The 108,567-nt window shown below is 31.2% G+C and overlaps 11 protein-coding genes, 2 long non-coding RNA genes and 1 pseudogene across 24 annotated transcripts; 6 read left to right on the forward strand and 8 right to left on the reverse strand.

Moving 5' to 3' along the window:
- The first annotated feature begins 1,526 nt into the window (after nt 1-1,526).
- On the forward strand, nt 1,527-2,861 carry LOC114377927 (vascular-related unknown protein 1-like). The gene is made up of 3 exons (XM_028336405.1): nt 1,527-2,246; nt 2,351-2,410; nt 2,521-2,861. Exons 1-3 carry the CDS (start codon nt 1,926-1,928, stop codon nt 2,671-2,673), a joined length of 534 nt encoding a protein of 177 aa, XP_028192206.1. The 5' UTR covers nt 1,527-1,925; the 3' UTR covers nt 2,674-2,861.
- Nucleotides 2,862-6,316: 3,455 nt separating this feature from the next.
- LOC114378393 lies at nt 6,317-6,628 on the forward strand. The gene is made up of 3 exons (XR_003659323.1): nt 6,317-6,332; nt 6,401-6,504; nt 6,567-6,628. It is a non-coding gene; the product is annotated as an uncharacterized LOC114378393 (long non-coding RNA).
- Nucleotides 6,629-24,067: 17,439 nt separating this feature from the next.
- LOC114378608 (late embryogenesis abundant protein At1g64065-like) lies at nt 24,068-24,996 on the reverse strand. The gene has a single exon (XM_028337255.1). It carries the CDS (start codon nt 24,850-24,852, stop codon nt 24,292-24,294), a length of 561 nt encoding a protein of 186 aa, XP_028193056.1. The 5' UTR covers nt 24,853-24,996; the 3' UTR covers nt 24,068-24,291.
- A 2,661-nt stretch (nt 24,997-27,657) lies between these two features.
- LOC114379022 lies at nt 27,658-28,026 on the reverse strand. The gene has a single exon (XM_028337583.1). The coding sequence runs from the start codon at nt 28,024-28,026 to the stop codon at nt 27,658-27,660; it is 369 nt and encodes a 122-aa protein (XP_028193384.1).
- A 2,589-nt stretch (nt 28,027-30,615) lies between these two features.
- On the forward strand, nt 30,616-37,738 carry LOC114379733 (syntaxin-132-like). 4 transcript variants are annotated; one of them, XM_028338424.1, is made up of 14 exons: nt 30,616-30,800; nt 31,379-31,492; nt 31,763-31,819; nt 31,894-31,942; nt 32,517-32,605; nt 32,707-32,780; nt 32,865-32,907; nt 32,991-33,051; nt 33,196-33,221; nt 33,311-33,388; nt 33,626-33,706; nt 33,790-33,855; nt 35,162-35,259; nt 37,340-37,452. In XM_028338424.1, the coding sequence occupies exons 1-14, from the start codon at nt 30,783-30,785 to the stop codon at nt 37,341-37,343; spliced, it is 858 nt and encodes a 285-aa protein (XP_028194225.1). In that variant the 5' UTR covers nt 30,616-30,782; the 3' UTR covers nt 37,344-37,452. The 4 variants fall into 4 exon arrangements, with proteins under 4 accessions (XP_028194225.1, XP_028194224.1, XP_028194223.1 ...); XM_028338423.1 differs by having other exon boundaries at nt 35,162-35,249; nt 37,340-37,427; XM_028338422.1 differs by lacking the exon at nt 35,162-35,259 and having other exon boundaries at nt 37,340-37,738.
- Nucleotides 37,083-40,155, reverse strand: LOC114379734. Its single transcript, XR_003659581.1, has 2 exons — nt 39,945-40,155; nt 37,083-37,475 (listed from the first exon to the last, which is right to left on the reverse strand). It is a non-coding gene; the product is annotated as an uncharacterized LOC114379734 (long non-coding RNA).
- Nucleotides 40,156-41,061: 906 nt separating this feature from the next.
- Nucleotides 41,062-42,588, reverse strand: LOC114379440 (MYB-like transcription factor ETC1). Its single transcript, XM_028338090.1, has 3 exons — nt 42,403-42,588; nt 41,646-41,733; nt 41,062-41,553 (listed from the first exon to the last, which is right to left on the reverse strand). The coding sequence occupies exons 1-3, from the start codon at nt 42,449-42,451 to the stop codon at nt 41,463-41,465; spliced, it is 228 nt and encodes a 75-aa protein (XP_028193891.1). The 5' UTR covers nt 42,452-42,588; the 3' UTR covers nt 41,062-41,462.
- Nucleotides 42,589-46,561: 3,973 nt separating this feature from the next.
- LOC114379165 lies at nt 46,562-49,662 on the forward strand (annotated as a pseudogene).
- Nucleotides 49,663-61,836: 12,174 nt separating this feature from the next.
- Nucleotides 61,837-63,719, forward strand: LOC114380018 (peroxidase 3-like). The gene is made up of 4 exons (XM_028338901.1): nt 61,837-62,136; nt 62,230-62,418; nt 62,561-62,723; nt 63,009-63,719. Exons 1-4 carry the CDS (start codon nt 61,927-61,929, stop codon nt 63,425-63,427), a joined length of 981 nt encoding a protein of 326 aa, XP_028194702.1. The 5' UTR covers nt 61,837-61,926; the 3' UTR covers nt 63,428-63,719.
- Nucleotides 63,720-70,386: 6,667 nt separating this feature from the next.
- Nucleotides 70,387-72,642, forward strand: LOC114380019 (peroxidase 3-like). The gene is made up of 4 exons (XM_028338902.1): nt 70,387-70,736; nt 70,828-71,016; nt 71,155-71,317; nt 71,910-72,642. Exons 1-4 carry the CDS (start codon nt 70,527-70,529, stop codon nt 72,326-72,328), a joined length of 981 nt encoding a protein of 326 aa, XP_028194703.1. The 5' UTR covers nt 70,387-70,526; the 3' UTR covers nt 72,329-72,642.
- Nucleotides 72,643-78,662: 6,020 nt separating this feature from the next.
- LOC114380549 (histone-lysine N-methyltransferase ATXR2) lies at nt 78,663-85,335 on the reverse strand. Of its 2 annotated transcripts, none has more exons than XM_028339658.1 (15): nt 85,139-85,335; nt 84,985-85,060; nt 84,581-84,666; nt 84,166-84,500; nt 83,188-83,300; nt 83,050-83,081; nt 82,467-82,618; nt 81,725-81,812; nt 81,593-81,632; nt 81,416-81,470; nt 81,156-81,225; nt 80,999-81,068; nt 79,940-80,016; nt 79,336-79,392; nt 78,663-79,109 (listed from the first exon to the last, which is right to left on the reverse strand). In XM_028339658.1, the coding sequence occupies exons 1-15, from the start codon at nt 85,220-85,222 to the stop codon at nt 78,999-79,001; spliced, it is 1,446 nt and encodes a 481-aa protein (XP_028195459.1). In that variant the 5' UTR covers nt 85,223-85,335; the 3' UTR covers nt 78,663-78,998. The 2 variants fall into 2 exon arrangements, with proteins under 2 accessions (XP_028195459.1, XP_028195458.1); XM_028339657.1 differs by having other exon boundaries at nt 78,677-79,109; nt 81,584-81,632.
- A 1,412-nt stretch (nt 85,336-86,747) lies between these two features.
- On the reverse strand, nt 86,748-90,938 carry LOC114380050 (peroxisome biogenesis protein 22-like). Its single transcript, XM_028338960.1, has 8 exons — nt 90,572-90,938; nt 89,699-89,935; nt 89,514-89,561; nt 88,739-88,795; nt 88,550-88,651; nt 87,971-88,036; nt 87,349-87,450; nt 86,748-87,215 (listed from the first exon to the last, which is right to left on the reverse strand). Exons 1-8 carry the CDS (start codon nt 90,689-90,691, stop codon nt 87,111-87,113), a joined length of 837 nt encoding a protein of 278 aa, XP_028194761.1. The 5' UTR covers nt 90,692-90,938; the 3' UTR covers nt 86,748-87,110.
- A 2,233-nt stretch (nt 90,939-93,171) lies between these two features.
- On the reverse strand, nt 93,172-94,608 carry LOC114380194 (cyclin-U1-1-like). 2 transcript variants are annotated; one of them, XM_028339161.1, is made up of 2 exons: nt 94,175-94,608; nt 93,172-93,711 (listed from the first exon to the last, which is right to left on the reverse strand). In XM_028339161.1, exons 1-2 carry the CDS (start codon nt 94,495-94,497, stop codon nt 93,435-93,437), a joined length of 600 nt encoding a protein of 199 aa, XP_028194962.1. In that variant the 5' UTR covers nt 94,498-94,608; the 3' UTR covers nt 93,172-93,434. The 2 variants fall into 2 exon arrangements, with proteins under 2 accessions (XP_028194962.1, XP_028194961.1); XM_028339160.1 differs by having other exon boundaries at nt 94,076-94,593.
- A 558-nt stretch (nt 94,609-95,166) lies between these two features.
- LOC114380193 (SPX and EXS domain-containing protein 1-like) lies at nt 95,167-102,885 on the reverse strand. Of its 7 annotated transcripts, none has more exons than XM_028339155.1 (14): nt 102,648-102,885; nt 102,244-102,393; nt 101,990-102,123; nt 101,590-101,628; nt 101,373-101,465; nt 101,132-101,248; nt 100,333-100,428; nt 99,236-99,349; nt 98,504-98,557; nt 98,155-98,202; nt 97,610-97,760; nt 96,408-96,573; nt 96,107-96,176; nt 95,167-95,607 (listed from the first exon to the last, which is right to left on the reverse strand). In XM_028339155.1, the coding sequence occupies exons 2-14, from the start codon at nt 102,320-102,322 to the stop codon at nt 95,350-95,352; spliced, it is 1,419 nt and encodes a 472-aa protein (XP_028194956.1). In that variant the 5' UTR covers nt 102,323-102,393; nt 102,648-102,885; the 3' UTR covers nt 95,167-95,349. The 7 variants fall into 7 exon arrangements, with proteins under 7 accessions (XP_028194956.1, XP_028194954.1, XP_028194953.1 ...); XM_028339153.1 differs by having other exon boundaries at nt 102,244-102,402; XM_028339152.1 differs by having other exon boundaries at nt 102,244-102,386; nt 102,648-102,884.
- Nucleotides 102,886-108,567: the final 5,682 nt, after the last annotated feature.

The raw sequence follows: 108,567 nt of genomic DNA on the forward strand, positions 1-108,567 counted from the left end.
TCAGCAAACAATATGAAACTCATTTTTTTTATTATTAAACTCATTGCTCTCACGAACAAATGCTATTAGATAAGCACAACGTAAGTCGGGCTGATCGACTGGATAAATGTATAATAGCAAAACTAAACACCGTATAAAACCCACTCCACATAAAACAAAGTTCCCAATTTAACCAGGGGAACCCTTATGGCCCCGATTTTTAATGTTTTCTCACCAATAAATTTGGACTTTGATTCCAAACGGTTGTGGAAGAACTGAATGGGATTGAAAAACCCAGCACGAACACCTGTTGACAAGCCTATGCAAAACTACCAGACATTGCAAATTTCAATAACAACCATAAATGTGACCGGAAAAAAAGTAAAGAAGTAAAGGGAAAATGTCGTCGTGAAATATTTCTCTGTTTTCCGAAAGAAAAAAAAAGTTTGTAATTGTAAAGTTCGAGAGAGTAACAGAAGTGTAAAGGCTAAGAGCTTGTGTACAAAATAGATGGTGAATGATCATTAGCAATACGAACAGAATTAAAAAAATTGAGTAATAAAAGACAATTTAGGTATAGTATTATGTGTGATATTGTTCTTTAAATAAAATTAGAATTTCACCTTAATATGCGGTGCATTAAAAATTCTCATTAAAAGTTTAATTTCAACAACATACAAAACTACTTAAAAAATAGCACCTAAATCTTATCCTATGCTAAAAAAACAAGTGTGCATGAAGGAGCTAATCGTCCAGTTAAAAGGGAAAATTTACTGGATAAATGAAACCAATTTTGATTAGAAAAGGATCTAAGATGTTACACTTGAAAGTTTTGTCGATTTCACACAATTAATTCCAAGTTAGGAGTAAATTTTGGCCTCATGGTCAGAGGGTTCAGCTGCTAAGGACCTACAATTGAATGTGAAGTTGAGGTAGAGTGAGTGTGTTTTGTCCAATTTTTATACTTGGTTTTCTCGTTCTCATTAATGTATTTGGTTGAAAGATGAGTCCCTGATAAGGAAAATGGCCTCCAATTCCGAAAGCAAATCTCCTTACAAGCACAAAGGTCAACGCCTTTCTCGGTCTACATATTATTTATTTCGTTGCTCGTACGTTCTCTACTTGTCTCCCTTAATCTCTCTCTCTCTCTGCCCGTTGTTTTTCTGTTGTTGTTGTTGTTGCTGGCTCGCACCAACAGTATTTTTAACTGCCTCATTGTGGTCCTGGTCCACCCCAAGATTCTACATTATGGGTTCCCTATTTTGACACTTAATATTTTGGGTTATAATTATAGAATAAATAATACATACATGAAGTCTTTTACATTTTCACCTACTTTCAAAATTATAAGTTTGTTATTTGTTATAATAAGTAAAACAAATTATAACAAAAAATCATTTCTGATTGACTTGTGGTTGTAAAAGTAATTAATGCCCATTAGACTCATTAACAATAATACATGTATGCCTTAACATGATAAACACTTCCTTTAACACTCTTATTTTTTCTTTATCTATTTCTTCCGTCCAATAATGTTATATCACTAATCATATTATCATTGAAAACCAATTCTTAGACACTTCTTAGGTGACTATATTCAGAGAGAGATAGAGATAGGAAGGAGAATTTATTAAGTAGTCTCACACCACCATGTATTTATAGTCTTATAAAACATATTTAAGTGTTGAGAAAAAATTAATAACGTTTGATTAACTGGGACCACGGTGATCTCATACCACTATATAATTAGAGAGAAAAGATAAAATGAAGGAAGGTGTTTGCTAATATTAAATATCCAAAAATCACGACTCATTGTCATTCCTCCCTATTTTTGTCTCTCTCTCATGGTGTAGGTATAGCAGACATTATTCTAAACTCAGTGTTATAAATTCCTCTTGAGAATAAGTCCCTCAACCTCTCACAGACAAAACACACACACTCTCCTGATGGAACATTCTCTGAATCCTTCTATGGGAAAAGCAGTGTCTGGCAGTGCCAATGAGGAAAGCGGCTGGACTTCTTACTTTGAAGAATTCTCTAAGGGCATGGAGCAGCAAAGTTACTGTTCCAGTTTAGGTGGCTCCTCTTTGGTCTCAGATGCTGCTTCTTGTGCTGCATGGAAACTCTCACATCACAATCACCTTGTTTCATACCCTTCTAATAATGTTATCTCTAAGAAACTTCGTTTCAAGAAAACAAGAACCCAACAGATATCAGATGATGACCCTTTGGACGACACTGCTAGCTCCCCAGTCAATAGTCCCAAGGTATGTGTAATAATATATGTACATATGATCTAATTTTTCTTTGCTTTTTTATCATTCATAATTAACTTTTTTTGTGCCTTTCCCTTTTTAAAATATTTCTGCAGGTAGGAGACTTGAAAGTATCCGGCAAGAATGATGATCAACTGAATGGTTCTACTTCTAGGGTAACCCTGCTAAATTTAAGATGTTTTTTTTTTATCAGAATGGAAGAAATAATTTTAAGTCCTTTTCTTAACCAAGTTATGTGGTCTATGATCGATGGTCATTTGTGTAGGGTAAGGGGTTTAACTCACAGCATTATCCAAAGCTGCAGGCTGATGAATGTGACATAAATTTTAATGGAAACAATGTTGAGTGCAAAACAAACTTGAAGAAAAAGGGTCTCTGCTTAGTTCCTTTGTCCATGTTGGTTAATTATTATGGGTGAATGGCACTTTTGTTTATAGCCTTTTCCTTGTCTTGTAACCTTCTCTTTGTATTCTTCTATATATGTAGCTTGACTGCTCAGGTTAATTACGTTGCTGTACACATAGCATGATCAATAACAGATAATCTCTGTCTTATTTCAATCACTGTTAACATGAGATCATAACGTGAGTCCATAATTTATGTTTTGTTCATTTGTTCATGAAAAGAGAAACTTACATGCATCAGTTACATGATGTTGTGGCATTCTCCAAAAAAAAAATATGCGCTCAACAAGCTGCAAGCTCAGTAAAAAAATAAAATGAAAGGAGATAAGAAGGCTAGCTAGGTATAATGTTTGAAAAACATGTGGATGACATTGCTTTGAATTTTAAATTAATAAAATGAATGTAAGTTTCAACAAATTAGTACGAGGGAGAGAAAAACGAACACTTTTCATGATGTTAGATATTGGTGATGATGTGGGTGAAAAAGGCTTTATTAGTATAGCGGCTGGTCCAAGTGAAAGCAGGTGGGTCAAAATGTTTAAGTAGTTCGATTTTTATTCTACTTATGGAAGACTTTTATGAGTTCATATGTATAATGTATAATATAGTTAAGAGTATACTAAATTTTGTTAAATTTAAATTATAATGCATTTTTAATTTATATGTGTTTACGCTATAATTTGGTAAACAACCGCTAGTCTAATCGAGTTGCTTGCGAGATCGACTAGTGAATCTCAGGAGCATGCCAATTATGTGTTTGCTTTAAATGTAAAGCCTCTAATGTTCATCATTGCAACAAACATTCACTAGTTTGAGACCTACAGGAAGTAAAATTCTTTGACAGAATCGAAATGCTGGAAGTAACTCGACAAGAGTAAAGTAAAAAATGCAGAAATTAAAGGATCAACGAGTTCATTCGACCGAATGAACCATTTAAAAGGCAGGAATTATAAAGTGAAACGTAAATTGCATTGCATTCGAAATGTAATGTTTACAGAAACTTAAAATGGTTCACAAACATACATTCTCCTTGCGTACTCGTTTCTCTCTGCGCTGGGTACTTTGAGTGTATAAGGATTTGTATAAATGATTTGCGACCTTGAAATCTGACTAAAAAACTGCTATATATAGACATTCGAAAATAAACTGCCCTAACGGTCGAACACTATCCTAATGCCAAGTGTCCTGCTACGTACACCTTGCATGCACATAACTGCTCCTTAGAACGGTTATCCACATTGCTCGAAGTCGAACTGATTTTGTGAAGTTTTGTCAGAAATTGTGCTAAGTCCAGAAATCTTGCTGCCTTGACTTCGACTCGACCATACACCAGCTCAAATCGCCTAATGGTTCGAAGCCCTCCTTCTTGTCTTAGCCTTATATTTCGTAAATACTTCCTTGAACCTGTGAATCCCTTTCAATAGACTCTTCTTTCTTTTCGATTCGAACAGTATCCAACAAAATTCGTATTTAGAGCATATTTTTAGCTCATCAAAAAATATGGGCTAACAAATTGTCCCCAAAAAATGTCTGCTTCGATTCGAGATCGAAGGAAGATGAGAAGTTGACATTTTTTCTCTTCTTCTAACAGTTTCTCTGGAACGGCGACACGATGGCACGTTTACTGGTAACCGTCGCCTCGATCTCCCACTACCCATCATTAATTCCACCTTTCTAGGCAGAGTGGGACACGTGTCACGCTGGGGAGTCAAAAGGGAAATCTGATGTGATTGATTTTTGACCCTTGATTCTTATTATATTGTTTTTCCCTTTTTTAAAGTGAAACTCCATAAATAGCGCCAGAACTCCAGACAAAACCCCTTCAGCTTCTTCAAAAACCTTTCTTCTTCTTTGCTTCCGAAACCTTTTCTTCTTCTTTGCTTCCATTATTTCCGGCGAAACTTCCTTATTTCCAGATACTCGTTATTCCTTTTATCATCAACCTCACCGCATTTCCGAACTTCGCCACTGTTCTTCGTGAACCCAAGCTCTCACTCACTGATTCCAACAACTACCAAACCCTTCGCGAGAAAATCATCCCTTTTCAGATTTCTTACAATGTCGCAAGGACAAGCAGTTCCGTTTGCTGGGAAATGGCACCATTTTACAGTCAGGACTGATGGAGAAAAGGTGGTTCCAGAACCACATGGTGACGCCGAACACACAGAAACCTGGGAATCGGAGGTGATGATCCCTTTCGCAGTGGAAAGGACAGTTTATGCTTTCGGTGGACCCCTGCCAGACCAAGCATCACTTTCGAGTAAAATGAACAAGGTATTTCCCTGCTACCCAACTTGCGAACCTAGGATTTTTGATAGTGAGCCTTACAACTTTAATTGTTTAAGCAAACCCCACAAACTCTTTCGATCCGCCCCGTCAATAGCCCATAGGGATTACCTACCTTGGCTTGATCGAGTCGAACAAGCGTATGAGGATTTCTGGAAGACATATGGCATCTTTGATTTGATACAATTCTCTCGATCTGGTCCTGAATATCGACCAGAAATGCTGATAGCCGCTATGCACTTTTTCGAGTCTTCTACCAACACCTTTCAATTTAAATGTGGTATGATGACCCCCACTCTCTTAGATGTAGCCGCCCTCACAGGCCTTAGGCCTAGCGGAGAAACTTATGACCCCACTAAATCTAGTGATAATATCAAGCTAGTATATAAGGAGAACACCTTTTCCAAATATATAGCTGAACACAAAGGACCGGTCGAAGAGGAAGTCTCTGATGAAGAGCACGTAGCCTTCTTGACCCTGTGGCTATCTCACTATGTCTTTTGCACAAAATCCTTGCAAGTAGCCAAAAGATTTATTCCAATGGCATTACAAATTCATGAAGGTCAGAACTTTGGATTTGGACGCCTCTTGTTAGCAGTACTATACGAATCGCTTGGTGAGGCGTGCGATGATCTGAAGAAATCGAAGGATGGGTCTTCCTTCTTAGTGTCTGGACCTATGTGGCTTCTTCAGTTGTGGCTTAATGCCACTTTCGAACAAGAAATGGGATTAATAATCCCACAAGATTATGCTGAAGAAGTTGCAAATCGCTCGATCGAAGGCCAGAGAGCACTTCGATTAACACCCAAGACCTTAGATCAAAACCCACAAAAGCTGTTCCTAAAGTACATGAGGATTTTTCTGAGCTTTGACAAGTTTCTTCCCCAACATGCTCCATTCATTAGTCGAGAGGTTGGCCCGGCCTGGTTCACTGACTATTTTCCTGCTGTCGATCCGGACAATGAAGAAGAAGTGAACGAAATATGGTCATTTTACTTGAATCCACAGATCCTGTCTTGTCGTACAGGTGTTCAATCGAACTATTTAGGCCTGGTTGGATACCAGCCTAATTTGGTTTCAAGACAATTTGGCCTCTCGCAAATCCGTCCTAAAAGCTTATTCGAAGACCCTCGAGACGTCATAAGAGGGGCCAATCTTTCGGAAAAGACTTTCAAGAAGTTTTTGAAGATTTCTCTTGATGAAAACTATAACCTGCATCCTTTTGAGTTCAATCATTCCCACTTCTGCACCATGGGGTTTGTTACCTGGTGGGAGAAATATTATTCGACCCGTTCAGTTGGAGACACTAATATCATGATCTCCAGACTTGAGAGTGGTTTTACACAACCAACAGTCGAGAATATTCGCTCGAACCTTCAAGCTCGAGGTATTAAATTACTTTTGACTTTCTAAATTGATATGTATTTTTGCCTTTTCTAATATTCTTACTTTCAGGCAAAACAATCATGACGAAGAAAAGTGCTGAAACGTCTCGAGCTGATGTGAGACCCAAGAAACCCACTGGGGTGAAGATCCAAGAAGGGAAACAAGAAGAGAAGGTAACTCTTCTGAACTTATCTTTTACTCCTAACGTCTTGCCTCATATTTCTTTATTTTTCAGAGTCAAAAGAAAGATGATAGCATTGATACTACCACGACTTCAAAACGCTCGAAGCATGCGGTAGTCGAATTAGACGAAGAGAAAGATGCAAGTTTTATTTCTAATGTCAATATTATAGCTTTCTTTCAAGTCTATATTCTGACAATTCTTTACCCTCGTAATGCAGGAAGAAGAGGAAAGACCTCTTATAAGAAAAAGAAAGTTACCTGCGACTTCGACCAAGTCTGCTGAACAAACAGAGGCAGGCAATTCCCAGGCTCAAATGCCTAAGAAGAAAAAGAAAGTGAAACAGGTCGAGCCTGAACCTTCTGTGGCTGTTGAGGGTGGTGAGCCAATCAAGAAGAAAAAGAAAAAGACCAAGCCTTCAAAAGAACAAGGTGACAATCAACCTGTTGACGTCCAACCACCTTCGACCGATATTGACGGCACTGAAGTAGAGGCTACTCCTTCTATTGCTGAGATGGGCAACCCTGTCGATCAACCGGACTCACCACAAGAACAACCTGCCGTCGAGGTATCATCCTCTTAATGTGTTTTAAATCATAGCTTATACGAAACTATTTGTTAACCTTTTTCCATGATAATTCGAATCAGGTACAACAAAATGTTTCTGTAGAAGAAATACCCTCACATGCTCGAACATCTCCCGCTCCTGAGACGGATGCAGTGAATGTTGAGGAACAGGGTGAAGGTCAAGGCATTGGATCCAGCAGTCCTCATGGATCGAGTCAGAAAAGTTCATCCGAAGAAAACTTTTTCGATGAGGAGGCCATAAAAGAGGCTGAAGCTGGAGGTTCGGACATTTACCCAGTGTCTTCAACATCTAAGCTTTCCGCTAGCATAGGGATCGCAGAAGATACATTCATTCAAATGCAAGACGAAGACCCCGCTGCAGCCCTTCGACTCCTGCTGAACACAAGTCAAGCCAACACCTCAAGTGAAAAGATTCCTGGTGCTTCGTCCTCATCTGATGCCGAAATAAACTCTTCAGTACGCCAAGATTCTCTGCTCTTGAAGTTATCCATGGAATACGCACGGGAAGATGTGCTTAAATCCATTGAAGAGAACCCCTCTGCTGCCTTTGGGCACCTGAACTTTTTGAAGAAATTGCACAACCCCCTTACCTCTGATGAGATTCTAGGCAAAGTTATCCAAATCGAGGCCATCATTGATCAATTTGCAAATACTGTGCAGAAAAAACGCGAAAATGGCGCCAGACTGGATGCCCAGAAACAGGCACATATCCTTCTGCTCGAGAAAGCCCGAGCTGCTCAACATGAAGTCGAACGTCTCACCAAAGAGGCGAAAGAAGGATCTTCTGAGATCAAAGCCTGTGATGATAACATCTCCTCCTGGGAGGCAACTATTACGAATTTGCTGTCTCAGGTCGATGATCTAAGGCAGAAAATTATAACAGAGCAGGCCAAACGCAAAGAACTCCAGGAGAAGGCCGCTAACTCGATTCAGAAACTGGTTGCTGAAAAAGGGAGGGAAGGCCTGAAGGCCTTTAGCGCATCTCAAGCTGTAGCAGATGAGGCAAGGGTTATGGAGAGTGCTGACCAGGTCTTAACTAAAGAGATGACCACCTTGAAAAAGCTGTATGAGGATTTGGTCATGACTTAGTAGAACTTATGATTTCTTTATTTCGAATTCTGTATTTCGATTCTACTTTTCGATGTAATATTGACACATGCCCTTTTGTGGCAATTTTACTGTTATCGCCATTTTTATGTTCCCAGTATTTCTCTTATTCTATGCTTATTTTAACTTCGAGCAACGTTGGTTTATATTTTTTCAAATATTTACCATTTATACTCAAAGTACGTTTCTGAGGGGTTAGCTCTTCCACTTCATAAGCACCATTCGAATGAATCTGAATTATTTTAAACGGTCCTTCCCAATTTGGGGACCATTTGCCCAAGACTCGATCCTTACTATCCATGGGCAGGATAACCTTCCAAACTAAATCTCCAATATTAAAAGTTTTTGACTTCACTTTCTTATTATAAGCTTTAGCAACTCTTTCTTTTTGTTTAGTCAAAACTTCTAATGCTCTTAATCTCTCCTCATCTAAATCGACCAACTCATCTGACATCATTTTCCAATAATAGTCGATTGGAATGTCCATTTGTTTTTGTACCCTGGCTGATTGCAAATGTATTTCGACCAGAAGTACAGCATCATGCCCATAAGTCAGTCGAAATGGGGTAGTATTAGTTGATTCCTTAGGAGAATTTCTACATGCCCATAGAACTTGATCTAACGTTTTATTCCAATTTCTTGGCTTTTGGGCAATGTGTTTTTTTAATCAAGTTAATTACAATCTTATTGGCTGCTTCGACCTGACCATTTGCTTGCGCGTAATATGGTGTTGAGGTTAATAATCGAAAGCCAGTTTCTTTAGCAAATTCTTGCATTTTTCGTCCAGTAAAAACTGAACCTTGATCAGTGGTAATTGTTTCAGGAATACCATACCTATAAATAATATGATTTTGAATGAAACTAATTACTGCTTTCTGATCAACATTTGGCAAAGGGACTGCTTCGATCCATTTTGTAAAGTAATCGATACCAACTAGAATATAACGCTGGTTCTTAGAAGAAGCAGGCTTGATTTCACCAATTAGGTCCAAAGCCCATCCTCTGAAAGGCCAAGGTTTGATTATGGAGTGTAACTCACTAGCAGGTACATGCTGTATCCCTGCATGCTTTTGGCATTCCTGACAGCCTTTAGCAAATTCTATGCAATCTTTTAACATCGAAGGCCAATACAAACCTTGTCGAAATAAAAGCCATTTCATTTTATGGCCTGCTTGATGTGATCCACAAGCCCCACTGTGAACATGGGAAACTGCCAAGTATGCTTCTGATTCACTTAGACATTTCAACAACACTCCTTCTGCAGTCTTTTTAAATAAATCATTTCCCACAATCACGTAATTTAAAGCCCTATATTTGATCTTTCGAGCCACATTACCTATTGGATTTTCCAAATATTCAACAATGGACTTTCTCCAATCATTATCTAACATATTGTCAATGGCCAAAATTTGAATTTTTCCCTGGAGATCATCCATGCTTTCATCTTCATTATTTTGTGGTGTAATTGCCCCCACAAGTTTTGGCATTGGCAATTTAGTACTTAATAGCTCTGGTATCACCAGTTTATCTTTTATTTCGATCAACTGAGTTAATTTTTCCTTCGACATTTTGTACCCTGAAGCTATTTGAGCTAAATCATTTGCTTCTTGGTTTTCTTGTCGAGGTATATGCTCAATGTTAATGTAATCGAAATGATTCAGAAGAGAACTCGCCATAACAAAATATTTTGCTAAGTGTTCATTAACACATTTGTATTCTTGTGTTAATTGCTTCAACACTAATTCTGAATCACCCCTTATGTTAACATTTCTTGCCCCCAGGCTAATTAAAATTTCAAGGCCTGTAATTAGAGCTTCATACTCAGCCTCATTATTAGAACAAAGCCCTTTGATTTTATATTTGAACTTAGTTGGAACTTTATTGGGGGATATTATTAAAACTCCAATTCCAGTTCCATGTTTGTGTTTCGATCCATCGAAATACAAAATCCAAGGCTCTGTATCGACATAGTCTTGCGGCATCTCGATCACTGAGTGATCTACAATAAAATCTGCCACAATTTGACCCTTAACAGATTTCAAAGGCTTGTACGTTAAAGAATATTCTGTTAATGCTAAAGCCCATTTTCCAATTCTACTGTGTAAAATAGGTTTTGACAACATGTGCTTAATAATATCATAATGAGAATACACATAAACATCAACAGGCTTTATATATTGCTTAAGTTTTGCACAAGAGAAATACAGACAAAGACAAAGTTTTTCTATGGCAGTATATCTAGTTTCTGCATCATTTAGTACACGACTAAGGTAATAAATTGCATGTTCTATGCCATCATCATCTTCCTGAGCCAACATACTACCAATGGTCTTGTCAGACGCAGCAATATACAACTTCATAGTCTTATTTCGACTAGGAGGCATTAACACGGGAGGCTTGATCAGATATTCTTTAATTTCATCGAAAGCCTTTTGATGCTCTTCATTCCATTTGAATGGTTCATCTTTCTTGAGTCGAAGTAATGGCGAAAAAATTTGAGCTTTGCCACTTAGATTCGAAATGAATCGCCTCAAGAAGTTGATTTTTCCTAGCAAAGACTGAAGCTGTTTTTTGGTCGAAGGAGGCTTCGTCTCAAGAATAGCCTTTGTCTTGTTTTGAATTATCTCAATGCCTTTTTTATGCACCACAAAACCAAGGAAATCTCCTGCACGCACACAAAAAGCACACTTTAATGGATTCATTTTTAATCCATGTTTCCTCATTCGTTCGAAAGATTGCCTAAGATAATCCAAATGGCTATCTTCTGAGGAGGATTTGATGATTATATCATCAATATAAACTTGCATAAATGTGTCAATAAAATCATGAAACATGGAATTCATGGCCCTTTGATAAGTGGCCCCAGCATTTTTCAACCCAAAGGGCATAACCACCCATTCATAAGTGCCTAAAGCACCAGGGCATCGAAATGCTGTTTTCGACACATCACTTTCAGCAATAAATATTTGGTTATAACCAGAATAACCATCTAACATGCTTAAAAATTCGAAGCCAGCTGCCGAATCTACCAACATTTCCGCTACTGGCATAGCATATTCATCTTTAGGTGTAGCATTATTTAAATCCCTAAAATCTATGCATACTCTAAGAGTTCCATTCTTTTTAATGACAGGGACTATATTTGCTAACCATTCGACATACCTGGCCGATCTGATGAATTTACACCTCAGCAGCCTTTCGATCTCTTCCTTAATTTTGGACATGATTTATGGTGCGAATCTTCTTGGTAGTTGTTTTACTGGTCTTTTTCCCTCCTTAATCGGTAATTTCATTTCGACCATTTCTCTGCTTAACCCAGGCATTTCGTGGTAATCCCAAGCAAAACAGTCTTTAAATTCTCTAAGAAGAGGCACCAGCTTTTCTTTTAGACTTGAGGTGATATTGGCACTGATATAGGTTGGCCTTTTTATCGAGCCATTTCCAATGTCGATCTCCTCCAAAGGATCTTGAGCCTGCATCTTTGGCACCTCACTTATGGGATTTTTCTCAACCTCTGACTTATAGAAGCTTTGATCTGCCTCTATATTTTCAACAATCCCATCCTCCCTCCAGATAATGAGTTTCTGGTGGAGGGTAGATGGCACAGCCCCAACTCCATGAATCCATTCCCTTCCTAATAGCAAGTTAAAATTAGCCTTAGACTGTATCACCAGGAATAGAGTTGGTCGAACTATACTGCCTACAGCAACATCTACTTGAATGGCTCCCAAAGAATAGCCAGTTTTACCCTCATAATTCGAAAGCACAATGTTGTGGGCAGATAGATCAGTGTCATGTTTCCCGATCTTGTGGAGCATAGATCGAGGCATTAAGTTAACAGCCGCTCCTCCATCTATGAGCACTTTGTTGATTCCAACATTCTCAACCTTTGCTCTGATGAAAAGAGGTTTGAGATGACTTTTCATCTGAAAATCTGGCTTTTCGAAATAAGCTAATTGTTCTTCCACACAGCCATTGTTCATAACATAGTAACATACTGGCTTTGGGTCAGCCATATCAAAATGATCGAACTCACTTTCGATCTCAGTAACTTCAGACTGGACATCATATTCAGATGGCAAGATAGATACCACACAGATGACATCAAAGTCTGGTTCAGAATCCAGTAAATCCTCATCCTCCATCTTATCTTCATCCACTGGAGGCAGGAGTCTCTCTTTTACTGGCCTCCTAGACACTTCTTTATACTGGCCCGTTTGCAGATTCTGTTGGGCCAATTTCTTCTGACGCTGGAACCTGCGCCATTGGGTCCTCGTCATAGGATTCTTTCCTTTGTAATTGTTCCTATAAGAGTACCTATTAGCCTCCTGTGGGCCAATTTGCTTCGTTCCACTCGAACCACCTACTTCCATGGCCCCTTTGTTAAACCTTATGAGTCCCTGGTGCATCCATTTTTCGACCGGAACTGAACCAGGAGGAGCGAAAGTATTCCTTCGACCAGACTTCTGATTAGTGTTCGACTGCACCATAACCCTTTTGCCTTTATCGAAACGTTGGTTCTGGCTCGCCCCCTTATTAACAACTTGGTATTTTTTGAGGCCCTCAGTAGCCTCCCTATCACATACTGCACTGCAGCGAGGGCAGAGCATCACAATCTTGTTTTCGAGTTTGCATCTATTCAAGAAATCAATTAAATCCTCCTCAGCCTGAGGATACACCACCTTCATTTGTTCGTTGTAATCCTCTTCAGATATGTCCTGAACTTGCACCTGAGACAACTCCATTGTTTCGACCATCATTATTTCTTGGGGTTCCGCATAGAGAGTTTCAGCAGCTTTGGATATTTCAGCATTTGCCTGAACAACCTTTGGTTTCTCACCAAATTTGAGCCTCCCTTCGTCGAGAGCCTTTTGAACCAAATCCCTGAAAAGAACACAACGTGAGGTTTTATGGCCAAGGAAATTATGAAATTTACAATAACCCCTTTTCTTCTGTTGTTCGATTGGGGGTACTTTCAAGCCCTTAGGAACAACAATTTGGCCATCTGTGACTAACAAATCAAATATTTCATCACATTTAGTTATGTCAAATGTATAAGTTTTAGACGCAAATTTATCATTTTTAGGTTCAACAGGGTTTTTCCATTGGAAGGTCTAAGGAGTTTACAAACATAAGGAGGTCCAGGTTTTAATTCTGCTAAATCGACCTCATTGTCCTCGATATCTTCATAAATAATATCGAACTCCTGGTCACTGTCATTGGTTTCGACATATGCAACCTTTTCCCTCTTGTGGAACTTAGAATTTCTAGCCTTTTCAGCCTTCAATCGTTCGAGTTGTCGAACTCTATCAGCCAATTGAGCCATATCCCTTAAATACTGGGTATCTAATTTCTTTCTAATCGAATAGTCTAGGCCACCAGCAGCCATTTCGACTAATTCATGTTCAGGGACTTGGGTGAAACACCTTGCCTTTAAGAGCCTGAATCTGTTCAAATAATCATCAATTGACTCAGGTGCCTTACGTCGAACGCTGGCTAATTCTTTAAGGCTTATCTTAGACTGTCCCATATAGAATTGTTCATGGAAAATCCTCTCCAATTGGTTCCAATTATGTATGGAATGAGGAGGAAGAGTTGTAAACCATGTGAAAGCATTTTTAGTTAAAGAATTAGGGAAATATTTCATTCTTAAATTTTCATTATTAGCCAAGTCCCCTGCCTCGACCAAATATCTAGCAATGTGTTCGACAGTGGACTCATTTGTCTCTCCTGCAAACTTAGTAAACTTAGGGATTTTCACACCCCTTGGTAATTCCGTCTGTAACACATATTCAGACAATGGAGACACAAAATTGGGCCTGTGTAAGCCCAAGTTCAAACCATTCTGTACTAGAATTGTTTCGATCATTTGGGCCAAGTTATTCTGCCTATCGAAACGGTTTTGTTGAACATTCCCTATTACTTCATCAGCATTTTGGTTTCTATTTACCAATACTATACCAGGGTTTGGTTCGACCTGTTGGGCTGGTGGCTCTATGCGAGCCAATGGTTGTGGTGCTTGAGCCATTTGCATCCCTGGATTGTTAGGCATCTGTATCTCTTGGACAGGCGCCTGTATTTGGATCTGTCGAATTGGTGGTTGCTGTATGGGTGGTGCCCCAAAAAAGTCAGCAATTCGACTTATTTGATTTGTTAACATTTGGTAACTGTCATTTGTATTTTGAATTAAGGGGTTAATGACAGTTCCTATTTGTTGTGTTAACATGTTAACCATATCATGGTTACTTTCATCCATTTGTTGTCTGAGTGACAAAACGGATGTATTGGTTAAATGTTGAGGAATTACCCTACCTTGATTGCCCGCTACAGACCCTGATGGAGAGGACATATTAAGATTGTCTACATTTGGTTGAGAGTTTTGCAGCCCTACCATCAACGATGTAGGCATGCCATATAGAGGGTTTTGAAGCGGTCGAAAGGGACTTCCACTGGGGTTCCCTAAACTGGGGTTATTCCATGGGGCAAAAGCAGACGCTGACGTGGTCGAACTTGCCAACGTCATGTTGGTCATGGGAGAAGTTACCCCTGTCTGATTCATAACCGTCGAAGCGGTCGAACTTATCGTGCCAACAGTTTGGTCAGGAATTGCTCCTATGCCAGAATTTATATTGGCATTACTCACAGATGCCTGCGTTGGTTGCCCCTCCATATTTGGAAGGTCATTGTTTCGATTACTTGGGGGTGGTCTAGCCATCCTTGTACGACTTTTGAATTCTGTTAAGTGTGGAACAGATTTCCCACTTCTTAAATGCATACAAGATCAAAACAATTAAGAATGCAACAAACCAACTGCACTCAATAAAACTCTAATAATAATTTAAAGCCAAAACCCACAATTGACCAGTCCCACCGGGCGTGCCAATTTGTTTACGCTATAATTTGGTAAACAACCGCTAGTCTAATCGAGTTGCTTGCGAGATCAACTAGTGAATCTCAGGAGCATGCCAATTATGTGTTTGCTTTAAATGTAAAGCCTCTAATGTTCATCATTGCAACAAACATTCACTAGTTTGAGACCTACAGGAAGTAAAATTCTTTGACAGAATCGAAATGCTGGAAGTAACTCGACAAGAGTAAAGTAAAAAATGCAGAAATTAAAGGATCAACGAGTTCATTCGACCGAATGAACCATTTAAAAGGCTGGAATTATAAAGTGAAACGTAAATTGCATTGCATTCGAAATGTAATGTTTACAGAAACTTAAAATGATTCACAAACATACATTCTCCTTGCGTACTCGTTTCTCTCTGCGTTGGGTACTTTGAGTGTATAAGGATTTGTATAAATGATTTGCGACCTTGAAATCTGACTAAAAAACTGCTATATATAGACATTCGAAAATAAACTGCCCTAACGGTCGAACACTATCCTAATGCCAAGTGTCCTGCTACGTACACCTTGCATGCACATAACTGCTCCTTAGAACGGTTATCCACATTGCTCGAAGTCGAACTGATTTTGTGAAGTTTTGTCAGAAATTGTGCTAAGTCCAGAAATCTTGCTGCCTTGACTTCGACTCGACCATACACCAGCTCAAATCGCCTAATGGTTCGAAGCCCTCCTTCTTGTCTTAGCCTTATATTTCGTAAATACTTCCTTGAACCTGTGAATCCCTTTCAATAGACTCTTCTTTCTTTTCGATTCGAACAGTATCCAACAAAATTCGTATTTAGAGCATATTTTTAGCTCATCAAAAAATATGGGCTAACAATATGCCACACCAAATAAAAATGTAATTTATATGATTCTATGAATGTCCTTTAAATTAAATTCTACTTTCCTTAATTATATACGCTTTGAACTAAATTAAGAATTTACTTTAGATTAAATATTAATTTAAAGGTGTTTCTGTTAATTAATTGAATGAGAGCATAGTGGTGATGGATGGTTCGTGGTTTCAGTCATGGCGATGATACTTGGTGGCTGGACCAATTTTAATTTTCAAATGGTTTGAAATAAGTAGGATAGGTGATAAATCAAAACCAGAAAAGAACCCTTTTCTGTAGAACATTGAAAAACGAAGATTCGTGGGTAGCAGTACTCCATTTAATATTAAACATAAAAAAAATTGTGTGACTCATGTAATAAATACTTTAGTCCCTAAATAATACATCTATTCAGTTAATTATTGAATAAACTATCTTATAGACATCGTATTAGATCGTACGTGGACAGTAGTTTACATAACAGTACTGCAAAACATTAAAGAAAATGCAATCATGTCACATACATAAATAAAAATAGTTCCATCGATTAAGCATTTGTTGTTTAGTAATTAAAGAAATTTCATTCGTACTAATTAGCATTTTTCTAATTTCTAAAAGTATGTAATGTGTCAATCATGGGAGGTACATTAGAAAAATATAAAAAGTTAGCTAGTTTATAAAATGTCAAATATAACATCACCTTTCCTTTATGTTAGTATATGAAAAAATATCCTAATTATTATTTTTTAAATTACATAAACTCTTCTCATATATTTGAGAGAATCGCTATCTATTAATCATAATATGTGATTCTTTTGATGAATTGATTAACAGCTGCAAAAAAAAAAAAATTATGCATTGGTACACTATTACTATTACACATGTGACATTTAGTAATATTTTTATATAACACTTAACAAAAAATTATTAAATTTTTTTAACAACATTTAAAAAATAACATCAAATATAAATAGATGTTACTAATATATTTTTTTGATATTTCATCAAATATTATGTATAATTTATGTTGTTAAAAAAAATTTAAATGTCGTAAAACATATCAATAATATTTATTTATATTTGACAATATTTTATAAATGCTAACAAAAGTGTTTAGTAACATTTTTATTAAGTATTAGATAAAAAAATGTTATTAAAGATCACAAGAGTAAATCACATGCATTTATTTTAAAAAATCATTTAAATTAAATTTAATAATAAAGATAAAAGAGAGTAAATGAAAAGATATAGTCAATTAAGAAAATCAAGTATATAATAAAAGATAAAAAGAGGATAATAAGTTGATATGGTTAAGAGATGTATTTTTTGGCTAGTTACAAAAGCAATGTGTCAAATACATATTTAAAAGAAAATAAATTAAAATAAAAAATATTAAGAATGTTTGATAAAAAAAAGAGAATGGAAAGAGCAAGAGTCTTATTTTCAAGTTTTATATTCTAATTTATAACAAAGAAATAGATTCTTTGAAGTTTAAACAATACATAGAAAATGTACATAAAAATATACACGCCCGTATATACGTGTGTGATAGCAAATTAAGCATGAATGTTACATATATCCTATGAATTTGCTGTCTGATTATCCCTGGAACATTAGTGTCCTTTTGAGGCTTTCGTATCATTTTTTAATTGAAAAGCTCAAGGCAAACAATTAATATATTTGTATGGCAAATAAACTAATTATTGAGATAATACTTTATTGTTTAGTAATTAATATGGTATGATACCTACTATAGCAGAGAAGAAAATCAGAACACTGAACCACGAAAGATAGATATGCAGGCTTCCTTGAACCCTCGAAAGTCTTTAAATTATAGTATATAACATATCAAAATGATTCAAAAGGAAAAACAATTAGATGGATAGATTTAAAAATATATCTAGTTTCGTCTCCTACCTCATTTAATAAAGAATATTCTGAAACGGCTGCAACAAAAGACCCCGCCATGTGCTCTAGCATTTAGAACAGGTAAGCACGGAGGATCACAGAACTTCTTTAAAACATTTACTAAAAACAACACTCCATAATATAATGATAATACTGTCTTAATTAATTTCACCCCCTCTAGCATTAATTGTTCTTTTACGTAAACTATTATTATTTTTTTTAAAGATAGCGCAAGTTATATATACTTGAAGGTATTTTTTTTTATACATTTGATAATAGTAAAACTCAATGGAAAATTAATTTGAACTTCACAGCTACGTAGGTTGATACAATCATAAACGCTTAAGTATTTGTTTTTTAATTTACACCTCTTTTACCCCATGCCATAATAATGACCAAGCTTTTTGTTGATTAGTACATGTAGAAATAAAATTGAATATAATTTGCATGAGCAACACTTCTAATTTATAGTTAACCTATGCACACGGCAATATTAATGATGCTTATGCCAGGAATTCTCTCTCTCGGGTCGAAAATAATTGTAGCCTTGTACCAAAAACAAAAATGTTGCCAATTTGGTCAAATCAAGTTCCGGTTCAAAGCTTCCAAATGAATCAATGTATGTGCTATTCAATGCTGAAGCTCAATTCAACCGATTCATATATATATGCTTTGTACATAAGCTTTGCATGTCGCCATCACAAAGCAATAATACAAATGGGCAAAACTGTTGACAACGATCTCTGTATAATTGCATGCCATGGCAAGATCAAAGTTTTGCCCATCGACTAGGTAGGATTGGACTGATGCTGGATAAAGAAAAGGAGAAACAAAGAGCATTTATGTCAGATAGTGCATAAGATTAACTTTTTTTATACAATTTATTTTGGATAAACTTTCTGCTAGTTTTGTTTTATTATTGTCATAAATGTAAAATATTTAGTGAATTAGTCGATAATTAATTTCTGTCCAAAAATTTAATTAATCAGTAGAATTTCTTTTTTTAATCACATTTTTCTATCAGAAGCTTAAGTTTAAAAAATTTAAGCTCAATTATACTCATACCGATTAAAGTAATTAACGTTGGTACTACCGCTGGTTTGAAAAGATAATTAGTTGTTTAACCTTAACAAAAACTGGTTTACATCACTGATTTGGTAAACAGTCAAATACTTAACTGCCACTAATGATGTGATTTATGTTATGGGATGGTAGATCAAATGTCCAACTCAGCCAAAACCTGACAATTATAGGATTCATCTTCACCTTTTATAACATATACATTCTACAATAATCGATCAGTTAGGAGCACTAATGGCGATCAATTATCATTCCCATCTATGTCTTCACTGCACTACTCGACATTAGAATATAATGCTTTTTTGTTGCAATGTATCTATGCACACTAGCTTGCGTGATTTGAAGTGTAATGATTTAGCTAGAGTTTGTTTCAGTAGTGGCTGTACCTAATTAATTACCATGGTACATATAAAAATAGAACTGAAAGCATGAATCACATCATATTCTTTTGGTCTAATTATACATCGGTTGGAATAAAGTCTGAGGTGAGATCTCACGTGTAAGAATGAGATAATTAAACACCATATAAATAAATAAATAAATTGTCATAAACTTGAACTTTAAAGTTTTAAGTTATAATGTGGTATCAAATTCACGCTTATTTTTTCTCAGACATACAATAATTGGTATATCTTATTATTTGATTTGGTGATTAATTCGGACGAGTAAGATGACGACAATAACTCATAATTCATTGATGTAAATCTCTCCCTACTTAATGAATAACAACATGCATTAATTCAACAAGTGAATTGAATATGGAAATCGTTTCAACTTGTTCTACGTATCCTACAGGCTACAACCTGATGAAGACCTATTTATTTGTAGGGCCGGGGAGGGAAGAGGGCTCTTAGGCCACTAGAGATATACGGACGGTAACTAGGTCAACAAAATTCTGTTTCAAGATGGTCAGGTAGATATAGTAAACATCTTAGATTTTTATTTGATTGGGTAGAATTAATATAAAAGAATATATAATGACTTAAGCTGTTAACCGTCTCTAATGAAAACAAAATAAGTGTGTTAATATAGGATATTTAATATTTTAATTACACAAGCATTTTTTTTCTCCTTTTCGTCCAAAATAAATGGATTAAAAAAGTAGTGAATTACGATTCCTTCCTTCCATAGATAGTGTAAAAAACAAATGGAAGAAGGGTTTGTTTTTTGTTTTTTTTTTCGTCCGTCTATTTCCATATTCTTCTTTATTTATTTTAGTGGTTCCAAATTGAGTGTTAAGGAAGTTTAATAAAAAAAAATTTAAAATGCATAAATATAGGTATATGAATCCTAGGAAGCCATTTCCCACATTAATTTACCCCGAAAATTTTCAACAAACTAGCAAGTATGTTAGAAAACGATACTTTCTTGTCAAAAATAGCAAAATTATACTAGTATATATACCTTGTGTTGGACCCGTAGTTACTTAATTTAATTTGCCCGCTAAATATATATAGAGCATTGGTTATTTTTCTCTGACCCTCAAAAACGAATAAAATATTTACAACTCACGTCTTTATTTCTTCTTTTTTTTAAAAAAAAAAAATGATACAACTCACGTCTTGGATTGCTTATTTGTGTAATACATGTGTCTTTCACAAAAATCAATGTATAAGCAACCTCCAAGTTACCCCCAAGGCCACAACAAGTTGACCTTATAATTTAAGCATTCTAGTATTCTACTAATTTTTTTCTTCTTGTTTTTATATGTATATCCATGGTTCTTCATTTGCTATATTCGGAAAGTTATAATATCTTCGTGATTTTCGGTCTATATGGTCATCCAAGTGCTTAGAAAGCCAAATTAAACAAGTGAATGAACCATTTAGCTACCCAAAAAAAGAAACATATTCGTCTTCAAATTATGGTCCCCCCACCAAGTAACTGGACAATAATTAGCATCATGTGTTATCCTCTCACATACTTAACCTAGTCACATTCGCTTGTGTAAATGTAGTTTTGTATTGCTTGGTGATGTGTACTGTATTGACTTTTGTAGAAACATGGTTTTCATGTGCCTCCACACGACAAGAATAAAGTCATAGTGATTTAGGCCCCGTGAATTGAAGCAGAGTGAGAAGCAGGTTGGTACAAACTGACAAGTTTATATGCTTCTTACGTTGAACTTTCTCTAGAATACAATTTTGGAAGAACTAATATATGACAAATGGTACTCAAATGTCATCATTTGATTTATCAGTCTAGCTCATATCATATGACAGTTTTCAGTTGATTTATTTATATTTGTTGGAAACATATAGTAACATTTGTTGATTGTATAGGACCATATGCGCATAATTCATGCATACTAAAATTTAATAAACGGATTTGTTTGTGAGCACAGTTTATAATAGATTTAGAAAAGGTCATCTAATATTTCATTGACGATAAACAAATTTACTATATGGGAAGAGAAAGTGAGAAATGAAGATATATAGATGAAATAGGATGGAAAGAGAGAGTAGAAAGTGAAGTTATTTGATTAATTGAGATGAAAAGAAGTGTGAAAGAGATTAAATATTTAAATTAAAATAGTATATAAATAATAAAAGGAAAGTGTAAAAGAATTGAGATTGAGCAGATGCCCATTTTACCCCTATAAAAATGTTTCCTAATTAGCTGAGACGAAAAAATAATTTTTTTAGCACATAACTGATTATACATTGCACATAATTGATTATGGTTCAGACATGCAACCTGAGGCATGCCCCTTTGATCACCTAATTGGTTATGGTAAAGACATAATTTATTATGTTAGGAGAAGTGAACGGCAATAGTAGAGAAGATACCAAAAGAAAATGAACCATACACAAGGGTCGCAACAGATAGAGATGGTAAGCACTCTTATGTTGTATTATGCAACCTCGTCATCCGCGTGCTTTCACTCTCTTTCATCTCATTTTGGGATGAGAGTTTTAAGCCATGGGTTCCACATTCTTTTCAAAAAATGTAGTTGCAATATATTTCCACTGAACATTCCTTCTCACAAATTTCATTCCAAAGCAATTAAAATCAATTGCACTCAACATTCATCCCCTTGAACCAAACACTATTTGATAATTATGGGTATTTTTGTTCAAATAGCATGCTGTATTACTTGACAATTAAGCGATAAAAAAAAAAAAAAGCAACAAGAAATAAGACTCTCTTTGACACTATATTTGGTAGAAGAGAAACAACCAGGAAGGAGCAGGAGAGGAAGGAGAAATTGTAAAATCATGTTCTCTTCCTTCCTTATGAAAGAATAAAAAATAAGTGATCATCAACCCGACTTCAAGAATAAAGTAACTAAAGTTTAAGTTTTAGACTTATTAGTAAAAATTATTTTCTATTATATTTTGTATAAAAAAATTACATATATTGAAAAAAAATTAATATATAACTATCTCGTTTAAAGTAAAAAAATGTTTTTTTTTTTAATTTTCTTTTTAAACCTTACTCATAATTAGGTCGGGGAAAACTCACCAAATATTATAAAGAAATATCTGAATAAATAAATTAAGTATTCCTAAATTATTATTATAAACCGGTTTATTTAAACTCTTTTCAAATGAAATTCTCCCATTGAAAGATATATTTAAACATTTACAGTAATTATATATTTTTTATATAAAAAACTCCAAAAAATTAATACTTTACAAAAGTTGAAAATAACAACCTTTAAAAAATTCTAAAAAATCTGTATCATGGAATTACCATTGTTTATTATTTATTAAAGCCTAAATAAACGGGTCTCGTATCATTTGTCCAAGTCATGAACTCACAACAGTCGGAGCTTATTCAACAAATATGTAAAATAATGTTTTTTGTCTTATCTAAATTTCATGTAGGTAAATAACATTATTCTTTTCTCTTGTTACTTGCATCACTCACTTTTTTTTATAAAAAAAAATAGTCTTTACTACTTTCATAATTTGGAGGACAAGGAATGTTACTTCATGTATTTTTGTTCCTGCTGCTGACATTCTCTGTGATTGTATATGAAAATGGCTGGCAACTAACAACCTCTGCATAAACTTAACAACTTTTTAGGAATATTATGAGAACAATATTCAATCTAACTTATCACGTATCTCTCTGGACGGCGAAAGGGGAGCTTAAGCTTCGGGATTTGGACCACATGTCCTCTTTTGGGTTTGCTTATTTCTTCATTGCATATGTCACAAAGCTAACACTAATATTTTAATCTTAAGTATCTAGTGTATCCATCTTATTAATGTTTGTAACCGTGGTAGGTAATTGAAGACAACAAAGTGGGGAAGGTTCTATGAATTAACATGTGGATCCTGTCTTAGGCTAGCCATGTGCAACAACATTCTCCATGCTTCTGCACCCAAATTGTAGCCTATGATTAGTGCCGTCATTCTTCACAAGTGTTAAAGTGCCCTAGTTAATATATAGGCTAGGAATTCTTGTGAAATTATCAAGAATAATGCAATATATATTAATTTTTTGTAAATAATTTTTTTGTAAATATATAGGCTAGGAATACCAAATTGAAAGGTGAGAAATTAATTTTTTTTTAGCTTAATTTGTAAATAATTCATGTAATTGTCTCTTGTAGTTTGTGTAACTAAAGATTACAAACAAAATAACCTGAAATTTGTGTTAATGTTCTCTTAAAAGACTTATTTGTGTGATATGTGTAAGTCTTCCAAAATATAACAACTGAGAAATAAAAAAATTAGTAAGATGGTAACCAAAGAATTTAGAAAGAGAAAGAAGAAAAATTATTGAAAATTATAAAAGTATATAAGAGAGTTATTAAATGAGTTGTGAGATCTATTAAAATTTATAATTTTTTTTATAATTTCAGTCAATAATAAAAAATTTATTTAAAAGGATGTGTTATAAAGTGTCTTAACGACATTTCTCTTTGACTGGACAAATCATGCTATATATAAGATTAGTGAACATTGAGGTCCTACTAACTCATATTTACGAATAAGACTTGGTCAAAAAATTCTTGCGAAATAATTTATTAAACCTTGAAACAAAAATTCTTTGAAGCCCAATATTAAAGGAATTGCGTTGCCTTAGGCCCAGTTACGAACCCACTTTCTTTACTTGCTTGTTTGAAAACTCTTTAAAACAAGATAATACATAAACACTAAAAAAATGTTAAGCAATATAAGACATGTGACTTTTAAAATATCCACAAAAAAAACATCTCTTGAAACTGTAAATTTTTCACTACTTGTACAAGATACTGCCATATTCTTTAATGCCAAAGAAGACATATATATACTCCAATAGAAATATACTTCCTGTAAACATAGCAACAACATAAACAAAACACCAGTTATCAATCAATTAAAAAGAATAATAAGGCTACTAGTACATGTGCTGAAAATCCTGGCTCGAAACAATTAAAGCTTGATTTTGTAATTGCAATTGGTATCAACTTTCCTAGAGCTTATATTAACAGAGATGTCACATGAGCTATAAGACGTGGCCTTCAATTTGATAATGTTGAACATACGGGCTTTCCCAGGAAGTGCAGTTGTTGATGTGAAATTCAAAGTTCCACCTAGAACATCTGACAAAAAATTAGGATCATTGATTAACTTTTCTACCATAAAATCTGCTGAAGTGTTCACATTAATCTGGCCACGTGCTGGAACTAACTCTGCTTCTATTGGAACTTCGGCTACCACGGTATCATGAAAATTCACATAACCAGTGGAGTTTTTGTACTCGAAGCTTCCATAGTTTGGATTCCTTATAGTAATTATCATGCCTAGAGTCACATTTATGGTCAAATTGGGTGAAAGGGAAAATTGAAAGTCTTCTAGACCAACAGGGTGGACAGTGATTTCAGGATTTTTGGGCTTAAAGATGGTCATAAATAAAGTCACAATCATAATTGTAACGATGACCAAGAAGAGTAGAGACACAGCCAAGCAAATTTTGAGGCCTCTATTAGCCATGGTTTCTGGTTCCGGGTATTGGGCGGGTAAAAAAAATTGAAGATATGGGAAATTCAACTATAATCAAAGTTTGAGATATATTTAGTGTATGAAATGATATTAATGAGGCTAATATTTGTTGACCAAAACCCTGTGATTCTGCCGGATTAAATTTGCTCCTTGTGACTTGTGAGTACTTGAATATTGATATATATAGGTTTGATACAGGGAGATTTTGGAATTGAATTTTTCTTGATTCAGTATTGGCATGAAACAGAACAAATATTAACTCAAAACAATAGTACTTGACTCCTAATTTGAGAATCACGGCGCACGAACAAATGAAAATTCGTGCTATGGGTACATGATCCTTGTTTGATATCTAATTTGGCCACTAGTTACTTTCCACGCCAATTCAAAATTAAGCATAACACAAAAATTCATTTATTTGACCATTATATGACCACAAACGGTGGCTGAAGCAAAGCAACAGCAATTAAAATCCTCAAACTTTTTATTTTATTTTTGAGGATCCAAAAATCCACTAATTTGCGCTGGAAAAAAATGGCAGCATTAAATTGATTTTATAAGTTGTTGGATTTTGGAATCACTGGCATTAATGCTTTCCATTTTTTTTATAGCCATTTTTATTTGAATTAGGTATGAGCTGGTAAGTTACTTTAATACTACTGGGGACTTTTGTTTTACGGCATACTTTCAATCTATCACAAAAGAGAATGTTGAAAAAAATAATTATCGCTAGTATTTCTCTTCTTGAAAATGTTATGCTTAGGAATATTATTCTCATAAACATGTTTGTTTGGTATATATGGAACTTTTGTTTCATGAAATGATATTATATTCCCACAAATTATATTTCCAAGAATCATATGACTAGGAACATTATTTTTGGGTATATTTAAAAATATATTTGTTACATTTTAAATATTTTTAGGATTATTTTTTAAAATTCAAAAACAATTTAAATAAAAAAGTAAAAAATGAACTTTTTTTGTTCAAAATTTTTTTAAAAAATGAATGATATATGTATAGCTTCTCATATTTCCATGGGAATGTGGCATTCCCATTCCTTTTCATGGGAATAAAACAAAAAAAAAAACATAATAAAAAAGGAAGATATGAAATTCATAGGAATCAACCATATCCAAGAATATTATTTTTTTAACTTGTAAAAAATGTGAAAATATTACATTCTCATGTTTACATTTCTAGGAAGAGACTATTAATATATGAAACAAACACACTCTTAGTATTTGTAGAAAATTTTAAAATTTATTTAATTAATTTTTTAAAAAAGTAAAAGTAAAAAATAGTAAAATGTTATGGGAATAGGTAATTAGTATAGAAAATAACTTCTATTTTCATGATAATATAATATACTCATCCTCCGGTTGGAAATAAAATTTACTTTAAACAGGAAAATATAACATTTCTAAAAATACAACACACTCGAGAATAAATTTTCATGAACCAGTAAACATGAATATATATAAACTTTTATTTTACAAAAATTTCAAAATTCATTTTAATTAATAAAACTATTTTAATAAAGATTCACAAATAATCTCTATATAAACATGTAAGACTATTTGTTTCTTCAAGTCTTCTCTCTCCTCACTCTCTTTCACATTAACATTTGAATACTTTTCTTTCATAAAGTGATGATGGACTTCACTCTTCTTATATTTTTTTTTGGGAAAAAATGTAAATTATATTAAACCCAAAATGATACAATAATAAATGGGATTTACCCCGCAGTTAAAGAAAATCAAAAGTCTCCCTAATACAAGAAGACCTATATCAAGATGCTAAAACAAATGCAACAGGTGCGCTTGTCTATACATAAGAAACTTAATCTTGCTAATAACCTCTATTAGAGAAAATTGATAATCTTCAAAAATCAGCTTGTTCCTAGACAGCCAAATGCAGTAGACTGTAATTGCTATAGTCAGACAACGTAATTTTACTTGAACACCTGATGTGGATCTGTCCCTAATTAAAGAGTCGGTAATGCGCTGTAAAGAAGTGAAACGCCTGCGGAAAGGAGCCAAATCACGAATGTGAGCCCAAACTTGGAGAGATTTCCTGCAAGAAAAGAACAAATGAACATTTGACTCAAGCTCATTTGAACATAAAGGGCAGAGAGAACCCTTGTTCAAAAAAACAACTTTGTCAAGAGTAAGCAACCGATTTCTTTTAGCAAGCCACAAAATGAAAAACATCTTAGGGGAAATTGCTGGGTTCCATATAACAGAACACCAACTAACAGTAGGCTTGACACCTCTAATGTATTCGTAGACTTTGATTGAATGGTTTAAAACTGTATCCGAATATTAAACTGCAAAACAGGTGACCTAATTTATCGAGAGGTCTCGGGTTCAAGTTTGTTGTGTTAAATATTTATCGTATTTGATAAATGATACATGTGATCTAAAAATAATAATTTTAATGTGAAACTGAATACTAAATCTTAAAATACTATTTCCTTATCCAACAAATTGCCCATGATTCGTGCCACAATATTACAAGTGTCAAAGTAACGTAATTAATATAGCCAATAATTCCCACGGAATTATCAAGAACAACGCAACATACACATATATATACCTGATTGAATGGTAAGAAAATTTCCAGCTTAATTTGTAAATAACTCATAAATTTAAACGTTTTTTTCTCCTCCTTGTAGCATAATTTCCAATGCCAAAGAAAACATATATGCCCATCATAATTACGGTAAAAAAAAAAACATTTATCAATCAATTAAAATGAACAAGGTTACTAAGAAATCTCCCGACCTAGAAACTATCAAAGCTTGATCTTGGATATGCAATTGGAATCAACATTGCGAGAGGTTATATTAATAGAGATGTCACATAAGCTATAAACTGTGGCCTTGAATTTGATAATCTTTAGCATATGCGCTTTCCCGGGCAGTGAAGCTGTTGATGTGAAATTCACAATTCCACTAAGAAAATCTGACAGAAAATTGGGATCATTGATTAACTTTGATACCATAAAATTTGCCGAAGTGTTCACATTAATCTGGCTACGTGGTGGGACCAACTCTCCCACAATTGGAACTTGGCCCACAACGGTGTCAAGAAATTTGACATAACCAGTGGCGTTTGGGTACTCAAAGTTTTCATAGTTTGGATTCTCTATAGTGATAAGCATGCCTAGACTCACATTCCCAGTCACATTGGTTAAAAGGGCAAAGTTTTCGAGGCCAACAGGGTGCACAATGATGTTAGGTTCCTAGGGTTTGAAGATGGTGAAAAACAAGATCACAATCACAATGGCAACAATGATCAAGAATAGAAGAGATATGGCCAAGCAACTTAATTTTGAGGCCTTTAGAAGCCATGGTTTCTGATGGTGGCTGGGTATTGAGGGATGAAAAAAATTCAATGTTTATTATCTTGGTTCAGTTTGGTTACATTATCCGTGCCTAAAAAAAGTTGAATTGTCCGTTTTTAAATCTCATTTGGCCACTAGTTACATTGCACGCCAAAACAAAATTAAGCATAACACAACAATGCATTTAATTATTTGGCTATTACTACTGTGATAACCACAAGCGGTGGCGGAAGCAAAAATACGAAAAATCGACAAACATGCACTGGAAAAACAAAATATAGCAGCATTATATTAATTTTACCAAATATTAGCTCGAACGCACTTGACTCTTAATTTTGAGAAACACAGTGTACTAACAAATAAAAATCCGTATTTATGGTTATCAAGTTACGTGATCAGATTCTGTAAAAAAAAAAATAAAGTTACATTATCAGATCCTTGTTTGACACCTAATTTGGCCACTATTTCTTTGCACGCTAGTACAAAATCAAGCATTACACAAAAAATCATTTATTTGACTATTCCTATATATTATGATGACCACAAACGGTTGCGGAAGTAATTAAAGACAAGAAAAATCCACAAACATGCACGGAGAAAACAAAAAATAGCAGTACTCTTTTTTTTTTTTTTGGTTTTTTATCTACCAATTTGGCTCTCACCAACAACTTGTTAGCATTTAAAGGAATCATTTTATAAAAGTCACTTATATTGTTAAGAATAGTCCCACATCGGATAATTCATGAACATGATAAGTGCTTATATAGCTGGATAGACCACCCCCTTATGAACCGGTTTTTAAGGGGACCTTTCGAATGCCTTGGCTGCACTATAAAATTTAATATATATATTATTTTCTCTTTCCCAAAATAATTGTTGTCATATGTTATTTTACATAGACAAAAAAATTAATTGATAGATAAAAGAGAAAGGTAATTATATAAAATTAATCTTATATTATCATTAATTCATTTATAGATTTTGTATATATCAATAATTTATAAGGAGTATAAGTGAAAAAATAAATAATAATTATTTTAGAACTTATTTTTTCTTCTTATACAACTGGCTAACAATACATGTATTTAAATAAAATATTACATGATAGGTATGGGGCAAACAATTAAGTACTCATTCCTATTCTCATTTAAAGAATAAGATAATACTTATAATTTGTCGTTCATAATAATATTGAACATTATTATTTTCCATAAATGATATTTGTGATCTTTACCTTAACTAAAAATATATGATTAAGAAATACTTTTTTTTGAAACATAACACCCAATTGGTCTCTCAATTCACACCTCAATCAAAGTTGTTTGAAATTAGAAGTATTTGAGAAGAAAAAAAAAATCTAAAAAATGGTTACCTGTCAAAATTTAAATTTAAAGATAGGTTAATGATGTAATTTTGATAGTAGATTATTTTATTATTTAGAGATTAGATAGAAAGAAGATAGAAGAAGATAATAAATACCCTTTACTACTCAAATATATTTCTCTAATGATATCAATATAGCACACGCCAAACCTTTGAAAAACATACTCACAAGTCAAAAGTCAAATAAAATATGTTGTTGATTTTTGTGATATAAAATATTGAATGTCCAAAAAAGGAAGAAAGAAAAAGAAACCATGGAAACAATGGAGCCAAGGTCATTTTTGTTTTAAACAATTCTAGCATACATAGAATCTGGACAAATAGAAAAGTGAGGCTCCTTACATTGCAGAGCTTTAAGGGTAGTCCAAAAGCCACGATGGGCCTAAGTCCATATCTATTGGTCACTCTATTTCTTACTCCAAGTCGCAACTGTCGCTAGTGTAGCTTTTTACATGCGTCTTCTGATACCTCTTTTCCTAATAACCTAAAGCAAATTAATTACTACATTTCAAAATAAATCCAATTGCTAATTTGTAATTATATATGCAGTCATTCTTTCTTTAAAGTACTTTAACAATGGCCCAAAGCTAGAAAGCCAGAAACCATTTTGGGTAAAAATTGCTCGAATAAAAATATTCAACTTATTCTTCGAAATTACAAGGACGGAGCATTTTAATATCTAAAATTTTATAAATATTTGCTAATTTTTAATTTTATAAAACAGTATTGGCTTTAAATTTTAGTATAAAATCATAATAGAATAGTGAAATATTTACAAAATTAATACTAATAAATAATGAGTTTAATTTTCATGAGATATTAATATATATTTTTTATATTATCAATCAATTAAAAATTATTTTAAATAACTTTTAAAATAATTATTATAAGAGTTAACACACTTACAAAAGTTTTCCTAAACAACATTGATGATTCATGTAATAATAAACATTAAAAAAATAAATAACGGACAATCTCAACAATGAAATGGAAGCATTTAATATTTTTGTAGAATTTATTGGAAACATAAAAACAAGACAAAGAACAAAAACAAAAAGCATTTTGAGAGTTTGTGGGTTGCCTTGCCTTGCTTCGCTGTGGTTTCGCCGGCCGAAGATACAACAATTGTTGCCGTTTTAGTGTCTGCTTTGGACACCTCTCTCTCTCTCAGTTTGATTTGATAATTCGAGATGAACGACCTTCTCACTGTAAGTTGATATCTGCAATTCCCTCTTTCGATGCCAAAATTCTATTTTGATCACTGGGCCTTGTAGTTCTGTTGCTGTACTTTCTGTTTTTTCTTCCAATTTTATGCCATCTTAGTGTCAGATTCATACTCTGTTTTGTTTTTTAAAATAGAAAAAAAATAAGCATTAAGAGGTGACCAATTTTTATCCTTGATTTGTAGTGGGTTACGAATTGGACTCATCGTGTTCTGATATTTTAAGCCTTAAAATTCAGTTCATCGCTGAATCGCAATTGATACTGGAAAATTTCCTAAAGGCGGTGTCTTGCTTTAACTCAGATCACAGTTAATCCCCAGTTAGATTTCAGGTTGTTGTTATGTTTGTGGCATAATTTTTGGTGTTTGGATTTTTTCTGATAGTGATTTTGGTGTTTGGATTTTTTCTGATAGTGATTTTGGTGTTTTTCTTTTGTTTTGTAACTGTTAATTTGACCGGGGTTAAGTTTAGTACAATGTTGTTATCTTATAAGATCAAAGTGTAAGGATAGTTTATTTTTCTGTTGTTTTTCTTTTTTATTAGTTTGAAATTCTTTCTCGCAGGATTCATTTGTTGGTGAGGCTAGTAATGGCCAGCCTGCAAGACAAAGTGATGTTGAAATGGGACAAGTTCCTAGAAGCAACTCTGATATGGGAATGGAAGCTTTTAATAAGCAGGTACACAATGTGCTTGCAATTTAAAAAAATTAAATCATTTGATTTTTTAAAATGTGAATTTTAGTATTTTACCCTAGGTGTTTTATTGTTTGTGATTGTGTGGATATTATTTTAGAATAGGATGGAAGTCAAAAGATATTGTTAAGTCTAAGGGGATAATAGAACTGATAAGTTTAGTTGTTTTCATCGTCAACTCTTTTTCATGTAGTTTGTTCAATACTATTTCAGTTGATATCCTACATTTACTGATAGTCTTTGTTTCATTATTAGATACATGAGGCTGATAAACAAATCGATAAGCTGTCTGTGCTACTTCAAAAGCTAAAGGTAACCATTATCTTCATCATTTGTTACTTTTTAGCAGCAAGGTCTAGTTTATAAGCTAAGTGTACTTTTTGCAGGAAGCTAATGAGGAATCGAAAGCTGTCACAAAAGCATCTGCCATGAAAGGTGTGTTAGAATGCTGTGTTATGTTTTAATCAAAGTCATCTGTTTTGAATTTGGTTGCAACATTTTCTGATATAGGCACTGACGATGTATTAAACCGGGTGTGTTGGGCAGTTATAGCCTGACATGACAATGGTCTTGTTGCTGGCAACAATGATGAGATATAAATATTTATGCTTCACATTTAATTTTTATTAATACACTGCACTGCTTTTAATACTGACATTATATGAGTAAAATTTAATACTCTTTAAAACAAGGAATCAAATCTGTTGCTAAAGCATCTGCCATAAAAGGTGTGTTACAATGCAATGTTATGTTTTAGTTGAAATCATCCATTTTAAATTTGGTTGTAAGATTTTCTGGTATAGTTTCTGACAATGTATTAACTTGGGTGTGTCAGGCTGTTATAGCCAGACAGGCACATGACAATTCTGTTGCTAGCAACAATGATGAGTTATATAAATATATAGCTTCATCTATTTTTTTTTAATATACTGCCTTTGGTTCTGACATTATACGTGAGCAAAACTTAATGCTCTTTATAAGACTAATAAACCTGTAACATTACTTTCAGCTATCAAGAAGAGGATGGAAAAAGATATTGATGAAGTTGGAAAGATTGCACATGGTGTCAAAACAAAAATAGAGGCTATAAGCAGAGATGTATTGAGCTACTGGCTGAATATTGTTTTTAGTAGATGACAATTTGTTGTAAAATTTCTGACGAATATGAAAATTATTTAATCAGGACATGTTTTGTGCAGAACCTATCCAATAGACAAAAGCCTGGATGTGAGAAGGGAACAGGTATTGACAGAGCAAGAATGAATATGACAAAGTAAGTTGGTAGTACATGTCTTTATTATTGTACTTGATAAAATGATCCAGGAAGCTTAATATATACTATTCCTTGAAACCACAGTGCCTTGACTAAAAAATTCAAGGATCTCATGACAGAGTTCCAGGTATGTTTAGTTTTTAACACCTAAAACCAGAAGCTGTTTTTCCAAGTTTATGTCTATCTTCTCATCAATGTGTTATGTTTTAGACTCTTAGACAAAGAATACAAGACGAATATCGTGAGGTTGTGGAGAGAAGAGTTATTACAGGTTTGAACACTTCAGCCCCGTGATAGAGTTAACTGTGTTGTACTGTGGCAGTACTACAGTTTCTTTTTATTACTTTAAAGTTATCTATTAGAAAGTATAAGTTGGATCATGTTCACTTTGTGATTACTTGATTTGATTTTACAGTTACGGGAACTAGGCCAGATGATGAGGTGAGCTTAACTCATGAGTTTGTGACTTGAGATGAGATATCCACAACATATAAATTTTGTTGTAATTGGCCATTTAATGACTGTGTTAGACAATTGATCGCCTGATAGAAACTGGAAACAGTGAGCAAATCTTCCAGAGAGCAATTCTAGAAGCAGGCCGAGGACAGGTACTTGGTTTGTGATTTTTTACCGGAACTTATTTTTTCCTTTTGAAAAATTAACAACACATTATCTAATTTTTTCTGTCTATCTGTCTTCCTCTTTTCCTGAAAAGAAGGGGGAAACAGAGGCTTAGTCACACATTAATCATTGATTATGGTAGTTATGATTTGTCATTATGCTTGTGTGGAGAATTGGACTTTTCTTCCTGCAAAAGTTTATTAAGAAAATCTGGGTATTTGCAGGTAGTAAACACAGTAGAAGAAATTCAGGAGAGACATGATGCTGTAAAAGAAATTGAGAAAAAACTTCTTGATTTACACCAGGTTTGCTTGCACAAAGATCTTAGTCTTGAATATTTAATTCAGTTGATAATTATAGCAGGTCTAATCCTATTTTATTATTTCAGATTTACCTTGACATGGCAGTCTTAGTTGATGCTCAAGGAGAAATCTTAGACAACATTGAAAGTCAGGTTTGTTCACTCTCACTCACACACCCTTGATTTTCTGTTTGTATGCATGTGTATGTAGAATGCAGGGCACATTTAGTTTGATTTGCGTTAATGAGAGAGGCTTGTTCAGGTCAACAATGCAGTCGATCATGTCCAGAGAGGGACATCTGCACTTCAAAATGCTAAGAAACTCCAGAAGAACTCTCGAAAATGGATGTGCATTGCCATCATTATACTGTTGATAATAGTAGCTATCATAGTTGTGGGTGTTCTCAAACCTTGGAAGAGTAGCTAGGGTGCTTGAGTGTGGCCCTTTACCTTTTGTCCATATATAAGAGTTGACTTGGTTGGGAAAGCATATGCAATTATGCATGTGTGTCAAAGGGACATCTTAGAGAAGGATTTTTAAGCTTTTATGTTGTGTGATTGAGATGCTTGTTTTGTGTGGTGTGACTGATTTCTGGCTATACCTTGGTGTGTCTCACAATATAAATTCATATTCTTTGTAGCCTTCGAAAGTTTCAGGGTCTCATATTTCCTTGTACTATTTTATTATATTCTATGAAACTGTTTTTTCTGTCATTTGCTTGTTGCAAATCTTGCATTGATGTTCTTGGAAAGAAAGTACCTTCTTCTCCTCCATTTTTCTAAATTTACTGTTTTAGGCCCAGGTTGTGGTGGGCTTTGGGCCGACACATCCTTAGAGAACATCCATTCTCACCTTCTAGTTCTCATTTTTTCATTCTTGATTTAATCTATTGGTCGGTAGATTACCAAAAATATAAGGTTGTCCAAACAATCTTATTAGCATACATAACCTTTGTATAAAACATGAGTAGTGATGAACAATTCCAATTTACCATGAACCGTGTAATATCGTTGGTTAGACCCTAGAATTTAGATGCATATAAATCTGTTCATCCCTATGGAAATATTTGTGGTGATCTTTTAGTATAATGTCAGTCTAACATCCATAGGTATTTGAAACATAAAGGTTAGAAAGTTTTACTTTTTATTTTTTTTAACTTCTATAATTCCAAACATTCAAACGCCGCCATCTTATTCCTCACCCCAATTCCTTGTAAAATGCCATGTTTATGTTCATCATCATCTTATTATTATTATTATTATTTAGGCATTGACGTGCTTATCAGTGTACTTTTCAATTCCAAAAGAAAATGCATCTATTATAATGCATTTATTCAAAGATTTATTAATTTGAGAAAGTATTAGCATGATTATTTTAGTATTTTGTCCCCTTTTTTAGATGCTTTTGAATAAAATATATTGACGTTTTGAGAATAACCAAAATCTTTATTTATATAAGGATAAGATAGACCTTGTTTTATCCTACTTAGAGAAGGAGAAAGAACCAAGACATGGGTTGAACAGCTGTCTACACTCACAAGTAGAAGGTGAAATGGGGTATTTTCCCAAGATATCGAGCTTTCTGTCTTATTATGTTTATGTTTGGATTAAAGTTTCTAAATTTTAAGACATACGAGGGTAATCAAACAGAATTTCAAGTCTTCGCTTCTCCAAAACTGAGTTTTTTTAAGAAAAAATATATTTTTAAATATACTTTTAGACTGTAACTAAATATAATTTCAAACTAATTTTATTTTCAAATATATTATTTTGATCCTCCCACTAGCAATCTAAACATACCCTATATGTTTTGGCTAGGGTAGGGAGAGGTTTGTGTAAGGATGGGGGAAGGGAGGGAAGAGTGGGATGGGCATTACTTGGTTAAAAACATCCCCACAATGTGAGGGGAATATAATGAGGAATCGTTGTTTTTATTTTATATAATATAAAAAAATTAAAACAAACTTTTAATTTTGAAAAACATTATACCTAAAAAGTTTGAAACTTTATTAAATTAATTTATTATTTATTGTAAAATTTTCTTATACAATCTACCTTCTCTCTTATCTACTTATCGAAACGAGAAAACTTTTTTTTTCACTTCATTTTGTCTTAACTTTATTTAGAGTAAATTGCTAACTTAAGTTTTGTATCAATTTTCTCTTGATACCTCTTTTCTTCATCCTTACACTAATTTCTTAATTGTTTGGAAAATATTACATTAACATTATTTATGCATTACATTAATATTCTTTAATTGTTTGAAAATATTACCCTACATTTTTATAAGAGAAATTGTTGTAAACGTTAAAGTATGGGGATGTACGAAATCTCAATAAATTTCACAAGTTAGTATAATTAACTCATTTATTAAAATAAAAAAACATATTTTCACCATGTTTTTGCTCGATTTTTTACTCATGTTTTTTCCTCTATTTTTTATAATTCCATTTCATGTCTATTTTTTTATTATTTCATTTCATGTCTAATCGAATGTTAGTCGCATTTAAGCATTAAAAGGTTATAAAAAAATATATTTAGAAAATAAAAAAGCTTAAATTATCATCAATTTTTGCTTTAGATATATTCTTTTTTTCTCAGCAAAATTAAACATAGCCTAAATTTTACATTGGTACCTCAAGATTTTACCATGGGTATACAAAACTCATTAGTTATATAACCTTGCAAATTCATTATATTTGTCATACATTTTCGAGATTATACTCTAGTCGTCTACTGTTTCCTCTGAAGTAGGATAAGATTTCTATTATCTGAACATCAATTTTCAAACATTTGTATTTGATACTGTTTGTATATGTCCATTTATTAATGTTATATTTTTTCAAATACATGCATCTCAAAAATATTTCATAAAAATCAACGCAATAGCATATTTCCTAAAATTGTCGTACGAAAAACTTTGCTTTAGGATAATGACTAGGTCATATATGTTTAGTATGAATAATAATTTAAATAAATAGAAGAAAAATCTAAAATTTATTCAGTTGCTTAAAAGAATTATGCCTATTTAAGAGTACCGATCCTCTTGGCTTGACTACTTATGACCAACTCCTTTTACTTGTTTAGAAAATCATTCCTCCCATTATTATCTATAAATTATGCATAAAGTGTGAATAACCCACTTCCATCATGTCAGTATTTGATTATTATGAAAAGAAAAATAATTTTCAGAAGTTGTTTCAAGGTGCCTTTTTAATATTACTATTTTTTTTATCATGATGTTGATAAGAATAGAGTCTTTCCTCCCAACTACCTTTTGAAGCTCTTTTGAATATAAAATAGTTAATTTATACATTTTATTTTAATTTTGTTAACAGATTTACTTAAGAACTTTAAAACCATTATTTTGCAAGTATATATGTGGAAGTAATTAACACCTGAAGTCTTTTCAATTACTTCGCAAGTATATTTGTGGAAATAATTTGTGCTAGTATCATCTGTATGTTTGTTCAAGTTGTTTGGGCAAAAAGTGCTTTTGAGAACTTCTATGCTGGAAACATAGGACTTTTTCCAGCAGAGAAGCTCCCAAGAACACTTGTAGCCTTCTATGCAAATATTTACCACTTCAGACAACTAACCATCTTGTCTTTTTAAAATGGCATTCTGTAATGAACAGGTGACAAACGCAACTGATCATGTGAGACAGGGTAACGATGCTCTCCAAACTGCAAAAAGTTTGCAAAAGAAGTCAAGGAAATGCATGATGATTTCCATTATATTGGTCCTCGTCATTGCCATCATTATCGTACTCTCTGTTTTGAAACCATGGAAGAAGTGACCACAAGAGGAAAGTGATTTACATCTATAAAGAACAAAAGAAATATAGATATTTCACATTTAATTTAATTTTTTTATATGCATGAACACTTTCAGTTGTTACAGTAGCGTGCCTTTGATCCTAGTACTTCCACATTGTCAAACTAGCATTTAGTGTGCGTTTGCACGGCTAATGCATAATAAGTTGTCCACTATTTTTTTTACTCTGCATCATGAAAGGAAATATTTACTTTTTTAACTATGGCTATCATATACTCTAGAGCTTTTTGTCCATGAATTTTTCCGTGAATATTGCTACTCACACAATGTTAAAGGGATTGTACCAAGAATCGTCATTAAGACATTAACTACAGTTAGTCAGGTGGTTGAGTATATTATTGGCTAAATAGGTTTGTTAGTTGCTCAATTATAAGTAATTGAGGTGATGTGTGAGAAGTGTATATCACTAGCATTCTTCTTCCTGTGTAAGCAATTTATTGATATGATTTCAGGAGAATTAAAGCATGGGTAATGCATTCAAAAGTTGAGTATGCAAACATTTGAGGTAAGCTTGCTGTCAAATTAGTCATTGTATAAACAACAAATGGTTCAGAATGATAAAGTTGAATACATGGCAAAAATTCATACTACATAGATAATATACAACAACTTACAAGTTGATTGAAGAAATCTTATGGTCATTATTTACTGTTTAGAAACACATGGCTCAGTGGTGGAGCTTCTTTAGGTTAGAGGGGGGAAACTCTGTTATACCATCATTGCTCCTAACTTGTCACCTCTTTCATATTGATGTTAACTAGTTATGTCATAGTATACACAATCTCATTGCCAATTGGGGTAACTGATGTCAGAGATCGAATAGCCTCATGGCCTTGAACATAAGTTAGCTTAGAGATAAGTGCAAAGCCAGAACAACAGATAATAATCCCCTACTTTCGTACTGGCAGTTTCTTTTTTATAGTTTGCTAAGACCAACTTAAGAACTTCCCATGGACTCCATGTTTCTGTCATCGAAAGATGAAGAAAGCCTTTCCTATCTTTGAAATCTCTGCAGCTTCATTACAGTAGAACCCCCTCTAAAGTTTGTCTCTAAATGAACAACTAAGGATGTACACACCCTTAAATTTAAGTAGATAAAGTTCATGATGCACTTTAAATTAAGTAAATGAAGACATCCTTACCTATTCAGTTTAGAGACAAGCTCAATTTAAAAGAGCCTTATCTCCTACTTAAATATCAAACTTTGACGAGTTATCCAAACCAGGAAATATATGTTCGTATGACTTCTAAAGCTCAGAATTGTTCTCTGTCTTGCAATTGAACCTGCCTTCTTCTAACAGTTTAAGTTATTTTTCTTTTATATATGTACCCATCCACAGTTCATCATTCCCCCAAAATATTCTGCCACCTTTTACTTTCATCATGTTATTTGTCCTCATTAAATATTTAGAAATTTTGACATCTTGGGGTCACTATGACCTCCTAGGTTGGATTTTTCACAGTATACAGTTCATTTGCTAAGATGGCATTTACTAGACGTCGAGTACATGAAGCTACATGAATAGGACTAATTTCATGACAGCAGTATGACTGTATGAGTATCATCAAACTACGAATACCATAAAAGCCAATAAGCCATGTCAAGTAGATATTCCTTTTGATTGTTAGGGGACAGGAAGATAGCATGCAACTTCACACAAACATATGTCAAAGATCAAGCAACCAATATCCAATATTTGAATTTACTCACATTAAAATCATAAAGATCCACAATTTCTCTTAATAACAAACATGGGGGCAATAAAAATTCAATGTTTGACATCTGAAGAAGTTGAAATACCTGCAATCCAGCACAGCAAGAGCAATCCAACATAGTAAGAAAAAACTCAAACATCTGACATGTTTGGATCTATGATTGCATAGCTAAAAAATTCCCGTATGCTAAACAGAAATGGGATTTTGCCAAAAAAACTGTTCAACTTAAAAACTGTTGGCATTGGATTGAAAATTTCATACTAAGTTTGATTACAAACTTACATTTAAGAAACAAAATTTGAAACAAAAACTTTACTACAAATAGACTTTTAAGCAAAACCATTTCTTTCTGCAGCCAAAGTAAAATTTGCATACGCTAACCCAAAATCGACGCCTTTGGGTTCTCCAGTGAACTTGTTTGCTCTTACAACTTTCTCTTCTTTTATGGACGAAAGAGTTCTTATGAAGTTAATTCACATGAAAATAATCGAAGCCTAATAAACCCAAAGACGGAAAAAAGGGATGCAAAAGCATATTTTACAGTTAGATAGTTAGATTTCTGAAATATTGGAGAATCCATAGCAAGGCAAACATTGCATATAATCTCGAGAGAGGGAAAAAAAAGGATAATTGAAAGATTATAAAAAGTTAAAACGAAAAATAAAAAGGAAGGAAATAAAGTTTCATACCTAAAAAAACATGGAATTTGAAGATTGGTTAGAAACAAGGGGAGGAAGAAGGCGATGGTGATCAGCTGCGAAGTTTCACATCTCATCCACTCAGATCGCCCTTGCGTGTGATTTGTGAAACACTGAAACAGAGAGAGAGAGAGAGAGAGAGAGAGAGAGACAGTGGATGTTGTGTTGTCGAAAGAGAAAGAAGAGAAACTGGACAGGTGTGCGTGCCACAGCATACTTTAATTAACGCCTCTCAATATTTAATGCCTGTTTTTACTTAATCTCACAATCTTAAACTGTGAAAGTTTTTTTTTTAAAAACAAAAACAGCTGAGATGCTAATAAATTGATCTGTAAAAGATTAAAAAATTTAAATTTAATTTTTAATTTAAAAATGTGATAAATTAATTCTTAAATTTTTATAATTTAATATTAAATTAATCATTAAATATTATAATTTAATAATAGGATGATCTCTCGAATTTATGAGTAAAATTAATTTATTGTATCTTTTACGTATTAAATAATTAAATTTATTTTTTATTCTTCAAAAACCAATATATAAACACATCACACTTTTGGAATCAAATTTAATCATTTTTCTTTTATTTATAAGAAAGTTTATAATAACTTATATATTTTTACTCAATTAATTGAGTTATACTCTTAAACGTAAACTAGAATATATACATATATATATTATGATTTATGGACATAAAATATGAAATGATTTTTATCTAACTAATATAATTGAGTTTGAATCTGAGTCCATGTCTGGAACATGTTAGACCATCTGATTGTTGGATGATTTGTTAATTGATTCAAGTTTAAATAAATAAGAGGTTAAAGGTCCTTATCTTTCTTCTAGAAAAAAAATCAGATTAATTTTTTTATATATTTTTAAATGGTTTAGAATGTTCCTTCTGTCAATAAAGATTTAATGTTATTAATAATTTTAAAATATTTTAACCGCCACAAGACGCAACTTTTTTCTTAAATATTCCATACTATAATTAACACTAATTCTAGCTACCGTGTTTTGGAATCATGTGACTTAGAACATAGTAGTATATACCAACTCATCCGTGTTATTGTCTTTTTTGGTCCTATATACGTGATTAAACAAAGAATGACATACTGAATCTGTCTCTAATTAATTCTCATTTCCATAGTTGGACTCTTCCAATACAGATTGCAGACACAAGATAAAAACCCAAAATGGTAAATGAATAAGAAAAATACACGAAGGTGAACATCAATAAGTACAATTCAGATAAGACCAACCACCAAGTAACATTTCAAGATGGAAAATATCACACCAGGCAACATTTCAAGATGGAAAATATTACACAAACCAGCTTCTATAGTTGCTGCCCCACTTTTTTTTATAGCCAATACAAATACAAATACCTATAAAATAAGGCCAACTTTAATTCAGTTTTTATGTCCCACAAAATCACACTAATCTTGCACCCAAAATCTTCTTGCTCATCCTAGACTGAACACCAATCGTAGTAGAACTCTTGGCACCTCATTCACTAGAACCTGAGAATCTTGAAGTCCAATACTTCTCTATTTCCTCTGCTGTTCTTCCAGGAATCCTTCCAGCAATTAAAGACCACCTAATTGAAAAATAACATTGTTTTACAAGCTTGGTCTACACACTGTTTAAAAGGGTTATAAGAGCCAAGCATTAAAAAGAAAAAATTCTCACCTCTCCCCTACCAGTTTATACATCCTGATGATAAGAGTTTCCTCATCTTCAGAAAATTCAACTTTGGAAGACCCTCGCTTCCCTGAATCTAAATAAAGTGTTATGATTGATTAAAACACCATGTAAAAAAGTAGCTAACTCCAAAGTTATTACTCAGGCATAATTTATCATGTCAATTCTAAAAGACTCAAATTATTACTATTTGACACGTGTAAAAAACTTTTTTTTTACCGGAAGCATATTTTTATATCTGATCATTTCCACTTTCATCAGCCATAAATACGCATGTCAAATAGTAATAAGTTAAAGTAATAATTTGAGTGTTTACCATAAACTCTAGAGTGTGCTTAAGTGTTCCTATTCCCCGTGATTACATTTCATAATATGTGTGCAACACAAATAAAAACCTTACAATAAAAGCAAGTTAGCAATAAAAGAAGGGCCACAAAGAATAAGATTAAGAAATTAAACTACGAATTCCAAAAGTATTGTTCCATAAGAAAAGACTGAAAGAGTGACCCACAACAAGCATTAGAGTAGATAGAACTGCAAAAATTAGTGGTTGTGTATTACTCTCAAGTTTTTCCGGTGTATATCCTTTTAATTATTCTACCAAAGCAAAGAAACTTTTAAATGAAAAACTAACTATGTTGAATATCTTATAAATATATAAATGTATAAAAAATTCAAATATTTTTCTTGTATAGTAAGTAAAATTTCAAAATATTGATAGATATAAAGAAGGAATAGAGTATACCAGTAGAATGTGTAGAAACTTCACTAGAAGAGCGATCCGAGTCAGCCATTGCAAGGAGCTAGAAGAGTGTGGTGTATTGAAGGCGTGGAAAAATTAAGTGTGTTTGAAGACAAAGGTTATTTGGGTGGTATTAATAGAAGCAGGTCATTGCTATTTGCTCGTGAAAATTGGGTGGCAGGCATGGAGTTGAAACAGAGAAGAATGGTTGTTGAAATTAAGATTGAAATTTAAGTTCATCTTTGCTAGGTAGTTGGAGAATTTATTGTTAGTTGAGTTGTACTTTCGTACTCCACCATATCGGCTAACTGTAAAATTCTCTCACACCTTTTTTTTAGCATATTTTTTTATTATTAACTAAAGTTTATTAAATTTATAGAATTTTATGGATCCACTTTTTTATTTATTGAGATTTACTCGTGTTTTTGTAATTTATATTAATTATAATCAATAATTGAGAAAAATGTAGAAAAAGTGTGCTAGAGAATGTATTGTTAGCATTATTCTTAGAGAAAATAGTATAATGTCAATAGTATAAAGTTTTTGTATATACCGTGGTTTAGATACAAATTATTGTCTGTGATAAGTTTGATAGTTCTGTATAATGCTATCTTAAAATTTATATAAATAGTGGTTTCTAATTAGTTAATGAATTAAAAACTTTTGTATTATGAGTATATGTCGATTAAACTCCTATTAATATGTATAAAAAATTCAAAAGAAGAAAAAAATGCTAATAATATATTTTTATTATTAGTTGAAATTTATTAAAAATTATAAAATTGTATGAGTCTATCCCCACTTATGATTTTAGTTAATAATAAAAAGTGTATTATTAGCCCTCCAAGAAAAAAAAAGCTAATCCATTCTTTAAATTCTGAAATAAATGTAGTTTTAAAGTGTTTTATAAAGATTAAGAACTTTTTAAACTTCGAAAAATTGTGAGACTAGAGTATATGCATTTTTTTTTTTTATGAATAATAGTGAATTGAATCGAGTATAGGAAAATTTTAGATCAGAGCCGATCAAGAATGATGGCATCAAGTCTAGTTTATTCAGTTTGAAAGCACCTATTAAACTGATAACAATAGGATTGAAGTGGATCATCAATCTAAATATTAAATATAATTAAAATGAAAAAATGGAAGAAAAGATAAAAGAGGGGGGAGTTCAAAATTAAAAAACTTGAAATAAAAATAATATATTATTTCAAAAGTTTTTTTTTTACAGCAATCTTATTTCAAAAGTTAAGTTTATAAAAGAATAAATAAATATATAAAATATCAGACTAAAGGTAATTAAATATTAAGTAGCTTTTATATTTTATTTTGACCAGTCGGCGTGTAAAATTTTCAATATTAATTATTTTCAAGTTCATTCATCCTTAAACTAATTATAGTGTGTTTGAATTGATAATAGGAATCCAAATTGAAAAAATAAATTGTGGTATGATTACCACAAAACAACTATTTGTTACTGATCACGATCAATTCAATGTCTTATCAAACATGCAATTAATATATCAAGTTATCAACTTGCTATTGAAAAAGATGATATAGAGTAGAAAGTTTACTTTTGGCCTATGGTTGCGGGCATCTCCATTGAAAAACAGTGGTTTCTGCGTCAACACTATGGTTTCTTCCTTTTTATGTAACTATTTTAATAGCTATATATGTTTTTAAATAAGTTAATAATCGAATTCATTTTTATAGAATATTTAAATAGTTACATAAAATATAAATTTAATAGCCATTTTATACCACCGTATTAAAGATTAATTTAATAATAAAAAATATTTAAAAACAAATATTGTGACATTCATATTACAATATTAAAATAAGGTTTTATTTATATTTAGATTAAAAAAAGACCTTGTTACGGAATATTTTAAAAAAACTAGTTAAGTATTGATTTTTTATTAATTGAAAATTTTAATTTATTGTTTTGTAAACAAGTTTTTTTAAATAACTTCTTATTGGTTTTTAATGTTTTTTGAAATGCTACTTAATTTTTTTAAATATTAATTTTTAACTTCTAACTTTTCATATATTATTTTTTCATTTTTATCCTTTATATTTATCCAATTTTTTATTTATCATTTTTAGATAAATCATAATTTTATTATTTTTTTGTCATTTTTTATTTTTCAACTATTTCAATAACTAATTTTAAAACATTTATAATTTAATAAATTAATTTTTTAACTATTAATCAACTTTTTAACTTGTAGCTAATTTTTCAGTTTTTAACTAACTTTTTTTTAATCTAATTTTACCCAAGATTGCTTATTATGTTTTGCCTTGTATTTAAACTTTATTTTCGCTTCTATAATCAATAATCTTAGGCCACTCAAAACTCATAAGCAAATTCTTTACATCGTAACATTTTGGTTAATATTTCTTATGTGAGACACCAGTTTTCGGTATTTCACAAATTACACTTAACTCTGTTATTTTTTGCGAGTGTAACGAATTATGCTTCAAAATTAGTAAAATATAATTGCTTGACTTATTAAATCAATTATGCTATTTCACTTAACTCATTTGCTGCATAGTTATTTTATTCAACAAAAAAGAGGAAAATGTCATTAAACGCATTTGAAATCGACTTTAAGAAAAAAAACACACACACACACACATTTGAAATCTCATCTGTCTATTTATCTTCTGTAAAGTAAAAAACACCTAAAATAAATTATTTGAACTCACTTTGTACCTTACAAATACAAATGTTGTAATAAAACATGGTCATATACAATAGAATTGAATCACTATAATTTCTGTAAAATGATAATTTGAACATTTATTGTGTAAGGCTAATTATTTTAAATTGTGTTATCCATAAACTATTCATATTAGAACACTTTTTATTTTTTATTTTCTTCATCATATTCATATCATTTATCACATTTTATATCTTTCTCTCTTTTCTCTCTTTCTATCTCATTGTTGCAAATTTTTTTGTATAATATACAAATAGTATTATTCAATTATTTTCAGTAAAAAAACCATTGTTCAATTATTTTGGACATAAAGCGAAACGAACTTTTCACAGGGGATGTCTTCAGTTAAAACCTTTGTCCTCCTATTGGCTATTTGAAGTATATTAAAACTTGTTAGTTTAAAAAAAAGTATTAAAACTTGTTTGCTAATATGTAGCTAACAAGAATTTAACTCGGAAAGTTAGAATGTTCGATGGCGGGTTAGATTGGGTTTAACTTAATTTAAACCGGGTTAAACACAGTTAATTTTTAACCTATGATAATTTTGTAACTTTAGATTGAATTCAGATCATTTATAGGTGGTTTATATACATGTAGAGAGTGTATTAAGTGAATGTACCGCTTGTAAAAAAAAAAGTGAATGTACCAAAAAAAATAGCGTATTAAGTGAGATATTTTTTTCCTTTAAAAACAAGAATTATAAATTTAAATCACAATTGTATATTCCTTTAAAAAAAATCACAATTATATATGAATAATGACGATTAAAAATTAACTAGACCAATGGACCCGCTCTGCATGGCTGCAGAAAAAAAAAGTTACTTGTATTTAAAAAATGTAAAAGAATGCAAACGAAAAGGGTTAGAATATAACTACACGTGTAGTTATATTTAGTGGTTGACCAGTTTTATATATACTATTGCTTAATGATTACATATACATTTTTCTTTAATTATAACTATTCAAATATAATATACTAATGATATACTAATATATATTTATATTTTTCGTTTTTACAAAAAAATCATAAATTTCCACATTAGATTTTTTTATTATTAAAAATCATATTAGAAATGTATTAAAAGTTATGATAAAAAATACATTAATAACATTTTTGAATAAAAAATATATTTCCAATTCTTTAATACTTAAAGACATTAATTAACATTTAGACATTTGTCTAAATGTTGAGAGTTGAGACATTAATAAAGTAATAACAGTTTTGTCTTAAGAAAAAATCTATAAATTTTAAAAATATATTCATGTCAAATATTTTTTTAAAAATTATTCAAACATCGAATAATTTACACTATATCTAATATTATATGAAATTATTTTTTCTTTTATTTTTTTTTCTTCATATGTATATGTTTCAAAAATATTTATCCTAATTCCTAAGATGAAATAAAGATGTTTCATAGTCTTATTGTCAAATGTTTTGTAGCCTGCAAAACATTTTCCTATGCGTATGCTACAGCTACACACCTCTGATATAAAGCAGCACATAAAGAAAGAAGCATCCATCCGCAATACGGCTACTCCATCTGGTTCAATCCACAGACAAAGAAGAAACGATCCGCAATACGAAATTGAATTGGGGCTTTTGATTCCTCGTATCTGGTCTGTGTCGTAAGAGGTTGGTCCCAACTTGCACTGGTTTCGGTGATGGCATCCAAGTGTTCGATGAAATGATTTGTGTTTTATCATTGTAGATTGAATGGAGGGTCTAAGAAAGATGATGCGGTATGGTGTCGTGTGCTCCCGGCACCCTCGGCGTTTGTGCTCCACGAAAATGGACCTGAGAAAGCCCCGGCCAATGATTCTGAAGAGAATCGAGAAACGGGCACAGACTTACCCGGTTCGCGGCATGGTTCCGGTTGCCAATGAGGTCCTCCAAGCCAGGAATGATCTCATCCATGGCGTTTCCACCCTTCTTAACTTCCTTCCTCTTATGGCTTGCTAGTGAGTTCTTTATTCTTTTTTTGTTTGGGGGGGAGGGAGTGGTTGTAAATATATTTCGATTTACATTAACGAGGCACTTTTTTGTCGAGTAAAATTTGCAAGTGTAAAGATTTTTACATTGTCGACTAGTTAAATACTCAGAGGGAGAGGGAGGCTTTGCTGTCTATAGTTATCCTACCTTGGTCGAGCAGGATTCTCTTCCATGAAAGAAACCTGTGGTCTATACCAAAAAAATGATCTTAAATATGACTTTTATAGTAATCTTACGAGACATAGTAATTCATGTTAACATTTTATGATGCTGAACAAAATCTTTACATTGTTTGTGTATTTTAGTGAAATTATTTTTTCATTAAGTATTGATACTAGTAAAATGTTTTGAATTTATGCTTATGTCCATAACCATTTTCAATTTGTTGGTTTTATTTGATTTTAAGTTGAATTTGAGTGTCACAAATAAAACCAAACAAAATAGAACAGAAAGAAGTTTCTTGGTTTCTTACTCGTGATGGTTATTATTTAATTTGGTACAATGGTACTTATAATTTATAGCAACTCCATACTGATTTTACTGAGTTATAATGGCGAAAACGGGGTTAATGAATTTAAAAACAATTTTATATGTATAGGTATTAAATTAAAAGCTTTTGTCATGTAAAGATGATATTGAGCATATATATTAAGAACAGGGACCAAAAGTTTATATGTTTTTTAATTTTAGTAGTAGTATTTGGGATAGTTGCTCTAAATTTGACGTGGGTGCTTTTGCATTAGGAAGCTTCTTCTGCATTGACATTATATAAATTTGTAATCTTGTTGATACTTGGTTTAAATGTCCATTGAGATAGTAAAAGGATGGAAAAGAAAGGCTTAGGTTTTCTTGGCGAAAGAACTGAAGATTGACAACATTAGCTTGCTATAATACATGCGAGAAAACACTTGTATTTGTTGCTGGCGCTTATAAATGATAAATGCTGTCATTAATGATGAGCTGCACATTTCTACTTAAAAAGCTAAGGTTGTTTTCTTAAGTATTTTTCAAGCCTTTGATCTTTAAAATTTATTATCATTCAATCACTGTCAGTCATTAATCTAACTTATCAGGAACAAACCAGTGCAGTTGTATTTTACTTGGGCTTGTTTTCCTTTCCACATGTTGTAAGCTCAAGTTGTTGAAAAAACTATATTCATCTTCTTATTTATGCATTTACAGATTCTGTCCAGAGGTATATATTGGTGAGCAGGGGCATTTGATTCAAACTTGCTGGGGTTACAAGCATTGTGCCAAGAACTGGGTTCATGAGTGGGTCAAAGGTGGTTTGAATGATATACTCGTCCCTGTTGAATGATTTCACCTGGACAAGATGTTTCAAAGTGTTATTAGGCACGATGAAAGGTTTGACTTTGATCGCATCCCTGCTGTTGTTGAGCTATGCTGGCAAGCAAGGGATGATCTCCATGAAGAAAACCTTAATTCGAGTAGTTGGAACTTGGAAGCTGCCAATGGAAGTGTTCCCGGAGCCAAGTCTTTGTCACCAAACAATCTTACCTCTATAGCTAATAAAACATTAACTGCTTGGGAGACTCTTAGGTCTGGGGTGGAGAAGTTGTTGTTGGTTTATCCAGTAAAAGTTTGTAAATATTGTTCCAAGGTTCATGCTGGGCCATCTGGCCATAAAGCTAGGCTCTGTGGGGTGTTCAAGTATGAGAGCTGGAAAAGTGCTCACTTTTGGATGAAAGCTAATGTGGATAATTTAGTGCCCCCAAAGATTGTGTGGAGACGAAGGCCTCAAGATCCTCCTGTCCTTTTGAATGAAGGGAGAGGCTTTTATGGGGGTGTTCCAGCTGTATTGGATCAGTGCTCAAAAGCTGGTGCCGTTGTGCCTGCAAAGTATAATTGTATGATGAAGGTGCAAGGTTTGTCTGGTCAGGTCAATAATAATTTTTTTGGGATCACTAGAGAATCAAACTATTGAGAGCAACAGTAAGTTGAATTGCAGGTCTGATCGGAATGAGGCACCCAATCAGGGACAGTTTTGGGGGAAAATCAGACAACATGTCCTTACTTTAGGCTGCAATTTTTTGCATAATTATAAGGTTGTCTGGCATATCTGATTATGGATCCATGTGCCTGTTCTTGTCATGCTGTAATCTTCTGTGGCGTACAGCAAACTAGAAATTTGGCTCCTGTATCTCATATCTCCCAAAATGTTTCTGCGGAGCAAATCACTCCAAATGTGTGGCAGGACATAATGGACCTGCTCCTGAGGTTAGCAGATAAGGTAATTTTTGTTTTTGGTGAAGGAAGTAAAGGTAATTTGTTGTCTACTTCTCCGATCAAAGATCCCATTCATTATTCTCTTTTGATTAATTTTGTCCCATGAGGAATCATAAGTCCAGAATTGCTGGAAATATTCACTCGGGAAATACTGCATTATTGTAAATGCTTGTAACAGTTCATTGCTGTTAAAAATTGAAAGAGCAGTTTTTTTTTTTTATCACTATGACATTAGTATGAACTATCCACCAGTTTTGCTGATGACTAATTTTTGTCGGAAAACTTGACTGACCACCTTTAATGAGATCTCCCTTCTCAAACATATTTTTTTCCATCCACAAGACTCAAATTTGAGACCTTGCTTTAAAGTATTGAGTCTAGAACCACTTAGACCAATGATTTTTCGGCATTGAAAGAGCAGTTTATCACTGAAATCCCAGTTTTCTTTAGATATCAAAAGGAAGGATTGCTTTCTTGACAAAAGAGTTCATTTCCTATCCAGTATCAATTATCCCCTAGAGTCTAGTTTTCAGTTATAATTGCTGATTGAAAAATCAAGGAATAAGATCGTGATGAAATATGTATGCATGCCTAACAAATAATGTTGAAATCTATTCCCTTGATTTTTTAATCAATAGTAATATAACTACTTTTTTCCCCCTAAAGTTCACCCTTTAGAAGTGTCAAATCAATAGTTTTTTGGTATGTTTCTGGGTCTTGTGGATGATGTGCATGCATAAGTTCTTTTTTATAAATAAATTGCTTGAATTCTAAACGAAATATTTGGCAATTGGCTATTTGGCTTGACTTTTTATTATTGCCCAAGTATAATGTGATTATCCTGGTTGTTTGCGTTGTCTAATGTAATAAAGTGTTTGGAGAAAGAAAAAAGTGACTATAAGTTAATGAAAAATCTGTGGCTAGTGTACCCGCCAGTTTTTCATGTTATTCTTAGCTTCTGTTTGTTTTAGTTTTTGAAACTAAACTTTTGTATCTCTTTATTTTAACCAAAAAACACATTCTAATTAATATATATATATATATAAGATTAATATAGTTTAGATACACATCTTAAATAGCCAAGGTTTATCTCACTATTCACTTCCTGTTAATCAGTTGCCAATTTTTATTGTAGTATACACTGATGAGTTACAATTATGAAAAATAGCTGGTAATAAGTTTAATGAATTAGAAATATGGAAAAGAAAAGAAAAATTGAATTATTTCATCTTCCTTACTATTGAATGCTAGATACATGTTATTTTGGACATCGTGGAAGAATAATGATATCTAAAGATGAACTCAAGAGACAAGAGGTGTATTAGAGTTCTGAAATTTTAAAAAATAAAAAAATATATTAATGTTTTATATTGTTATTAAAGTATCACATCAACGAAATATTCTGAGTGAGTGTTAAATTTAACTATTTTATCTTCATTTTTATTATTCTTAATTATAGTTATTATTTTATTTTTTTGCATTAATGATATCTCTTTACCGATACTAATTTCTTTTAAGGTGTAAAGATCAATGAAGTGTGTTTTTCTCATCTAACAAAGTCTTTTTAGCTATGGTTATTATTTGTTACATCCAACCAAATGAGAAAAGAAATCTAGCCTTCATTCCGATTCTTCTTTAGTTTGTTTTCAAACATAATTAGGTAAAAGAGAAGCCTATAAATTGTTGAAAAACATGGTACAAGTTACTTTGGAATTTTAGTTTATACAATTCTCAAATGAATCACTTGCATTAACTTTGATGTGTGGTTTACGTGCTTGGTTTCACTTTTCAGACGTGATTTTCAAAAGTTGATAATTACAACTTTCACATTTCAAAGTGATGTATCCATTTTCAATGAGTTTTCAAATACGGTTCAAGTCATTTAGGATTCAATTGAATGGAAGAGATTCCCACCAAATTACATTATTTGTCATATCTTTAAAAAAAAAGAGAAGAATATTGCAGTTCAAGCTCGCTACTATTCTGAGGGTGTGTGTCAGCCATGACTTATCATCTATTTCATCAATCTCAATAGGAAAATTTGAATTCTGAAATTGCAAATTTGATTAAACATCTAATGAATTAGGACTTTCAACCGATTAAGTTCTTGGTGTTTTTTTTCCTTGGGGGTATTGATGCTAATTAAGCTTTTGATTGCTGTTAATAAAGTATGGTAAACCAAGTGAATATCATTTGATTTTTTTTTTATTTGCCAAGAGAGTCTTAAATTGATAAAAGTAGCAAATGGCAGATTGTTTCAAAAACATACTAAGCACACAAGTAAAACAAGATTTCTGTCGAATGTTGTTTCATCGTTTAATTCTAAACGTAACAAACAATAACGTAAAAAAAATGTTAAAACAATTCATAGTTATTATACCTAGAATTAAAACAATTCATAGTTATTATACCTAGAATTAAACTCATGCATAACCACTGCGACTAACTGTCCCCTTAAACACACAGAGACAGTCTCCATTTTCAATTCCATGCCACCTGAGGCTACAGCTATCACGCATGATCCTCTGCTTGTGTATGAACAAATAGTCATCAACTGGAAGAATTTTTCTGCTTATGCTTCAGGTCTCCGATTGTGCTTGCATCTCTCATCTCCCGTGGAATGGTGGCAGCATTAAGCAAACTAGAGGAAGTTTGTACTACCAAGCTTAGCTTCCTTGTGGGAGGTTCTTCTCTTGATCGATTCAAGGGCTTAGGAATACAGCAATTTCCGAAAATCCGCGTATGCCATACTCACTCAAGATTCTAAATCTTCATCCAATTCTGTCCCTGAAAAGTATAGTGTCATTCTTTTGATGGGGTGCTATCAATGATGTGAATTTTTTCTTTCAAGCTGCGAACAGTGTCTGTTCTGTCCACCTCAATGTCAAACTTTCTAGCTGAAAATTTTACCGTGATTTGCATTTTGTTAGGGTGTGGCTCCACTGGTTTGATGGTTAGGTCAACTTTTGTACCTTCAGTCACTATTGGGTAATCTTCCATGCCTAATCCATCCAATAGTTCCCACCCAGAAACTGTTAGGATTTGTGAGGGCACTGGAATCCCATGGATTTTGTTCTATTTTCCTCTTGATTGCTGCAACTGTTTCTTGGGTACCTACTTCAATGAAAAATTGGTTCTCATCGTGGAACTTTCTTGTGGAGCCTGATGTTTTTGGACAGGAAAAAGGGAAACAAAAGCAGAAAGTTTGAGCAGTTTTAATTTCCACAAACAGTACGTCCAATGTGCCAGTAACAAACTATGAGGACAATTAAAATGATTAGTTAGCCTCATGGGATTCTGCATGCAAATGGAATAATGGATGTATATTGTTAAAATCATGTTAAAGATATGTGAGCATTTCACATGTTTACGAAATGTGGGGCTCAAGCTCGATTCAGGCAAAATGTCTCTGTATCTTTGAAACTGCATTTTCTGTAATTGACTAGTAAGTAGTAAATGTGTCGTTTTAATCTACAATAACAGCATCAGAAAAAAGCAAGGAAACTAGAATTGGGATTAATTTTATCGGATGTTTGCAATTTTAGAATCTGTTTATCACTTTGGGATAAACACATGGTTGTAGACTTGTTTGTAGCATGTATTGAGATTTTTGCACAATATATAGTATATTAATCATTCTGCAATAATTTAGATGATGTTTTCGTGGAGCATATTTTACAATTTAGAACTTCCAAGCCAATCAATAATCCCTAAATACTATATACATCCTTATCCGACCTATGCTTACACAGTCCAATTAAGTCATAATTGATTTTGAAGTCAATTATAATACCATAATAATGGCATAGGTCCTAATTCTGTTATAAAAATACTTGGGTCATACTTTAATTTTTACCTGTGTCAAGTACTCAAGTGCAAATTAAGATCCAAAAAAGGGGAAAAGAAAGAGAATATAACTTAAAGGTTTAGACAAGTGAAAATAATGGGGTTGTTAGTATATGTCTGCAAGTGAAAATTGCAAGAAAACTGCATAATAAATATAAGATTTCATAGCACCGAAAAAAAAAAAAACATTTTGCACGAACTCGGGGTTAATGATCATGTTGCTGTTAGCTGTGAGAGAGTTATTAAGGAGTTTTTTAAAACATAGTAAGTATAATAGAAAATGAGTACAACAAGTGTGTCACATGCTAGTGTTGTGATTGATGGCGATGCAAATCCAACAACAGCATCCAGATTTATGAAAAAATGAGTTTTAAGTCACGATAAGGGTCAGTAGGCCTCCAACAAAAAAAAAAAAAGACAGTTTATAGTGGAGGAAAAAACAAAACATAACAGGGTATTGTGATGATGCCTATGACCTTGCTGCCACTCTGTAGTTTAATCTCCATTCAATTGTCTTAACTCTCTTGTTTTCATGTAACTTACTTAAGTTTGTTTCCATGTTTTTGCCCCACATAATAATGTAGCATGCATGCTCCACTTCAAAGTTCAAACCACTCAATTTGAGGGCCAACATATACATTACAAGTAAAATAGGGTTCATGTATGCTCAAGACATGACAATATATTTATTGCAAGTGTTGGAAAATTTGATTGCTTTAGTCTTGCCGAAATTTTTAGGTTACGGTTAAGCATTTATATGAGATAAGATTTTACAGCTTGTAAGAGGTAAGATTTGTTCATTAACAAATTGATCTCCCAGCTGAAATTGGAATTGTGGGCACGTAATATTTTAGCCAAAAATTGAATAGTTGTGTTGTGGCCAATTTGGAGCCCAATACTTATCTTACACTTGTTATAATATTATTGCATAGTGTTAGAGAAATATTAGTAACATACTTATTAATATAATTTTTAAAACACACTATTTTTAGTGAATTTCAGTATCAATGTACTAGACAGAAAAGTTGTGCATCTAAGAAGTAAGAACCAATCATGCAAGTGGCTGTTTATCGTCCAGCTCAACATATTTGAGAAATATGGAGTTTTGATGCATTAATGTTACTTTAGGAAATTTCTCAAGCGACCGATTTTTTGGGTATCATTCACTCGTAATAATTGAACTCTTAATTTACACCTACCTAACACTTATTTGACTCTTCATAACGATACTTATTATGAAGCTCGTCTTAGAAAAGATCTTAAATCTGATCCGATATTACTAAGCTTTTATTACAAAATAGGAAAATGTTACATCATTTCTAATAATAAATAATAATTATGATATTTTACTTTTAAGAAAAGTTTATTCTTTTGTTTTATTGGTCTTCATTTCTGTGGGACTTCAATATTAAAATGATCATTTGAATATGATTTAAATACTTTTTTATTGTAATTTAATGTTTTTTATTTTTTTCTTGGAAAATTATTTTTTTGCTAAAATATATAAATAATTTTTTAACTTATTTTTTTATTCTAAATTGGTCTATTGTGTTTTAAAAGTTCTAAAATGATCCTTACTTATTTAATTCATGACAATTTCTTTCAAAAAAACTATTTGTTTTCAATTTTTGGATACAAGTTTGAACCTTTTTTTTTATAGATTCAAGATGTTAAATTTATCTATTAGATTTATCTAGATGAAAATTATGAAAATCAACTAATGTTCAAACTAAAAAGAGACATAAACAAGGTGAAAAAATACATGAAAAATGAGTCTCATGAAAGGACTAATTTGTCATGAATTAAATAAGTCATGAAACCATTTTAAAACTTTTAAAAATTCGGAGATCAATTCAGAACAAAAAAAGAAGATAAAGGGACTATTCTTATATTTTAACCTTATTTTTTTTTAATTTTTGTAAATTATGTTTGTTTTGTTTGTTGTTCATATAATATTTTAGATAATATTTTTTTATCGTTCAAAGGATTGTCTAAAGTACTTTACGGTCTAAAAATAAAACAAACATAATTTACGGTAAAAATAAAACAAACATAATTTATAAGGAATAAAAAATAATTTAAAAAAGACAAAAATAAAAATTTTTAAATTCAGGACTAAAAATATATTTATATTTAAACATTTGAATATTGAAGTTGCCTTCTTCGTGAGTTTTTTTTTTTACAGGTACAAACTCCTCATTAGTCATGTACTTAACTATTGAACTCAAACTTGACAAAAAAATCAACCAATTTTATAAAGACATCCTCATATGATAAACTTATAATGTAGTCATTTTTAAAGTAAATCACTGGTAGAAATTATCAATAACAAAATAAAAGGTTTCTTAATATTGAAAGCACTATAAGACTATACAAAAAAGAAAAAAGAGCACGGCGCCATCCAAATTAAGCTACGCAACCCCTCATCAAGATGTAGTTAAATTTAATTTGAGTTTGTGTAGTATCCGAGTTTTCTTGGACGAAACGCTCTTCTAAGCGAGGATTATATTTCGCAAAGAATATATATACGTGCATGGTCATCCTAAAAAATTTATACTCCTATTATTCTGAGTTGTATTAATATCTATCTTAGTTGGAGGACAATCCTTTATGTTCCATCCAACACTTTGGCTGTCAAAGTGACCCTTGTCAGACTTTACAGCCAGAATCAGTTTGAGAAAATCATGCAAGTAAGCACAAAAATATCAGACTTATTGGGCAAGACGGAGCAAAATATATGGATTTTATTTCATAGTTGATGAATTTTGAAGATGAAACAGAATAAAGAAAAAAGAGTGTACTAAAAAACGATTTGTTGATCTGCTCATAAGTACTTAATCGCCACTTAAGTGTCTAAAGTTGCTGTTTGCCAAAGGAGTAAGTTTTATTTTATCCTGTTGGTAAATAGAAAATTATTCTAAATATGCAATTTTTTTATACATAGTTTAAGTATTGATTTTTTAATCAATTAAATTATGATAAAATAGTTAACATGGTGTGATATAATTAACAAATAATCTTATCCTTTAAAAATATAATTAAGATTTCAATCTTTGATATACACATATGAAAAAAATATTTATTTAAAAATATCAATTTCTTAAAAGGATTTATGTATCTCGAGAGATTAGTTTCAACTCTCGAATGAGAAATATTCCCGTTCACCCAAGTTATGATAAAATAAAAGTACAACTAAGAATTTATTAATGTATCAGATGATGAAAATACATTATACTACCTCCCTCCATATTTATAAAACATAGTTTTGGTTTTTTCCCCTTTTTATAATACTTCAATTTAATGTCTTGTGTATTGATTATTTTTTTATTAAAATATTATGTATTATCTCTCCTATAGAGATCGGAGAAAATAAATAGATTTCCAATGAAATTAAAAATAAATTTTAAAAAATATTATAATTATAAATAAATTCAATACTGATAATTAAATTAACTAATTTTCTTAATAAACATAAATTAATCAACTATATCTTACCATTAGAAACCAACGGAGTATGATATTTATGCATTGGTTAAAAAACCAGGACATTTACTCATAATTGAGTAATGATAGACGGATCACAATTTATTTTAAATATCTCAGTAACATTTTTTTATATATTTTTCTCTTTCTATCACATTATAAATTCTATTATATTTATATATTTTTTTTCTTCTAGGTATATGATAACATATGAGGTGTTTGTCAAACTTTTTTCTTACAAATATACATTTCCATGTACTCTCTTAAGAAGAAGAAAAAAACTCCTTGCAAACTCATGATGCCGTTACCTTGTGTCTGGTGCTTGAAATGGAAAGAATCATAATTCTAACTTTCAAGGCAGGTGATCTAATATAAATAGCTGCCTTGAAAGATATGCGCATTATATGATTGGTTGAAATGGATATGTTTTTAATATATACTTGTGAATTTAGCAATAATAATATGCCATAAATCTAAATAGCTGCCTTGAAAGAAAATTCGTCTGCCAAATTCCCATTCTTTAGCATTTTCATTAAAGCCAAAGGAATGTGCGTCTTTACTTTACATTCTACACATGGGGACGAGCACTCCTTTAATTTGCCAAAATGTTATTGCTATAACATTATGAAACAACTGTTTACCTTATGCTATTGCTATTCCTTTTACTGGACCTATATGCTCTTTATGTAGTATGTACTTTTGACTTTTCAAAGTGCCAAGCTGGAAATTATGTCTCTAAACGAGGACAAAGAATCATTGCAATAAGTCGTAGTATCACTTTCCTTACATGAAATATGGAATGGAGTATTTGAAGGGTCTCCTTATTACTTGACATAATGGTCCCCCAATCTGGCAGTTACTGTAAAAACTTTGCCCAAGGAAGCAATGCTTTTCATTTTTCAATTGCTATTTCTTTTATAAAATTGCTGAGGTTTGCTGGCAATCATCTTCTTCTGGTCTTCAAAGATTCATTCTCATCAACAATGTTGAAGGAAGCACTTGAAGTATCGAATGTGAGAGGCTATTACATTTCTGAAAATATATAAACGGGTAAACTAGAGATTGTGAAAGAAAAAAAATAACACATTAGAAATAAAAATGAGAAGAAAACATTTTCAACTAAGAGATAAGAAGATGGAACACTACTTAGAGATTGTTTATACAAATTTTTTAGCTAGTAAAATAATTTTTCATGTAGTTAAAAAAGTATTACCAAATATGCTTTCCATGCTTTCAACTGAAAGCTTACACTTACAAATTAATTAAATTAAAAGTATTTGATATAATTAATTTTTGAAGTAATGGACAAGAGTAAAATAATACAAAGAACATATGTACATCATTTTCCTTCATATAACTTCATAAGTTATGGTGAAACTTAATGGTGTGTCAAAAATTGAACATAATCTCAATAATCTTAAGGTGAGATGGTGAGATGAATCATGAGAATTTTTTTTTTATGTTTTTTTATATATTCTCTCAATCTCTTTTCCTATATTTCTTTTAACTTTGTGTTTCAAATATTCCTTTTTTTTTGGTTTCACAAATAGTTTTGATAAGAGTTGTTAAAACATAGTTTGTCTTGACATTTTTAACCGTCTTACGAACAAATAATATAAATCTTTTGAAAAGATTTGCGAAAATCATTTGAACTACAATTCAACATCCCTTTTTGTATTTCACTGTGTTCTATAAATAATTTTTTAGGTAAACATAGTTTTCAATTTTTTTATTTTCAAATTATTATTAAATTTTATAAAACATTAAATGCTTTATTAAAAATTAAAATAATAAAAAATGTATTAAAAAAGATAGAAATGGTTAAAAATAATTAAAAAGAAAAGAAAATAAAAATGAATAAAAGTTTTTCCATAAATTAAAATTAAAGCTGGAAAAATTAGTCCGCCCTGATATTATTTACTTATTTATCTTTTAAAATTTATAAAAAAAATTATAAAAAAAAAGTAATGCCCATTTTGACACTTATAACTAAAATCAATTTATATGTCCAATTTTTTAAGAAATTAGATTAGAGACATTTATAAAAGTCGAAGGACATAAATTAATTTTAACTTAAGAGAGTAATTTAATTTGTTTTATTTATAAGTATTTATTGAGAAATTTATTTAAATAAAACCTTTATCAAATATCATAATTTAGTCGAATGAACTTGTAAAATAATTAAGGAAAATTAGAACTCATTTGATATATATAAACACTTAGTTGACTCCTTGAAAGAAGATGTGTATTATTAAAGTACATAGGATTTTTTTTTTCCTATGGTGTTGGTGATTCAGAAAACGATGGTCCTTTTATTTACTATATAAAATTTGTCTCAGTCTTTACTTCTAATATTATAGAATTTGAAGGATAATTTTGCATACAATATTGGAGCACATGACAAGCATTGCACAACAGCACAAGGACATAATTGGTGGCTTCATCCTGCTGCCGACAGCTTTATACCCTAATAAAAAAAAACATGAAAAACAATGGAATATAATAGGCTTCAGCTCTCCCAATAAAACAAGGTATACAAAAAAGCAATTATTCCTTTTGCTATTAATTAAGGATTTATTGTTAACAGACTCAGTTTACATCCAACTCGTGTTATGAACTGATGGTAATAAAACTTTTGTATTGGCCTTTTAAAAAAAGATTAAGGATTTATAAATTTATTTCGTGTTAATTTAGATCAAGAGGTTGTCTTCTTAAGTTTGAAATTTAGATGATTAGATATATAATAGTTCACTAGGCCAAACAATAATAATCAAAATTGACTCTAATATTATTTTAAAATTTGAATTTAGACTTAACATCAAAAAGTTAATTCATGATACGAAGGTTATTTTTTTTTATTAATATATACTATTTTAATCTTATTAGTAGTCGATGTAAAATCCTTAACATTATTAACTAGAGAAAAAAAATTAATAATTAGGATATAAGGCTAAAGGAAAACTATAGCTTGTAAAGGAAAATTTACAATGTTATTTAACAACTCTTGCTTGTATTTTTTCATTGTTATGATATTATTAAATAGATGACATATTTTATGAGAAGAAATATCTTATATAATAAAATTAATTTCAATTGTTTATACTTAATTATAAAATTCAGATTTAATTATCTTATTCTCTTATAAAATATGTTCCTCTCATATGATATTTCATCTTGTTAAATAATACAGTAAAATCCAAAACCTTGAATTAATATCGTGGGATATTATAAGACTAAAGGAAAATTAAATTAGAAGCTAAATAATATCGACCACCTACTCATTGAAAAACCTGGCTTAACGAATTAATCTTTCTTTTTCTTCCTTTTCCTGATTTCATGTCATCACGTTCCTGCATTTGAAACTGGGTCATTTTTTATCTACAAAGACCAATCATTGATTTACATGAAAGTACTCAAAATGTTGTTGATCCAAAACCTTGCATGAATTAGGGGTTTTCTGAGCTTTACTTTTTCAACAAAGCACAGCCTCCGCGTTCGATAGGCACATGATTTGGAATCTGCTTTGAATTAACTAACATGCATGCTTTATGGCTTTATGCAATATGGGACAGAAAAGACATGAAACTGGGCCTACTACACTTTGGTTACGTTGGTTACGTGCAGTGATTTCCACAAAATTCACATCAATTTAAATGCACTCAGCTCTTCATTATTTTTATCCGTTTGAAATTTGACCAAGTCACTCTTTAACACATCTATGCAAGTTTTGTTAGCCATGTGTTCCATTATCCATATATTCTTCTAACTATTTCCCCAACAATTTTGACTTTTAAGGCTTATTATAGTAATTTTATTTTGGGTCACTAGCTACAATAATAAGAATAGTACTGATAGTTAATTAACTACTTAACTTCACTTACACTTGCCGTAAGATAACACCAATGTAAAGTTCTCAATATTAACGGCGAAATGTAAATTAAACGAGTGTTTCTATTTTTTTTATATATACTTTCTTTTACCTTACAACACCAAAATAAGAAATGAAAACCAATTCGTTAAGCATTTCCTGACTAGTTTATTGTTATACTACCCGAAAGTAGCATGTGGGAACCACTCTGACCTTTCTATACATAAAAGGATTTACCAAAATGTTTGTCTCTATCTTTATATCATTAACACTTTAATTTATGATTATATTCATGATGAGATTTACATCATATCAACTTTTTGGTAAATGTTTACATATGTTCTTGGAACATTAATTAAGAAATGAAAAAAAAAATTATTGAGCGACAAAATATTACATTTTCTTTTCCTTTTTTTTTGTTTTTTCCTATAAATTTCACAATAAATATTTTTTTATTTTTAATTCCTTAAATAATATCCTTAAAACGCTATTTAACAAAGTAGAACTCTTTTTTCTACTAACTATAATTCACTTGCACGTCATTGGTCCATAGTTGGCAGCAGGTAGCCACCCTTTATTTATTTTGATCGATGGCTGGCTCAATGTACAAAGCGACTAAAGTAATGGACTCATAGTATATAGGAGCAGGTAATTAGCCTATTGTTTATTCTTAAATCACTCTTTGAGACTAGATTAAAATTGAAATTACGAGATATTCAAGGAATACTTTATATATAGAGTTAAGCCACCGCATATGTTCAATGCATGTATTTATAGTTTATATACATTGTTTTTACAACAAGATTTGACTATTTTACCATATAATCCTATTCATCTAACACATGACGACAAGGTAAATTTCTATTACATGTTTATGCAAAAATATTTTTTATAAATTAAACTCGTGTTTAAAATGGTACTAGTATATATATAAGCAGATTAAAGCTATAAACATATGGCGTATGGCTTCCTATGGTTGAACAACGTATCAACATTCAGTATCCTGTAATTAAATTGCAAGCAAAAATCAATTGACGTGTGCTAAAGCATTCACAAATTCAGCTATTTTGAACTCACTATATTTGTCCTATAAGGGCACTGCCAACTAATTATTATTTTTTATTATACAGGACACAATTATTATATGCAAATGGATGGTAAAGCAGAAGGTATAGCATCACCTCATCGCACGTGTTAGTTAGCTGCATGGACCATCTCTATGATTTGTCATGTTACTTTTAGCTCAACCTTAGGACTATAAATCACTGACCACTGTTGTGGAAACAGCAAAGAGAAATGAAATTGCCTCTTTCAAGAAGCATCTGAGTATATATAGTCACTCAAGCTTCTAGGATTTGTGCCAGCTACATGAAAATGGGAAGCAACTTCAGGTTTTTGAGTCTTTGCCTCTTGGCATTGATTGCATCAACTCATGCTCAACTTCAGCTTGGTTTTTATGCCAAGAGTTGCCCAAACGCTGAGCAAATCGTTTTGAAATTTGTCCATGACCATATCCACAATGCTCCATCACTAGCAGCTGCATTGATAAGAATGCACTTCCATGACTGTTTTGTAAGGGTATGTGCTACAATCTTTAAGCTCCTTCCATTTTTACTTAACAAGTACAATGTTAGATTAAGGTTAAGGAGCTAATAAGATGAAGCATTTCAGGGATGTGATGCATCAGTCCTTCTGAACTCAACAACCAATCAAGCTGAAAAGAATGCTCCTCCAAATCTCACAGTAAGAGGCTTTGACTTCATTGACAGAATAAAGAGCCTTGTTGAGGCAGAATGCCCTGGTGTGGTCTCTTGTGCTGATATCCTCACTTTGTCTGCCAGAGACACTATTGTAGCCACAGTAAGTGCTCAATTTCTATCTAGAAAAGCTTAAATATTAGTACAACTTCTGCTTCATCTTTATCTTAAATCTTAACACTTTCTTTTTGAGAACATAAATGACCAATTTGTATGTTTATGCCATTACTGACATTGGCTTACAGGGTGGACCATTTTGGAAAGTTCCAACAGGTCGAAGAGATGGGGTCATCTCTAACTTGACGGAAGCCAGAGATAACATTCCTGCTCCATCTTCTAACTTTACCACCCTACAAACACTCTTTGCCAACCAAGGACTTGATTTGAAGGACTTGGTCCTGCTCTCTGGTACTATTTATCAAACAATTTTCCAAGTTGAAAATAAATAATTTAATTTTTAGGATTTTATTAATTATATTTCAAATCTTCAGGATGGTTGATTTGATAAATATAATCATCTAGTTCTTATCATTTAGACTTTAGGACACTATCCGTTTGTTTAATTTTAAGGTTAAAATGTGTTATTACTTGAATTTTGTTGCACTTTTTTCTTTGAAAAAATATATCAACAAATTGGTGTGAATTATGCATTGTTCTTGTCCTTGTAATCACCAAGAGTTCAAATTGTTTCAGGTGCTCACACAATTGGTATCGCTCATTGCTCATCATTGTCAAACCGCTTGTTCAATTTCACTGGCAAGGGTGATCAAGACCCGTCATTAGACAGTGAATATGCTGCAAATCTGAAAGCCTTCAAGTGCACGGACCTCAATAAGTTGAACACCACAAAAATTGAGATGGACCCTGGAAGTCGCAAGACATTTGATCTTAGCTACTATAGTCATGTGATTAAGAGAAGGGGTCTATTTGAGTCAGATGCTGCATTGTTGACAAACTCAGTTACAAAGGCTCAAATCATTGAATTGCTTGAAGGGTCAGTTGAAAATTTCTTTGCTGAGTTTGCAACCTCCATGGAGAAAATGGGAAGAATTAATGTAAAGACAGGGACAGAAGGAGAGATCAGGAAGCATTGTGCATTTGTAAATAGCTAAGAATCTTGTCTTGTTCATGGATGAATCTTGTATCATTTATTTTTTGAGTTTGGTTATTTATGCTATGCCATGTTTTTTTATTAGTTATGCTATGCCATGTGGTGTCTGTTTACATATGAGTGATCCCGTATGGTATGGTTGTTGTATGTGCGTTGGAATAAGTGGGTTCCATTGCTATTCTTATAATTTCCAACTTTGCTGGTAGATCTTGTAATAAGAAGCAGAATTTCTTGTGCTACCCACAGCTGAGTTAATTTATGTTTAGTTTTTTATTTATTGATGTACTTTTTCACTGATATTCTCAATTTAATTTCTTTTTTGGTTTAATTGAAGCTGAATGCTTGTTCATTATTTTTAAACTATACAAACAGAGAATGTGAAGAAAGTATCCAAGGCAAAAGCAACACAATCCAATATAGGCAAAGTTGTACTTGTGAGGTTGTGTTCTATAAAATTATTTCTTCTAGATCAGAAATTTTACTTGGTTATTGATAAATTGATTATTGATTAATAGCATCTATCATTTGGGAATGAACTGATATGTTTTTTAAGCAAAAAATAAAAACTTTGTTAACTGAACAACAAACTTTGTTGACCAATAATTATTTATCGTGTTACTGGATGTGGATGCAGGGTCCAGTATTAAATTTAAGATAAAAGAAAAGGGAGGTGTGAACATTACTTTTATATTTTTTTTAACCATTCTAACATTACCTTTATATAAATATAAATTAACTATTTATCTGTTTATAATATATAAATCTTAAAGATACAAAATATATTGTCACATCAGATTATTTATCTGTGCTAATATATGAAATCATGTGTTAATATATGAAAAATTTTATTGTCTATTATATCTCTCCTTTATTAAAAGATCTATAAATATACCTATTCCACTGTCCATCTAAATTTAGATTAAGTTGTTAAATATAGTATTTATTTTCTTCTTTCCTAAATCCTCTGCATTTCCCAATGCTATAATTTTCACAAGAAATCAAGTACAAGTGATATTCATAATTCTTTCTCTTATATTATTTTTTATAAGTGTTTTCGTGATCGGTAATTGAAACACCTTTTTGGAAGAAAAGTCTTTTTTATTAAAATTCTCTTCATTTTTCATTCGAGTTTAAGTATTGTGAATTTCTCTTTTAATGATTTGGATTTTGTTGGATTTTAGATGATTCAAAGATCATTGGAGAATGGTGCTAAATGAGCTATAACAATAAACCAATTAAAAAAACTAGAACAAGATTTGGGAGATGTTGAGGTCATCAAATTTGGGATACATGCGAACTAAGGAGCTATTCTAATGTAAGTTTTAATTTTGTTTTCCTATGATAATGTTGAAATGTTGATTTTTCCTTATTCACATTAAGTTTTTCATATTTGCTTATGTGAATCCTCTTCTTAATTTTCACATAATCAACTAATAAAAGGTTATAAATTTGAACAAAAAATGCCTTCTTTTTTTTTTCCTGGGCTAAGAGTGTTCGCTTACATATATAAGGTCGGTTAAGTTTTCTACAAGCATAAAACCACAATGAAGCTTTGCTTTGAATGGAAAGGAATGTGCATTAGCATGCTTTTTTTTCTTCATTTTATTATTACAATTTAAAACTATTAGTTGCTGGTTATAAGTTATAACATTACCATTTATTATTAATATTTTGAAATATCACTTACTCAATACAAATTCTAATATAATTATTACGTTTTGTTATGATACAAATGTCTAAATTAATTTTAATTAATAAAATGTTTATATTTATTACAAATTTTAATATATGATATTATAGAAATATTTAAATTTATTTAAATCATTATTGTATTAAAAGTTATAAATTCAAATTAAAATGACATGACAATGAGGACAGTTACATGAAAGAGTTATAACATATCTATGTCTATATTACAATGATATATGTCTTTTAAATAAATATTGTACATTATATATATATATATATATATATATATATATATATATATTATTTATTATTTTTTAACTTTTATGTTTCATATTAGTATTGCATTAATATTATTACTTGGAAAAAAATTATAATAAAATTCAACGGTTTCAAGAAAAAAATATGTTCATTAAAAATATAATATTTAACATTATTTTTCAATTTTAATATTTATATTTTTTTTCATTACTAAAATTCTTTAAAATGGATAATTTTAATTACATACATTTATTTTTCAAAAGATATCGCATCACCATTGTTATCTGGATGAACAAAAAATTACAATAAGTTTTCATATACTTAATTTTTAAGATAAAATTAATTTAATTAAAAATATAATTAATTAACTTTCTCATTAATAATATAATTATGTTTAACATAATATTAAATATTTAAAAATTGTTGTTTTTATTTATATAAATAAATATAAAATGATATATATATATATATATATATATATATATATATATAATTTAAAAAAACCCGTGCCACGCACGATTCGAAAGTCTAATTCTTGTATTATTAATTTGAATTTCTATTTTAAAACGTGAAAATGTTTTTAATATTTTTTATGATACATGATTTTATCATTATTTAACACTTATTTTTTACTTTTAAAAACTCCTACTTTATAAATTTTCTTTTCACATCAAGATCTTAGTTTTAATTACCTTTAAGTTTCTACATTAAAAATTTCTTTTTACACCAGAAACTTCTGCTTTTAAGTAGACAAAAGCCAAATAGTTAAGCTAAAGGTTTAAAATTAGATATATTAATTAACCCCAGCTAAAGAGTTAGTCAAAGGAAGTAAGACTGAGCCTCACTTCCAACCACTGACAGTTTGAACTCTTAATATTTTTTTAGAATAAGATAAATGTAAGTCTTGGAGACACCATCCACCTCACAACAATTTTAGTCACACACAGAAAAAAGAAGAATTGGGTATATTAAGGCTTAACTTTTCTAAGAAAAGTAAAAATTCTTATATTTAGTTTAAATAAAACAGTGAAACTGGACCAAACGGCTGAGTGATTAAGTAAAGCCAAGTAGAATTCAACTTTTAATTTAGACCTCTGCAATTAGGCATGGCAATGTAACTTTGGAGAAAGACAAATTAGTCACTTATAAAATATGTTGCAATGTTACCTGATTTTCCCTGCTATCCAAAACTGGTAACCCCCCTTTTGTTTCTCTTTTATCTAATATGCTGCAATGTTACCTGTAAGTAATGTAACCCAAATCGATTCACTTATGAAATTAGTCACTTCTTGTTGAACTTTGATACCGAGTGAAATATAATTGTTTTCAAAAGTTTTTTTCTCGATTAGTTTTTAAGTCATAATTAGCTAAAATAATATTCAGATAATCCGTGTTTAAATAATATTTTTCATTAACAATCAGCCATCTTTATACCACAAAAATATACGTTGAATGGATTGCGAATTTAGTTTTATATTTTTAAAACTGAAATAACTATTCGACTAATTGAAACTTCGTTATAAGGTGTATATTTTGTGAGAAGATAAGAAATAGTAAACACAAGTTTTAGTAATATAGATGATGATAACTGGTGTGTTGGTATTTCTATTTTATTATTATATTTATTGTGGTGAAATTTATACACTAGCAACAACAATTTCTCTTATTATATATATATATATATATATATATATATATATATATATATATATATATATATATTTTGATGTACATATTAAAAAGATTGTGCAGGTACTACAATATATATGAACTATAGAAAAAGGTGGAAATGATGATAATCTTGAAAAGGAGAATTTATCTGTCATTTTCTTATTCTTCAAGTTTGTAGAAATGACAAAGTTTGCGGGGGGACTATAGCCTCTTAATTTCTCCTCATGCCCATGAAAGTCCATCTTTAGTACTCTATCTATTTTGAAAAACTACAATAAACACTAAGCAAATTTCAGCACTGAAACAAACTTTGTACGAGGACTCTACAGATCCTCTAAACTTTGTTATAAATTAAGCAATCAATATACAAATTAATTAAATAAGAATTATTGTTACATAATTATAAAAACTTTAAATAAATATAGAAATGAACTTTAAATAAGAAGAAGGTGATTGGTAAACTTAAGTATTAAGAACATTTTTAATAATAAATCTTATTTTGAGATATCTTTTTTATGGATTCTCATATCACTTTCAAAATTTTCATCATTTTTTACTCAAATAATAAATCTGGTTCTAAAATTTTAAATTATTTTTTTCCCTTTTTTCACCTCCCTCATTTCTTTTGTTTTTCTAACTCCACCCCAACCCTCTCCTCCCTCTCCCTTTTTCGGTTTGAGGTCCTCAGCCTCTGCCCACCCTTCCTTCTTCCGCCACCCACCTCCTCTCTCCGCTCTACCCGCACCCGCTCCCCCCTTTGTGCGCCCCTCCCCTCCGCGTCAACAAATAGGGAGAAGTGAGGTTAGTATTTAAAATAGTAGTTTGATTGAGAAATATAAATTGTTTTCAAGCACAAAAATGTGCATGATGACGTTAGAGTAGTTACATCTTCAAGTGTAAAATAATAAAAAAAATGTATAAAGGAGTTATTTAACGGTTGGATATGCCCTCTCTTCTCCGTGTGTGATTGCATTTATATTTGTTAATTAAGGACATAATGTCTAATAAAAGTAAACACTAAAAGTAGTTAACAAAAGTAATATTTCCTTTATTATCTATTGTTGTAAATATTGATAGGCAATGACAGTTGATGGAACGTGAACTAGATTTTCTCAGCTAGTCAGCCATGTAAGTTTTATGACTATATAAGCTATATTTATATATATATATATATATATATATATATATATATATATATATATATATATATATATATATATATATATTCCCTTGGTCCCTGTTAGTGAAGCAAATGCAAGAGAAGCCAGTGAAAAAAAATCATTGTTTAACCTTGTGATCGAGACATGATTTGTTAAAAACAATTTGTGAACCAGTATCTATATCTATATCTATATTCTTAATAAATAATTCGCTGCAAAAGAATTTTTTTAGTGTGCATATCACAATTAATTACTTTTTTTTTTAAAGACGAAGAAGCCATTTTTATGTATAGGCTCTTGAACTAATTTTTTAAAAATTAGAACCCTAAACTAAAAAATAGGTCCCTAGGTTAGTTTATGATAGCTTGAAACTACCACAAAATGATAATTTATACCGATTTAAAAATCTTAGAGACTCAATTAAATTTCTTTTATATAGATTTGGATTGCGCTGCAAAATAGCAGTAGAACTGTTCCATACATTTTTAATTCATGGTCTAATTTAAAAGCATTTTAATTCAAACATACCAATTGCTAAGAGTAAAATTCAATAAAAAGAATCGATTGTATGCAAAATATTGCAAGAAGTTATGAAGGAAATCTCATGTTGCTTAATAAACCGCCTACTCTGCATATAGGCATTCCAACCCATTTTAATAGAAGGGCATGCTCTTTGTTTGCATTCATTAGTGTGTAAAGGATTCAATGCAAACTTTGATGGGAATCAAATGGTTGTTCACTTGCCTTTATTTTTAGAAGTTCAAGCATAAGTTTATTTACTTATGTTTTCTCATACGAATCTCTTGTCTCCAGCTACTAGGGAAAGACCCAATTAAAAAATAAAATTTAAAGACCTATTTGAAAATTCTCAAATAGTTCATACCCAAAACTTTAACTTAGATAAAAAAAAAATCATAGTCAAAATGATAGTGACGATTCTAGTTTTAATTATTTTGATTATTTAGTACGTGCTATGAATTCATTATCAATTCAAATGTGAAGAAAATAATATTGTTTCAAAAGGATATTAATTACTAGATTCGGAAAAAAATATATATTTTTTATAAATACACTACCGAGTAATTTAACCAAGTTTAAATTATAATTCTATTTTTTTCACTGAATAAAATATATTTATATAATTCTAATGCTCTGTTTACTTCAATGGATAATTGGTTATACCTATATATTCAAGCATTGTTTTAATGAAAGCAAACAAGAAATAACATATATGGCTAGGAAGAATAGAACAAAAACAAATTAGCCACATAAAGTAAGCTCTTACATATTATAAAAACATGCCTATGATATGTCCATAGATTTCAAGGGAGCTAATACCGGAAAGCGTCAAGGATTTTATACTTTACAGCTAAAGTTTCAGTCTCAGAGAAAATGATGACACTGTATCATTGAGCATACACAATGAATTACATCACAAAATCACTTTAGGGATATATGACTCACATTTCTTGTCAAATATCGTTGGCTCAATGTGCGAAGCGATTAAAGTAATGGATTCGCAGTATAGGAGCAGGTAAGTCAATTTTTTATTCTAAAATTCCCCGTTGAGAATTTTTTTATATGTAAAAGATAATATTAGAAAATTTATAATAACTCACCTGAGATTTCACATTGAGACTATATTATATATTAGAATCACGAGATATTCAACGATTACTTTGTTGATATATATATGTTAAGCCGCCACATTGTTTAAAGTATTTAATTTATATACATTGTTACCATAAAATATTAATACACAAGGTAAATATTTCTACTACATGTTCACGTAAAAATATTTTATGTAAATTAAACTCTTGTTTAAAATGGTACTAGTACCAATACAAGCAGATTAAATCTATACAAATATGGTCCAAAGAGGTAGATTTTGTATAGCATCCCATGCTTTGAAGAACGTATATCAACATCCAGTATAGTATCTAGTAAATTACTGACTAAAATCTAGTGACGTGTACTGAAGCTTTCAGAAATTCAACTATTTGGAACTCGCTATATTAATTTGTCCTATTTAAGTGCACAGCAGTCAACTAATCATTTTTTTATTAGAGAGTTAGATACAATTATTGCATGCAAATGGATGATAAAGTAGCATGTAGCATCACCTTATCGCACATGTTAGTTAGCTGCATGGACCATCTCTATGATTTGTCATGTGTCTTGTAGCTCAACTTCAGGACTATATATGACCACTATAGTGGAAACAGCAAAGAGAAATGAAATTGCCTCTTTCAAGAAGCATCTGAGTGCTTATTATTTGTAATATATATAGTCACTCAAGCTTCTAGGATTTGTGCCAGCTACATGAAAATGGGAAGCAACTTCAGGTTTTTGAGTCTTTGCCTCTTGGCATTGATTGCATCATCTCATGCTCAACTTCAGCTTGGTTTTTATGCCAAGAGTTGCCCAAAAGCTGAGCAAATCATTTTGAAATTTGTTCATGAACATATCCACAATGCTCCATCACTAGCAGCTGCATTGATAAGAATGCACTTCCATGACTGTTTTGTAAGGGTATGTGGTTCAAGCCTATACTTACCTTTCATTTTTACTTAACAAGTATACTATGTTAGATTAAGGAGCTAACTAACATGAAGCATTTCAGGGATGTGATGGATCGGTGCTTCTGAACTCAACAACCAATCAGGCTGAAAAGAATGCTCCTCCAAATCTCACAGTTAGAGGCTTTGACTTCATTGACAGAATAAAGAGCCTTGTTGAGGCTGAATGCCCTGGTGTGGTCTCTTGTGCTGATATCCTCACCTTGGCTTCCAGAGATTCAATTGTAGCCACAGTAAGTGCTCAATTTCTATCAAGAAAATCTTAAGAGTATAAGTACAACTTCTGCTTCACCTTTATTATCTTTATACTTTCTTTTTGAGAACAAGAATAACCCATTTGCGGGTTTGTGCCATTACTGACTGATTTTCAGGGTGGACCCTATTGGAAAGTTCCAACAGGTCGAAGGGATGGGGTCATCTCTAACTTGGTGGAAGCCAGAAATAACATTCCTGCTCCATTTGACAACATCACTACGCTACAGACACTCTTTGCCAACCAAGGACTTGATTTGAAGGACTTGGTCCTGCTCTCTGGTATTATTTGAAAGGCTTAAATATGTTTTTAATCTCTCAAATTTAAAATAAGTTTAATTTTGGTCTTCCTAATTTCAAATTGATCTTTTTATTCCATATAATTTGAAGAATGTCTTTTTTAGTGGCTCAACGTAAATGTTCTTAGAGACTTGGCTTATGCAGCTAACAAATTATAAGTTGTTTACATGACAAAAGATTAATTTTATATTTGGAGGAAAAAAACAAATTCATTTTGATTTTGCATTTTGAGCAGAGGGACTAAAACACTCTTTTTTTTCAAGTTATATGGACAAAAGATTAATTTTATATTTGGAGGAAAAAAACAAATTTATCGAAATAACTAAAAACATATTTAAGCTTGATTGAAAATATACCTAAATATTTAGAGTTTGAAGTGGATAATTTTGTTTTTAAGGAATTTGTTAATTATCTTTCAAAACTTTAGAATGCTGTTTAGATAAAGATAAAAATAAGTGTCTTGTTCCTATCATTCATGCTTGCCTATTTGCTTTTAAGGTTAGAACGTTGTTAGTATTTGAATTTTGTGTCTTGTTCTTGTGCTTGTAATCACCAAGAGTTCAAATTGTTTCAGGTGCTCACACAATTGGTATCGCTCATTGCTCATCATTGTCAAACCGCTTGTTCAATTTCACTGGCAAGGGTGATCAAGACCCATCATTAGACAGTGAATATGCTGCAAATCTGAAAACCTTCAAGTGCAAGGACCTCAATAAGTTGAACACCACCAAAATTGAGATGGACCCTGGAAGTCGCAAGACATTTGATCTTAGCTACTATAGTCACGTTATTAAGAGAAGGGGTCTATTTGAGTCAGATGCTGCATTGTTGACTAATTCAGTTACAAAGGCTCAAATCATTGAATTGCTTGAAGGGTCAGTTGAAAAATTCTTTGCTGAGTTTGCAACCTCCATAGAGAAAATGGGAAGAATTAAGGTGAAGACAGGGACAGAGGGAGAGATCAGAAAGCATTGTGCATTTGTTAATAGCTAAGAATCTTGTCTTGTTCATGGATGAATCTTGTATCATTTATTTTTTGGGTTTGGTTATTTATGCGATGCCATGTTTTTTGAATAGTTATGCTATGCCATGTGGTGTCTGGCTGCATATGAGTGATCCCATATGGTATGGTTGTAGTATGTGTGTTGGAATAAGTGGGATCCATTGTAATTCTTATTTTCAACTTCGTTGGTAGATCATGCTCTTGCAATAAGAAGCAGAATTTCTTGTGCTACCCACAACAGAGTTGATGTATGTTTAGTCTTTTATTTTTATTTTTTTTGTATTGATGTACTTTTTCATTGTTATTCTCAATTCAATGCATTTTTTTGTTTAATTGAAGCTGAATGCTTATTTATTTATGTATTTTAAACTATTTAAACTATACAAACAGAGAATAATGAAGTATCCAAGGCAAAAGCAACCCAATCCAAATAGAAATTTTACTTGGTTATTGATTAGTTGATTATCGATCAACAACATTGATATTTGGTGAATGTACTATTATGTTTTTTTCTTCTAAGAAAAAAGACTGCTTAATTGAACAATAATTAAAGCATTAACTAATTCTAATGTGACTAGATGTAGGTCAAGTATAAAATTTAAGATATAGGAAAAGGATGCATGAATACTACTTTTATATTAATAAAATTAAATCTTATGTTATAAATTTAAATTTCTATTTTTAAATGTGGGTACATTTTTATTATATTTTTTTATATTATATGACTTTATCATTATTTAATATTTACATTTATATTTTTTAAAATATCATATTATTATCTGTTTTAATTTTTGTGTTTACATCGAGATCATAGTTTGAATTACCTTTAAGTTTTTATATTAAAATTTTCTATTTGGCCCAAATTTCAATTTATCTTATAGAAAAATATTTTTGCTTCCTAAATCTAAGTATTTTTTTTTCATTTTTTATTTGAGTTAATTATGCATAATTTTCTATTGATGGATAATTTTAAACTTTATTTAAATTAAAATGTTTTGTGAAATGCATAAGATACTTGATAATATACTTTTATATTACAAATTTGAGCTTTCACTCTTAAGAATAAGATAATCTTTTAGCATATTTTTCCTCTCACACAATCATTTGCCTTTTTTTTTTTTGTCTAAATTCTAGTCCCTTTATATGACATTTTATTCAAAGATAAGAAAATAAATCAGTAAAACACTTGTTTTAAGTTAATTTTATAAATATTATTTTTTATGTATCATTATTCAAGAGTTATTAATCTTTTTTGAATTATAAAAAATTTTATGTTAAAAATATTTAATATATAAATATTTATAATTTTATTTTATATCATTTTATATGTTTTTATTTTGAGTAATTTACATATTTTTATTTTACTAATTAATAATTAAACTTTATAAATTATTTACATCAATTAATATGTAAATTATACAAATTGGGTAAATTTATTTTAATAATTAAATTCTTTTTATTCTAATTATATAAATTAAAAAATTAATATTTATTTTTTAGGAAATTTACATGTTATATGTTTGTTTTAACTATAAAAATTTATTTATGAAATAATCTTTTAATACCAATATATAAATTATATTATGTAATTTATAAAAATTATTTGATTATGAAAAGTAATAAATTTTTAATTTGTAATTTTTAGATTATTTAAATATTATTTTATATTTACTTAATTTGTATAAATTACATAAATATTTTTTAAATAATCTATATATTATTTTATGTAATTTTTTCAAATTATAATAAAAAATAATAAATTTTTATATATTATAATTTATGAATTTATATTAAAATAAATTTTATAATGAAAATAAATATACATAAAATTAAATATTAAATATTTTATTTTAAGTTACAAATTTTTATAATTTGAAAAAACTAATAAATCTTTACTAATGATACATATAAAGTAATATTTATAAGACAACACAATAAATCCTCGATATAACCTATGCATACTGGAAAAAAAAATAAAATTGGTGTATGACAAAGTAACTTTGGAGAGAAACGAAGACGGCTTCTGCATTAGAGTTATTTCCTGGTTTGTTGCAAGGTTACCAAATCAATTCAATATAAATCGTGGAAAAAAAAAATCAAAAACCAATCAATCTAAGGTTTATTGGATTAGATCTATAATTTAAAAGTTATTAGCCTATTAGATATTGGTATCAACTATCAATTATAAACCAACCTCTTCTCCTTTACAAATGGACTTCTTTTGCAATTATTGTTGCTTGTCCATCTTTATTATCCTGAATGCAAAATAGTAACGACAACAGCGCTAAGAAACAATGCTCTGTATGATTTTCAAGGTTGGAAAGTAGCAACGAAAACAGAATGTAGACAAGCTACATAACAGAGAAGTACAACAAAAGATGTTGAATCCAATAACGACAAATAAATGTGAAATTAATAACAACGCAAACACCAAATGAGTAGCTTGAACTATATTTTGCACCTACGATGTTAAGTAATTGTTACTGTAATATTAATATTCTGCACCTAATGAGAGACATCTTAACAACATTATCTAAGCTATTTACAGTGGTATGAAAAAGCCTCATGTTCAACCATCTAAGCAAGCACAAAAGGAGAACTTCAACCCATCGAAGGGCTAGGAGATCTTGTAAACACACATGGCATTGGAAGCCACATGGATAAAAGGAATTATCATTTTCATTTTCATGCTAAAACAGAAACATGAATAATAAATATACAAGACCAAAGAAATTACTCTAATAATAATCTTTGGCATCAAATGAAGTCAAGTAATTAAGTAATAAACTCAAACCAAATTCATAGTAGATAAAATGAAGTTAGTTTTACCCCCACATACCCCATCTCTTTTGAAAGCCTTGGCATTAGGACAACAGGAATGGTTCAAGCAGCTTTGCAAAGGAAAAATATGTAGTTCCTAAATTAAAATTCAATAACTAAATAGATTTATCACTCAATAGTTAAAATCTATAACAATAGATAAAGAAAATATCTGATAGTGGTAATCACTTCTTGATCGCTCTTTTTGCAAGACGATTATTCCCTTAATAAATAAAAACAACTATACAAATTTAAAAAATTCTTTTATTTTTTTCCACTGTTTTTTTTTTTGGGGGGAACCTTTTCTTTCACTTTTACTCACTCTCTCACTAACGGGAATATCAGCTTTTGGTGTACAAATGGATAGTGTATATTATATATCATCTTTATAATTTGTATTTTTTTAGAATCTTTGTAATCTGTCTTTACAACTATATTATTAAGTGATTTTTTTAATAAATTAAGAAATTATTTAATGGTTAGGGTTTGGACATTGTCATATATAAATACTTTATCATTGTTATATATTTTATGCGGACACACTGCTTTCTTACATAATTATTTTATGTAAGAAAGTAGTGTACCCGCATATAATAATTTTATAAATACAAAAAATATATTTAATTCTTGGTTTTATTTTCATCTTTTTTTAGGTTGATTTATTGTAATAATATTTGCAAAAACTAAAAATAAAAAATAATTTTATAAGGACAAAAAATTTAAAAAAATGTTAAATTACATGCACTTTAAAATATATTTAACCCTTGGTTTTTTTCATCTTTTTATATAAGGCTACATTCTATTTTAACTACGTTTATATTTATAATTTATCTACCAATTATAATAGTAATTTTAATCATTGAGTTTCAAAAGGCTACTAGGGATAGTCGACCTTTTTCAGGGTATTGATGTATCTTTCTTTGTTTTTTGTTTTTATACATACCTTATTTTACATAAATAACTACACTGCCTCTATATTGTTCTGACATCAACCAACATTATACTAACTACTGTTCACCTTTCCAAAATTTATATAAAAAAATAATAATAATCCTTATACAAAGAGAATCAAGCAAGCACATTTCAAAATTTAAAACAGGAATAACTCAAGTTAAAAACTATTCATTTTTTACAACTGTAAACAAATTAACATAAGGTACACTTGGCAATGTTGCTTTCACTAATATATTGGCACTAATTAGTAAGTCATCCACCACTGGTGTGGAATTCAAGTTAAAGTTAAGTTGCTATAAACACGAAGGAAAAAGAAATATGAACATCCACTTAATAAATGAAAGAGGTCAGCTAGCCTGACTTAGTAATTTTAATCATGTAAAGGTGATTTTCTGACATTTTTTTACCACTTAAACTCATTTCTATATCCTTTTACCGATAGTAACAAAATCATCAACAATACTACATTGAGATTGAATTAAATTTTTAACTTTTTATTTTTTATTAAAAGTTTTCAAACCAAATCCCTACTTTGTGTTGGATCGTACATCTTGTTCTCAACTTGAGTCTTATCAATAAAACTCTGCTTATAAAAAGAAAAAACCCTAGAATAAGCACAACATGTGCACGGGGAAGAAGGGAAGGGAGAGAAGTCACCTTTAGGTGTTTGAAATTTCGAACTAAGATTTCTAACAAAACTAATCTACAAACATTAGTGATAAAAAATAAAATAAAAAATAAAAAAGCACAACATGTGCACGTGCAGTGACAAAGAGATACTCGTGAAGACTTTGCGCATGCTAACCTCTTCACGACACAGTTTTACCCATAGAGAGACCACGAATCGGAGAAAAGGGGGTCACATTTGGAAGCTATAAACAAAGTACAAGTTCATTCCTCATCTGAACAACATGCAATCTCAGCTTAACCTAAGAAGAATGTCAATATTTTCAGTAGCAGATCTGAAGTTTTGAGTTTACGTAGTGACTGAGTAGAAGAAGACCAGCAGAAGCCACGGCACCGATACCGAGAAGAGAAGCAAAACCCTCGAGCAACACGAGAATACGAAGGATAGTTTTGGTAAAAGATTAAAAAGAAGCCACTTTTACCACACTTTTAAGGTGGCGTTTGAGCGTTTATTTTTCTGTTTTTATTTTTTTATTTTTTAAAAATAATTTTATTTTTAAATTTTTAAGATTTAGAAAATTTATATCAAGAAAAGGTATTCTAAGATAAGGCAGCATCGTGTTTTCACTAAAAAAAAATGAAAATATTGATTCTTTATTTTTAGTTTTAGGTTATTTTTTAATATATTTAGAGAAAATATTTTCAAAACTTTAAACAAAAATATTTTTATTCATATTTTCTGTTTTAAAATAGTAAACACTCCGCGCATGTCACCTTATTCTTTTTAGTATTCCTTTTTCCTCTTTTCTCTTCTTCTCTATCGGGTCAAAAAATCAAGTTTATAGTAGTTAGTTTTTTCATCTTCTAGGGGAAAAATATTTAGTTGACTTAGATCTAGGGTGAAAATGAGCCAAGTCAAGCCAAACTCTACTAGGCTTGAACTCGACTTGAGTTGGATACGTAAAGCTTGAGTTTGACTCATTACCTGTTATAGACTTTTTTTAAGGGCTCGGCTCGGCTTACATAAGTCTGGCTTGGCCTACGAGCCTATTTAAAAACTTGCTTAAAGACGTCTTTAACCAATTAATTGTTTTAAAACCTAGTAAAATACAAACTAAAAAAAGAAACTTATAAATTTTCGTATAAGTAATGTACAAATCCAAAAATAATTGATAAACAAAATCATTCTAAGTTATTTAAACACAAAATATATCAAAAGAAAATGAAAAAAAGAGAGCATAATATTAAAAAATATATGGATTAGAGATTATTTATACTAATATAGCCAAATAAAAATATTTAAATTGTGTGAAAATGTCTTTACAAAATATTCTTTTCTTTGAAAGTATTAATCTGGTTACATTATCCTTCTAACTTGAATCTTTTTTTTTTTTTGAAGATTTTTCACATGCAAGTGAACTCTCTAAGCATTTTATGTCACTTCATCATGTCGTTCATAATATCATAAAAATGGTATAGATAATAGTTATTATTATTATTATTACTTAAACAAGTCAGCTTGTCAAGCTTAACAAACTTTTTTATAGTTTGACTTTGGCCTTTTTATCTAAAAAAGTTTTTTAAAAAATTTGGACTTGACCTTTATAGTAAATAAGTGAAGTTGAGCCTTAAATAGGTCAAGCCATAGACCCTTGACAAGCTGCTCAGCCATCTTTTTTTTTTTATATAATTATAGACCACAGAAATAGAGTATACATTGAATGGATTGTTAATTTAGTTTTATATTTTTGAAACTGAAATAACCATTGCACTAATTAACGGCAAGTTTTAGAAATATAGATAGTGAGTTTAAGTAACGTGAAGTAGATTTTCAAAGCTAATCAGCCATATAAATTTTGTGTATATAAACCATGGTTTTATTCCTTTGGTCCTTGATAGTGAGTTTAATGCAAGAGAAGCCAGTAAAAAACGAAATCATTGTTTAACCTTGTGTCGAGACAACATGATCTATTTAAAAAATTTGAACAAGTATCTATTTTTCTGCTGCCACATTACAATTGTTTCTATATATATATAATATAAAATGAAAGAACTGGAGTAACAAATGTGTCATGCAGGCAATTGTGGACCTATTTGAAAGGACATAAATTTCTAAATAGTAACAAAATCCCCTAATAATTGTTCCCTTTCAATTCCATTCCTCCTCTTTTCTTAGCATATCAACTCAATCACAGTTAAGAAAGCCTCATTGTCTTCTAAAACACTTGGATTCTGCATGAATGTTTACTAGTTATAACATTATGGCTCTTCTTCAATGCACTTTGAACACCTGCATCTGAAACCATAATCTGCAAGGGATGCTTGTCGCTCTTCAAATGTAAGGTCCTCATCAACATATGATATGGTTATCTGAAAGTCCTTCCATATGTTAATTAGTTGAACATGGCAATGTATCGGAAAACATTATAAATTTAATGTGGTAAAATTCCACATATGCTGTCTCTTTTTCAAGCTTGGTGTCATAAACATCATCAATCATTGGACAGTATCAAAAACCAAAATCTAAGTAAAATCATTTAGTTAAAAGTTATTGGCCTATTAGATATTGGTATCAAGTAGACAAGTATAAACCAACCTCTTCTCCTTTACAAATGGACCTCTGTGCAATTATTGTTGCTTGACCATCTTTATCCTGCATCAAAATATGGAAGGTTTTAAAGATATTTTTGATTTAATGTTACATACAGAATTACAGCAGAGGTAAGAAAAAATGCCCTGTGTGTTTTTCATGGTTGGAACCAAATGGTAGCAACATGAACAGAATCTAGAAAAAATTAAGAAGTACTACAAAACATGTTGAATCTAATGAAGACAAATAAGTGTGAACTAATAATGACGTGAACACCAAATAAGCAACTGATACTATATTCTGAACCTAAGTTGTTAAGTTATTGTTATTATAGGATTAATATTAGAAACAGACCAGACCAATCTTACTCTCAAAAGCTAACTAGGAAGGAGAATTGTCCAAGTCTTATAAGGAGTGTTCTAACCATATTGTTGGCTAATGTGAAAAGGCCACATGGATAAAAGGAATTCTCATTTTCTTTTTCATGTTAAAACAGAAACATGGATAATAATATACAAGTCCAAAGAAAATATTCTAATCATAGTAATCTTTGTAGCATCAAATGAAGTCATATCAAATAGTAGATAAAATATAGTTTTGCCCCACATACCTCCTCTCTTTTGAAAGCCTTGGCATTAGGACAACAGGAATGGTTCAAGCAGCTTTGCAAAGGAAAAAATGCAGTTCCTAAAATAAAATTCAACTGAATTGATTTATATCTCAACGTTTAAAAACAATGATTGACAAGAATGGGGATATATAAGTTATTAGACAAATGAAACTGCATGGTTCATACAATCAGTAAGGTAAACACTATTATGCTTAGTTTGGAGAGTCAGATAGATAATGAAATATAGCAATCACAAATAAAACTTCATCAAGATACATTACATCTGCAAGTAAAACTAAATAAATTCTAGTAACAGAAGCATAATTTCCTGTTCATTCAATTTCTGTTTTGGGAGGGTTGGGGAAGGCAGAAATTTTAGCTGTCAAAGGTTGAAGAACAGATGAAGGCTCTCTCATCCAAAACCAAATGATATAATTACTTAATTAGTCTATAAAAGGCTAACTGCTAACCCCTCATCAAACAAAACCTATGAGGCCATTTAACTTGAAGATCGCCTTGCTTTAAGATAACAAAGACACAGAATGAACTTCAGCAATGATAAGACAGCTCAACATTAAGAAATTAAAGATGAAGAGAGAACCCCAAGTTGAAGTACAAATTTTACATCATGGAGAGAAGACAAGGACTTGTCTGCAGATGCCACCATACAAAATGCACTGAGTAAAATGATATAGGTCCAGAGATAGAAGGAAAATAATAGAACAGAAATGAAATTGCACTATATTATTCAGGGGCTACATTCTGATCAATGTGATTGAGATTTGAGAGGTAGGAGATGATACAAAGGTTACTTTCAAACAAGGGTATTTGAGAGACGCTGATCTCCCCTAACAACCAAAATCTTATTCCCAAAATACAAGCTATCCTCATCTTTTGGTTCCCCTCCCTTTTTATAATACCATCCCCCTTTGGTTAGTTACCTACTAACTACAGTTACTATTCTATTACATTTAATAATGTCTATTGCCTCCTTGCTTCCAATCTATTCTTCCTCTTATAGATCTTCTTTATTGGAAGTATTTTAATAAAAATCAGTACCTTCGCAATAAATAGAATACTCTTCACCAAGAGCATCCAGAACCGGTTGCGTAATTTTCTCAGCTTCTTCCTGCCATTTATGTCAGAAAAAAAAAAAGTAAAAACAACCTATTCTTTTTTAGATAATGTAGTAAAGCAAGGTGAACCAAAGTCTAACCTTATTAGGATATGTCAGATCATCAATATATAAAAAGTAATCCTCCACAGGAGAAGCTACAACCAAATCACTGGCAATATAAACTCATGATTAATATATATATCAGTATGATCTAAAATTTAAATTATAATTCTAGTGCTCAGTTTACTTCAATGGCTATACCTATATTCTAAAGCATTGTTTTAATAAGAGCACACAAGATATAACATATGGCTTGGAAGAATAGAACAAAAACAAAACTCCATACAGTAAGCTCTTACAGATTATTCAGCTCAAACATGCCGATGATATTTCCATAGATTTCAAGGGAGAATACTGGAAAGCGTCAAGGATAAGGATTTAGAGCTAAAGTTTCAGAGAAAATTATGACAGTGTCACTGGGAATCCACATAATGAATACATCACAAAATCAACATCTGTAAGGATACATGGCTCACATTCTTTGTCAAATATGGCTGTCTTAAGAAGTTGGAGAGACTGAAACATCAAATCAAAAAGCATAAAATTAGGAATACCATATTAAAACAGTTAATATAACATTTTCTACTATGCATTCTGAAGAATCTCACCTCAAATGCCAACATTTTTATTTGCAGCCTGAATGAAGCTTCATCAGAAGAATCAACATCATCTGGCAAAGCAATACAGTCCCACCACCTACAAATACTTTGAAGTGACTTGTCTTACATAGTTCAAATAAAACCATACTACAATGTACAACATCAAAAGGAACAAGAAGATCATGGTATTCCCTTTCCCAAAGTAGCATATTTGAATGATAATAAAACCAGATTAAATTATTCTTTTCAAATTTAAAAAATGAAGTTGATACTTTATTAGATCAGTTTTACAAAGTATCTTGATGGAATGAGAAATATAATTGCATGAAACAATGATAGTAAAACAAAGTTTAATATTTTTACAAAAAAGAAAAACTAAATGCTGCTTTTTTCAGTTAGAAGTCTTTTCAAAAAGGACATCTTTCACTCTCTAAACAGTTTGATCAAGTGGATAATTTAACAAGAGAACAGACAAAAAAAAAACAATAAGAGCAAATCATATATCTAGGATTTTCTCAGACCCAATGAAAAGTACACAATTTCAACAACCCTGCAACACAAGAATGTGTTGTAACATATATATCACAAATATTTTAAAAACCTAAATTACTTGAAACCATGGTGCAGTGTATTCTTGGAATCATGCATATTTATCAAATACTTTTCCTCAAAAGTTTCATCACACATTAGGAAAGCATTAGCTCTATGTATTAAGGTCTCATGTTGACAGGTAAAGTTAGTAACTAACTACCTTCTCTTGTGTCCCATTGATATAGGCTTCCAAGCTTCCAAAAGAATAGATAAGTTACAGTGGTTCGAAACACAGGATGTATTGTGTTTCATTTGCTCTTCAAGACTGACTGCTTTTAATTTGCGGTACATTAGCATGGTAGAAGAAATGGCCTAGTCACAAATTCAACCAGGCTTCCAATGTTAGATAAATCTAGTAGAGATGATTTATGCAAGACTAACGAAAATAACTTATTTAATAAGCTGAGCATCTATTAATACACACATGTCTATGTCTAATGCCAAATTAAAGGCTAGCTTAGACAGAACAAAAAGCAATATGTAAAATAATTAGATAAAAGGACCATAAGGTTTTAAGGAAGAAGCAATCTCTTATGTTATGAAAGCAAAATATTCACCAGTTTTTTATTCTAATTGATTTGCTTCATGTGTCGGCATTTACTACACAGTTATCTCTATTGAACTCCAATGATAGCAATACCAGGTGATATTATCAGATATACATGCATAAAAAGTATACACATGCATGTGCATTCTACAAGCAGCATTTGATAGACATCAAACTCAGAAAAATTAAACCTAACCTTTGCAGCAAGGAGGAATATATCATTTGTTTCTGGGGGAAAAAAGAAAAAGATGAATAAGCAAGAAATGAAACAAAAGGGTTCAAAACAAATTTGGATTGTTAAAAATTATTCAAGCTCATAAGGAAGGAGTCTTACCATTAGCATGTTTGATGAATTTAAGAAGTGCCTCTCTACGAGCTGAATCAGAACTCTCACCAGTACAGAGTAAAGAATGGGAGGATCCCCAATCAGCCTCTGCACATGACATGCTACAGGTATTGACTACGCCATCAGAAGAGATTACATCATACTTTGAACGCAAAAGAATGATGTGCAGCAGTGCAAGAACAGATATCCATTATCCCAGTAACCACATGAAGCTACAGTTAAGGACTAGGTTTTATCTTTTTCTTTTTTTCAATCTAATAGACCTTGGAAAGTGTATGTGAGAAGGGATAAAAAGCTGACTGAGACTCAGTAGGCCAGAATTGTTAGTGTCTGTGCAGTATTTGTCATTAGGTAGTTATAGAACTGAGTTATTATTTTTGGGTATTATTTATGTCTTTATGCAGTTATTTAGGCACTTATAGATGGTGTGCCAGTTAGGGTGTGATCTGTGATTGTGGTTATTCGTTGGGTAGTTACTAGTTTTACTAATTGCTGAATACAGAAAGAGACTCCTTGTTAGTGGGAAACCCAGTGTTGTCTATGTCTTGTACTGTAATTCTGGCCTAAAAACCAGATTATATCAAGTGATAAGTACATAATTCAGTGTGCTTACTCTTCAGTTTAACACAATCCCAAATACATGTACAAAAATCAATGGTGTGAGTAGCTTTCTTCTTATATTCTTCTTTTAGACTATATAGAGGAGGTTTACTGGTAAGTGGTCAGTGTAAAGTTGCAATGTGTCAAACTATCGACTTAAAATCAGTAGTTTTACTCTTCTATATAGTTAAATGGCAAGAATCAAGAAATCAATATTCGAGTTTGGAACTTTGGATCCCCATCAGCATTTATTTCTGACCAATTTTCAACAACGTAATAATTTATTCCTGTTCCTAGGCAGGAAACATTGGCAAAATAAAAACATTATATATACTCTGTTTTTTCTTCAGGCAATCATAGCCTTACCTGCAATAGTAAGCTTCTCCACATCCACCAGGGCATGGAACAGCTGGCGGCAAGGAAAACTTCTCGGAGAAAGGCAACACCAATTGGCCGTTCATTAACGATTCCACAATACCTTCAGGGAGAGGAACTTTAGTTTTGGAACTACCAGAAGTACATTGTTGTGTGCTCTCCTCTTCATCAGAAGAATCCATTTCATGACAGTGTTTTGAAGAGCTTCCCACTTCACAACCATGACTCTCATTGGCCCTTAGTTGTTGCATGTAAAGCCTCCTTCCAATTTGAAGTTCTATGGAACCAATAAAACAAAAGCAGAAGCTACACACCAAACAATCAATCTGCGAAACAAGGTAGAATATAAGAGAAAGGAGCAAAAAGCTTTAATATGGCTACACAAGAACAAAAACTAAAAACAAACCTTGTTGAGGGGATGTTGAGCTCCTACAAGCATGGGGTCCTTCAGAACCAGTTCCCCCTCTTTGAAGTCCATGTCTGCATATAAACCTGCAGTTCTCCAATTGCAGAAAAAATACATACTATAATACATATTAAAACAAGATTAATAGAGGATTTTTACATTCTCATTCAATCTACAATAAGAGTAACAGAGGACTTTTACAATAACTTTCTTGAAAGTCATACCAAAGTTAGTTAGTTGACAATTAGAGTATAAAAATTAAACTCTTAAAACAATTTTGAAAGAAGCATATATAAATTTAAAGCTTTAATGCAGAAATAATAGAAAAACATGCAGCACCTTGAATCATTGGCTTGCAGAACATAAACAAAATGACAGAATTATTAAAAATAAATAAATAAAACCTTTTCCAAAGTTGCCATCCTGTTTGACTTTGATACCACTGCACCCTCTTGCAGTCAAAAGGTCGTGATAATATTTCTGAAGAGTGAGTAAAATCAAGAGCAGAGTAAAATGAAAAGGGTTGAGAAAGGTACATAATATGAACGAAAAGATTACCTGAACTTGAAGAGGAGAGGGAGGAGAGAGAAGAGCAGAGATTTCAGTGGCACACTGCAACCCAATAGGGCAAATGGAGTCCATTGAAGGTTGGAAGAGTGTTAGCGTGAGTTTGATGTCAGCAACGCAAAAGGGTCACAAACACAAACAAATGACGGCGCTCAATAGCAGCACCAACATTAACATACGAAATCATATAAACTTACTAATGTTTTCGTCCATCCCATGTAATTTAACTTTGTGTTTTTTAATAAATTAAATGACCTAAACTAAAAATTTGGGTAAAGTATGATGCTGATTTTTAAAGTCTTAGTGTTTTCTTTAATTTTCGTTATTATTGAAAAATATTTTAATTTAATTCTTACGGGTGTGTGTTCATTTTCAATGTCTTGATACCAGTCTTTTTAGGTTAAAAATGAATATTATGGGTAGCAACTAGCAACATTGTAATTTTCATATGGGTCTTGCTATGGAGTGTCATTAGAACATTAGTCAAAAAATTAAAAAGAAAAAAACATAAAAAATTATAAATAATATAATTTTTTATTTTTTAATAAAAATATTTATACTTTTAAGTATTTTAATCAATACCTTAGGGTAGTAGTTAGCATTTCTCTGTTCATATTTTATACTTTACAATTGTTTTAAATTTGATTCCTGCATTTTACAGTAAATTCATGACAGTCTCGTAATATTATAACAACGGAAACAGCCTTTGAAAATGATTGTTGAGTTAAGAATTAAAAAGACCAAATTAAATTGTTTAAGGATAAATAGTAAAAGTTAGAAAATTTTATTTTCAATTCGGTCTTATTGACATTACTATCAAACCAATCCAAATTAAATTTTTTTTCTTCTAACTTTTTAAATTATTGATAACAATTTAACACAATCACCATCTTTGATTTAAATTCTGAAACATTATAAACGATACTTTTTGGCTTCCCAAGACAAGATTTGTGTATGAAAAAAAGTCATTCTTTCGCTTGTGGGTAAATTATAATTTTCATCCTCAAACTTAACTCTTTTCTTCACTTGACTTTCTACCAAAGTGAAATTAATAACTTCTTGTCTCAAGTTATTGTCGAATTGTCGATTGATTTTTTTTATGTCATGTAACCCTCTTCTACTTTATACATTAAAGTAAATTTGTTAAGTTTTTGGGTAACTTAACTACATGCATAAAAGGTTTTTTTTTGTGAAAAATTGTTTACGAATCTATGACATGTTCCAATGTTAAGAATTTGGGTAACTTAACTACATGCAATTGTTTACATGCATATAAGTTTTTTATTTAAGTAACTAAGAATATGATTACGTTAATTCATTAAAAGGATACAGATTTTCTTGAAAACTTTCCCCCAAGCTCTTATATCTTCATATGAATACCCCTACTTGACATATTCGTTCTCAAACTTTGATGGTTAGTTGGTGACTATTAAACATTGCAGTTGCATTGGCCAGTGTAGTTTATTTTAATGTAATCAATAACCTAAGGTGTTATTTGAGCCATGCTATTCATTTCTTGTTACCAGCGATTCAAATACACCAAAATGTTTCAAAAGTGTACAATCAAGAATCAATAAACTTCTTTCATAGCCACTTGACATTTGGAAGATGGTCACTAATATTATTCATGATGGTATAACGTAATGAAACTTGATCAAATATCTAATAAAATTGTCACTTTGCCAGTCTAAAATGTCTGGATGGGATACAATGTAATGCACAAATTTCAAAACAAAGAAGAAAAAAGAAAATAGTAAAACTTCTTCAAAGCATCAACATACACATATGGTCTTTCACCTACCTAGAGTGAGAGAACCTTAAATCTTTAAGAAAAATCTAACCTTGTTCTCATACATCTAGTAAAACTGGAAAAAAACTTATGGTGAATGTGGAAATCGAGATGAACATAGAAACAAACTTGGAGACATTTATGAATAACATCTGATTTGTAGTGGTTTTAGTTTCATATGGATCCAAAGAACTGTTCCAGAGATGGAGCACTGAACACATTTGCAGCAGTTCTTTCGGTTTTATAAGGAGATACATGAAGTTGATACTTGATAAACCTCTGCAATATGATTCGTTGTTAAATCGTTAGAAGACAAAATAAAGCTTGGTGATCTTATAGCCTTAACAATATAGCTATTGTATCAGAACATGAATTTGATTTGATGGATGAAGCTAAAATATATAGAACATACAGCTAACTGAGTGACAATTTCAGGATTTGAATCAATATGCCAATCAGGTTCCAATTGCCGAACAAACGATGACCGTCCATTCTCTGTGCTGCAGAACAGAACCTGCACATAAGTAGCACAGATCAAAATAGTGTACAAAAAGGTTATTATTCAAAATTTGTTTTAAATTTTATAAAAGGAAATCATAAACTTTCATGGAAAATGCTTAAATTAAACATATTTTCATTTTCTGAAAACAGAAAATAAAAGTCAAACCAAACATATTTTCTAAATCAAAAAATTTGAAAATGAAAATAGAAAACGTTTTCTCAAACCAAACGCCCCCTAAAGATTCTCTCTCTTGGTGAATTCTTAAATTAGCAATGATGTCCCTAAGAACATCTCAGAACAAGAAGCCTGGCATCATAGATAATGTTGATACATTTTGAATAAAAAATGAAATAGATAATACTCCCATATTGTCCATCAACATATGTACTGCACACATAAGGGTGTTCACGCAAAGCGGAAAATACTTGTTTATATAGAAAAACTTGGCTGACAAAAAGCCCAGCAATACCACAGCAAGGAGGTAATTAAGTTCTACAAAGAAAAATAAGTGTAATTATGAACATCCACATACCTTGTCCTTGACCAGACGACCTGAAGTGAATACCCCTGCTTCTTCCAATGCTACAAGAACTCTCTTCTGCAAAAACAGTCCATATATAAAGAGTAAGCATTTCAGCAATCTGGTATACTACAACGAGGTGGCAAGAGAGGTATTAGTCCTCGGAGAAATTTTAGTGTGCACCTTATACTAACATCTTTAATATATACTATCTCAACAAGTTCAAATTAGCATAACCATGATGCAAACAAGAGTAAACCTAAACCGCCACTTTAGTTTCTGCAATTGTAAGCATTAGTCATTTTAGCCCCTAACTTTGTAAACTTCATTCACTTTAGCCTTTTCCATTGATGATAGAGACTACAATAAATAATATTGTGTTGAAAAAGAACTAATGATGACCATTAAAGTTTCACATGCTAGGGTGAGTTTTTGATTCAAGCAACTATACAATAACTTTGTTCATTTTTATAGAATCATTTTGATTGTAAAGAACATTTAGACAAAGTAGGAAGATTTTCAGCAAAAAATGACAAGTATTGTTAATTAATTCCATCAAGTTCATCAGATAAGACACAATGAATGACACACCTCGCTTTCATCATCCAGAACTCGTTCCATGAGATATAAATCACAAAATTTTGTTACTTCCAATAATACTTCTAGCACAGAGGACCTCACAGTAGCTTGTTTCTGCCAAAAACAGAATGAGCCACAGTTATATCTTTCTCTGCATTGATGTCACAAAATAGAAGTATAAAAAAAGGACAATTTCACCACCTGCAGCTCCTCTGGACTACTTTCCTCAAGGATCACTCCAAGAAGGCGACAAGTTACCTACATAATATATACACACATTGGCCATAACAGTTAGGAACATTATCCACATGCCATGATCAGCATGTAATGACGAGAAACACAAACTAGTAACATAAATGCTCCTCATGTATCATCAAACATCGAACTTCAAAATTAAAATTAAAACGTGAAAGGCCGTTGATAAGTAGCACTGCTCATTCTATTATCAATTCATGTTTTTTTATAAGTAATTTTGATGTCCACCTCTGCATCAATAGAGGGTGCATATTGAGAATGAGAACTCCTTATTCAAATCACGTAAAATAATTGCAGTCATTTGATTCTCAATCAAGGGGTTCAGGAACTGACAGGGGGCACAAATTTAATAACACTGGCTAAAGCACTAGACTTCATCGTATTATTCACTCTGTGTTAAGTTTATGCAAAGAATAGATAGCAATAAAATTTTAAAAAAATAAAAAATAAGAACAGTTTTACATCAATCTTCCAAAATCATTTTCATTCAGACTCAGAACATTAAAAAGTGATTGCCCAATATGTGTGAATGTCATGCAAATCTAATCTATAAAGCTATGGCATATTAATTTAACTTTCAGTATTTTATGATCTAAGGTGGTCATCCAAGATAGAGATTTCTTATGATCACAAGAGATTAATTTCTATAAGACCATATCAACACTGCATGGAACATACAACATTATTCCACAAGAGTACTAGAAAGAATATATTCCATTACCTTTCTTCCTTCACTCAACTTCTGCCTAACTATCTGCCCCAAGGTTGGCTGAAAAAGTTAAAGAAAAAGCAAGCTTAGAATTGTCAATCACAGACAAAGCTATCAAACTCATCCTAACTTTTCTTGCATTAATCCAAAAGCATCCATGCATTGTTTGAACTCCAAAGCATCAAAAAATACTTTGCCTTCACTGGCTGAAAGAACTCATCAACAACATTTTGCGCCCTTGAATCATCTGAGGGTGAACAAGCATCCGAAGGAACATCTGACACATTTGAATGTGTAGTGACTCCAAGATTACTAGATGAAGGACCTTGCCGTTTTTGTTGCCTCCGTTGAGACCCAGAAGGAGATCTCAACAGCCTCCATGTGAAAACAATTGCAACAGCAAGACCAGCAACTGCCCCGATAGAGCGTATATCCTAATACCAAGCACACCATTTCTAAGATCGTCAAAAGAGACATGCTCAAAAACAAAGGACAAAACAATACTTTGATCATTTATACCATACAACTTCACTAAAATAGATACGTGGTAGCAGGTACTACTCACTAATCACTAATTTTACCTTCCCAATAGTACCTTGCTTCATTTTTAATCACCCAAACTACCAATTTTAATGAAACCTATCATGATGCATCCTAGGAAACTGTTTTTTTTTTCATTTTAACAACATAAAAACTAACCCTTTCTACCCACACCCAACGACAAATTAACTAGGTAAAAAAAAAAAGACCCAGTCGAATGTTATCACCAAAAAATAAACTTTCAGAGTTAGAATTGAGAATTACACAATCCCGGATCACAACCATTCATTCAACGATAAAGGGGCAAAGAAAGCACTCAAATCGAAACTTCAGACAAAGAGTGAAAACATTAAAAACAGGAAACAGCAACAGATAATTACGAATTGGGCAAGCGACAATCAGCAAAAAGATAAGATTTTAATATCAAATCAGATCCAACCGAATGATGGGCCGATTAAAAAAAAAAATTAAAAAAAAAGGAGTAAAATTGCGATTAAAGCAAGGAAGCTATGGAGAGAGAATAGAAATACGAGGCCGTGGAGAGAGAGAGAGAACAGATTGGAGATCTTGAAAGTGACGCAAGCTCCGAAGCGTTTGATAAGGTGGAAGAGCTCTTGTTTGGAGGTGTCACCGTCGCCGCCGGTGGTCATCGCTTGCTGTCGCCGGAATCCTCAAATCGGAGAGACACTTCAATTGTTCATCAACAATCACAATGAGGATTTAATTTTGCAGAGGAAACAACGAATCAATGTTTCAAACTCAAACAGAATACATTTGTGTCTCTCTTTGCCGTCAACGACCTCTATAAGCTGCCGTCAGAGCTTACAGATTTGCTCTAAAAATGCAATTTAACTTACGATGTTTTGGGTTTGGTCAATTTACCAAATTTCGTGGTGTAATTTTTCTTTTTTAGGAGATGGTGGAATTTCTTGGAATGTACTTAAAAAACGAATTTAATTAACATGGACTAGAGTTTTAAGTTCTCATTAAATGCAATTCATCACATATGATATGCAGATTCATTTTTGTAATAATAATTTTAAAAAGTATATTTAAAGTGATTTATGAGACAGTATATGAAATTCATGTCTTTTTTAACGAAAATGAAAAAATTCAAGTCTTAAATTTTTTTTTAATGAAATGTCTTAAAAGTTAAAAAGGATTTTATTTTGATATAAAAAAAATTATCAGAATTATGAATTATTTTTATATAAGCTTTTGTAAAAAATTTCCAGTAATATATGATATTATATTAAATAGAAAAAATATTAATATTTAACACCCCTACTTTGTAGAAAAAAAAAAAAAACACCTCCTACTTCACATAGCATTTTTGCTTTTAATTGGTTCGACATGATACACATTGTTTTTACTGCACATGCTGCACATGAAAACTCATAATTCATAATATAATAAAAGTTTGATCTTTTTTATTATAAAAATTCATTTTTTTCCTTTTGATGCAAAACTAAGCTATTATAAGATGAATTTAATGGCCCGATCTAGCCTAATTCAAGGCCAACAGGTAATGAACCCTACTTAAAATTAGACAAAAAAAATGATTAATATATAAAATTCTAGGAGATATATAGAGGTTTTAAAAAAATAAAGGATCACAAAAAACAAAAAGATTTTAAAAGAATAAAATGGTTAATGAAACCAGGTCAAACAAGTCCAATAAAGTTTTTTAGGCCTTATTTTTAAAAGCCCAACTCAACCTTAATTGCAGGATATTTGGGCTGACTCATTAGGGAAATTTTCTTCTTGCACCAAACATTTTTCAATACACCGTTCATGTTTTCATTAATTTCAATATTATTCTTACATATAATCTATACGGATTAACACTCTATATGGGACTTACGGATTTATAATCCGTATGGGTTTACGGATTGCTACAGATCAACTGATCTAATAGACCAATTATGTTAAAAAATAATTAATGTCGTTATATATAACACTAAAATTTTTAATGTATATTTAATATACATATAAATTTATATAATAAATTTTGTAACAATTAATTTTGATCTAATAATGTATTTTTTTACATATATAAATTTCAAATAAAAATCATAGGTTTAAATAAAAATCATAAGTTTAATAAAACTTATATATATATATATATATATATATATATATTAGATCAAAATTAATTGTTACAAAATTAATTATATAAACTTATATGTGTATTAAATATACATTATAAATTTTAATGTTATATATAACAAAATTAATTACTTTTGAACATAATTGACCTAGTAGGGGGATTTTCTTCCTGCACCCAACATTTTTCTAATACACCATTCATTTTTCTTTAATTCCAACATTGTCATTACTATAATCTATATGATTGACAATCCATATGGAGCTAAGGATTGACAATCTGTATAGAACTTACAGATTGACAATCCGTATGAGACTTATGAAAGGATATTCTTTTTATTTTTTCCTCTCACTGCTAGATATATTGGAAAAAACACTAGGTGTAAGAAGAAAATCCCCTCATTAGGTTAGACTCAAATTGTCAGCTCTATGTCTAATTGAGAGAGCAAGAGTTTCACTTTTCAAATTGTATGTTATAATTTAAATATACGAGTAACTATTTAGTTTAGTATTCGTGTATGTGATAAATTAATTTGATATTCGAATTTCTGCTTCAACTAAAATTCAACTTCAAAATGTTTATTTTTTCAACAATTCAACATCCCTTTTTTACTGATTAAAAAAAATCCAATTGTAAAAACATTGAAACACGTCATAGATCCTTAACTACCTCAACCTTCTGTTTTTTTTTTTTCTTAAAAGCAAGATATTTCCAAAGCTGAAAGTCATGAGACTTACTCTCTAGATGTAGAAATCATTGAAGTAGGTTTTGCATCTTCTAACAAAGTTTTTTTCGTACACATAATCAGGAAATCAAATCTACATGTTTAAAAAACTGGATCATTTATCAACTTTGTTGGACCTTGTTGGTATTAATTACATCAATCTAATTTGATCACATACAATGTTAGGTAATTTCAACCGTGTAAGTCAAGAGCAGTTGAACTGGACTGAGTTTCAAGGATTAAAAAAAATGAATTAAGAAACCTTCCATGAATAATGAACTTTCTTTTAAAAAGAAAAATTAAATAAGGGAAGACAAACTAATATAACTGTATTTTGTCATCAAAGCCAAATCAATATAGTTCGTGTGAATCATATAATATATCAGCCTCGTACTTTTCTTTGCAGGAGGCAAAAGGAATTACAAGCTTTGACATGGACATGAAATTCAAAAAACGAAACTGGCCCATGAATGATCCAATAATAGCCACGCCGTGAAGAGCAAGGGAAGGACTAAGAAGGGGCATGGGACCCAAAAATGACGACAACCAACCACTGATCATGTCATTCTACAATTTGAGGTGGGGAAGGGCTTTGTTTATCTTCAATGGATATTTCAGTTTCTAAGTCATCCATAGCCTTTGGTGTTAATGCCCTTTCAATCTTCATGCCCGTGCCATTGACAACCATCTCTTTTTCTAAGTGAAAGCAGTAGCTCTCAAAAACCCGTGAGCTTACCATAACTCTAAAATCCAACAGAAAGAGTAACTCTAACTCAAGCTTGTTCAATTCAGCATTGCTTACTCCTCCTACTCGAGCATATATGGCGTTGTTGTAATGTCTACAATTCAGAAAAGCAAAGAATAAAGCACAAGAATAGACAATAAAGCTACATTTTAGTTGAAGGATTCATGAAAGTGTAAGCTATAAGAACCATATAATAAGTAACGTATATAACATCAAGGTTTTAAAAGACGGTTTGCAACCGTGATTTTGGCTGCACCGTCAAAGTTTTAAGCTGTTTACAACCGCATTTGTTTGCAATTTCTCACAATATCAAGAAAAGCAACAAAATTGTAATTGTGGCCGTAATTTAAAACCTTGCATAACATAAATGACACCTCGAAATGATTCTAGAAAATTAGCCCATGGAGACCATATGACCATAACCAAATATGTCACTAGAGAGTGGGGCAGGGACTCACTCGTCATCCAGCATCTTGGAAGCCACCATGACACTGGTAACTAGCAGTCTGTGCACATTCAAGGATGTGACAAGAGAATCAGGGTGTCTATGTGTTAACCTGTCTATATACACATAGCCAACCACAAAACACGAAGGGCTACAATTAGTGTACTTGTATATCCTCTCCAAGTACTTAGGTATGCTTATGCTTGGTGCTCTTACGCCATGAAATGTATTCAAGCTGTTCCCAAGTCTTACTGAGCCACTGTTCAGTCCATCTAGCTCCTGGCTCAGGATATCAATGAGCTTTTCATTACGAGCCACCAGCTTCTCTAACATGGAAGAGAGAACGCAGAGCACTCTTGGCAAGTTCAGCTCGGCCAAGCTTGTTTCCGGCTGCAGCGGCCGGCCATGGTTGCTGTAGTCACCTGCTGTTAACATTTAGCCATCTTGGTGGTTTCACCAGAGGGAGTTAATACCGGCAGATGGTCAGGGCTGTGCTATTTGAGTGGTTAAAGACTAAGTAAGAGGGTGTTAACTGCAACTGTGCTTGTTATCTAGTTTGGAGGAACCACTCACTGCGTTGCTGACGTGTGTGGCTCTACCACAAACTAAGTTTAAAGATTGCGATTGAAAGTTTAGAATCCTTTTCCTTGTAAATCTCAAGCCACTAATATTCTTTATCAGAGGTCCCCACCTTGGTCTTAGGAAAAAAACAAGTCGTGCACGACAATAAAGTCTGGCAACATAAACTTTGTTCGGTTGGTTCATGTATTAACAAAACTGGAGGTCTATCTTCGTACACCGCAAATACTAGGCCCCTATGAAGGAACTTTTAGAAGCATAAATGTCTAACCAGTGACTGAATAGCGTTACTTCAGCTACTTCATAATAGTAAAATGATGGCTACCAGCCAAGGGCACGGGCAAAATCATGTTTTGCTAATGTTGGCTTATATTTAAGGCTTGTTTCAGTTTTACGATAGATTTTCCTTTTCACCATAATGAACACTCGAGATATTGTGGACACAACTGGTCCATATATAAACGATGCTATCAACCAGAAGGCTTGCTGCTATACATGATAAAATTGCTATAGAATGGAACAAGATATTGCTTAAGAGCACGGTAACAATAAACTTTTTTTAGTGTGAATAAAGAATGACATTTAATACCGAGGGGTAGCCAAGCCAATGGAATCATAAAAAGGAATGGAGATCCCCTATCGTCAAAATATTTGAAATATACCTCGTATGATACTGCCAAAGCATTAAGCATCATACTGTTATCTAGCCTATACACTGTAGTTAATGGAATGAAGTAATTTCTCTTCATCATCTGGGATCTCATTGACTGAGAGATGCGAGTGTGATTTGGAATTCATCTTGTTCCACTCATTTTCAACACGGAAAAAGATCCACTGGAAGCGGCGGAAAATCTCCAAAGCAGCAATGAAGAACACCGTGAGGTAATTATGACGAAGATGGGCAGACAGCTTATATGTCCACGTGCAACGCAAAACCAGATTGCTTCCAATCACCCAAAAGTAAACCTGTAGGTATATAAAAACCACTTGGCACATTTAGAAAACAATCTGTTCTTTTATTTCAGTTCTCCACTGTTATTTTCTTTTTTCACCATGTGGGATTTCACAAATTCAGCTAACCAGTTAGAACTTAGAATCACATTAATAAGGTCATACGCATATGAAGAGTTATAAGTGATTGATAGAGTTATAATAATGAATGGCTTATTGGCTCCTCATGGTGCATAGAGTAATCCGTGGCCTATTTAAAAAAAATTAAAATTGCAAAATAATTTTTATCTTCTTACATTTATGTTTTATATTATTTACAATTGACCTCCACACACAAACTAACTTTTCTTGATAACCCCAAGTCCCAGAAATGAGAAATGTTCATATTTTGATCTCTTTAAAGCCATTTTTACAACTACATTCCAGCTGTTTTAACTTGAAAAATCAATATGAATGATAAATTCCAAAGGAAAAAGGGCTACTGAACACAAGCTATCCTCATAACAAAACTTACCCATCTCCTTCCATGTAACATATGTGAGAACAGATGTGGCTTGTTAAACTTGAATATTCGAGTGAAGCCACTAGCAAAAAAGAAAGCCATAATCATCATAACATGTCTAATGACACTCATCAGATCCAAAAAATTACTAGCCTCACTTCTGGAAATAATAACAATTTCTTTCATTTCTAAACATGTTTGGCCAAGATATAAAAACATTACTGACAGTAGAATCTACATCTCTAAAGTTAGGCAGAAGCTTAGCTCAAAAGATACTATTAAAAGTGCATGTTATGACAAACACTGGACATACCTTAGGTCCCAATCTCGATTCACATCCCAGTAGAAGGAGTATGATGAGTTCACAACACCTGACAGAAGCCAGAGAGGCCTATAAAAGTTTGTCCACCTCTCAGGGAAGACGTGATATTTAAGGGCAGAAAGAAAAATCACAGGCACTGCAGTCGAATATTTCAAAGCTGAAACCATAACCAAAAAAAATGAACATCAGTGCAAAGCAACAAAACCATCTGTTTGAAAAACATGATCAGCTGTTCATTAATGATTAAAGAATTTAATCTTCAAAGAAGATATAAAACCAGCAGTTAACATACAAACAGCAGAAAGGTCATAAACAAAATCAGCCTAAAAATTGAACACGACTTCTCAAATTTATACATAATTGCATTTCCAATATCATACAAAATCATGAAAATTGAATTATAAAATATAATCATGTAATGACAAGAAGTTCTAAAATTTGATCTCACAAACAGCACAAAAAAAGAAGCAATATACTGAGAGTAGTTAGTCCTTAACATGAAGTTTCATGTTTCCTTGTTGTTGTTTTTTTTTATGATAAGTATAGTACAATTTCCAAAAATCATTACGAATTCTATATCCAGTCACATCATGAAAAATTGCAAAAATGTCCCGTTTCATATTTAGATACAAGCAACAACCTATAATCAATTATGAGAATCAATACATCATATTTGGTTCAAACAAAACAATCTTAAAGACCTTTAAAGGACAGTTGAAAAACTATATCATGTGCAAAAGGTCATTCCAGTCAAGGCAAAAATGTCCTAATTTCACCTGGCAAGTTGTTATTAGCTTAAAACATATAAAACATCACATTTCAATGATACAAAACAAGGATATATAAGAAGTAATTGAAACAATATATTAAGAAAATTTCAAACAATATGCTCAGGAAAGCTGACATAGTGATATTGCATTTAAGTTACACTGTATAGTAATGGTAATAATAAATAGAATCATAAACACTTGGAAGCAAAGCATGTAAAATCGACGGAAACATGCACTGGATTCTTAAATTATGTATGATACTATTTTGACAAACGACACAAACATAATTTTGTAATAAATACCAAGCAGACAAAAAAAACTCCATATATCAACTTCATAAACTTGCAAAAAAATTTAGATGACTAATATAAGTTCTAAAACAAACAAAAAAGTGCATTACTTAGAACAAGACAGAGTTCTTACCATTCAGAAGAGTAGTTTTCTCTCCAGTATCTTTGTACTGCCGGAGACATTGGTTTAAACGGAAAAGATAAGGCAAGACAAGAACCAAAGGGATTGCAACAGAGTGGCTGCCACAAACAGAATCAGCTTCCAACCAAGCAATTGTGGCAACCTACAAAAAATTTAAAAAACGAATCCCCCAAGTTGAGAAAAGAAGCATCCGCAGTAAGGCAAAAACTAAATACAAATCCAAAAGGTCTATTTATTAAAAAATAAGCTCCATGGGAACAGAGAAAGGTATGTACAATCAAAATTGTAATTAAGTTACAAATCTTAATATTACAGAATCAAATGAACTGATTTAAATCTTGAAAATATTTTAAATGAAATCAAGGAAACTTGTTCCATGATCCCAATGCTAAACAAAAAGGAATTCATCATACACTTGAACTTGATCAAGTTCTGCCATAATCAGAATACGATACTCAAGTTACTAAAATAAAATGTAAATATAATCTCTCAAACCAACAGTAGAAAACATTAAAAGCAATTTATCAGAATCAAACCTGTCGATGGACCATTCTACACACTGAACGCTCCAAGTCAGAAAAGACCTGCATAAAATTACAACGATAATCAAAATAAAACAGTAATGCATCACTAGAAACTAAAATTTAGACCAACAGGTTATGCCAATTCTAAATTCTCAGATTGTGTCAGTGTTGGACCTCTGTATCCATAATAATAAACATAAGTAAATGCAGGCAAAAGTATATAGCTTCAGATCTCTAAATAAAAATATATCTAGGCTCAAAACTTAGTAAATAGAAATTAATATTTAATAATAAAGATTAGCATGCAAAAGGAGGACAAAGACTTTTCTAATAGAAAGATAATATAGAAAAGGAAGCAGACCTTTGCCATGGAAGTTAAGATATCAGCCAAGAAAAAATCTGCGAATGATATTGCCTGTTTTAATGAAAATTGAAAAAAGTTAGATCCTATTCAAGCATAGCTCCAAGTTACAACAGGATACTAAAAGAATCAATTCAAAAGGGACAGAGTAAAGCAACGGCAAGGTTGAGGCTTAAATATCAAGTCTTAAGAAACTGAATAAATAAGAACAAGAATAATTTTCTTCTAAGCATCAAAGTTTGATACTGCAATGGTTCTCACATATATATCCTCAAGGAAGGTTCAACATGATGCCTCTTCAAGGGTTTTACTTGTGCACATAGTAGTATATGTTGTGTACGTTAACAAGTTCATTGATGGATGCACCTATTAATTGTTTTAAATGACTTATTATTTATGATGCACAGTCTTGCCAGCTTTTCTTCACACTTCATTACACTTGGAACAACACATGAGGATCTCATCTAATGCACTAACACTGGTTGCTTGTTCTTTTAGTGACTACCAAAGGGAGGGGGAGTTGCATTAATACTTCGGCAAGTTTTATAAAAACTGAATGCAGGGAAGCAAGGGAATAAGTTACATATTCTATGTTGAAGATTATATATCTGCATGGTTATGCATAGCATAAATATAACCCAGATGCTAAAACAGTGTCAACTATTTGTAGAGTAATAGTGTAAGAGCTTAGTAGCTTACTAACACAATACATCCAAATAAAAGTAAACTTGCCTGTAATGGAAAAACTATTCGCCAGAGTGTCCTTAAGAAGAAATATCTAGATGAAAAATAAAAGATATCAAAGGGGAATATCAAAACCATTACAGCAGCAGCATATAAGAGCACCTGCAGAATAGTACAAGGAAATTTTTTTAAAAAAAAATCCCAAGATAAAAAAGGAAACACAAAATATAAGTAAATGTTCATCAATTATATATAAAGTAACGAATAAAAATATGTATTTACCAGTATGCTTTTCATTGGTGATATAAATAAGTATAACTTTCTATGATGTAGATATCTTTTTTACATTTTGAGGCCAGACAGCTTGGATGATTCAAACAAGCACAAACTACCTATCTACCAATATTGAATTTAAACAAAACATTTGTTAAGTAACCATTGGGAAGATATTTAAACCAAAAAATCTAATTTGATGCTAAAAAAATTTAGTAAATTCCTCCCTTCCTGCCCTCCGCCACAAGAAAAAGAAAGAGACATAATGGAGCTAGTAATACAATGATCAGCAATAAACCCCATCACAGTTGAAGTAGATCTTTTTACGTGCAACATAATGAATACAACAACAAAAAAGCTTTATCCCACTAGGTGAGTCCAACCACACGGATCACACAACACCATTGTCACATAATAGCTTCTCTGTTTCTCTTTCTCTTCACTAAACTATGGTCCCCATCCCAATCTAATGACATTACCTTATCAACAAATGATTGAACCAACCATATGCAGAGCATTCTGGCAACTGCATCCCAGTAATATGAGCAATACTCATTTTGCTAAAGATATTTTGCAGCCAATGTGCAGGTTCCCTTATATTGGTTTATCAAAAACTTAGTGTTTAATCAAAGGCATAAAAAATTGCAATCAGATAAAACACTATTAAGAAATGAAAATATTACAACACAAAGTGCATGTTTGGTTCAGCTTATTTTAAATAAATAATTGCATATTTTTGCTAGATTTCTGAGAAAGCTTTTGAAAAATTATTTCTTCAAATTTAAGTGTTACCAAACATGAGCTAAATTCAAAAAAGTGATAACCAAGCAAACAAGAATAATATATAATAAGAGTGGATGCATCTATTACACTGGTTGTGATGCAGCATATGAGACTTCTCCATGAGAATAAAGATAAATATATGCTGTCATACTGGTTGGAACAATAATTGTCATCCATGTAGCACACTGCAATAAACATTAGAAAAAAAAAATACTTCAGCCAATCATTTAAGACTGATTATTGATAAGGGAACAAAGATATGGTGTAAAAAGAGAAAAATGAAATATTAGAGAAATGGGTGACAACTGACAAAAAGCCATGGAGAATTCCCAATTTAGCAATATAATAACAGTAATTGGAGAAGGCAAAAGCACCCATACTCACATAAAGATTATAGGGTAATGAAAACAAAATTATTTAAAGCATAATTAGCACACAGATTGATCATTCCATTCCAATATTAATTCCACAGGAATGAGGGCTCCGTAGTTTGGCTAAAAAAAAAATGGAATAATGATTACATTATACACCTTGATCCCATAGGGAATCCCCATTCCCTCCTAGATATGTCAAAATTGTCATTCTTTGCAAACTGGATGAATTCATTTTTGTTTTCCTTCCTTATTTATCTATACTAGTTATAAACTCATAAATTATACTTAAGATTCCATTCAAAGCTCATTTCATGTACTAAGCATGAAAACGGCATTGATAACTGGACAAGAATGAAAGTACAAGTCCATTCTTGAGGAAACCAAATATTGGAATAAAAATGGTTGCCTACTCTTGTTCCCAAGTCATGACACTACCATTTTTATTCCCCTCAGATCTGGCAAAAGCTGATTTTATGTGCCAAACAAGGCATAAATCAAAGTGGTGAGTTGATACCTTCCATATTTCTCTATGAGTCAGATGATTTTGATCAAGATCAAATATTTTTGCATAATTGACTCCACCTTGAGAAAAAAACCATAAGTTGATTCCCCACAGCCAAACCATCAAAGCCTGAAATATAAAAAAAGACATGAAACACAATGATACAACAAATGTGGATGACAAACGGATGGACCCATGCATCCACATAGAGTGAAATGCAAATGTGCACACCGTAAGGAGGGGGGGAACTAACCGCTAGAAGAAGAGGATTAAAATACAAAAATGCTTCATAAAGGAACAACTCCCGCTTGTCTGCACTCATTCTCATGACAGAATCCCATCCAACCTGCAATCCTCCAGTTTGTAGAAATATGATGAAATCCTTGAGGTCAGGGCCCATTATCTCAATCTCACACCTCACCACACACAGAAGTTGAGTAGAAACATTGTAGGGAGAAAATATTACTGACCTTGCAACAGATGAAGCCCCAAATGACGAACAATAGTACCTAGACATCCATCTCAATTAGCTTCATGAAAAATAAAGTAAAAGGAAAAAGAAAAGTAAAGAAGAAAAACAGCAAGAGGCACACAATTGGGTCAAGATCATATTGCTGCTCATTATGAAACTCAGAAATAAGTTAAGCAAATGGCATCATCTGTACTCAAATAAATTATTTAAATTAACCACATTCCTCAACAGAATCAAATAGAAAGCAGCTCCAGCAGAATGAAAGAAACATTCCATACCATCATTAAGTCAGAACAAATTTTGCATTTATTAAAATGAAAGCATCAAATACATTATCATTTTAAAACTAAAACAAAGTTCCTAACACTTTCTTTCTAAGAGGTAAAGCAATGGAAAACCTTGAATCTCCACAACAAAACGGGCGATGGCATCATTGCAGCAGCACTCACGGGAATCACACCACCCTTTGAATCAGATGCCTCCACGGGATGCAATAGACCCTCCTCGACGCCATTTTCCACCTCATGTTCATCTGGGAACACAGCACGAAACTAGAAGTTGTATGGTACATTGAAATAACACCAAACCAAGACAAGGAGAAACTTAAAATTAGTAGCAGATTCTGTTAAGGGACACTTATAATTGAAGTTACCAAGATCATAAACGACAGGTCTACTCCCAGACTTGCGTAAGTGTGGACTATTAGCAGGAGCGTTAACACCTCCAAACATAGATGAAAACACAAACAATTACGCTCTTGTACTAGTATACCCCTCCTCCAATTACCCTAACAACCTGTCAACTTAAAAAACTGAAAATCAATTAATTGATTTGTGAACTTTACCAAATGCAAATTGAATTAATCAAAGAAATCAACAATAGTTACTAGTTAGTAACCACACAAAGCATAGCCTAGGTTAACAGAGGTTTAGCTACCAGATTCATGCATGAGCTACATTGTTTAATTTCAGATATAAAAAATGCAAACAATTTTGCGGTTAAACGAGGAATGAATTGAGCATGAAAATGTGGGTTCAAGGAAGTGGAAAGCCGAACCGAATCGAGCCGAATTGAAAGGAGGTGTTAATTGGAGGATGAATTGATTTGTGTTGTGCAATTATTGGTGTGTGGTTTGGTCGCTCGCTATCTCAAATGGCGGAAAAGGATTAAGATTGCGAAAGAACAAACAAAGACATCGATCGGACAAACGCGTAATATTGGAACCGTTGCGGAAGAGGACCCCAGATGCAAATTTTCTGAACTTTGGTACTTAATAGTTATGCTTAATTTTGTGAAGAAAGATGCGACTCTGTCTTAATCATCCTTTTCTATTTATATAACAAAAATTTAAATCTTTTGCTTGAATAAAATAATTTAAAAATTTAAAAAACTACATAAATTTTTTTGAAAAATGTGTTCATTTTTATTAGCTTAATAATTTTTCATAATTTTTTTAATTCTCAAGGTTTAAAATCCTTAATTTTTTATATAATAAAATAGAATAATTATTTTAATAATTAAAATATTTAATATTATCTTTAATTTATTTTGTTTTTAAATTTTACCTAATGTGTAAAAAATACTCACTTAATGTGTAAAAAAATAATTAATTATGTTCTAAAGAAAAAGGAAAAAAGTATTCTCCTTAAAGTCTATTCCAATATCTATATTTAATGAAATTAATCTCATTTAGATTTGTGTAATAAATTTCGATCTTTATTTTTTAGAATAAGATAAAAATGTATTTAGATGACGGAATTAAAAGCATAGTTAAAGTTTTAATTTGAATTTTAATTCCATTAAAATTAGAAATGATTCAAAATTATAAAAAAAATTTGCTGCAAAGAATTAAGGCATAGAAATAAAATTCTATATTTTAAAAACTATAAAGTTTATGTTGTGAAGAATTAAAAAAATAAATAAAGTTGGTACATTTAGTTTAACATTCCGCTTTCACTATAAATTCTTGCTGAATTCTTTAGTCTTGCAAAGGATCGTGTTTTTTTCCCTAATCTATTTCTTTGTAATAAAACAATGTTGTGAAGAAATAAGATGTAAAAAATAAAAGTTTAAATTTAATTTTAATTTTATGATTTAGATATAAAAATTTATAAACAAAATTAGTCATAAATATATTATTTAAATTTTAATAAGGAGATCCTTATATACAATAATATATTTATGATTTTAAAATAACAACCAATTAAGTTAATTTGCTGTGTTTAGCTTATTATGCGACCCCAGGGGATGGTCAAGGGTCATCAATAGGACTGAATTTTAGAAGAAAATTATGCTAAACTAGTATTGTTCAAAATCAAACTAAATTAAAATTCGACAAGCTACTAAAACTATAATTTTTTACATTTCCAACCTCTGATGCCATGCATGCTCGTTTCTTTTTATTTCACGTTATCGTGGTAGCTTGACCAAATGCAGTAAGAAAATTGTAAACTCTGAAAAAACAATAACACATGCTATTGCGTAAACTTGGAGTCAAAATCAAAACTAATAAACAAGAGAAACCAATCATGGAATTAATGTTTCCTTCTTCCATAAGTAGCTGCACAACGATCATATCATATGCGGAGCCATTGGACTCGGCATGTTCATCAGAGGCCAGCTTTACTTACCTCTTCACCACTCTATTACACTATGTGACTCAACATGAACTACTTACTTACATATATGATATATTTTATACAACAAATTAATTAACGTAACACTTTTGTAAATATAATTTCTCATAGATTACTTAAAGTTGAAGAATTGCCTTAATTGCATTGAAAAGACGAATTAAGAACAATCAGATTCGTGCAATGATCACATGCTTAATAATTAGTGTGTATTTGTAGAAGCTTTATTAAAATTGATTTTGAATTAAATTGATTTTAAAGTAATATAATTTGTGTTTGGATATTTTTATTATAAAATTAAATTAAAAGTAAAATTTAATACAAAGATACACACTGATGAACACCCATCCCTCATAAACACAAACACACACACTTCTACTACAGAAGAAAAAAAAAAAGAGATAGAGACACCCACACCTCCCCACATTAGGATCACATTGTGAGTGTTTCTTTTTCATCCTCCTTCTACAATTGATTGAACAAATGACATTTTAGCATAATCAATAAATCCAATGTTTTTTTTTTATAAAACACACACTAGAAATTTAAATACCTAAAAAATTAGAAGGAAAAAAAAGAGCAGTTGTACCTCACAAACCATACAAAACTATGCTTTGATTAACTTTAAACTATAAAAGATGTTTAGTTCTTCATAAAGACATGAAAACACAAAAGTAACCCAACTATCACAAAAGATGAAGAAAAGTGACAAAAAGCCCCTTTAGTGTTTTTAAACCTTTTTTATAATTAGGATTTAGAAACATGGTCTAATACACAATGACATTAAAAAAGACCCAATGAAAGCCCAAAACACAATAAAATATAAAAATCCAAAAATAAAATAAAACATAGATGTAAAATATCCTAATTAAATATTGTTCTTAATCTTGACACTTCATAAATGTTGTATTCGATCTCCATAAGAAAATGTATTGATTTCTAACTTTCTATTTTCTTGTTGTTTTAATCTTAATTGGTTTTCATCTTCTCCAAAAATTTGTCAATTCTCTTTCTTACATAAAATAAGTAAAAATATTAATATGGACAAAATATATAAAAAATGTAATTTATTAAATAAATATCAAAATACATAAATATAAAATATATGAAAAATCACAAATAAAAGCTGATGAAACAATATATATATATATATATATATATATTAGGCAATGATCTAATATAAAGATTATATATTTTTTATAATTAAGTTAGGCGATATTTAGAATAATATAAAAAATATGATATTATATATGTTTTATAAGAAAATAAAAAATCATAATAAATAATTAAGTAATATATATATATATATATATATATATATATATATATATATATGAATCCTTATTTATTTTAGAACGAAAAATTAAAAAATAAAATAAAATATTGAATATGTTTAAACCAATTTTCTACATTCAATGGCTGGTTTTTCACTAACTTGACCAGTTCTTAATTTATTAATTTCTTGCTTGGCCGATTTTCTTAGTTATTTGAACTAGTACGTGAAACGTGACCGATTTTTCAGTCCAATACTCCAACTGATTTACAACTAGACAAACCATTTTTTATTTCTCCAAATATTATTAACGAGTGACACTGTGCGACAGTGTAACAAAGTAATGGTGATTATCAGCAATCTATGGGTGAGCGCATTGGTTTAAACATCTTAATTGCTTGGATTAGAAAGATTACAGAAAATAAAATAAAATAAATTAAATGTTATTTTACTTTTATATATATATATATATATATATATATATATATATATATATATTTCTTTTTTTAAAAAAAAATAAGCCTGGAAATAGATAATTCGATACAGAAGTCAATAATTCGGTCACAATTTTTTCTCACTTTAGCTAATCCTATTTATTTTTCGATTCATCACGTTGCGTTGATGAGTCCACCTATACCTGTGCTTGTTCTCCCCATGTTTTTGCTCCTTTTGTGGTGTTTTTGGTTGAGTTTCCAGTCAATTAGGCTTAGACAAATTGTAAAACAAAACAAAACAGTCTCCATAATAATAGATATCTTAAAAATTAAATTTGCTAATAAATTGACGAAGATATTTGTTCAGAACTTTAATAGATCATACCAAATAAAAAATTAATAGTGAAAAAATCAAATGATAACAACACTGAGTGCGTGAATCAAGTTTTGCGACCTGTAAATCTTAAATAGCAATTATATTAAATACTAAAAATGAAAGTTTTCTCATACATAATAATTTTAGCTGAATTAAAACTACTTATTATAAAAGATACATGTATTTTCTACAAATGAACCTTTGTATTGATAATTGAAATTTTTTGAACAATTTTTTATTGAATTTTAAAAAATAATTGGTTAAATTCAAACTAATTTTTCAGTACCAATTTCAGAGACTTAATTAGATACTACCTTTGTATACATAATATAATTTATTTTTTATAAATAAGAACAAATGTAATAATATACGAGAACTAATTATACTTTACAAAATCATGGTGATACAATGAAAAAAAGTTAAAATAATTATTTATTGTTTTACTTTTACAATAAACAAAATAATTAATTTCTCATCATAGCATTTACAATGTATAATTGCTTCAAGAACTTTTTCAATGGATACTACAAACTCCACTTGAGATTTAAGAATTTTTATTATTTTACTCAAATGGTAAGACATCATTATTATGATTGCTTAAATAAATTTTTTATCTTAATTTTGTCATTTTGTGTGTCTTATAATTCCCATAGATTTAAACACTTGACACAAAATTTTACATAAATATTAAGGTTGTTAAAATGAATGTTTAACTTAATTTTGTGGATTCTATAATACTTAAAAAATATATTATTTATGGTATAGATTTGGTTAAGCAACGTTGCTTATATAAATAGTGATGCTTGTATAAGTAATTGGATGTGATTTACTATAATAAAAAAAGTTAAACAATCTTATTTATAGTTAAGAAGAGCAAAATGGATAAATCGAATCAATCCAGTTTATTAGATCAAACAATAAAATCAGACTAATCTAAATCTGGTCTAGATTTTTTAGGCCTAACTCAGTCCTATGTTGGACTATCGGACCACCAGATCTATTTGGATTAATTTAAAAGTAAATAAATAAAACTTGTTAAACAATTTTACTCAAAATGCTTATTTAAGCAATGTTATATCATCCGCATTAAAGATAGTCAGTGAGCTCCAAAAATATATTTTTTATTGTTTAAAACTTGTTAAACAATTTTACTCAAGGTACTTATATAAGCAATGTTATATCATCCCTCTAATAGTAAATTTTGTTAAACTTTTAAATTAAAGCAACAACGTTAAAGATTAATGCATGAAGCTAATTCAAATCTGTCATAGCTCCACAAGTAAGAACATCTCCAATGGTATAACTTAAGCAACTCATTTTGAGTTCTTTATATTAGATGACTTCCACAATATCACATCATAATTAAACAACTCATACATTTTTTATCCAATGATATAGTTTTAAGCAACCCTTGAATGACTATTCTCAAATGACAAGAAATATTTGTTTTACTCATAAGCAATTGTTGCTTATAAAAGCAACTAGAGCTTAATTTTAAGCAACCCTTGAAAATGCTCTAACTATATTCAAGCCATTTTGAGGCTTGATTATAATTTATTTATTTATTATTTAGATCACATGTGTCCTTTAATAGAGACAATTCTATTCGAATCGAGTAAGACCAATATGAGCAACAAACAAAGACTCAGACTTGTAACTGTTGATTAAGCTAAAATAATTTAATGTCAATTGATTTATGAACTTAACAACGATTGATTCTAATTTGGGTTAATTAAAATTTTAGTCTCCCAACTTTTTTATATTTAAATTTTTAGTCCTTGGAAATTTTTATAGAACTTTTAGTTTTTCATTAATTTTCTGTCAACAATTTTAGCTCCCTTAAAACTGTTTGTCCATTTTTAGTCCCTCATTTACTTTTATTGCTCTTGCTCAAAATTAATTCTTCTTTTATTAAATTTTAGTCCCTTGTTTATTTTATATTTGAGACTATTTTTGGACAATTAAAGTAAATAAGAGACTAAAAATGAACAAATAATTTTAAAAAGACTAAAAGTAATAACAAAAAATTAATAAAAGATAAAAAGTTACCAAAAATATTTCAAAAAACCAAAAATTATAATATAAAAAAAATTAAATGACTAAAAACTTAATTAATCTTTCTTATTTGTATGATGATAATAACGACAAGGGGAAGCCGAGGTTAAAACTGAAAAGACAGAATTGACTGTGCAATAACACGCGGTGAAAAGTAGACCTTGGAAATCAAAATCTGAGACCCCAAAAAACCGAAACCTATATG

This window comes from Glycine soja, chromosome 12, assembly GCF_004193775.1.
Source record: "Glycine soja cultivar W05 chromosome 12, ASM419377v2, whole genome shotgun sequence".
Lineage (NCBI taxonomy): Eukaryota > Viridiplantae > Streptophyta > Magnoliopsida > Fabales > Fabaceae > Glycine > Glycine soja.

Coding starts and splice junctions, on each gene's coding strand:
- LOC114377927 (XM_028336405.1), top strand. CDS start 1,926: ATGGAACATTCTCTGAATCCTTCTATGGGAAAAGCAGTGTCTGGCAGT. Junction 2,247..2,350: donor CCCCAGTCAATAGTCCCAAG/GTATGTGTAATA, acceptor ATATTTCTGCAG/GTAGGAGACTTGAAAGTATC. Junction 2,411..2,520: donor TGAATGGTTCTACTTCTAGG/GTAACCCTGCTA, acceptor TCATTTGTGTAG/GGTAAGGGGTTTAACTCACA.
- LOC114378608 (XM_028337255.1), bottom strand. CDS start 24,852: ATGGCTAATAGAGGCCTCAAAATTTGCTTGGCTGTGTCTCTACTCTTC.
- LOC114379022 (XM_028337583.1), bottom strand. CDS start 28,026: ATGCTTATCACTATAGAGAATCCAAACTATGAAAACTTTGAGTACCCA.
- LOC114379733 (XM_028338421.1), top strand. Junction 31,943..32,516: donor AAAAGCATCTGCCATGAAAG/GTGTGTTAGAAT, acceptor CATTACTTTCAG/CTATCAAGAAGAGGATGGAA. Junction 33,707..33,789: donor AACTTCTTGATTTACACCAG/GTTTGCTTGCAC, acceptor TTATTATTTCAG/ATTTACCTTGACATGGCAGT.
- LOC114379440 (XM_028338090.1), bottom strand. CDS start 42,451: ATGGCTGACTCGGATCGCTCTTCTAGTGAAGTTTCTACACATTCTACT. Junction 41,734..42,402: donor AGTTTCTACACATTCTACTG/GTATACTCTATT, acceptor CACTTTATTTAG/ATTCAGGGAAGCGAGGGTCT. Junction 41,554..41,645: donor TATAAACTGGTAGGGGAGAG/GTGAGAATTTTT, acceptor TTTTTCAATTAG/GTGGTCTTTAATTGCTGGAA.
- LOC114380018 (XM_028338901.1), top strand. CDS start 61,927: ATGAAAATGGGAAGCAACTTCAGGTTTTTGAGTCTTTGCCTCTTGGCA. Junction 62,137..62,229: donor TCCATGACTGTTTTGTAAGG/GTATGTGCTACA, acceptor GAAGCATTTCAG/GGATGTGATGCATCAGTCCT. Junction 62,419..62,560: donor GAGACACTATTGTAGCCACA/GTAAGTGCTCAA, acceptor ATTGGCTTACAG/GGTGGACCATTTTGGAAAGT.
- LOC114380019 (XM_028338902.1), top strand. CDS start 70,527: ATGAAAATGGGAAGCAACTTCAGGTTTTTGAGTCTTTGCCTCTTGGCA. Junction 71,017..71,154: donor GAGATTCAATTGTAGCCACA/GTAAGTGCTCAA, acceptor ACTGATTTTCAG/GGTGGACCCTATTGGAAAGT. Junction 71,318..71,909: donor GGACTTGGTCCTGCTCTCTG/GTATTATTTGAA, acceptor AAATTGTTTCAG/GTGCTCACACAATTGGTATC.
- LOC114380549 (XM_028339657.1), bottom strand. CDS start 85,222: ATGGACTCCATTTGCCCTATTGGGTTGCAGTGTGCCACTGAAATCTCT. Junction 84,501..84,580: donor CTCAACATCCCCTCAACAAG/GTTTGTTTTTAG, acceptor CTTGTTTCGCAG/ATTGATTGTTTGGTGTGTAG. Junction 81,226..81,415: donor ATGTTTGAGCTGAATAATCT/GTAAGAGCTTAC, acceptor TTATATTGCCAG/TGATTTGGTTGTAGCTTCTC.
- LOC114380050 (XM_028338960.1), bottom strand. CDS start 90,691: ATGACCACCGGCGGCGACGGTGACACCTCCAAACAAGAGCTCTTCCAC. Junction 88,796..89,513: donor AGTTGAGTGAAGGAAGAAAG/GTAATGGAATAT, acceptor TATATTATGTAG/GTAACTTGTCGCCTTCTTGG. Junction 87,216..87,348: donor AAATTGTCACTCAGTTAGCT/GTATGTTCTATA, acceptor ATCATATTGCAG/AGGTTTATCAAGTATCAACT.
- LOC114380194 (XM_028339160.1), bottom strand. CDS start 94,497: ATGTTAACAGCAGGTGACTACAGCAACCATGGCCGGCCGCTGCAGCCG. Junction 93,712..94,075: donor TCCAAGATGCTGGATGACGA/GTGAGTCCCTGC, acceptor TCTGAATTGTAG/ACATTACAACAACGCCATAT.
- LOC114380193 (XM_028339155.1), bottom strand. CDS start 102,322: ATGTTTGGAGGTGTTAACGCTCCTGCTAATAGTCCACACTTACGCAAG. Junction 101,629..101,989: donor TTTTGTTGTGGAGATTCAAG/GTTTTCCATTGC, acceptor ATGGATGTCTAG/GTACTATTGTTCGTCATTTG. Junction 98,203..98,503: donor TCTTAACTTCCATGGCAAAG/GTCTGCTTCCTT, acceptor AATTTTATGCAG/GTCTTTTCTGACTTGGAGCG.